Source organism: Bos taurus, chromosome 4, assembly GCF_002263795.3.
Source record: "Bos taurus isolate L1 Dominette 01449 registration number 42190680 breed Hereford chromosome 4, ARS-UCD2.0, whole genome shotgun sequence".
Classification (NCBI taxonomy): Eukaryota; Metazoa; Chordata; class Mammalia; order Artiodactyla; family Bovidae; genus Bos; species Bos taurus.
The window spans coordinates 43,457,412-43,582,028 of record NC_037331.1 but is presented as its reverse complement, the minus strand read 5'-3'; the positions used below and the strand labels follow the sequence as shown (position 1 = coordinate 43,582,028).

The 124,617-nt window shown below is 37.5% G+C and overlaps 1 protein-coding gene, 1 long non-coding RNA gene and 1 other non-coding gene across 6 annotated transcripts; 1 reads left to right on the top strand and 2 right to left on the bottom strand.

Annotated features, from left to right (window-relative positions):
• Positions 1 to 10,129: 10,129 nt before the first annotated feature.
• On the bottom strand, positions 10,130 to 33,486 carry LOC100848405 (uncharacterized). Of its 3 annotated transcripts, XR_003034330.2 has the most exons (4): positions 33,446 to 33,486; positions 33,133 to 33,273; positions 10,725 to 14,285; positions 10,130 to 10,548 (listed from the first exon to the last, which is right to left on the bottom strand). It is a non-coding gene; the product is annotated as an uncharacterized lncRNA (long non-coding RNA). The 3 variants fall into 3 exon arrangements; XR_003034329.2 differs by having other exon boundaries at positions 33,133 to 33,486; XR_234272.5 differs by having other exon boundaries at positions 10,725 to 11,626; positions 33,133 to 33,486.
• Positions 33,487 to 33,763: 277 nt separating this feature from the next.
• On the top strand, positions 33,764 to 120,962 carry RSBN1L (round spermatid basic protein 1 like). 2 transcript variants are annotated; one of them, XM_002686750.6, is made up of 8 exons: positions 33,764 to 34,352; positions 74,818 to 74,934; positions 82,466 to 83,106; positions 101,099 to 101,236; positions 105,186 to 105,328; positions 111,511 to 111,678; positions 116,917 to 117,025; positions 117,105 to 120,962. In XM_002686750.6, the coding sequence occupies exons 1-8, from the start codon at positions 33,788 to 33,790 to the stop codon at positions 117,744 to 117,746; spliced, it is 2,523 nt and encodes an 840-aa protein (XP_002686796.1). In that variant the 5' UTR covers positions 33,764 to 33,787; the 3' UTR covers positions 117,747 to 120,962. The 2 variants fall into 2 exon arrangements, with proteins under 2 accessions (XP_002686796.1, XP_059742034.1); XM_059886051.1 differs by lacking the exon at positions 101,099 to 101,236.
• On the bottom strand, positions 77,904 to 77,975 carry TRNAW-CCA (transfer RNA tryptophan (anticodon CCA)). The gene has a single exon. It is a non-coding gene; the product is annotated as a tRNA-Trp (tRNA).
• Positions 120,963 to 124,617: the final 3,655 nt, after the last annotated feature.

Here is a 124,617-nt window from a genome sequence, read left to right as displayed (position 1 = left end):
TCACTATGGGAAACAGTACTTAGATTCCTTAAAAAATTGAGAATAAAACTACCATATGATCCAGAAATTCTGTTGCAATCAGGGGGACCCTTTCCAGGGCCCGAGTGGGCACTTGTCTAACACTCAGAAATGAACTGTCTGAGGAGACACACATGCTGACAAAGCATGATGCTTTATTGGGAAGGGGCGCCTGGGCAGAGGGCAGGAGGGTAAGGGAACCCAGGGAGACTGCTCTGTCAGGTGGCTTGCAATCTCGGGTTCTGTGGTGAAGGGGTGGGCATGCACTGCTCAGCCAAGATGGGTGCCAACAAGAAGGATTTGTGGAGGTGGTAGGACTCAGGACACATGGCCACATGGCATTTCCTTTTGACCTTTCTCAAATTTCTTCCAGTCGGTGGTGGCTTGTTAGTGCCGTGTTCCTTACCAGGCCCTCCTGTTGTAAAATAACTCACACAAATTGTTACTATGGTGCCTGGACAGGGTGGGCAGTTTTAATCATTGTGTTTCCTCTAACAATTCTGCTGCTGCTGCTGCTGCTGCTGCTAAGTCGCTTCAGTCATGTCCGACTCTGTGCGACCCCAGAGACGGCAGCCCACCAGGTGCCCCTGTCCCTGGGATTCTCCAGGCAAGAACACTGGAGTGGGTTGCCATTTATTTATTCATTAATTGAAAAAGATGAACGCACCCCAATCAAGACAGCCTTTTGTTACAGCAACCGAGATGTGGAAACAACCCAAGTGTCCACTGATGGATGAATGGATTAAGAACTGTGATATATACATATACACACATACACAATGGAATATTATTCAGCCATAAAAGAATGAAATCTTACCATTTACAAGCTCAAGGGTATCATGCTAAGTGAAAAAGTCAGAGAAAGACAAATACTGTATGATCTCTCTTAAATGTGGAATTGTATACGAAGCCAAGTGTATAGACACAGAGAACAGACTGGCGGTTGCCAGAGGTAGGGGGTGGGAAGTGAAAAAAATGGTGAATTATGTTGTTTTGTTTTTGGCCATGCCTTGCAGCTTGCAGGCTCTTAGTTCCCCAAACAGGGATTGAATCCCAGCTATCACAGTGAAAACACTGAGTCTTAACCTGCCAGGAAGAACAATAAAAGTATCCACCTTTTAAGTACTACATAAATTTAAATACTATACAATATAAATGCTGTTTTTGTTATTATCTATCAGTTTGTCAGTTCAATATTTCAGGTATAACGAATAATATTAGCTGCCCACCCAATGTCCATTTTGTTCCTTCTCCTTCCTAACTGCTCCTTTGTTCAAATACCTACCTCTTGTCCTTACAGCCCATGAGATTTATAGATGCTAGCCAAACTCCCAGCTCCAGGAAACTCATGTTAGCCAATAAAATTTCTTATGGTTTAGACCAATTGGCGTTTAACCAGATCACTTGTAGCTGAAAGCATCATAACTGGCACAGATCAATCTTAACTTCCAAAGAGAATTATAACACTAGACTGATTGCTGGTACTAAAGTTGGATAAACAGGTCCATGGAAAGGGGAAAAAGAAAAAAGGAAGGATGAAAAAATGTGAAGAAAGTGAGTCTTAGATTATGTCTTCAACAAATAACAAATGTATATCATCACCCAAAGATTAAAAAAAAATTTTTTTTTGAAGAATGGCAAGAGTTAAAGGATGAATGAAGCGGTGTCCTAATATGTTAAAAATAATAGTACTAGCATGAGGAATATCACACATCTCTACTTCACTGTGAAAAGTGATGATCAGCTAAATGAAGGCACATTCAGTTCTCTCATCTCTGTAGACAGAAGTGAGGGATGTAATTACTAGCATAAGGGCTACAGAGATCATATGAAGTTAAGGGGAAAGTAACTTGACCATTATACAACTTCTTAGGGGTTAAGTAAAACCCTGCAATCATGCTATTTAACTTGCCACTGGCTAACTCACTATTACAAAAAAATATCTGTTTTCTCATTCTACTCTGTTGTAATAATAAAGAATTTCTCTGGTCTTTGTTCTGAGTTCCTGTCACTTGGCCTCTAGGGGAATTTTCTGAATGATAAGAGTATCTGTGTTATTCATAAGCGTCTTGGATCACACTGATTTTATCTAATGACATGGCTCAGGATGGAGCTTAGTTACCAGAAAGACCAACCAAGTGTTAAGAGGGTTGAGCTTTGAGTCACCTAGACCTTCAGAAAAGGAAGGAAGGCTGGAGATAGAGTTCAATCATATGACCAATGTTAGTTCCTAAATAATGAAAATGTAGTAAAAACTCTGGAAACTAAGGCTCAGTGGAGTTTCCTGTGGTGAACATACTGATATTCTGGAAGGATGACGTGCCTTGATTCTGCGGGTAGAGGGTGTGAAAGCTGTGTCCAGGACCTTCCAAGACTTCAATTTTAGCACATTATACTTTTCATAAATCAAGTTAAACACTTGGTTTTATACTTCACTATTTGTGTATCTTTCTCTCCTCTCTAGTCTGTAATGTCCTAAAGGGCACTGGTTGAGTCTTGTTGCTTTTAGGATCCTCACAGTGTCTAAGATCAGGGCCCAATAAAACAGGGAGTAGGACATAATCTTTAAACTATATATCCATTAAGGATAAGACATAAGGTAGTTAGAACCAATTAGGCCCAAGATGGTAGAAAAGCTGACTTCAGTAGACCTTGAGACTCACTATAATACATTTAGCAGGCTAAAGACACACTCACCGGCCATAGGACTGTTCTGAGGCTGACTGTCAAAAAAGTGGGTGGTGAGCCAGTTCCTGGAAATCCCCATCTCTTCCCCCAAATAGGTGGAATATACTCTTACGTCTTAGCCTATGAGATTAACCAACCACCCCATATTTTGGGGTAACTCTGTCTTCTGAGATGGACTGCACTTTGTCTATGGCATATGTACTCTCTAAATAAAACTGCTTTCACTTTACTGTGGCTGTCTTTTGAATTCTTCCTTGAGTAAAGCCAAGGATCCTCACTTGGTGGCCCATCCCAGCAATTCACCTGAGACCTGGGGTGTGACTACCCTCTCGCACCCCATTTTTCCTGCAACTACAGGGTTTAGAATGTTGAAGGACTAGGGAAGAACCAAACAGCAATCTCAAGGGGATGCTAATGCTCTTCTTCAGAGCGTGGCTGAGAGTCTTGCTTTTTGGAGCACTCATGATGTTTGCTAGTTTCTAAGCATGATTCTCCAGCCTACTCAAAATACTGGTATCTTTCCCCTTTGCTTAAGTTGGCTGAAACTGGTTTATAATGCTTACAGATGAACTCTGACAGGAGAAAGCAAAAGCAGCTTGTTCTTTCTGCAGTTTTCAGTAACCTTTCCTGGTACCTAGCCATCTGAATCCTTTCCAGTTTGTGTAACAGAAAGATTCAGAATTATACAAGCCTTAGTGTAGTGAATGATAAGTAATTCACATTTATACCAAATGTTCATGGAACAATCTTGGAAATAAAAATACAAGGAATCCTTCTGTGGATTTAACATTTAACTTTTAATGCTAACTTTTACTAAGTTGCAACAAACATAGAAATACCAGCTAAGACAGCTACAGATGAAACAAAGTCAAGTGAGATCTGATGATTAAGATGGGTGTCAAGTGAATGAGACTCTGTACTGAAATGAGAGAGAAATACTTAATAGGACTATATTAAGACATATATGAGAAAAAAAGATAAAAGCAATTATTTTTGTTTGATTTGGCACTGGCCAGGCTTCAGCTGGATCAAGCTATATTCAATTTTACATGCCAGGCTGTAGGAACAAAACAAAACAAAACAACTTGGAGAGTGTTCAGAGAACAGAACTGATTAAAGTTTGGCTAAATTAGACCTATGAGAAATTGTCAAAAGAACTGGGCATGTTCAGTCAAATGCAAAACATTTAGGCAGGATGAACAATTAAGTACAAGTATATGAAAAGATGGTTCCCAAGTCTGAGGTTTAGGTTAAACAGACAGTTGAAAATCATGGGATTAAGAACATAAAACAGAGCAATGTTAAATGTGGAGTAAATATTGTGAAAACAAACGAAAAAGCTTTAAAGAAAGTGATGAATGGATGTATTTGTCAGAATTCTTCACATACCACTATTAAAACAAATTCAATTTTAGGCTTAAATAGAAATAATCTAGAAAATGGAGAGAAAACATATTTTGATGGGTTGCATTTAAAAAGGGAAAATTTTCAGATCAAATATGAAGAACGTTTTTTAAGAAAAAAATGGTCTACCTGGGAGCCTTCTTTGGGATCCAGGTTTATCAGAAGAGAGAGAAGCCCTGATACTAAGTGTCTCAGCTCCTGAATGAGGATAATTCCCTCATGTGTGTGGTTTTGGGAACAGGTGCAGTGTAGTGAGCAGCTTGTCTGGCGTCTAGAGGAACCCTCATTAAAGATTCCCCATGGACTTCCCTGAGGGTACAGTGGCCGAGATTCTGCTCTCCCACTCCACACACCCAATGCAGGAGGCCTGGGTTTGGTCCCTGGCCAGGGAACCACATCCTGCATGCTGTAACTAAGACCCGACGCAGGTAAATAAGTACTTAAAAAAAAAGAACAAGATAAAAAAAGAGACTCCCAGAAACGCCCACCAAGATACATGATTCTCTCCAGATGGTCCCTGTTAATTATCCTTTCTCTTTGTCAAATAGAAACAGTTCCTTCTCTGAAGTAACTTCTGCTATTTGGAGGTCTTGTTGGGCAAAGCAAGTAGAAAACTATTTGTTCTCCAGTTTATACCCTCTACTTCTTAAAAAAAATTAGAATATAATTGCTTTACAATATTGTGTTCGTTTCTACAGTACAATGAAGTGGATCAGTGATATGTCTACATATGTTGCCTCCCTCTTGGACTTCCCTCCAAAAAGACAACCTTCAGAATGGGAGAAAATATTTGCAAATGAAGCAATGGACAAAGGATTCTCCAGAATATACAAACAACTGAGCTGACCTGCCTCTTGAGAAACCTGTATGCAGGACAGGAAGCAATAGTTAGAACTGGACATGGAACAACACACCGGTTCCCAAAGGAACCAGAGTACGTAGTCCAGGAAAAGGAGTAAATCAAGGCTGTATATTGTCACCTTGCTTATTTAACTTATACGCAGAGTACATCATGAGAAACACTGGGCTGGAGGAAGTACAAGCTGGAATCAAGATTGCCAGGAGAAATATCAATAACCTCAGATGACACCACCCTTACGGCAGAAAGTGAAGAACTAAAGAGCCTCTTGATGAAAGTGAAAGAGGAGAGTGAAAAAGTTGGCTTAAAGCTCAACATTCAGAAAACTAAGATCATGGCATGCAGTCCCATCACTTCATGGCAAATAGATGGGGAAACAGTGGAAACAGTGGCTGACTTTATTTTTCTGGGCTCCAAAATCACTGCAGACCGTGACTGCAGCCATGAAATTAGATGACACTTACTCCTTGGAAGGAAAGTTATGACCAACCTAGACAGCATATTGAAAAGCAGAGACATTATTTTGTCCACAAGGTCCATCTAGTCAAGGCTATGGTTTTTCCAGTGGTCATGTATGGATGTGAGTGTTGGACTATAAAGAAAGCTGAGCACAGAAGAATTGATGCTTTTGAACTGTGGTGTTGGAGAAGACTCTTGAGAGTCCCTTGGACTGCAAGGAGATCCAACTAGTCCATCCTAAAGATCAGTACTGGGTGTTCACTGGTAGGACTGATGTTGAAGCTGAAACTCCAATACTTTGGCCACCTGATGCTTAGAGCTGACTCATTTGAAAAGACCCTGATGGTGGGAAAGATTGAAGGCAGGAGGAGAAGGGGATGACAGAGGATGAGATGGTTGGATGGCATCACTGACTCAATGGACATGGGTTTGGGTAGACTCTGGGAGTTGGAGATGGACAGTGAGGCCTGGTGTGCTGCAGTTCATGGGGTCGCAGAGTGTTGGACACAACTGAGTGACTGAAATGAACTGATGGAGCTCAAAATCAAAGAAAACAAACCAATCAAAAAATGGATGGAAGACCTAAATAGACATCTGTCCAAAGAAGACACATAAATGGCCAAGAGCCACATGAAAAGATGCTCAACATCACTAATCATTAGAGAAATGTAAATCAAAACTACAATGAGGTATCACTTTACACTGGTCAGAATGGCCATCATCAAAAAAAATCTATAAATAAAAAATACTGGAGAGGGTATGGAGAAAAAGGAACAGTGTTGTACTGTTGGGAATGTAAATTGATACAGCTACCAGAGTTGGTGATGGACAGGGAAGCTTGGTGTGCTGCAGTTCATGGGGCCGCAAAGAGTCGGACACGACCGAGTGACTGAACTGAACTGACTGTGGAGAACAGCATGGAGGTTCCTTAAAAAACTAAAAACAGAATTATTGTATGACATAGCAATCCCACTACTGGGCATATTCTCTGAGAAAATCATAATTCAAAAGGACACATATAAACCCCATTGTACTCTTTACTTCTTAAATACAGAAGGAGATGAAACCAGGAAATTTGAACCACTTTCTTTTACTTTAAAGTTGTTTTACCAGCCTCATAATTTAGTTTTTAACTTAGATGCAGACATTCTAACAGTAATCTCATTGAAGTGTTCTTGTTTCCTCTTTAGGTTTGGCACCTGAATCCTGCACCTATTTGTTTGTTTACTACAACTTTGATACCAATTACAGTGTGTAGGTTTTCTTCCCCCCCTCCCCCCCATCAATCAATTCTCAGTTACCAACTGGGTGTCCTACTACTTAATTCAGTTCTGACACTATCTACCAGGAGATAGCATCCGATCCCACTGGTTAAGGTTCAGTCCCATCAGGACACCCTCTACCGCAGACAGAAATCAGAGATCCCAGTGGTTATCTGTGCTTTTAACTAACTGGCTATAAAAAAAAGGTTCCCACAACCCCTTCCCAGGGTTTGATTAATTTGTTCCTAGTACCCACGGAAACATTTTACTATGAGGTCTCTGGTCTATCATGAAAGGATTTAACTCTTTCAAAGAGTGCCAATTCTTTCCTTGCCTTATGCCAGTTCCACAGCACCCCCTTACAACACACCTGACAAAAGTTAATGATTAATTAGTGCACGTTCCCACGATTCTCTTAGACATAAATGAGCCTAGATTCAAGTTGTAAAATTAGGTAGTACCCTCAGGTCTGCAGTATCTTTGAAAAAACAAGACCAGCAACTCTGTGATAGAATATGCTATCCAGTATCACAGGGCAAAGTCCTGACAGGACAGTCTGATGAAGCTGTTAACAAGATCAAAAAGGTTCCAGATAGCACTGGAGTGTGGAAGACCAGCACTGGAGCGTGTGATCAGTGGTGAAAAGAAAACCTGGTATCTGTAACATATTTAACTCATGACATCGAAGTTAAGAGTGTTCATACAAATTTCATTGTATTCATCTTTTAGTTTTTTATTTTATTTGACCATGGAGAAGGCACTGGCACCCCACTCCAGTACTCTTGCCTGGAAAATCCCATGGACGGAGGAGTCTAGTAGGCTGAAGTCCATGGGGTCGCTAAGAGTCGTGTCACTTTCCCTTTTCCCTTTCATGCATTGGAGAAGGAAATGGCAACCCACTCCAGTGTTCTTGCCTGGATAATCCCAGGGACGGAGGAGCCTGGTGAGCTGCCGTCTGTGGGGTCGCACAGAGTCAGACACGACTGAAGCGACTTAGCAGCAGCAGCAGCAGCAGCATGGCTTGCAGGATCTTACCCGACCGTGAATTGAACCTGGGCAGCCGTCAGTCAAAGTGTGGAGTCCTAACCACTGGACAGCCAGGGAATTCCCTTTGTTCAAAAGAAAAAGTTGGGGTATTGAATCTTAATTTCCTATTGGGCCCCCTTTCCTCCCTAATCTGGCTTCATTATACTGTTTTGATATCTTCCTGACAGTAATTTTCTTGTTGCTATTATGTTATTACTATGTATGCTTATTGGATAAATAAATCTTTAGGAACCAGAGAAATGTTTTAATGACTGAAAATCAAAATAAATACATCTTTTTAACAATTCAGGCAAGCAAATAGTTAACTCATTTTTTAAATTAAGACTTTAAATATGAACATGCAGTACATTCACATGGCTTAACATTCCACAGATACAAGAGGACATACAATAGAAGTTTCCCTTTCATGCTGGTCCTGGCTATTCAGTTCCTCCTCCCAGAGACAGTTAATGCTATCATTTTCTTTGGATCATCTTCCCGGGGACAAAAGTACTTGTTTAAATTTAATAAAAAGATATAGGAAGAGCCAAAAGATAATTTAGGACTGTTTTCAGTGTTATGCTGTAAACATGTCAAATTTCAGCAGATCCAGAGAGATACACCTTCATTGTATTTTTCACTACCAAAATGTGGTCAGGACATTCCTGTTTACAAAAGAAGCTGTGCAATGCTGGACATCTGGTTTTTAAGTGAACACCCCTGAACAACCGCCTACAATCAGTTCACTGGCTCCACTGCTGGAGTATGCTGCTGCTGCTGCTAAGTCACTTCAGTCGTGTCTGACTCTGTGTGACCCCATAGACGGCAGCCCACTAGGCTCCCCCCATCCCTGGGATTCTCCAGGCAAGAACACTGGAGTGGATTACCATTTCCTTCTCCAGTGCATGAAAGTGAAAAGTGAAAGTGAAGTCGCTCAGTCATGTCCGACTCTTTGCAACCCCATGGACTGCAGCCTACTAGGCTCCTCCGTCCATGGGATTTTCCAGGCAAGGGTACTGGAGTGGGGTGCCATCACCTTCTCCACTGCTGGAGTATAGCCTGTAGCTAATGTGTTCCACAGCTACAGAGTAAAGAGGGGTCAGATAGGCACTTGTCCTTACAGTTCAGGCCAATATCACATGGTATTTTAAAAATGTACAGAAGAAAAATCATCTCATTCATATGGCATGGCAAAGAACTGAGTCTCAACCATGTGCTGGTTCAGATTCAAAGCTTTTGAGAGCAAAAATACAGGCCAAATAATAACCCTGTCTAGTGACACTTCTCTAGTCTAATTCTATAGCATAAATTCTGGGGTGGAATTTATGAAGACAAAAATTTAAAAAAGACTGATGTAACAGTTTTATTTTCAATAGCAATGTTTACAACAAATTACAAATTATATCCTTAATAAATATTTAAACTTATGAAATAGAAATTTTGAATTTCAACTTAAAAGTTATGTAAGGAGGTGAATAAGTGAAGTCGCTCAGTCGTGTCCGACTCTTTGAGACCCCATGGACTGTAGCCCGCCAGGCTCCTCTGTCCATGGGATTCTCCAGGCAAGAATACTGGAGTGGGTTGCCATTTCCTTCTCCAGGGGATCTTCCCAACCCAGGGATCGAAGCCGGGTCTCCTGCATTGCAGGCAGACGCTTTATCCTCTGAGCCACCAGGGAAGCCCTAAGGAGGTGAATAGTTTTTCAAATTCTTTTAGAGACACACACATGCCTGAGAATCACTTTCTAATCAATAAATACTGGACTCTCAATCATCTCCACCTCTGTGGGCGACTTTGAGCACTCCATTCTGGGCTTAAAGCGGGAGGTGGGGGTGGGAGAGACTGGTGGGACGGTGAGACGAAGGAAGGTAGGCAGAACTAGGCCAGCAACGAGTATCTGCTGAAGGCCCTGCTCAGTGTGGCCTTGTGACTACCCATCCTAGTGGCTGGAACTGCTGCCATCCTGTCCTTTGTTACAAAACTCACCACGAGGCCAGCAAAGGATGAGGGAGCTGTGAGGATCAGGGGCCTTCAACTCACAACCGAATTATCCCAGGCAACCAGCGCAGTTCAGTTCTGTGTTATGACTGAGAAAGTCAGAGCCTTCTCCTTGTTGTTTCTCCCCCGTTCCCTTTCCATTGCCTTTAACCTACTAGAGTGAATTTGGCACTGCTGTGTTCTGCTGACTTCACTCACACTTGAAAATGAGTGTTGACCACCAAGTACAGAAATGGTAAAAAAAAACTGGTCTGCCAGAGCTGGAGAACCTGGCAGAAAGGGTATTTTCCACTCTTGGAGAGCTGCATGTACATTTTCTCCTCAGGTAGATACGGGGGAACCAAAGATGCTAAGCTTCTCTATCATCACTCTCTCACTTTAAGAAATAATCTCAGACAACACCAAAGTGACACGATTCATTTCTGTGCAGAGCGCCAAATTTTATTGTTTTTTGTTTTTGTTTTTGAGGGGCTTCTCACACTTTGCTGATTTTAATAACCAGCATTTGTGTCCCATGTTTCACATCAGTGTCTGAGCCAGTGTCTACGCGGTTGGCCATTTCTCCGCAGCCAGGACTCTCGATATAGCAGATTGTTCTCAGGTCTCTGAAGCTTGCTCTGCAGGCGCTATTTGCTTAGGTCTTATCTCAGAGTGGTGTCGTTCTACAGGGGCTGTTAGGCCTGGCCTGGCTGCTTTTGGCTCAGTCTATGGAACTGGCTGAAGCTTGGCCCTTCTTGTTCTCCTTTGTCTTCTTGTAGTTATAACTTTTGGGGAGTATTTTTTTCTTGAACACACATGGAGTGGTCTTTTTACCTTCTTATATATCTTCACCACCTGTTAAGGCAACGGTGAGCCCAGAGGTCACTGGTTGGGAGAAGGGTGGGGGGAAAGGGTGAGGGACTAAGGAGGAAGTTTGTGCCAGGCTGGGGCAGGATTATCTCGAGGTGAGGGAAGGGGGCAGAGGGTGTAAATGGGAAAGAAGAGGAGGAGCTTGGGTAGGGTCATCTCACCTTGCCTCTTGATCCAGGCTGAGAGAGGGTCTTCCTTTTCTTCCACCGCTTGGTGCTTGTGGTTTTTGGCTCCCAAGATTGATCAGTCACTTTTGCCATGTTGAAGCCACTCAGTTGTCTGCCTGTCTGCCAGGCCTGCCCTCTGTATATATACCTCTCCCCAGGACAATGAGGAGTCACACCTGTTCTGCTTTATTTGGTCATCAGGACACTCCCGACAGCCAATGGCGGCTCTGGGGAGCTGATACATCATAAAGGACCACTCCTGAGGGGTAGAGGTGCTGGGAGGCCCACATGCCCTGGCTAGAAAAAGTACCCAGTAAAGAGCCATTCCTCACTGACCTGCTACCCCTCTTTCTCTCTCCATGTTCTGGTTGTACACAAGGCAGAGAGGGATGTTTTCTCTAAGTCATTCCCTATGGTTCATTCTACTGACTCCCACCCTTTATCATCACCTAGTATTTGGATATCTTACCTAAAACCAGCAAGATACAGGTAGGGCAGCCTGATCTGAAAAACCTAGGAATTAGGGAATTGGAGGAAAGTGTTTGAGCCATGGTGTCCATCATTGTCAGTCCAAACAGGAAGGCTTTGAAACACAACTCAGGATAAGATGGGTGTGTGTGCATGTGTGTGCACACTAGGGTCACTCATTCCCCCAAAATAAGATTAAAGTTATGAAATACGATTAGGTATCTACCTACATACCTACCTACCTATGTTTATGGGTAATGTATGTGAATACCTTTGGAGAAATTAATCTTCAAAGAATCAGGGATTTTTAACTTCAAATTTTCTGATGGCTGATAAGCAGAGATCAGAAGTAGAAGCTCCCCTCAGACCAGAGCTCACCTTTCTCCCTGTTGGTATCGTCCCCTCTACAAACAGCAATAATGACAAATCTATGGACAGAAAGTAGATTAGTGATTGATTAGGGCTGGCAGGAGAGTAGAGGAAATAGGAGGTGACTGCTAATGGTATGTGACTTCTCTGGTGTGATGAAAATGTTCTGCAATTAGATTGTTGGGATGGTTACACAACTTTGTGAATATGCTAAAAATCACTGAATTGTTAATATGCCAAAAATCTCTATAGAGTATGATTTATATTAAAATACGTCAACCACAATTCTGATTCAAATTAGCTGATAATGCATATTTATCTCTTTCCCCTCAAGAGGCCATAGCACAATGATAATAAAAATTCGTAAAACCACAGTATGAAGAGAATGCTAGAGGTCATACATGTCTGAGAAAGTACATTTCTAGGAGAAGGAAAACTTGTGGAGACGTTAGCTACTGAAACAACAGGGCAGGGAACAGTACAGTAGAGAAAAGCAGAGTGTGGTCGAGGGGACAGCCACACTTTCTGCAGAACCTGGAAGTATCTCAGTATGTGGTAGTTTAGTCACTAAGTCATGTCCTGCTCCTGTGACCCCATGGACTGTAGCCTGCCAAGCTCCTCTGTCCACGGGATTTCTCAGGCAAGAATGCTGGAGTGGGTTGCCATTTCCTTCTCCGGGGGATCTTCCCAACCCAGGGATTGAACCTCTGTCTCCTGCATTGCAGGCAGATTCTTTATCAACTGAACCAGCAGGGAAGCCCAGTGAAAGGATGAGTACCCTAAAACTCAGAAGGATGATCTCGATACTCCTCTACTAGCTATGTAGATGGCTTAGGAATGGGGGAGCGGGAAGGGACTAGGGCAGTAATCTGGTTTTTAATTATTTTGGTTATTATTATTATTCCAGAAGAGGCCTGCCCACCTGGAGCTAGTGTTCCTTTAAGATCCAGGAGAATAAATTGACAGTTTATAGGAACAGACTGAGTTGCCTCATTAAAAAAGCTTTAGTGACTGGCACATCCCAAGACAAAATTTGCCTCCACATGGAAAATTTGGTCTGCTGCATCAAATAAATTTAACTCTTGCTACAGCTTCATTTTCTCTTACAGATTAAGAGGTCCAGGCAGCCATGCCAAATTAAATTAAAATCAACAAAAGAAATCAGCTTTATTTGCCAAGATTCTAGAGGGTAAAACTACATACAAGGGTGGGAATAACATGGGGAAAATGTTTGGTTCGGTTAAGAGAAATAACTTCCTAACAATTAGGGGGAATTCAAAAGTAGAACAGACTCCTCTGGGAGGTAACAAATCTCCATTCATTGAGAACCTATGTGCTGATCAATGTTATATAAAACAACCATTAAGACTAATAGCTACACTCAAGGTTCTTTTCAGTATACGCTGGGGAAGAGAGAGTTTTGTCTTAATGTCCTTCTGAGTTCTCTACCAAGCAATCACTCTTTAGCTTCCCAAAGACTTCCCTGTGAGTACCTACTCAACTCACCCCCTAGAACTGGAGGTAGAGTCCTCACAATAGAAGCTATCCCCTCACAATCACGCCAGAGGAGGTATGAGAGAGGCAAGCCTTCTTAAAAAAAAAGTTTTTTTTTTTAGTTTAAGTTGAATGGTTTTATTGAGCATATTTAAAAAAAATTTTTCCCCTCATTTGTGCTTCTGTACATGTGGTAAAATGTCTTCAAAAGGGATATTCACTGGGAGTCAGTTGCTATACTGTAGTACATAACCAGCATGTTTCTCTGCCTTTTTTCTCCATGGTATTGACTTTTTTTATATGACCAAGTCTACTATCTTGTAGAATAATCTGTATTTTTCATTTTCTTTGTGACTTCATTTAAGATAGTCACTTCCTCAATAATACAAAGACCTAGGAGAAACTCTGAAATTACTTTCCTCAAGGGCTTGATTAAATTCTCAAAAGGTTAATTTCTTTCCAGGCTTGGTCTGGGGGTTGAGGGGCTATGGTAGTTCTAGGGATAAAAAGAGAAATCAGATACATTTCCTTTGCTAAGATGCTGAAGAAACAAGATTGGCCCACTGGCCTGGCCCTAACATACAGTTAGTGATTTCTGTGGTCTACTTTCTCCACCTCTGCTGCACTCATGAATCTGGGTTTCCCTTCTTCCATTTTTAATCCCCAGCAAACAATTCCTCACATGGCTGTGAGTGAGGCTTTATGAAATCAGATCCCCCATTTTTTTTTTTAAACAGGGTTTGTGAGGTCTAGTCCTTTACCTACTTTTTGAACTTCAGCTGTCCTCATTACATCCTATATACAGATATTTATTTATAGGTATACAGATATTTATTCATTCACACACAAGTATTTCTGCAGTGCCTATTATTTAATTTTAAACACATTATTCTATATTATTTTTTTAAAAATTTATTGTCTTTGTTGCTGCACTTGGGCTTTCTCTAGTGGTGAGTGGAGGCTCCTCTGTTGCAGTGTGCAGCCTTCTCACTGCAGGGGCTCTTCTTGTGGCAGAGCACAGGCTGTAGGCATGTGGGCTCCGCAGCTGTGCTGTGTGGGCTCTAGGGTGTGTGGGCTTCCGTAGCTGAGGCACACAGGCTCAGTAGCTGTGGTGCTCGGGGTTAGCTGCTTCGTGCTATGTGGAATCTTCTCAGACCCGGGACTGAATTCATGTCCCCTGCACTGGCAGGCAGATTCTTAACCCACTGCGACACCAGAGAAGTCCTAAAACACAGTTTTAGACAAAAGAGAAAGATCTTTTCCTCATAGAACTTAATGTCTTTTGTTGCTTGAACAAGCCCAGCTCCCTCCTGAGCCCATCTCAAGGGCCTTTGCCCAAGCTCTTCCCTGCCTAGAATGCTTTTCTTTTCACTTCCTGTTCCTTTTCTGACTGTTCTATTTAAAGTAGTTTCTCTACTTGTGCAGTGGAACTCCATTTGTTTCTTTCATAGCTTATACCAGGGAGTGTGTGTGTGTGTGTGTGTGTGCATACAGAGGTTTCTTTGTGTGTAATACATCTGTTTTGTAAAGCTGGATCATGTTCACTTAGTTCACCAGGCAGAAGAGCCTGGCGGGTACAGTCCGTGGGATAGCAAAAGAGTCGGACATGACTTAGCGACTAAATAACAAATACACTTAAAACTTTTCATAATGACTGTTAGCATATCATAGGGGTTCAATAAGCACTAGCTAAAAGAATAAATTGTGATTTATGTGTTATCAGATTGACCACCTGACATCTTGATCTTAAAAACATTAGTCGTCTAATGCTATGAATGTAAAAACTGTAATTCTGAGTCTCCAATGCTATCCCCTTTCTATACGGTGCTAATTTTTATAACAAGGTAAGCATATAAAAAGTATACATAGTTTCAAATATTTACCAGCTTACAGCAATATGATTATAAGTCATGGGTGAGGGAAAAAATAACCAGATACTCAACTGGACAAACAGGTTTTTGAGTCCAAAGGTAGCAAAGGTGTAGTCAAATGAATAGAGAGCAAAACCAAAAACTGTTAAAAGAACTGGGGTAAACGCAGAGAAAGGGAAGTCTCTTAATGAGAACAGAGGACATTATATCCTTGACCAAGTAGATACAGGTTGCAGACTGCTGTGCTGGTCACAAACCAGGGGACCACATTAGAGACAATAGATATATTCTTATATTCCAATTACCCTGTGGGAAAGCAACTTCAGGTATAGGCCCTATGATCATAGATAGGTCAGTAGCGTATTTTTTTATTCCTATCACGTAAATTCCTTTTCATTCTTCTAACATTACACAGTGAATATAAAACATACATTCACAAAATACAGAACTTCCAGGCTAGATATAAGAATCAAAGATTTAAAACATCAAAAGTCACGCTACCCTGGTGGTCCAGCGGTTAAGCATTCACTTTGCAATGCAAGGAACATTGGTTCAATCCCTGGCCCAGGAAGATCCCACATGCCAGGAAGCAATTAAGTCCCTGCGTTACAACTACTGAGCCAGCAGCGTTCTAGAGCCTGAGCCGCAACTACTGAAGCCTGTGGCTTAGAGCCCGTGCTTCCCTACAGAAGTCACCACAGTAAGTTCGCACACCACAAAAAGAGTAGACCCTGCTCCTAGTGACTAGAGAAAACTCGATAAAACTATGCAGCAACAAAGATCCACCACACCCCTCCAATCTTAAAACAAAACCAAAAAAAGGTCTATAAAGTATTCTTTGATGGAGTGAACTGCATAATTATTGTATAATGGGCTTCCACATAATAATTCATTTGAAGAAAGAATTCTTTTAGAAAGTCTGAAAACTACTTGTCTAAAGGACAGAAAAACTATTACAATGATACAGATTTTTTTTAAAAAGTAGCATTTCAAAGTGCTACTATTGATTTGCATAAATAAGGCCAAAAATTATCAAATATTCCATGTCCCATAAAGATCTAAAATGCCCAAAATAAAATATACATATCTACTTTGTACTGACATATTCATTAATCAATGTATTGCTGACTTTTGGATCTTGCTGACATATAAACAGGCTTCAAATGCGTAATTTGAATTTAGGGTATCATTCCTGACCTTAAAAACTGTTTTGGAACCTCAGGCAAGTGACTAACATATGTCATATATAAAAAGGACTGGTTGTCCTTAATACTTGAAGATTATGTAGCTATAATAAGGCATGTTTTACCTGCATTACTCCTTGCAATTATGATATAGTGTTAAACTCTTCACAGCTATGACTTCTTTTGGTAGGATCCTGTTTCTGATTTTAGTTCTACTTCTGCCTAATGGGATTAAATACTTTCCTTAAATATATTTTTTTCCCCTAAAACTGCTGCAAAATTATCACCGTATCTATTTTGAGCTACAGGTTAAGTATTTCCTAATTCCTTCTGCCTTTAACATAAACTATACCAATCCCAGGGACAGGGGAGCCTGGTGGGCTGCCGTCTCTGGGGTTGCCCAGAGTCGGACACGACTGAAGCGACTTAGCAGCAGCAGCAGCAGCATACCAAACACAAATGAAAAAAAGTTATTTGTAAAGTTTAATGTTTTAAAGAAGTAAAGTACTGGAAGTCAATAAATCAATTCAACATAAGTAAATTATTGAATCCTGAGACTGAATAATTATAGGACATAAATAATTTGAAATCTTAAAATATAAACCAACTCTTCTATTGCTTTTCATAATCTAATCAAGGCCTCTAAACCTTTTTTAAATAAATTTTTATTGGAGTATAGTTTCACAAAGTGTTAGTTTCTGCTGTACAGGAAAGTGAATCAGCTACATGTATATCTGCCCTTATTGGGATTTCCTTCCCATTTAGGGTACCACGGAGAATACTGAGAAAGCTCTATATAATAAGTTATCATTAGTTACCTGTTTTATACGCAGTAGTGTATAGAGCCTCTAAACTTTCTGATCACATAGCGTGTACTCATTTTCTAGGGTTGCTGTAACGAAGTGAATTAGGGGCCCACTCTACTGTAATATGGAGGCTTCCCTTGGTAGCTCATGTGGTAAAGAATCTGCCGGCAAAGCAGGAGACTCGGGTTCAGTCCCTGGGTAGGGAAGATTCCCTGGAGAAGGCAACAGCTATCCACATTAGTATTCTTGCCTGGAGAATTCCATGGACAGAGAGGTGTGACTGGCTACAGTCCATGGGGTCGCAAAGTCGCACGACTGAGTGACTGACACTAATATGACCTCATCTTGACCAGTTACATCAGTAATGACTCTATTTTCAATTGAGGTCACATTCTGAAATACTAGAGGTTAGGATTTCAACATAAATTCTGTATGTGTGTGGGGAGGGGGACACAATTCAGCCTCTAACACACCGTAATACATATATATTTATTTATTTAGAAATTATTTACATTCAGTACTGCAGTAAGAATTATATACACTGTAGTCCTTATACAATTAGAAAATTTGAGAAGACAAGACAGGTAAAATATAGATATAAATAGTATTTCCTTTATGAACCCTAATATGTGGTGTTGCACATTCTGTGGATTATACACAGTTCACCAATTTCAAGGACAGCATCATCTCTTTGGCTTGGTACCTCCTACCTTCTAACATCTTCCCTCTGCTTACTTAGCCTGCCTCTTCTGTCACCTACCACATACCTGGCATTCCAACCAATCTGAAGTATTTGCATGAGCTAGACCCTTTCTCTAGAGGTTCAACAACTCTGCACAGGCTTTCCTATTGTTAAATGTGCTCATTCTCTTCACTTCACATGAACACACAGTGAACTCCCAGTCATTTTCTGAAATTCAGCTCAAATGTCATCTCTGGAAAGCTTTCACAGACTGTTCTGGACAGCACAAAGCACTTTTTCAGGGCACATTGTTCATATCTCTATTATTGTAAATTTCTATTTAATATACATGTAACACACACATATATTTAGATTGAACTGATATTTGAACATTTTGACCTAAAAAAGATGCAATTTCATGTGGTTCAACTTAATACTTGACAACAAATCCACTGAGAGTATGGACTGTATTTTTCATTTTTATATTTCCAGTGACTATAATGGAGTTTGACAAAAGCATATATATCCTTAGTACATGCTTCTCGAAATTAAGGAAAGGCTTACACACCCCTTCCATTTTCAGATTTTTCTATTCAAGAATGGGTAGATATTGACTTGATCCTATATGAGTTTCATTGGCTTTATTTAGTTAATAGTATTTTCAGTTACTTTCCCTTGCTTTTGTATCTCTGTATATGCAGAAATCTCTTCAAGAGAAACACTTTTTTTTTAAAAAAAGAAGCAGCTATATAAGTTTTGTTTGAAGCCAATATAAAAACATTTCACAACTTTACTGTTTTACTTTCAAAATACTTTTATGCTTTTGAAAAAAACATAATCATAAAAAAGGAATATAAACAGGAGAGCTAAATAAAGATATTAGTTATATAAAGTGTGGTATTTTAAATTCCAACAATATTTTAGTAAGAGCTAATATAAATCTAATTTCAGAATATCAAAATTTTCATATTATTTGGTTTGTAGAAAAGCTGTGATAACTGAAATAGCATTTAAGTATTACATGGAGAGTTAAAAGGCAAGGTATGGAGAAGTGTTCAGCTAGAGTTAGGAAGCAAGACGTGGTGAAGCCTGGGAGAAATTAGCAGGAAGTGAGACAGAGATAAACATTTTCCATGCTTCCTCATTAAGCACTTAAGTTAACAAAATGCATGCAGTGAGTCTTCAGCATGCCAAGGCAGTCAAGGGCAACACAGTTCAGAGAGTCTGGCTCTCATCCACTGTAGAGACTCTTCTCCTTTTATGGCACTTCATGTTTCTTATACTCAAATTACAAAACACTTGTTGCAAAGAAAACCACATTAAACATGTCATTATTTCATGTCTTCTTCTAAGTGCTCTTTGCTCAGCCTCAAGTCTTTTTCCATCTTTTTGCCTTCTAATTTTTAAAAATTCAGCTCAAATATCATCATCTCTGGGATTTTCTCCCTCACTCCTCCAGCTAGAGTTGATGATCTGTCTTCTGCATTTTCACTGTATCCAGTGCATGCCATCATTGCATTATTTTAACCACAGTGTGATAATTTAAATGTTGACATTTATCTTCTCAATTATATTATCACACAGTTCTGGGTACACTAGATACTTACTGCCATTTGTTACACAAATAAATTAGTAAGAAATGAAGTGAGAGTCTGGAATAACAAGGCACTGATGAAAAGCTTATTTGGAAACAGAAATTGTGACTACAGAGTGAAGTCCACCTTGTCTATTGCTATATTCCTAGCATTTAAGTCTACTGCTTGGTACCATGTGGGTGCTTTGGAGGTTCTAGCAGGGGAGTGTAACTACTCATATACCCCTGACCAAAGAATGGTCTTCCTGACTAGGGAAGGTGGTCCTCTTTGACTGAGTGTGCAGCTTTGGGAGGGACACACACGGAGAGGTGAAGTAGGAAGTGGACACTTGCCGAGCTAGTCAGATCAGCTGAAACAACCTCGGCAATTAAAGGAGTGACAGATGTTGCAGCCAGATTGCCTTCAGAGCCTGTAAGTATTCACTAACTAAATACTTAAAACACATGGAAAATAAGAAAGAGCAGACTATCTAATAATGGAAGATAAACTGAAGAAGGGCATCTATAAACAAGTAGTAAGAGAAGTATCTCTAGTTTAAGAGGTAGTTATATCAAGGAATAAAGAAGCTGTAAAAAAAAAAAAAGCTGTAAAAAATAATAAGATAGATCATTGATTAGCAAAATTTTCACAAAAAAGTTACTAAATATACACAGGAACTGGGGGAAGAGTCAATATAAGTTCATGTAAATATGATTTATGTTTTCAATTAGAGTGGTCAAAGACATTAGCATGCCCACATAAATAACAGTTCTTTACATCTGCAAAAAATTCTGTATCTTTTGCCACTAATGTATTTATGTTTTCCTGCTTAATGCCTCTATTTTGGGCATCAAAATGGCACTTAATCTCCAAATGGAGTTAGTTGTTCATTTACAAGCATACCATACCACTCGTGTCCAACCCTTTGCGATCCCAGGGACTGCAGCCTGCCAGGCTCCTCTGTCCATGGAATTCTCTAGGCATGAATACTGAAATGGGTAGCCATTCCCTTCTCCAGGGGATCTTCCCAACCCAGGGATCGAATCCAGGTTTCCCACATTGCAGGCTGATTCTTTACTATCTGAACCACCAGGGAAGCCCATGACAGCATACCTGTACTTTATACTGCTGCTGCATTATTTTAGGCTTGCTTTCCTATGATATACTGAAGCACTTAACTTAGTATCATCATCAAACAATATTTAAGAGGATCTGTGTACCTCTAATATTGATCCCCATGTACTGACAGTCCACTGTGAAGAAACAGAAATCACTGAATGTCTGTATCACTCACACTTTTCATATATCAAGGTAATGGGCAAGCTACGCTGGTAGTTTGTAAACTCAGATGGCAAGATAAAGACTACAGGACGAACTCAACCCAAGGTTACAAGAATTATACAAGGAGAGCTTACCCTCTTTGCTTGGCACTTGGACTTGTCCATCTATGCTGGCAAGGTTTCATGCCTTGGTATTCAAGGTTTCCAGGTACCTGATTTGTACCTTCTTTTTCTGTCCTCCTTCACTAACACCCAGTGACATTATTTTACAACTTAGTGTTTTCTACTCATTGGAATCAAATATAGGGATTAAACACGAGAAAGACTAGGATCAAAAATAGCAATTATAATAGACTTAATTAGAGCTTGTGTTGGATTTAAAAGTTAACTTTAAAGTGGGCATTTTATGGTTTTTTTAATTTTTAGTTTAGCTGTTTCAGTTATGCATCTATTTTTCAATCTAATGGTATACAGAAGCAAGAGTTCATCTGACGGGAATCAAGAAAAGCCAGCAGTGGTGGCATCTGAGGCAAGATACATGTTGCTTCATGGCTCTGTTCATTAAATATTCAGAAAAGCTTTTCAAATTAGAATCTGTGAAACTAAAAAGTAAGATCACTTTATGGCAGTCAAAGTTTTGCAATTTTCTAGCTCTACTGACATACGCACAAAACTGCTCTTCCGTGGGTCATCTCTTCTGGGAATCTGTTAGACCTGCTTCAGGATGTTCAGGTTACCCGGACTTTGCTACTGAATCATAAAGTGTCTTGAGAGTTCAAGCCACTGTTTTTATAGATCTGTTTGTCCACACCCTCTCCCACTCTCACTCCTTCTCCTAAAAATATTCTTGGCCTCGTATGAGATAAAAGCACTTGTGTCTACCAGCAACCAAAGAAACACTGCATCTTTTCTGAATGTGTTATTTCCTAAACATAAGTAACCGAAATTTCTAAAATGGTATGATCAATGTTTAGGTTTAAAAGACTTTTTTAAAAGATGTTTTAAGACTTCTGTTTCCTCTTACAAGATAGCACACATTAGAAAATTAGTTCAGTGTCAGAATAAATATAGAATCCAGTTCAGTTTTGAAAAACACCTTGTAAGGATTTTCAAAACACAGGCTGACATGAAACGTGTACAAACATGAGGCTTACACAAGACACTAAGTAAACATCATCCCCCTACCTACAGTGATGGTCTCAAAGTGTGGCTGAAACTTATGAAGCAGAGCATACTTACTTTGGAGGTAAAGTTTCCCTGTTCAAGAACAAAGCAAAGGATAAGTGGCAAAGGACTCATGAATTGGATACAGGGTTGGATTTCCAATCTAGAAATTCTATGAGTTTATCACCTTTACACCTCTTTGCCACACTTAGGTTTCAAGGTTATAATATATACCTTATGCTTTACCCACCAATTCTTAGCTAAAAAGTTCCCTCTTTTCAGAAAACTGACTAGTACTACAAAACTTATGCTTTTCTTTTCAGAGATTTACAACACTGAGTAAGGCTCCTGTCATACATTTTACAGGCTTCCCATCCTTTTCCTAAAAATAAGCATCAAAATGATCTGATGTCTTTCCAACAAGAATTCTGGCAGCAAAATTAATCTCCCAAGAGACGTTATGGATGGTTTTCAGTTACTCTATTTGGCCCCTTTTATTCTACATTTTATTCTACATTCTCCCTGCTTGGTGGTTGCTGCTGGCTCTCCCAACGAAGCCTTTAAACAGAGGGCACTCTCTCATCTACAATTATCAGCTTCCCCCAAACTTAAGAACATACTCAAACTGGAAAGACCATGATTGGGCAAGCAGTTAAGCCACATTTGTTGTAAAGTGATATTAATGGTTAAGAGTTCAACTCGCCTACAATGTAGAGTAAGTAAAATATGGGCTGAAAGTTTTACATTTTGATAGTTGAGGGTCTTTCTTTTTCCTCATATCCAAGTTTCAGGCAGGAGAGAAAGGGGGAAGGGCAAAGAGGCTAAATGCCCTCTCCTCCTCTTAAATAGCTATCCTGAAAGCCTTGCCCAGACTTCCCAGGATACTCACTGTATCCCTAGGAATAAGGAAGGTTGGGCAGTCTAAGCTTTTTTTGTTTTCAAACTAGGCACATTGCACCTGAATGAAATAAAGTTAGGGTAGTAAGGAAAAAAGGGGAACAAATATTAGCCATCTCTACTACAGACATACTGAATTTGAGGTGCTTTTGACATACCTGTGGAAGATGCTAAAGTGGTTAGGTCACAAACACAAGAGGACCAGGAGGTTTACAGATATACACTGGGGAGCTGTTACTATAAAAATAATTTATTGACATTATGGCCATTTTTGTCCCTTGGACTGCAAGGAGATCAGACCAGTCAATCCTAAAGGAAATCAACCCTGAATAGTCATTGGAAGGACTGATACTGAAGCTGAAGCTCCAATACTTTGGCCACCTGATGCAAAGAGCTCACTTATTAGAAAAGACCAGGATGCTGGGAAACACTGAAGGCAGGAGGAGAAGGGGATGACAGAGGACGAGATGGTTTGATAGCATCACTGACTCAATGGACCTGAGTTTGAGCAAGCTCCAGGAGATGGCGAAGGACAGGGAAGCCTGGCATGCTCCAGTTCATGGGGTCTCAAAGAGTCAGACACAACTGAGTGACTAAACAACAATAAGGAAGAGGAATAATGTGAGGGAAAAAAAGACCCTTAAATTGAAACTTGAGAGTCTCTAGAGGAGGCACCTATAAACTATCATGAGAAGGAGCTGATATAATGAGCCTGAACTGTTCTTGAGATACACAAGTGAATAGAGGCAGTTCAATTCGAATGAAACTAAGATCATGGCATCCGGTCCCATCACTTCATGGGAAACAGATGGGGAAACAGTGGAAACAGTGACAGACTTTATTTTTGGGGGCTCCAAAATCACTGCAGATGGTGACTGCAGCCATGAAATTAAAAGACGCTTACTCCTTGGAAGAAAAGATATGACCAACCTAGATACCATATTAAAAAGCAGAGACATTACTTTGCTAACAAAGGTCCGTCTAGTCAAAGCTACGGTTTTTCCAGTGGTCATGTATAGATGTAAGAGTTGGACTATTAAGAAAGTTGAGTGCAGAAGAATTGATATTTTTGAACTGTGGTGTTGGAGAAGACTCTTGAGAGTGCAAGGAAATCCAACCAGTCCATCCTAAAGGAAATCAATCCTGAATGTTCACTGAAGGACTGATGTTGAAGCTGAAACTCCAATACTTTGGCCACCTGATGCGAAGAACTGATTCATTTAAAAAGACCCTGATGCTGGGAAAGACTGAAGGCGGGATGACAAGGGGAAAACAGAGGATGAGATGGTTGGATGGCATCACCGACTCAATGGACATGAGTCTGAGTAAACTCTGGGAGTTGGTCATAGGGAGGCCTGGTGTGCTGCAGTCCTTGGGGTCGCAAAGAGTTGGACATGATTGAGTTACTGAACTGAATTTGAATGATAATTCTCTCCTGATGTGCCTATATCCATCTTCTATTTATTAAAAAATTTTATTTTGGATACTATGAAAGTAAAAGTAGTGAAAGTGTTAGTCACTCAATCATATCTGAGACCCCACAAGACTACAGCCCTCCAGGCTCCTCTGTCCATGGAATTCTCTAGGCAAGAATACTGGAGTAGGTAGCCATTCCCTTTTCAAGGGGATCTTCCCAACCGAGTGATTGAACCCAGGTCTCCTGCAGTGCAGGAAAATTCTTTACCATCTAAGCCACAAGGGTGTTATAAACTATACAGCTAAACAAATGCTGTTAGGGTATTTTAACTTTTTCATGTAATCCAATCTCATAATAATTGTCTTTTATTTTTTAAAGTTATTTTAATTATTTATATATGCAACAACTCTACTTATAATATATGGTATATCTCAACCCTGGGACCTCGAATAGGTTCTTTTCTACTTCTTAAATTTAAGAAAGATTATAATCAGGGTAAGGGAAAGGATTTACATAATCATCACAAAGCCTAGTGCTGATGCATGCCTGAGAAATTAATAGTGAATCTGTGGTTCAATGTGTTCTCTTGTCATATATTTATATGGATGCAAACTTGATAACAATCTTATTTGTCAACAGAAAAGGCAATAATGTAATGTTATACAACTTAACAAGTTTCCTGTTCTGTAATTAATTCCAATAGTCCTTTTAACAGGTTAGGTGTGGATGGATGCAATGCTTGTCAATAGTTTTTTTTTTTTTACTTCAGTAGTATAACAGAAGGCTTTCAGATGAATACAAAGAAACTGGTCTTAGATATAATGTTTTGTTCCAGTTCAAAAAACTTTTTGAATTTGACAATCTTTATCTTTTAACTAGATAATTTCATCTATTATATTATTTGTTGATGCTTATAAATTGGGATTTACTTCTAAAAAAAAACAAAACAAAAAAAACAAAAAACTTTTTGAAATTTATTCAGAGTTGCTTAACTGCCAAGATTCTGAAGATAGTTACGGAAGGATCAAAATTGACCCTCTTAGTCCTATTTACTACTCTACTATCCAAATAGACCTTTTCTCCTAAAAGACAAAACTATGTCAGTATTTTTCTTAGAGTCCTGACCTTCCTTATATGAGGTAAACATCCATAAAATCTCACGGTATAAACTTGGCATTGTTTGACCTATTCAGATCTGCAGCTAGAGCTATTCTGCACTTTTGGAAATGAGTTATAGAAAGGTATTCTGAGTTGTATAAACTTGCAATGCATCAGTGTGCTAACACATTGAGAAAGAGTGAAACATTTACTAAGAAAGTTACTATGACTGAAATGTACATGTAGGTATAATCAGATTCATCAGAAAGCTAAATTTTTTACTTCTTTGTGTACATACCATTGCATCATCACAGAACTATTCTATCAGTTCCTGGTGAACAACTAAGTTGGTTAATCAAAATTCAGGCTGAGTCATTAATTGATTTATCCATTCAATAAACATTTGGTGAGTGTCTAATGCATACAAGGCATTTTGCTAGAGCCACAACACAGAGTACTAATCACTATATGATCATGATATTGCTAAATGGCAGAGATACACTGGTGAATAAAAGTAAGTAAGAAAGACATGGTCCTTGCCCCCAGAGAGCTTACTGTTTACTGAAGGAGACGGATGATAAAAAGGTAACAACTGTAAAATGTTATAATCTGTGATAGAAAGAAAGAGAATGCAATGTCAGAAAATAATGAACAGAGGAAGGCCTGTCATGACATCTGAAAGAAGAGAGTAGGGGTGGGAGGGAGGAAGCATTCCAGGCAAGGAAACAGCCTGGGCCAAGGGACTGAAGCAGGACTGGGAATGATTAGGGATCAGAGAGAAAGTCGTGTGACTGATGTAGCAGGAGCAAAGGTGAGTGTGGAAGAGACGTTTACCCTTTCACATGGTATAAAGGTACAAATCAACATCCTAAAGCCAAGAGTCAGCAAACTATATATTGCAGGTCAAATCTATCCTGCCTGTTTTTATAGTTTTACTGGAACACTGCCCTGCCCATTCATTTATATATTGCCTATGGTGCTTTTGTGCAACAAGCAGTAGTTGCTACAGAGACATGCAGTATGCAAAGCCTGAAATATTTACTCTCTGGCACTTTATGGAACAAGTCTACTGCCTCCTGTACTAAGTGTGGAGTAAATTACAACTGACAATATGAAAGTTGAAAAAGTCAGGCTTTCCTAAAGCATAGAACCACTCTTTATATGCTGATTCACATAAGAAAAACACATAAAGATGAGCAGGTTAATGTTATAGAGGTAGGGCTTTAAGATTTCCATTCCAGAAGGGTAGAAGAGATGTCTTTAAGATTAATACAGGGTTTCATAAAGCACAAGGACCTTTTATCCAAGCGGGTCAAGAACCTGGACAAGGCCTGAGGATAGTATACCTGCAAAGTAAAAATGCAGTTAGGCTCAGGAGTACTGGAGGACATTATATAAAGAAAAAATCAGATTCTAGGAAAACACTAAGCACTGCTAACATATATTTATTACAGCTAGAAGTTTGCATGTATTTCTTTGCATGCATATGTGCTCAGTCACTTCAGTTGTATCCTCTTTGTGATTCCCTGAACTACAGCCCGCCAGGCTCCTCTGTCCATGGGATTCTCCAGGCAAGTATACTGGAGTAGGTTGCCTGCCATGCTCTTCTCCATGGGATTGTCCCGACCCGGGCTCGAACCCACAGCTCCAGCATCTCCTTCATTACAGGCAGATTCTTTACCCACCGAGCCACCTGAGAAGCCCATTTATTTGCTTAGCATCTATCATTTTTAGCAACTGACAAAGGTAGGGCTGTGAGTTAAAAAATGAATAAAACTCTTCAGTTCAGTCGATCAGTCATGTCCGACTCTTTGTGACCCCATGAACAGCAGCACGCCAGGCCTCCCTGTTCATCACCAACTCCCGGAGTTCACTCAAACTCACGTCCATCAAGTCAGTGATGCCATCCAGCCATCTGATCCTCTGTTGTCCCCTTTTCCTCCTGCCCCCAATCCCTCCCAGCATCAGAGTCTTTTCCAATGAGTCAACTCTTCGCATGAGGTGGCCAAAGTACTGGAGTTTCAGCTTTAGCTTCATTCCATCCAAAGAAATCCAAGGGCTGATATGCTTTAGAATGGACTGGTTGATCTCCTTGCAGTCCAAGGCACTCTCAAGAGTCTTCTCCAACACCACAGTTCAAAAGCATCAATTCTTCGGCGCTCAGCTTTCTTCACAGTCCAACTCTCACATCCATACATGACCACTGGAAAAACCACAGCCTTGACTAAACGGACCTTTGTTGACAAAGTAATGTCTCGGCTTTTTAATATGCTATCTAGGTTGGTCATAACTTTCCTTCCAAGGAATAAGTGTCTTTTAATTTCATGGCTGCAATCACCATCTGCAGTGATTTTGGAGCCCAAAAAGATAAAGTCTGACACTGTTTCCACTGTTTCCCCATCTATTTCCCATGAAGTTTTGGGACCAGAGGCCATGATCTTCGTTTTCTGAATGTTGAGCTTTAAGCCAACTTTTTCACTCTCCTCTTTCACTTTCATCAAGAGGCTTTTTAGTTCCTCTTCACTTTCTGGCATAAGGGTGGTGTCATCTGCATATCTGAGGTTATTGATATTTCTCCCGGCAATCTTGATTCCAGCTTGTGCTTCTTCCAGCCCAGTGTTTCTCATGATGTACTCTGCATAGAAGTTAAATAAGCAGTGTGACAATATACAGCCTTGACATACTCCTTTTCCTATTTGGAACCAAGCTACCTTAACCAAAGCAACTCACTTTTTTTTAGGTCAGAAGTCAGACGAAGTTATCTGACCCACAGATATGTTTACCTTGTCTTGGGTAGTTTCTTAGGATACCTCATAATAAAAAAAAAAAAATTAAGGGACTTTCCTGGTGGTCCAGTGGTAGATTCTGTGCTCCCAACACAGGGAGTGCAGGTTTGATCCCTGGTTGAGGAACTAATATCCTACATGCTGCATGGTGTGGCCAAAAATATATATAAATGAATAAAAATAAATGCACACTCCCATTCATTAAAACATTTTGAAAAAAATCTAGATATTTAGCAAGTAGGCTTGCTTCATTTCTATATTGCTACAATCAGCAATGTACCTTGTAGATATAGATAAGGCATATAATTCTCAGTTTCCAGTCTTCACTACTTCCTATTATATTACATTCAGCCTGCCTTATTATTTTTTTAACCTATCAAGAACATTTGTCTGTAATCTCTGGTCCTCATCTTTTCATAAAGATCATAAATCTGTTCTTTATATAATTCTTTTCAACATTTATTTTCTAACCATGTCCCAGATACTATGCATACAAATACAAATAACACATCATCCCTGCCCTTGAGGAGCTCTCAGGCTAGAAGCTGAGACCAATGCGTTAAATGATCCTAGGCAGAATGATGACAGCACAAAGGAACAATCAACTCTACTCCGGCAGGTCAGGAAGCACAGTACTAGGGAGATGCTTGGACCCAACCTTGGAGGGGTATTCCAGGCAGATAGACAGAGCAACAAGGAATGCTACTCTTTTGGCAATTACGCATAGTTCAGAATAGATCAGTCAGTGGAAAGATGCAGGAGGGTGAGAGCGATAGGAGTGCTAAGGTTATATCAAGGATGGCTTGTATTTACACTAGGAAGAGTGACTTTTATCCCATATGCCAAAAGGAATTAGTGAAGAGACTGTGGCATAATCAGGTTTATGTTTCAGAAATATAATTTTGGAAGCAGCATGGAGGACAGTTTCTAATGGAAGACTTCCAGTTAGGAAGGTATCAATGACAAAATCCAAACTGGTTTGAGGCCTGAAGGCAAGAGGCAGCAATAGGAATGGAAAAGAGAAACTGGCTAGAGACAGTGGCTGACTAATGAGGAAGATGAAGGGGGGAAAATGTCAATAAAGACTACTCGCAAGCTTGTACTTGAATGATGAGGTGTATAAAAAAAAATGCAGGAGAATTAATGCATGGGAGGATGAAAATGGGTGGTATAAAATCTGAGGTGTAAGTGGCTACAAATGTGGCGATACCCATTTGGCATCTGGATAAGAGTCAGGAATCATGTGGAAGGCCAAGGCAGGAGACAAAGACTAGGAAACTGTCAGCATTTATGATAAATCAGAAGACACCAAGATGCATACTATCATAGAGGGGTGTGTAGAGTTAGATAAAGAGCAACTACATATTCCTAAGAATCCCCAACACTTACATGGAAGAGAGGGAGCAATGCTTAGCAGAGAAGCAGGTAGATGTGGGGCAGGGGTAGCAGTATAAAGATGAAGAGAATCAGAGTACCAGGAATTGAGGTGATGGCAAAGGTGTGGTGCAGATTATATACCTAGATTTTAGGCTGGATAGAGAAGAAAATATAGAAAGGATGAATTTGTGTAGGGTTGCCAGATTTACTGGAAACTAAAAAAGAGACATTCAGCTAGATTTGAATTTCAGATAAACAAAGAATACTTTTTCAAGTATACATATCCCAAATATTGTATAATACATACTTATACTAAAAATTTATTCACTGTTTAATTGAATTCAAAATTAACTGGGGGCAGGGGATTAACTGCTTGCTGGATATCTGAAAATTTAACTGAGTGTCCTGTATTTTATCTGGCAATCATAATTAATTGAAAAGGAAACATGTAGAGATGGGAGTTCTCTGAGGTTACAAGGCAAGGGCATATTGTAGAGGACTGAGAAAGCAGAATATTAAAACACTGCAGTTCAGAATTTCAGAGATGGAAGAGTGATGAAAAGGATCAAGAAGGGGTCCATTGGAATTTGTGGCTGAAACAGAATGGAACTGTAAGTCCAAGGAGAAACAGTACATGGTTCATTAGTATGGACACTGACTTCAGTTAAAATGATGGCTGGAGGATAAAGGGGATGAATATGTAGCAAAGTCTTTAATAATTAAAAAATAAAGTAGAATATGGGAGAGATTAAAAATATATATATATAGTCTGTATTCTTGTCTGACACATGACAGCCAAGTGTCAGACAAGAAGATGGAGAAATTGGATAAAGGGAGTATGTTTTCATAGAACTGCTGTTGTAGAGGAGTAAAAGAGATGGGAGAGATATGAGTTAAAAACAACAGGCAGAAAGAAATGGGGATGAGAAGCAAAGGAACAAACAAGTTACTAATCTAGTCCTGACAGGGAGGGAAGGCTTTTCCAAGTAAATGAAGCATAGCTTGAGCTGAGATCCAAAGGATGTGATGTCTTACAGGTATCTCATCTTCATCAGCTGCAAGATCAAAGAGCATCCCACACTTGTCATATTTTCAGTGTTTCCTAGCTCAATGAATGGTTCCACTGTCTGTCAAGTCATGCAGGTTAGAAATATAGGAGGTATTGGTGATATCTGCCTCCATTACATCCATTATCCAAATCATCACATAAGCATCAGGCAAAGAGAAAAGCATTCTATGTAGAGGAAACAACATATGCAATATTCCTAAATTGAAAGATAGTATGGTGCATTCTGGAAATTAAAGACCATTTACTTTGAAATAGAAGAGGAAGGGGCTAGATTATGATGGGTTTTGTAGGTCAATTAAGGATTTTGTTGTTTAAGATCAATGGAAGCCATACACAGGTCTGAAGCAGGAAAGTGACATGTTCAGATTTATGTTTTGAAAAGTGTATTCTGGGTAGAATGGCCAGCAGATTTGAGAAACTTAGAAAAGAAGACGACCAGATAAAAGGCTAGTGCAATTATCCAGGTGAGAGGGGTGGTACTTGAAACAGGGTACCAACACTGGACATGGAGAGAAGTGGATGGTTTCAGTGCTAGTTGCTAGCAACTAGTGCTAGTTGCTGAGACCTGGTGGCTCAGACAATAAAGAATTCAGCTGCAATGCAGGAGACCTGGGTTCAATCCCTGGGTCGGGAAGATACCCTGGAGAAGGGAATGGCTACCTACTCCAGTATTCTTGCCTAGAGGATTCCATGGACAGGGGAGTCTGGCAGGCTATGGTCCATGGGGTCACAAAGAGTTGGACACAACTGAGCAACTAACACTTAATACTTAGTGCTAGTAGAGATTAAGGAGAAGGTGATGGCACCCCACTCCAGTACTCTTGCCTGGAAAATCCCATGGATGGAGGAGCCTGGTGGGCTGCAGTACATGGTGTTGCTAAGAGTCAGACAGGACTGAGTGACTTCACTTTCACTTTTCACTTTCATGCATTGGAGAAGGAAATGGCAACCCACTCCAGTGTTCTTGCCTGGAGAATCCCAGGGACCGGGGAGCCTGGTGGGCTGCTGTCTCTGGGGTTGCACAGAGTCAGACATGACTGAAGTGACTTAGCAGCAGCAGCAGCAGTAGAGATTAAGCCAGTAGGATTTGGTGTTAATTAAGTAGGAATTCTCTCCTAGTTCAATGTTGTTAGGAATTATCTAGTTGTGAGGGAATGACTGATTCCAGGGGAGAGAAGAGATAACTGAGCATGTTTTGTAACAGTACTGCCCTTAGACTTGGGTAAGGACCCTCCTCCTGCTACAAAGGGCAGGGAGTCCATGAGGTCAAGGGGCCATGTCTGCACACCTCTTTCAGAGTGGCTAGATTTGAGGGCAGATGGAATAGCTGATTACCCATCACTATTTGCAGGGGGTTTAGGGAGGGGCAGGCTTCCCTGGTGGCTCAGAGGTTAAAGCATCTGCCTGCAATGATGGAGACCTAGGTTCGATCCCTGGGTCGGGAAGATCCCCTGGAGAAGGAAATGGCAACCCACTCCAGTATTCTTGCCTGGAGAATCCCATGGACGGAGGAGCCTGGTGGGCTACAGTCCACAGGGTCGCAAAGAGTTGGACACGACTGAGTGACTTCACTTAGGGATGTGGACATGGCTTGAACATGTTGAGTGAGGTGGGTGAAGAAGCTTGGAATGGGAAAAGAATAGTGTCAGTCTGAGGACTCTAGAAGTCTGAGAATTCTAAATGTAAACTTGGCCTTCCAGATTATTATTTATGGAGATTTGTGAAGGTAGTAGAATAGAATATATTTTTAACAATAGTTTGATGATTCATAACTTAAATATTTAGACACACGGTCTTTGGGCCTCTGTAACCATACTCAGGCTCTACAAATTTAGGGTAGAACTGATAAGAGAGTTTAACAGTATAAAAGAGTATAGTGCAAGCAGTAACATATTCAGATGACAGTTCACTTTAGCTGGACCCTTTAAGAGATAAGACTTTCCAGACTTTTGCATGGGTATAAATTTCTAGGTGCTATATTAATGTATATAAGAGACCCTTTCCTATTTCTGGAGGGCCAACAGTTATTTTAATTGTAGTGATTTCAATGTGATTTTGAAAAGCTTCTTAAATATCGCAGAAGTTTAGAGTGCAGAAGGGATCTTGGTGGTCCAATAAAATTTTCTCACTTAATAAATAAACCAGAAGTTCTGACAGAAAACGAGCACCCTGACAGAAATCACAAAGCTAGTCAATACCACATCATTTCCAGTCCCATACTCTTTGTCCACTCTTGCACCAATGTCAGTTTTCAGGTAGATATCTACTGCCAGTCAACTCCAAAAGTTTACACTTGCTTTTATTGTTTTGCATTTTTAAAAAGTACAGTAAATACTTTTCATTACTTTAAAAATTCGAGGTACCTCAAAAAAGTCTATAAAGCAATATTAAGTTTTGACTCCAAAATATTCTTAAAACCAACCCCCTTTATCCCTCAAAAGTGAACACAAAATTAAGAATTCCAACTTCATGAACTCACAAGAAGTGGGAATTCTGGAAAGTTACTTTTGTTTTCTACAAAGTTACAGGCAACTTAGGGCACCTTTTGGGATTCAATATATTCTCTGGTCATCTACTCATTTGACTACTTTTATATATATATATATATATATATATTTCTTTGACTTTTGGGTCTCATAATCGTGCTATTCACTTTGGTTGCAATTACTGTAACTCATCTCCTCAAATTCTTTATCTTCTAAGCTACAAATCAAAGCACACACTTACAAAACATCAAACACTCAGAATGCTAACTAAACGCTAAAATACACACAAAATCCTCTTTCTTTTCAAACATCGCTATTGAAGTTTTAAGGGTATCTGAATTATAATAGTTAAAAAAGAAATTTCTCTAGGAGAGTCTTACCTTCAAGCTGGATAGTAATCCGAAACTTCTAGGCTTGCAAGTTATTTCCCTCAAAGCATTAAAGATGATCATAGCAAAACAGTAACGCATCTTGTCAGGACACCAAGCGATCTTTAGCCCCTCCCATCAACCGACTACTGCCTAATAGAAGGAAGGGTTTTAATTTCCGGCAAAATTTTCTCCTCACAGCTGAGAATCTGCGAAATTCGGCTTTTAGAGGGGGAAAAAAGAGGGGAGGGACCAAAAGGACCCCAGGGGAAAAGGAGGGGAAAGCGGTACAAGACAGAGTCGTCGAGGCAGAGACGAGCGAGACCTGGGTTCGGACTGACTCGGTGTCTGGAGTGAAGGTTCCTCTCAGACATTCACTGGGCCCCCGAGTTCACGCGGGCGACAACTCGAAGACCCTCCCCTCACAGCTTGCTCCGCCACTAACTACGCCCGAAGGACCTGTGACCTCCAAAACGGGTATGCTAGGCGATTCCCCACACAACTTCGGCTAGAAATTCGAGCTTTTGATTGGTTCGTGGAGATATCCCTCAGCGTGGCTCGCCCAATGGAGGGCCAGACCGCTCCGCCCCTTCCCCGCCCCCCAAGGAGAGCCCGCCCCTGCCCCGCGCCCGGGAGCGGAGGAGAGTAAATACAACAGGAGCGCAAAATGGCGGAACCGCCGAGCCTAATGCAAGGCACCCCCGCCGCCGTCTCGGAGAAAGAATCGTTTGGCAAACTGCAAGCCCCATCCCGGGACCCGCCGGGTCCTCTGTCCGCCAAGAAGATCCGGACTGAGGAGAAGAAGGCGCCGCGTAGACTGAACGGAGAAGGAGCGAGCAGCGGTAACAGCAGGCAGCTGCAGTCTCCCGCCGCACCTTCGCCTCAGAGCTATGGCAGCCCTGGGTCTTGGAGCTTTGCCGCTCTGTCCGCTGCCCCCTCCCCGTCGTCTGCTCGGAGCAATTTCTCCTTCTCCGCTGGCACGGCCGTCCCCTCCTCTGTCTCTGCTTCCTCCTCTCAGCCGGTGCCGCGCAAACTGCTGGTGCCTCCTACGCTGCTACACGCTCAGCCTCACCATCTCCTGGTGCCCGCCGCCGCCGCCTCGGCCAGCGCCAAGCCGCGCAGACCCAAGGAGAAGCGAGAGAAGGAAAGAAGGAGGCACGGTCTCGGCGGGGCGGGCGAAGCTGGCGGGGCCTCCCGCGAGGAGAACGGGGAGATGAAGGCGCTGCCGCGAGGTGGGTGCCGAAGCCGGCAGGGGGGAGGGGAGGGCGCCCGGGGTCCCAGGCACGAGCTCGCGCCCGCGGGGCGCGGGCTGGGGGCGTGCGGGGGTCGCGTGCGCCAGCCGGGAGCGGGCGGGGGGCTTCCCGTTCACTGCAGGCTGTTTTGCGGTCCCCGTGGGGACAGGAAATGGAGCCTGTAATTTCGGTCGCAGAGTGGGGAATGGCCGAAACTCATTTTCTGTATCGTTTTTGCCTCCTAGTTAATGCGCGGCAGGGTTTGTAGAACTCGATTTAGAGGACCCGCCTGGGTGTGTTTGGCTATGGAGGGAGATTTGAGGGAACGGGATCGGGAAAGGTTTAGTTTTGTAAAAGATGTGCTTGATTATTAGACCGTTTAGACATGGTCACGAATTTATATTTGTGACACTGGCTCCCAACGCCAGAAAATCCTATCAAGAAAAGGGGTGTGGAGAGCATTGGCGTCAGCTGGAAGCTACCAGAGGCCTGAGCTTTTCATCCCTATTAGGGAAATGAGGTAGTGTGCAGGGCCTGGAGTGTGCTGTTTCATAAGATACCCTCCCTCCACACTCCTCTCCCTTGAGTATTTTGAGTGGTCCTGTTTGAAATACCACCCTTCAAAAAGAATTTTCAGCCATATTCTTTTTTTTTCCCCTTTCTTGCAGCAAGTGATAAAATCAGGAACATTGACTTTTTTTTGGCCAGACCATATTCTTGGCTGCAGAATGTTTTAGCATCAGAGAATGGCAGATTCTTTACTCTTTATTTTTTTTTTTAATTTATTTTTAAATGGAGGATAATTGCTTTACGCTCTTGTGAGAAAGGCACATTCTTAAGCAGTCTTTGCAGACAGGACTACACTGTCTTCTTTTAAAATGTAGGCTAAACATATATAATTTTCAGAAAGTATTTTTGTAAAATAGATAGTCCCGTTTAGCCATTTCATGCACAATGTTTTGAGAGTGGTACACGTGGAGACTGGTTGAAAATTAGGTTTTTATGTGATCAAAAGCTGAAAGCATGTAATGATCTTTATTATAAATGTACATTGATACACGGTATTGTCAAAGTATGTTTTAGGAAAAAAATGAAATGTCAAGCACTTTTAACATTACTAATCTAATGGTACCTTAGATCATGAAAAGTTCTCTGTATTTTTTCACAGTTTTACAAAATGCTGCACATGAGTATGTAACAACAGTTACGTCGATGGTCTGCCTGTAGTAAATTTTTGATATCTCAGCATAGCCATCAGGTACTCTGGCACAAGATAAAGGATCTCACAGCTTTGGAGAGTTTTGTTTCTAGAAAAGTGGTTTTGAGGATGGGATTTATACTACTTTTAGTCTGAGATTTTAGGTGATTTTTGTTTTAAAGCAATTTTGTTTGAATAATTATGTTTAAAAGTTGAAAGTGCCTGGAAGTCCGCGTTTACAGCTCAATATTAGTCTTACTTGTAATGTGTCAGCAGTGTAATTGCACTTCTAAGTTTTTTGAGGAAGTGAATATGGATATAACATGGAATGGCTGAAAATAAATAAGCATTCTTTAATAATTCTGATTCAAAAAATGGAGCACATAAATCACTTTTAAAGAGAAATGGCTGTTAAAGAAAATGTTTTCTAATCTTAAATTGCATTTAGAATCCTCTGTTGAAGGCTATAGCTTACATTGTTAAGCCTGAATATAAGCAATGATAGCTTTTACATTAAGATGTTTTTTCATGATTTATAGGTTTTTTGAGTAGTGACTAGATAGTAACACTATGGTAAAATTTTCTTCTCTTTCTTGGATGGAAATGCTGTTTTTATAGAGAAAAAACTAAGTCAGTGAGGAGGATTGCTTTTAGTGTCTTGATGGTAAATTTCATGATGAAAATCTGATCGAGCCCCCAAACTCCATTAAACAATTAAGCTCCTGTATTTATTAGTAGAATTTTTTTTTTTATAAGTTTTCAGTCAGAACTGCTGCATTTTCACATTGGCTACCATTCCAGCAGAAGTTATTTGGATTAAATGAAAGGGTGTGTATGTGTGTGTGTGAAAAGTAGGGCATTTTAATGTTACTTGAGTCAGAAGCATGATTTTTTTTTAAACCCTTTATAAAAGATGGGTCAGTCCAGATTGAGGACATATCCGTTGACAGCATATCTGAAAGTTAAAAGTGATGGACAGGGGGATTATAAAAATTTACCAGTCTAGGTCCATTAAGTATAAGGACTGATGCCTCACACACCTAAAAACTCTGAGGCCATCTTGTCATAGTGCTGGAGCTGACTTGCATGATAGCCTGAGTCATCAAGTAAAAGTTAAATTTCTTTCTTATAAAAAGAAAAAGTGGAAAACATCTTAGATTTTTAAAACTATGAATAACCAAGTTTTGCTGTATAAAGATGTAATCTACTAAAGAGGTCACAGCCCATTTTCCTGTAAGACTGAATAAATTATTAACTGATAAGCGTAGAAGATAAAAGTGAATATTTGCTGGTGTCCGCCATTTAACTTATAGCAAAAAATAGAACAGGCATATTACTAGATAGTAAGCTGCTTTAACTGAATCTGGTAACCAATAAAACTTGTATTAATTTTCTGATTTTTGTTAGCATTTTTGCTTTGCCTTTATTAACTTACTTCCTTAAGAATGACCTTGCAAAGGATCCCAAGACAAAATCAGGGCATTTCACTAATTTTTTGCCTTGAAAGTGTAGTTACAGAATTTAATGAAAATAGAGGCTTTCCTTAGAATTGAATAATTTGATATATGTAAATATCAGTGATTTTAAAGGGATAGATGTTCAAAGATTTTTCAAACTAGGCTTTTTCTTTATCTTTCTAATACTCTTATTCTGCAATTTTAGATTAAATTCAGGTTAAGAGTATTCTTATATACTCTTAACCTGAATTATTCTGACCAAATATTTGTCACGGGTGAGATAGTAGTTTACTGTGATTTTTATTTTATCGTGTAACCTTTTGTTTTCCATACTTTGTTTTTTCATTTGCTAAGTTTTGTCTCTCTCTGCCCTCTAGCAGCTCTATAAAATGCTTCTCAGTACAATTTTCCACATGGTCAAATCTGTCAGATAAACTTAGCAGTTCCATTTATTCCTGTAGTCATCCCTTCTATAGCTGTCTTTCTTCCCGCTTTATTCTGGTTTGTTCTGTGTTTAAGCCTGCCTCAAAGCTGTCATCTTGGGACATTCTGGGAGTTTGTTTCACTTTTGTTGAGTCCTTTTTTCCTGGATCCCATGCCTTCCTTTTGGTTTGTTCCTTCATTTTGGCTTGGGAAGGTTTATTTCTACCCTCACACTTGACTGTTGGACTGTTGAGAGATTTCTGTATTGGAAATTATTTTCCCTTAAAAGTTTGGAAGTGTTACCTTATTGCCTGGCTTCCAGTATTGACGTTGAGAACTTTGATCTCCAAACAGCTGTCATCTGTTCTATTTGGGAGATTTCAATCCTTTAACCAAGTTTTAAAATTTCAGATGTCTTTTTTTAAAAAAATGTTTTATGAACTCTTCTCTGTCCGTATTATAGCATTTTATTTCTTTTTCACAGGTACAGCATCTTCTGTTACCTCTTGAAGGATATTAATTACAGTTTCTTTGGCATGTTCTTCCATGCCTTGCATTGTGTCTGCTTCCTCTAACTTTTTTTTCTGTTTGTTTTGGTCTCTTTCTTTTTGCTCAGAGCTTTCTTCAGATCTGTATGATCCTTAGCAGTTCCTTTATAATCAGGAGAATGATTGAAAGCTCACTGGGCACGCATGAGCATGTGTGAGTGCCCAGTCACTAAGTCCTGTCTGACTCTTTGCAACCCATAGACTGTGTAGCCCCCCAGGCTTCTCTGTCCATGGGATTTTCCAGGCAAGAATACTGGAGTGAGTTGCCATTTGCTCCTACAGGGGTTCTTCCCGATCCAGGGATTGAATCTGTGTCTCTAGCATTCGCAGGCAGAATTTTTTTTACTGTTGAGCCACCTGGGAAGCCCTCTCATAGCTTAGTGACTAATGAACTCCCTTGTTTTTTATCTTTTCTTTGTCTGTTTTCCTCTAGGTGGTGGGTAAGAAGGCTTTTTCAGTTTCTTCCTTCATTTTTCTGTTCATCTATATAAATGGGATAATGGAGAGAGGAGAGGATTGGCAGAAGTAATGAGTTTTGATGTTAGGGTTCTAATGCTGGATATGAGAAGAAAGCTACAAATCTCACTGATTTATAAATTTTCAGTTTATCTGCTTGTTTTCATACCAGCATGTCATTTTTCCCTTTTTCTGTGTGTGGCATCCCTGAGACTGGAGCCACACTCTTGATTCAGTTTTGCGGAATGCCTCTCATTCCCTTAGGAGTGTGTGTGTGAGGGGGAGGGGGGCGTGTGGAGAGGTGGGAGGGTGAGGCAGTATGGTTCTGTCATCTTGCCTCTCCCAGCACCTCAAATTTCTAAGCCTTTCTGAGGTACTGGGGTGTAGACAGAGTTGTTTCTTATTATTTCTTTCTATAGGGATTTGTATTAACCTTCTTTCATTATGCCAGGTCATTTATTCCACCATCGGCTTTCTATCTTTGTAAGTTGTATTTCAGGTTACAATTATAATTTCACATAGTTATATTAAAAATGGAATTTATATTTTCGAATTTTTTTTTCTTCCCTTTATCGTTAGGGTCTGTTTTTCAAGAAAAGATCTTAAATTTTAGCCTTAATTTTGATTTGTGCCTATTTGTGGGACACTAGTGAAATGACTTAATCTTTTTGAGCTCATACTCTTCTGTTACTATAGATATTCCTTTTCAGTGTGAAATTACATGAACCTGGCATATTGTAGGCATTTATAGGGATGTTAGTCCCTAACTATTCTTTCCTATAGAAGACATTGGAGACATTTAGTTTCACTTAATTCATGGGTAGGTATAACCTATATAGTTTTCCCATTGGTATCCAGGTTTCTGAGAATTTTTGGTATTAGTATGAGCCGTACTAACTTGTTCAAAGAAGTTTATATTTCAGAAGTTTATATTACAGTTAACAGTAACTCATTCATTTTTCACCATCCTCAAATGAATTAAAAATTTCAAATTATGGAGAAGGCAATGGCACTCCACTCCAGTACTCTTACCTGGAAAATCCCATGGATGGAGCGGCCTGGTGGGCTACAGTCCATGGGGTCGCTAAGAGTCAGACACGACTGAGCGACTTCACTTTCACTTTTCACTTTCATGCATTAGAGAAGGAAATGGTAACCCACTCCAGTGTTTTTGCCTGGAGAATCCCAGGGATGGGGGAGCCTGGTGGGCTGCGATCTATGGGGCTGCACAGAGTCGGACATGACTGAAGCGACTTAGCAGCAACAGCAGCAAGATAGCTAGATTAAATACAGGTTCACCAGTGTAATTTAAATTTCAAATAAACACATTTCTATCAAAAAAAAAATTCAAATTACAGATAAACTATATAAATAGGATATTGAAAAAATAGTACTTGGTTTTAGAGTAAATCAAGATTGCCAGGAGAAATATCAATAATCTCAGATATGCAGATGACACCACCCTTATGGCAGAAAGCAAAGAAGAACTAAAGAGCCTCTTGATAAAAGTGAAAGAGGGGAGTGAAAAAGTTGGTTTAAAACTCAACATTCAGAGAACTAAGATCATGGCATCTGGTCCCATCACTTCATGGCAAATAGATGGGGAAACAATGGAAACAATGAGAGACTATTTTTGGGGGCTCCAAAATCATTGCAGATGGTGACTGCAGCCATGAAATTAAAGACGTTTACTCCTTGGAAGAAAAGCTATGACCAACTTGGTATATTAAAAAGCAGAGACATTACTTTGCCAACAAAGGTCTGTCTAGTCAAAGCTATGGTTTTTCCAGTAGTCATGTATGGATGTGAGAGTTGGACTATAAAGAAAGCTGAGCACCGAAGAATTGATCCTTTTGAACTGTGGTGTTGGAGAAGACTCTTGAGAGTCCCTTGGACTGCAAGGAGATCCAACCAGTCCATCCTAAAGGAGATCAGTCCTGAATATTCATTGGAAGGACTGATGCTGAAGCTGAAACTCCAATACTTTGGCCCCTTGATGTGAAGAACGGATTTGTTGGAAAAGACCCTGATGCTGGGAAAGATTGAAGGCAGGAAGAGAAGGGGATGACAGAGGATGAGATGGTTGGATGGTGTCACCGACTCAATGGACATGAGTTTGAGTAAGCTCTGGGAGTTGGTGATAGACAGGGAGGCCTGGCTTGCTGCAGTCCATGGAGTTGCAAAGAGTCAGACATGAATGAGCGACTGAGCTACAGTAAAAAGAATTCTGATGAAATAATTGTGGCTTCTGTAAAATTTTTGTGTGTGTGTCATTAAGGAGAATTAATAATAAAAGTACATTCTTACCAACAAAAGTAATTTTTTATTTCTTTAAACATTATTTTAAATACTTTAAACTTTATACATATTATTTTTTTGAATTGTAGGTTGAAAATATTTAACTTTTTATCATGAAAAAATTTAATACTAAGGAAACCAGAGCCATATGTCTTCTGGGTCTATCCATCATCCTGTTTTCAACAATTACCAACAATTTACAATTCATGCTTTGTTACTTCTCCTCTACTTCTGTTTGTTTTTTGCTCAAGTATTTTAAAGCATATGCTGAATATATATCATTGACCCCCAGATAATTAGCATTGAATTTTCTTTTCATTATAGAATAATGCTTGTAAAATTTCAACAATTCAGTATATATATTGGTACTTTAAAGAGGGGCTTCCTAGGTGGTGCTAGTGGTAAAGAATCTGCCTGCCAATGCAGGAGTCCTAAGAGATGTGGATTGGATCTCTGGGTCAGGAAGATACTCTGGAGTAGGAAATGGCAAGCCACTCCAGTATTCTTGCCTGGAAAATTCCATAGGCACAGGAGCCTGGCGGATTACAGTCCCTGGGGCTGCAAAGAGTTGGACATGACTGAGTGACTTAACAAATACTTTAAAGACTGCAGTTTTCTTCCACTCCTAAACTATCAGAAACAGTATTTCAGTATCTCCTGAAATAAATAAGCTTATGTATTTTTTAGATTCTTTTTCAAAAATTATTTTTAAAAATTCTAGTAAAATACACAGAACATGAAATTAACATTCTTTTTTCTAAATTAATAATTTAATTTTTGGAGGCTAATTACTTTACAATATTGTATTGGTTTTGCCATACGTTGACATGAATCTGCCACGGGTGTACACGTGTTCCCCATCCTGAATCCCCCTCCCACGTCCCTCCCCATACCATCCCTCTGAGTCATCCCAGTGCATCAGCCCCGAGCATCCTGTATCCTGCATCGAACCTGGACTGGCGATTTGTTTCACATATGATATTCTACATGTTTCAGTGCCGTTCTCCCAAACCATCCCGCCCTCGCCCTCTCCCACGGAGTCCAGAAGACTGTTCTATACATCTGTGTCTCATTTGCTGTCTTGCATACAAGAGTTTTAGTCATACTTAAGTGTATAGTTTACTGCATTAAGTACACTCAAATTGTTATACAACTACCACCACTGCACCAGCCATTTTCAGAACTTTTTTCTTCTTGCCAAATTGAAACTCCATACCCTTTAAAGAATTACTCCTCTTTCTCTTCCCCACTGCTCACCCCAGCCCCAGCCCACCACCATTCTACTTTGTGTCTGTCTGAATGTGATAACTCTTAAGTACCTCGTATGAGTGGAATCGAAGTATTTGTCCTTTTGTGACAGACTTACTTCATTTAGCATAATGTCTTCAGAGTTCATCCATGTTGCAGCATGTGTCAGAATTTCCTTTCTGAAGGCTGAGTAATATTCCATTATATGTATATACCACATTTGGTTTATGCATTCATTCTTTGATAGATGCCTGAGTTCTTCTGTTTTTTTGGCTATAATGAATAATGCTGCTATGAGCAGGGTGTACAGATACCCAATTGAATCTCTGCTTTCAATTCTTTTGGGTGTATACCTCAGAAGTAGAATTGTTGAATGCTATAATAATTTTATTATTATTATTGTTACATTTATATTTGCCCATAAGTATTTTTTATATCAGTCGCACCATTTTACATTTTCATCAGCAGTCCCCAGATGTTAGGTTAGGTTTGTTGTTTTATTGTTGTTATTTTTAAGGTTAACTCTGTAGTATCTGAAAACTAAATAAGTAAGAAAACAAACTCCAATAACAGCTAATTGATGTAGATACCTGCAAAGTCAGTGTGCATTCAACCACATCAGTATAGGGGGAAAAAAAATGAGGGGTTTGGTGGGAGAAAGAAAAGGCTTTTACTGAGTGCATATCGGGTACCATGGTGTTAGCTTAATATTTTTCCATTAATACTTGGAGATTTGTTTATCTTTTTCAGAATTGCATAGCTAATGTGTGAAGAATTTGAATCAACCCTGTCTCTGCTAAGATCTGAGCCTACTTTTTTACACAGTTAACTTGATTTTTTTTCCTTTTAGACTGTGATAACAGGAAGAGAGTAAAGATGAACTTTATTTTTACAAATTATTTTTCCCCTAACTTTTTATTATGAAAAAATTTAGAATTCAGAGAAGTTGAAAGAACAACATGATGATATTGTATAGATTTTCCTTACTGCGTTCCTTCTGTTAATATTTTATCATATATTTTCACTGAATCATTTGAAACTGAATTGTAGACATCATGACACTACATTCTTAAATATTCCAGCCCTCATGTCCTACAATTAACTACATAACCATAATAATAGAACAGTTAAGAAACTTAATATAGCCAGTCCATTTATAAATTCTTCCAATTTCCCTCAAACCCCTCATTGTACTGAAACATTTTCTGTTTTCTTTTTTTAATCTAAAATTATTCTGGTTACTTTTTTATATGATAAGTTGACTTTTTGAAAATACTAGTTTAAGATATTTGTTATAGATTTTTCTATTTTTATGATTTTTAAAGAGTTGCTTTATTGTGGTAGTATTGAATTTGTTCCTTTGTATTTCTTATAAACTGAAAGTGAGGTTTAAAGGCATGATTGATTTCAGATTAAATAGATTTGGTAAGCATATTTCACAGATGTGCTTCGTATTGTAGCCCATCAGGAGGCCTGCAATATTCAGATTTTGCTGTAAGTAATCATGTTACATTTAATCACTTGGTTGAGATGACCAGTGTCACCATTTTAATCGTTTATTTTTCACCTTGTATTTAGTTTATAATCTGTGGGGTGAAACTTTGCAAATACTTACTTTGCCAATTGTCTTTTACCTAATGACTTTAGTATTACTTCATGATCCCTGCTTGAATTAGCCATTTCAGTTCAGTTCAGTCTCTCAGTCGTGTCCAATTCTTTGTGATCCCATGAACTGCAACACGCCAGGCCTCCCTGTCCATCACCATCTCCCGGAGTTTACCCAAACTGATGTCCATTGAGTCGGTGATGCCATCCAACCATCTCATCCTCTGTTGTCCCCTTCTCCTCCTGCCCTCAGTCTTTCCCAGCATCAGGGTCTTTTCAAAGGAGTCAGCTCTTCACATCAGGTGGCTAAAATATTGGAGTTTTCAGCTTCAACCTCAGCTTCCAATGAACACCCAGGACTGATCTCCTTTAGATGGACTGGTCGGATCTCCTTGCAGTCCAGGGGACTCTCAAGAGTCTTCTCCAATACCACAGTTGAAAAGCATCAATTCTTTGGCACTCAGCTTTCTTTATAGTCCAACTCTCACATCCATACACGACTATTGGAAAAACCATAGCCTTGACTAGATGGACCTTTGTTGACAAAGTAATGTCTCTGCTTTTCAATATGCTATCTAGGTTGGTCATAACTTTCCTTCCAAGGAGCAAGCGTCTTTTAATTTCATGGCTCAAGTCACCATCTGCAGTGATTTTGGAGCCCTAAAAAATAAAGTCAGCCACTGTTTCCACTGTTTCCCCATCTATTTGCCATGAAGTGATGGGACTGGATGCCATTTTCCTAGTTTTCTGAATGTTGAGCTTTAAGCCAACTTTTTCACTCTCCTCTTTCACTTTCATCAAGAGGCTCTTTAGTTCCTCTTTACTTTCTGCCATAAGGGTGGTGTCATCTGCATATCTGAGGTTATTGATATTTCTCCTGGCAATTTGATTCCAGCTTGTGCTTCATCCAGCCCAGTGTTTCTCATGATGTACTCTGCATATAAGTTAAATAAGCAGTGTGACAATATACAGCCTTGACATACCCCTTTTCCTATTTGGAACCAGTCTGTTGTTCCATGTCCAGTTCTAACTGTTGCTTCCTGACCTGCATACAGGTTTCTCAAGAGGCAGGCCAGGTGGTCTGGTATTCCCATCTCTTTCAGAATTTTCCACAGTTTGTGGTGATCCACACAGTCAAAGGCTTTGGCATAGTCAATAAAGCAGAAATAGATGTTTTTCTGGAACTCTTTTGCTTTTTCAGTGATCCAGTGGATGTTGGCAATTTGATCTCTGGTTCCTCTGCCTTTTCTAAAACCATCTTGAACATCTGGAAGTTCACGGTTCACGTATTGCTGAAGCCTGGCTTGGAGAATTTTGGGCATTACTTTACTAGCATGTGAGATGAGTGGAATTGTGCGGTAGTTTGAGCATTCTTTGGCATTGCCTTTCTTTGGGATTGGAATGAAAACTGACTTTTTCCAGTCCTGTGGCCACTGTTGAGTTTTCCAAATTTGCTGGCATATTGAGTACAGCACTTTGACAGCATCATCTTTTAGGATTTGAAATAGCTCAACTGGAATTCCATCACCTCCACTAGCTTTGTTCGTAGTGATGCTTTCTAAGGCCCACTTGATTTCACATTCCAGGATGTCTGGCTCTAGGTGAGTGATCACACCATTGTGAATATCTGGGTTGTGAGATCTTTTTTGTACAGTTCTTCTGTGTATTCTTGTCACCTCTTCTTAATATCTTCTGCTTCTGTGCGGTCCATACCATTTCTGTCCTTTATTGAGCCCATCTTTGCATGAAAAGTTCCCTTGGTATGTCTTATTTTCTTGAAGAGATCTGTAGTCTTTCCCATTCTATTGTTTTCCTCTATTTTTTAGCCATTTCATTGGGGGTTAAAATGATGCCAAACTATTTCTAAATAAAAAATAAATTAGTTTTGGGGGTGGTAAATTCAGAGTAAATTGCTACTCTTATATTTAGGTTAAAATTTGGCTGTCTATTTTTATATACTTTGGGTGCTTTGTGTGCCAAGGTAAATACTGTAAATCCGTCGATATGAATAGAATCTTATGGTAAATACCTTTCTTGAATTCTTAATTCATAATAGTTTAAATTTTGGAAAACTGCTTTCAGAATGCTTTTATTTAAATATTGATTGTTATCATCTGGTTACTGTAATTGATAATCTGTTACAGTATTGGTAAATGAACCAAAAATAAACAGCCCCTATTGACTTTATAAAAATTATTTTTTAAATTATGAAAGTTTGATAACACATTTACAGGAAACTTGGAACATACAGAACAAAGTTACATATAGTTCCAGTATATATTACAATATTTTTAAGTAGACAAATAAAGATTTTTAGTCGGAGTTTCAATATCAGACTCTCCAAAGGTAATAGATATGAATAGAAAAGTAGAAGGATATAGTAAAAGCACTAGGACCCAATTCAACATAATTAAGATGTATAGAATTTTCACACAACAGCAGGATACAAATTCTATTCAAGTTCCTATTGACTGTAAACCAGGAGACACTGAAACATATCCAGGGACATAAAGCAAGGTGCAAATATTTCATGGTCTAAAGGTATTGATATCATACAGAGCCTGCTTCTCATATCACTGTGGAATTATGTTAGAAATCAGTATCAAAAGATATTTGAAATAAACCCACATTTTTCCAGCAATGTGACATTTACCCAGAGAGATCTTTGACTTAGCTATTGAAAAAAACCTCAGTAAAGTTAAAAGACCAAAAACCACAGAGGGTGATTATAAAAATGAAAGCATTTAAATGTGAAATTAACACCAAAGATGCTTAAAAAACCCATGTGTTTGGAAATTAAATGTCCACCTTTAAATGATGTCTGTATCTAAGAAGCCATAACAAAGAAAATCAGAAAATGTTTGTTAACAGGATAAAAATGAAACGAGTTTTATCAGCATTTGTTGCATGCAGCTGAAGCTGCTCAATGCAACTAAATAAAATGTGGAAACTTGGTCAAGTTATGAGAACAAAATAATGGACAGTAGCATAAAAAGTTGTGAAATTTGAACAAAATCTGGAGTTTAGTCAGTAATACTATATACATCTTAGTTTCCTATTTTCCAGATGCACATTCGAGTTATCTTGGAATTTTCTGAAAAATAACAAATGCCCCGGTGGTGGTGGTGTTTTTTTCTCTGAAGCTCCAGATGTGATTTCTAATGAACAACCCTACTTAAAGGCAATTAGACTATGATGAGTGTAGTTTGTTTGCCTTTTTCCTTTTTATATTTAGTGCTTGCATTTCATTTAGTTTATGTTTTCCAATTTCTCTGTCTTTTTTGTTCTTTTCAAGCCTTTATCAAGTATAGTAGAAAAGCCCTGTTTTTTTAAACATAATAACTGTAACATTAATAGGGTTAAATACATATATTTCAAAATTATAATCTCTATTCCATTATGTCCTCTTTGGGTTAATATGAATTGAGTATATGCCTATATGAGTTCCTGTTTATTAATTGGATTATGTTAGTTCCTTCACAACAGCTATTGTTTTAGCCATTTTATGATCTTTGCCTTGTATCTGATTAAAGAAAGTAAATAGTACTTTTTCATTAAGAAATTGATTTTATCTGTCCTCTTCGCAGTGTAAATTTCAGTAGCTGCTCTTGTCAGCTTTTTTAAAGAACAGATATATATATTTTCTTTACATATTATTTAATTCAGAGCCACTTTGTCTGCTTTGACATGTGAAGTAATATTCTGGAAAGTGCATGTCCTTGATTTATTTTCTGGCATAATTTGCTGATGAACTTTATATCTTAAGGGAATAAATAGCATTTTTCAGTGTTCTCTTTTGAGGATAATGAAAATATCAGAATTAATAAATTCTGTCTGCCTTTTTTGAGACAGGCTGCAAGCTGCTGCAATGAGTACTTAGGTGCAATTTGAGCTAGAATATAAACTTCTTGAGTACAGAAACAACAGTAATAAGGACAAGAGTTACCATTTATAGAACTATGCTTAGCAACTTAGAACTATACTGTACTCTCCAGGCAAGAGCACTGGAGTGGGATGCCATTGCCTTCTCCATACTATACTTTACATAGATTTAAATTTTACATTTTTAGAGTTTAGTTAGATAGTAACCTTTTGAAAGTGCTTTATGGAAGCTCAGAGTAAGTAACTTGCTGAGGAATATAAAATAGGTCTTTAGATAGTTGGACTTCAAAGATGTAGCTCTAAACTACTGTGTAAACTGTGTTTATGTTTTCAATATCTCCTTGATCCAGAATTGTACTTTGCATTGTTGAGATAGTTTGCCAAGTAAATGAACTGGGTTTTGATGAAAAATTGTTTAAGTAGGAGGATAATATATTCAAATTGGTATTTTAGGGACATTAATTTGGTAGCATTGTATAGGATGGGTCAGCTGGGAAAATTAGAGTCAGGAATATTTGAGACAATTGTAGTAGAGAATTGAAGTGACTTTAGTGGTAAAATGATTGGTACTCCTGGACATGAAAAGGCAAAAAAAAGTTTAAGAGGGAATGTGTGATAGGACATCATGGTTTTCAAATATATAGCAAGAAAGGAGGATTTACATGTTGTTATATGGTTTCAGATGAAGAGAATGAGCATTTATTGAAAAATGTTGGGTACCCCTGTAACAGAACTGGTCCACAAAGATGGATGTGAGTTTAAGATGCAGGCAAGTACCCTGTTAGAGTTCTGTTATCAGATGCATCTCAAATTAGTAGTGAGTCCATGAATAAGGTTTAAAAATGTTGTTATGCAGATTGGAGAGTTTGTCCAGTTAGCATGTGTGTGCTTTTGTATATGTACGTGGAGGGCTTTTTCTGTGAGGAGTAAATAATCTAAGATCATTAGATCTCAGGTAACCAGCTGTCCAGTTTTGAAAAGGCTTCTGAAGACCCCAAGATTAGACATGGTCCCTTTACCTTTACTCTGGTCCTCAGTTTAACCATTTACGTTCCATTTGTCCTTCCCGTTTTAGCCTCCCCTGCCATTTTCCTTATCTCTGCTGTAGCCGTTTTAACATTTGCTTTAGTTTTTACAGTTATCTTTTTTACTTAATGTAAAACCGTTTTACAGTAATCTCTCTGGCTTTGTTCATGACCCTGTTAGTTTTCTAGTGTCTCTTGTTGGCACTCCTCAAATTTTAGCTTAGTCCAGAGTTTTAGATATGTGTATTCAGTTGTCTCCTTCACATCACCACGATTAGATGTTCCATAGAACTAACTGTAAGAGTAATATGTTCACACCTCAGTTTTTTTCCTTACCCACATTTGTCTTTCTGTGTATGCACCTTATCTTAATGCTCAAGTTTGAAAACTTGATTCTGCACTTCTCCTTTATCAGACTTAAAGATAAGTCTTTTCACTTCTAGCCACTCTTTCACATCTATCTACTTTTACTCCTTCCTTTCTATTAGAATTAGTTGAAGGCTAATTAATCTCAAACCTAATTAGCTCTAACCTAAATTATTGTATAACTCCTTCCTCATTGGGTTCTGTACCTCACATCTATGATATTTGAATTCATTCTTCATTCTACAGCCTAAGTTATAACTAGGGATCTAAATGCGTGTTTGATCATGTCACTTTCTTGTTTATAAGATAATGTTAAAATTCTTTAAAATGTCTTCTAAGGTTCTGGATAATTTATATTCTCATTTAATCTTTAGCTTCTGCTCTGTGCTCCTTGCTGCCTAGAACTTTCTCCATCCATTATCCTTCCATCCCTAGTTCCACACTTCTACTCCACATACTCATCTTTTCAGACTCAACTTGAAAGAGATGCCTTTGCTACTCTAAACCACATTAGGTTTCCTTGTTGTCGCTTCTCATGTCTCTTTGCATCCTGTCCTGAGTTTCTTCACTTTATTTTTTTTTTTTTAATTTTTATTGGAGTATAGTTGGTTTACAGTTTGGTGTTAATTTCAGGTATATGTGAATCTGTTTTACGTATATCCACTTTTTTAGATTTTTTTTCCCATATAGACCATTAAGAGAGGTATTGAATAGAGTGCCCTGTGCTCTACAGTCGGTCCTCATTAGTTTTCTGTTTTACATATAGCAGTGTGTGCCTGTCAGTCCATTTTCCAATGTATTCCTCCCCCTACCCCACTTACCTCCTAATAACCATAAGTTTGTTTTCTGTAATTGTATTTCTGTTTCTGTTTTGTAGGTAAGTTCATTTGTAGCCTTTAGATTCTACATTAAGCAATATCATGTATTTGTTTTTCTCTGTCTGACTTCACTTACTGTGATAATCTCTAGATCTATCCATGATGCTGCAAATGGCATTCTTTCATTTTTTTTAAGGGATGAATAATACTCCATTGTATATATGTACCATGTCTTCTTTATCCATTCCTCTTTTGATGCACATTTAAATGTTGCTTCCATGTCCTGGCTACTGTGAACACTGTGGTGCTTGCATCTTTTCAGATTTGCAAATTACGGTTTTCTCCCAATATATGCCCAGGAGTGGGATTGCTGGATCCTGTGGTAGCCCTATTTTTCGCTTTTTGAGGAACCTCCATACTATCCTCCGTACTGCTTGTATCGCTCTACATTCCCACCAACAGTGTAGGAGGGTTCCCTTTTCTCCAGACCCTCTCCAGTGTTTATTGTTTTTAGATTTTTTAGTGATGGATATTCTGACCAATGTGAGGTAATATTAATACTTCATTGCAGTTTTGATTTGCATTTCTGTAATAGTGACGTTGAGCATCTTTTCATATGCTTTTTAATCATCTGTATGTCTTCTCTGGAGAAATGTCTGTTTGGACCTTTCGTCCATTTTTTTTTTGATTGGATTGTTTCTTTTCGTGATACTGAGCTGCCTGGGATGTTTGTGTGATTTGGAGATTAATCCCCTTGTCAGTTACTTCATTTGCAAATATTTTTTTTTCCCAATCTGAGGGTTGTGTTTTCAGTTTCTTGTTTAATTGTCTTCTTCACTGGACTGTAAGCTCTCTGGAATCTGGGGCTGTGATTATCTTGTTTCAGGTCAGACCTTCAACCTCTGGGTACTCTGTAATTTGGGAAATGAATGAGTTGCACTACATTTCAGCGGTTTTTGCCTGCTCAGAAGAGATGTCTGATTGTAGTTTAGGAAAGTTTTGGCAGGTTATTTCAAATGTGAAAACAGCAGAAAAGTGATAATGAGATGAGAAGTTGACGAGCAGCTCGCCAACAATGGGTAGGTTGTCAGATGAGCACAAGAGACAGGTATTGGTGGCGTGAGAAACAGAAAAGATGAACTGTGTGGGTGATACTGATTTAATGTTGGACTAACCTTGAATGATCACAATTACCATATTATAACAAAATTGTAATTAGAAAAGATAAATGCACCCTTATGTTCATAGAAGCACTATTTACAATAGCTAAGGATTGGAAACAACCTAAATGTCCATCAGCAGATGATTAGATAAAGAAGATATGGTATGTAACTACAATGGAATATTACTCAGCCATTAGAAAGAACGAAATAATGCCATTTGCAGCAACATGGGTGGATGTAAGGATTATACTAAGTGAAGTTAATCTGAAAGACAAATAGCATATGATGTCATTTATATGTGGAATCTAACATATGACACAAATGAATATCTCTCAAAGAGAAACAGACTTAATAGACGGAGAACAGACTTGTGGTTGCCAGGGGGAAGGGATGAGTTTGGGATTAGCAGAAACAGACTGTTCTGTGCGAGATGGATAAACAAGGTCCTGCTGTATAGCACAGGAAACTAACTATATTCAGTATTCTGTGATTAGACCATAATGGGAAAGAATATGAAAATATATATACATATATATAAAATTGAGTCTCTTTGCTGTACACAAAGTACAGCAACAACAGTTGTGAAATTAACACAACACTGTAGAGCAACTCCACTTCAGTTAAGAAAAAAAGTTCCTTGTTGCCACTCAGTACTCTCCCACTTCTTCCAGTCTGGGACTGATCTGTTTTATGTTCCAATGATTTTGCCTTTTCCAGAATGTCATTTAAATTGAACTATCTAATTTTTTCATATTTGGCTTTTTTCACTTAGTATATTCCTTTTGAGGTGTTCCATTAATCTATTCAATCTTTTTCTGTTTCTAGCAGTCCATTGAATGGATACACTGCACTTTGTTTTTCCATTTGCCAGTTGATGGACATTTGGATTATTCCTGGTTTTTGATAATTATGAATAAGCCTACTGTAAACATTCACATACAAATCTTGGAATGGGCATATGTTTCCTTTCTCTTCAGTAAATACCTAGAAGTAGACTTTCTGGTTGTGTGGCTAAGTGCAGGTGTCCCAGGTGGTACAGTGCTGAAGAATCCACCTGTCAGTGCAGGAAACACAAGAGACACAAGTTGGATCCTCAGGTCAAGAAAATCCCCTGGAAAAGGAAAGGGAAACCCACTCCAGTATTCTTACCTGGGAAATCCCATGGACAGAAGAGCCTGGTGGGTGACAGTCCATGGGATCTCAAAGAGTCAGACACGACTGAGCATACACACACATGGCTCGGTGTATGTTTGACTTCATAAGGAACTGTCAGACTTTTGTAAAGTGGTTGTACCATTCATTTTTCATTCCCACAGCCCGTTGCTATTGTCAGTTTACTAAATTTTAGTCATCCTGGTGGACATGTGGTAGTGTTTCATTGTGGTTTTAATTTGCAATTCCTGATGACTCGTGATGTTGAACATCTTTTCATGTGCTTATTTTCCATCCCTATCTCTTTTTGGTGCACTGTCTGTTCAAATTGTCTGTTATTGGGTGTTCTCTTCTTACTGAATTGTGAAAGTTCTCTATGTATTCTGTGAACAAGTTCTTTATGAGATATGTATTTTTGCAAATGTGTTCTCCAGTTCTGTGGCTTTTCATTCTCTTAACACTGTCCTTTACACTTTTTCACAGCAAAACATGATAGTTTTGATGAGGTTCACTTTATAATTTATTTCTTTTATATTTTGTGCTTTTTGTGTCTTAACTAAGGGAGCTTTGCCTAACCCAAGGTCATCCAGGTTTTCTCCTGTGTTTTCTTTTAGATACTTTATAATTTTAGGTTTTACATTTGGGTCTGTGATGCAATTGAAAAATTTTTGTATGTGAGGTTTGGATCGGATCACGGTTCGTTTACTCTTATCTTTCCTTTTTGAATAACTAGAGAATTATTTTGTTAAGAATCCTTCTCCCTCCCACCCTAATCTCATAGAGATTTTAATCAAATAAGGGCAAATTGTAATTATTACAGAACTACCTTTATACTTAAAAGCTACATGTGGGAACTTCCCTGGTGTCCAGTGGCTGAGTCTGCACTGCCAATGCAGAGGTCTCAGGTTCAATCCCTGCTTAGGGAACTAGGTAGATCCCACATGCTGTTGCAACTAAGACCCAGAGCAGCCAAGTAATTTTTTTTTAAAGATATATGTGTATTTTTACCTATTATATTCTTTTCTGTCTCTGTAAAATTTTTTGATAGTTAATACAGTCTATGAGTTTTCTTGTATTTTGCTTTATTTGGGGGAGTTTTTTCCAGATTATTACTGGTATATATAGAAAACTTGATTTTCCTACATGTACTTGATAACTGGGTATATAGTTTTGTAGCAGTGAAAGGTTATCAACTATTTATAATTAGGAACAGATTGAATTACAATAGGACTGCTTTGTAATGTTCAGAATGATTTCATTGTGGTACATCAAGCATTGTGTTTGTCTTTAAATCTGAGATCTCTAGTAATAGATTATAACTCTTCAGCTTAAACATTTTTAGTATTTATATGCTATGGCAGGTGTTAAGAAAAATGACTAAATCAGTAACACATAATCTCTGCCTTCAAGTAGCTTAAACTCTCTATCAGGGTACTAGAAAAAGTAATTATAGAATTTAGTACAATAAGTTAAATACCACAAGACATATGAAAAGTAATGGTGGTACCTAGTGGGAGTGGGGGCAGGCAGATATTAAGAAAGGGAGAGAAGATGCAGGAGGGAGGGAGGGATGTTTGAGAGAAACTTCGAAAGACAAAGTGGTAGGATTTCAATAAAGAGAAAAAGAAGCTCTAGGTAGAGCATTATATGAAGTATAATGTTTATGGAGCTCTGTAGGCAAACTGAACTATGCAGTGTCACAGATACTGAAGCAGGAGATAATTTCTAGATGTTTGGTTCTCTTCATAGCTTTGACATTGTATACTGCTAAGCGTCTTTATATCCTAGCCCTTCATCTTGGATTTTAAAATATCAGTGTGTTTGTATGATATTCTGCCTCAGCATTTCTGTGAAGCCAGTGCATGTCTTGTATATTCGTAATTTACTGAACTCTCTTGACCATAAGATTTTGTGAAGGCTGCAGTAGCTATTGCTGTGTAACAAACCTAAAACTTGCAGACTTAAAAGAACAGTTGTTTTAGTGAGTCTAATGATGTTGTGGGTTAGGAATTCAGCAGGATTGCCTACTTTTATTACCTTCAGGGCTGACTGGGGTTGTTTAGTTGTGTTTATTTGGTAGTTATTCATCTGGTGAATCCAAGATGATTTAGTAATGTACCTGTTGCTTTGTGAGGGATAATGAGATGCTGAGCTGGGCCCCCTCTCTTGTCCTCTCAGAGCCATTTTACATGATCTTCTCTGCATCAGGATAGTAGGATTTTTACATGGCAGAAAGAGACCAAGACACCTGGGTAGAAACAGCAAGCTTTTCTAACATAGCTTTGAAAGTCTGAAACAGTTCCACCCTGTGTACTTATAAGGACCTTAATAGATAAATTTGTTTTGTAAAATTTTATTTAGAGGATATCCTACATTGAACTGAAATACATAAAATACCTATAGGACAGTATTTAGTGGTATTAGCTAACTGTATAACTTAAAAAATTTAGAACCTTAATTGGTTGATTGTATGAAAAAATATAATTAGAGCAGTTGTTCCCACATGTTATTACATTAACCAGAAAGAACTATAGAATTTACTATTTGCATTATGGAGTATAATTTTTATTAAATGATTGTATAATGTTGACTTAAGAGGTCTAGAATGTCCCAGGTTCTGTGTGTCACATTTTATATGACAGCTGTAGTATAAGATTCAGTGACTAGAGTGATTTAATTCTGTCACCTAGGTACCAATTATAATATCTCACTACTTCATATCTTTGTTTTACAATATATTGGAAAAAAGAAGTGACTATACTGCTTTAGAAGCAAATTTTTCCTGCTAGGTCATTGAAGAAACCTTGACCTGAATTTTTTTTCTTTTAATGGAAGAAAAGGAGGCCCAAATTTCTTTTCCATGGTATGCCTGGCTTGGCTTTCATGTAGGTATATAAGTATTTATTTTTCTTTCCTGTTATTTTTCTTTTGGTGTTCTTGGGACTCCTGTTGCTATACTAATTTGTCATTCTGTGTATGCTACACAGAATGTAGCATACATTCTGTGGTAAAGAACCCGTCTGCCAGTGCAGAGACAGAAGAGGGACGGGTTTGATCCCTGGGTTGGGAAGATCCCCTAGAGGAAGGCATGGCAACCACTCTGGTATTCTAAAGAATACCAGAATTCTCCGGTGCCTGGGGAATCCCATGGACAGAGGAGCTTGGCGGGCTATAATCCTAGGGTCGCAAAGAGTCAGACACAACTGAAGTGACTTAACACACACACACACGCATGTTACTAGATGCTTCCCTAATAAAATTCCACTATTTGCCTTTAATAATAATGGCTAAATTTATCAAGTGCCTTTAATATACTGGGCATAGTGTTGAAAATAAGCACATGTTGCCTTTAATTCTTCCAAAAGCAGTCTAAAAGATAAGTGCTGTTACCTTTGACAGATGAGAATGCTGTGACAACACAATTCAGTAGTTTGTTTTATATGCCTTGGTCAGTTGGTGGTAGAGCTGGCATTTGAACTTAATATGTCTAACGGCAAAGCCTGAGCCGTTTTGACTGTATAGCAGACCACTCTGTTTGAGGTTTCAGTTTCTGCAGTTTCAGTTACTTGTGGTCAACCACCGTCTGAAAATGTTAAATGGAAAATTCCAGAAATAAACAATTGATAAGTTTTAATTGTGTGCTGTTCTGAGTAGTGTGATGAAATCTTGCAGCATCCTGCTGCATCCCTCCTAGATGGTGAATCATGCTTTTGTCCAGCATATCCACACACCACACTCACTACCCACCTGTTAGTCACTTAGCAGCCATCTCATTTATCAGATCTACTCTCGTGGTATCACGGTACTTGTGTTCAAGTAGCCCTTATTTTACTTAACAATGGCCCCAAAGTATAAGAGTAGTGAGCTGGCAATTCACATGCTCTCTCGCTAATTTATAAATTAAACTTCATTGTAGATATGTATGTACATATAGGAAAAACATCGTATATATAGAGTTCAGTACTATCTGTGATTTCAGGTATCCAACTGGTTTTGTACCACAGCCCCCAGGATATGGGGAGACTACCGTATGATAATCTCTTTGAAGTTTCTTAATCCCCTCCTGAAGGAGACGTAAGAATTGTAGTTTGAACTTCCTCTTAGTATCTTCATGTAGAAACATTTTTTGCATTATTGTACAAAACATAGGATGTTGTTACTGTATAAGTCATTGTACTAAATATTTTCCCTTTATGGAAAAAAAAAAGAAACATAGAATTAAGGAATACCAGAAAAGGAGGAGTCTTCAGAGATCAGTTTTTATTGCCCCTGATTATGTAAGAAGCAGCAGAAGCTCCACAGCTCTCCCTCAGTTCAGCAGTTCACAAGTCCCTGTGTTCTTAGTTGACTGGATCTTCGTGTTTCTTTCAAATCTCAGGATTTTTAACATATCAGTGTTTACAGTTACACCCATAAGGACAGTTCACCCTGATTTCAGGAATTTCCCTCAGTGTGGATGGGTCAACAACTCTAGAGGAGTCAGGTGTTTAAATACCATCTGCCTCATGTCTGTCAGATCTCAGTCATCCCTTAATCAGGAAGGAAAAGTTTTCTTCTTTTCCTTCCAAGTTTCTGAAGCCTATTTATACATTTCTTGCCTTATCTTACAACTCTATCTACTGGGGAAGACGATGCAGAAGAGCTAGAACCAGTGCTTTTATATGTGCAGGTTTAAGTACCAAAAAAACATTTGTGGTAAATAATTCTGTTTATATTTATTGCTTTTTATAAAATAGTGTATGTACATTCTTATATTACATCATTGTTTCTCTAATTTATCCTCTACTGCTTTCTTACGTGGATTCAACAAGCATTTACTGCTTGCTGTACCCTTGGTCCAGTGGCGGGGGATGCAAAGAGGAAAACTGTATATATTACTTGTTTTTATTAGAATATTTATAATTTAATTGGAGAGATGATTAGCTGTAATGTAAATGACACTCTGCATTTGTTATTCATCTTGTTTATTTCTTTTTCTGCATATTGACCTTTTTTTTTTGGTCTTCTGTGACTGCTGATCGTTTAGATGCTTATCACTAGTAACTTGTTTCTATTGAACCGTTTTCTTCTTTTGCCCACTGGAAACTTCATTCATATTGAACATTGTTTGTATGCAAAACATTTCTAGGTTCTGTAGAAGATAACAAAGATGAGTAACATGTGATAACTACAAAAAAGTTTATAATCCAGCAGGGCAGATGGAGTAGCTACATAGTCAGAATTTGAATCATAAGACAGAGAGGCAGTGATAATTTTTATTAATAGTTGTGGGGATCTAGGAGGGCTTAATCAAAGAAGCTGAATTTCACCTAGATCTTACAGGACATATAGGATTTTTAGGCAGAGATGGAATGGGCGAAGACATTCCAGCTAAATGGTATTAGCAAAAATATTAGAGTAAGACATTTGAATAATAATGAATCAGACATTCTGGAATCTTGCATGTGGTTGAGTAGTAGAATAAGTTATTAAAAGATAAAATGAGCTTTGACTAAGGTTCTGGAATGCCATAGATTGGAAATTTTCTTTTTTTGGTAGGATTTGTTTGTTTAAAGCAGAAGAGAGTGACAAGTGAAATTAGTGAAAAACTAATTTCAAAGAATATTTGGCCACTCTGTGCTAAGTGGATTGGTGGAGTGAAAAGAAACTCTAGGTAGGAAGATCACTGTTTTCAGAAGGTAATGAATCAGGGTTTGTGGTAGCTATGGAAAGGGAAGAAAGATAGACATATTTTAATAGAAAAATAGACTGAACTGAGCAGGTGACATAATGTTAAGGGGAAATGGAAGAAGGACACGTTACAAAGGTTTCTGAGAATTTTTTGAATTTGAGTGTTGGAGGATGTTGTGCCATTAGTATAAAGAGAGAATTAAAAGAGGTTAAGCTTTACTTATATGAGAAAGATGATAATTTTGTTGTTAAGTACTTTTTATAGAGATGAAGGCGCCAGGGGCTTGGTAGAAGAGTTGGATTGACATTAATTTGGAGTTTCTTTACCTAAAGTTATAGTTTAAATTATAGGATTACATTTTAGAGGAAACACAGAGAACCAAGAGAGGAAGCATGCCTAGGATAGACCCTAGGGGAATGTGCAGATTTGATTTGGGATGGTGAATTGTGAATTCGTGAGTTAGTGAATTAGGATAGTTCAGTTTCACTGAAACTTCAGTAGAATTTTTGAGGAAGAGGTTAATAATGTCTGTTGCAGTAAGGGCTAAGGAAAAAGGGCTGAGAAGACACTGGATTCTGTGGTCTTGATTGACTTTGTTGGGGAGAGGGTGTGATAAATGTCTTCTTTCCCATCCCACTGTATGTACAGTATTTTCTCTTTATTGTATCCTTTTTCTTTCCATTTATGTTCTTATAATTTTTGTAATTTACTTTCCCTTCTGCTTCCCCCCTTCAATTCTGTATCATTTCTCTTCTGCTTCCTGCTTCTCAGATCTTATTTCCAGCTATACTTATCCCTGGGTGGGGAATGGTCATAGGGGAGGAGATGACAGTTACTGCTCAGACCAGTCAATCTCGTGGACTGCATTATTGCGCTGTGAATTATGGCACATATTAAAAGCAAATAAAACATTACATGAAGCTTGTTTGAGGTTTGTGCTACAAGAATGTATTGTGGCTGATAGCTTTAGTATGAATTTCTCCCAGCATTTCATAAGAACTACTCTGGTGTATTTTTATGACTTTTCTATTAAAAGAAAAAAACAAAACTAATGAGCCTGTATGAAGATCCTTCTTTATACCACAAACCGTGTCTTTTAATGAGTCATAATGAATGGCATTTCTTTTTGGTTAAAACCTTAAATTTAACAAATTGTGTATATATGTTTACATATTCAGAATATATATATATAAATATAATTGTATTGTGTTTTCACCTTTTATTCTCTTTTTGAAGTATAACGTTATCTTGAGGTAATGTGTGTAAAGTAAGACAGAAATGCATTTGAATAGTTATAATGAAGGGAGGACTTTGAAAAAAGTAAGATTATTTGTATGTATGTTTATTACTTCATCACATATTAATTCATTGTTTTACTTTGAAGTGTTCTTTTCTCTTTCCTTCTAATATGCTGGAATGATTCTAAGTTTTTCTTAAGAAATAATTTGTTTGAAAATAATTATCAGTTGTTCTTTCAGGGAGACATGGTTTAGGCTTAACAACTTACACATGTAATGCATAAATATGAATCTGTTCCTGTTGCAGGAATGTTAAATAATTTCAAAATGCATGAAATAAAAACCAGGAGCTCCCTTTGTTCCTTGGGTGTTTGTGTCTGTCCTTCCAGACCTTTTTCTATGCATTTACATATATGCATTTTTACATACATACACACTCACAGAAAAGAATATGTAGTTTATTTTTAAAAGCCTAAACATTCTATCTACATTTTTCTGTAACTTGTACTTTTTAACTTAATAGTGTGTCTTGGAGCTCTGTCCATTACATAGTGTTCAGTTTATGTACACATGTACACAACTTGTGTGTGACTGTGTGTTTTTCTTTTAATTAACTAGGTTTTGTTGTTATATACTTATATGAAGTCTAAATTTCAATAAGCTTTTAATTTTAGAGCAGTTTTAAATGCACAGGCATGTTGGGGACGAGTTCCCATATACACTGTATCACTTTCTTGTATTATTAAAATCTTAAACTTGTATAGTATATTTGTCATAATTAATGAACCATTATCGATACATTAACTAAAGTCCATATTTTATTCGGATTTCCTTAGGTTTTTTTTTTAAATATTTGTTTACTTGGCTGCATCTGGTGTTAGTTGTGGCACAAAGAATCTTCGCTGCAATGTGTGGAATCTAGTTCCTTGACCAGGAATCACACCTGGGCCGCCTGCATTTGAAGTGCAGAATCTTAACCACTTGACTACCAGGGAAGTCCCAGATGCTTATTTTTTACCTGATTTCCTTTTTCTGTTCAAGGATCCTATTTAGGATATTACATTTTAAAAATTAATATTTGCTATCTAGAGATGTTTATTTTTAAAATTTTACTCTGTTTTTTTTTCTAGTTATACATATATCTTTTTTTCCCAAATTCTTTTCCCATATAATTTATTGAGCAGGTTCTCTGTGCTATACAGCAGGTCCTTTTTGATTATTTATTTTAAATATAGCAGTGTGTTTATGTCAATCCTAAACTCCCAATCTAATCCTCGCTCCCTCTCTGCCCCCCACCATAACCATAAATTCCTTCTCTAAGCCTGTGTCTGTTTCAGTTTGTAAATAAGTTTTTTTTTTTTGTATCATTTTGTCTTTTAGATTCCTCATATAAGCAGTATCATGATGTTTGTCTTTGTCTGACTTACTTCATTTAATAATCTCCAGATTCATCCATGTTGCTGCAGATGGCATTACTTCATTCTTTTTTTGCCAGTATTCTCTATTTTTACGTATATCTCCTCTTTTTTAGATTTCCTTCCCAGGTAGGTCATCGTAGAGCGTTGAGTAGAGTTCCTGTGCTGTATAGTAGGTTCTCCTTAGTTATTTATTTCATACATAATATCAATAGTGTATTTATGTGAACCCCACTGTCCTAATTCATCCAACCCCCCTCTTCCGCTTTGGTATTCATACAGCTGTGTCTATTTCTGGTTTTCTCTAGATTCCACATATATAAGTTAATATATGGTATTTGTTTTTCTCTTTCTGATTTCACTCTGTGTGAAATTCTCTAGGTCCATCCAAATTTCTGCAAATGGCACAGTTTTACCTCTTTTTATGGCTAATATTCCATTGTAAATCTGTACCACATCTTTATCCATTCTTCTGTTGATATTTAGGTTGCTTCCATGTCTTGGCTATGGTAAACAGCACTGCAGTGAACGTTGGAGTGCTTGAAGATACCACATTATATTTAGTTGTCATGTCTATTTGGGTTGCTCTTGGCTATGATAGTTTCTTAGGCTTTTATTGCTTTTGATGACCTTGACAGTTCGAGGAATATTGGTTAGGTATTTTGTAAAATGTCCCTCATGTGGGATTTGTCTGATGTCTTCCTCATAGTTAGACTAAGGTAATTACCTGACTCATTGGAAAAGACCCTGATGCTGGAAAGATTGAGGGCAGGAGGAGAAGGGGACGACAGAGGATGAGCTTGAATAGCATCACTGACTCAATGGACATGAGTGTGCGCAAACTCTTAAGAGATAGTGAAGGACAGGGAAGCCTGGCGCTCTGCAGTCCACGGGGTCACAAAGAGTTGGACGCAACTTAGCGAATGAACAACAACAATGGGTATGGGAGGAAGATCATGACTTTGTAAGTTTTAAAAATGAAGTTTAATTAAAAAAATCAAATAATGTTGATATATGGAAGAAACCAGCACAGTATTTTATAAAAGAACCATCCTCCAGTTTAAAAAAACACAGTACTGAAAAGTTTATAATAAAAAATGGCCAAGGCTCTCTCCATTGTCCCTGTCCAGCTGTAACTCTTTAAAAAAATTTTTTTATTGCCATATAGCTCATTTACAATGTTGTGTTAATTTCTGCTATACAGATGTATGATTCAGATATAGATATATATATTTTTTCATATTCTGTCTATTAATGCTTATTATAAGATGTTGAATATAGTTCCCTGTGTTATATGGTGGGACTTTGTTGTTTATCCATTCTATCCATAATAATCTGCATGTACTAATCCAAACTCCTGATTCATCTCTCCCACAGGTGTAATTCTTAATTCTCATCTCCTTTTAATTTCAAACTTCTGAATAAAATGTTCATTACCTTTTATTTTTTAATTGATCAGTTTTAGACATACATTGCATTCAGTTCAGTTCAGTTGCTCAGTCGTGTCCAACTCTTTGTGACCCCATGAACTTCAGTATGCCAGGCCTCCCTGTCCATTACCATCTCCCGGAGTTCACCCAAACCCATGTCCATTGTGTCGGTGATGCCATCCAACCTTCTCATCCTCTGTCGTCCCCTTCTCCTCCTGCCCTCAATCTTTCCCAGCATCAGGGTCTTTTCAAATGAGTCAGCTCTTTGCATGAAGTGGCCAAAGTATTGGAGTTTCAGCTTCAGCATCAGTCCCTCCAATGAACACCCGGGACTGATCTCCTTTAGGAGGGACTGGTTGGATCTCCTTGCAGTCCAAGGGGCTCTCAGGAGTCCTCTCCAACACCACAGTTCAAAAGCATGAATTCTTCGGTGCTCAGCTTTCTTTATAGTCCAACTCTCACATCCATACATGACTACTGGAAAAACCATAGCCTTGAGTAGACGGACCTTTGTTGACAAAGTAATGTCTCTTCTTTTCAATATGCTATCTAGGTTGGTCATAACTTTGCTTCCAAGGAGTAAGCGTCTTTTAATTTCATGGCTGCAGTCACCATCCACAGTGATTTTGGAGCCCAGGAAAACAAAGTCAGCCACTGTTTCCACTCTTTCCCCATCTATTTGCCATGCATTGATGGGACCGGATGTCATGATCTTCCTTTTCTGAATGTTGACCTTTAAGCCAACTTTTTCACTCTCCTCTTTCACTTTCATCAAGTGTGGTGTCATCTGCATATCTGAGGTTATTCTTGTTAGGATAAATACGAATTGATCACTTCTATAATTTAGCTTCCTTCTTATCTCTAATAATTTCATAAACCTATCTAAGGTTATTAAGATTATTAAGCAATAATCAGGCCTTATTGACTTTGCAAATACTGTTCAGTGCAGATCAGAAGTTCTTTCTTGGTTTTCAGAAAGCTAAAAATTGCCTCTTTTTCATTTACACACATACTTATTACTTCATTTTCTGTCTTCTCTGTTCTGTGATGAGGTAATCTGGTGATTCTCCTTTATTCCTGGGAATAGTTTTTCTACAGTTCTCCATTCTTATTTCTGACCCATCCTGTTACCCTTGGAGCTTACTGCACAGCTTTCATACTGATACTTTCTCGTGTTGCTCTTCTGTGCTCTGGGTCCTGTTTCCTATGTCTCAAGTCTTCTTCCTTCTTTGTGTACTCGTTTACTTCAGTATACCCTCAAGTAACTTCCTAAGAAAGGATGCACACATGATAAAAATTTTGAACTTTTGCTTGTCTGAAAATGTCTTCCTACATACTTGATTCATAGTTTTGCAGATTCAAAAGTTCTAGGTTAGAAAACATTTTCATTCTGAATTGTGAAGGCACTGCTGCAGTACTGCTTTCTAGCGTCTAGTGTTACGTTGGAGTCCAGTTACACATTGTTACCTGATATATATATATATATATATATTTTTTTTTTTTTTTTTCTTTTCTCCTACTCTGGAGGCTTTTAGAATCTTTCTTTATCCCCAGTGTACTGAAATTTCATGAGGGTGTGCTGCTGCAAGGGGGGTAGGGTGTGAGGGTAAGGGGGCTACAGTGCTGAATGCCATTCTTTGTACTCATCCGTTAAAGAATCTGCATTTTGGAGACTGATTTTTTGGGGGGGAGGATTTATTGATTGATTGATATTTTTCTTCCTTATACAGTTGTTTCTTTTTTGTGCAATTTCAGTTCTTTTGATATTGGAGCTCCTGAATAGATCCTTTGGGTTGCTTTATTTTTTGCTATTTTTTACTTCTTTTGCTGTTGCTCTGCTTTCTGGAAGAATATCTAAACTTGATCTCTTTTAGCCTTTTAATTAAGCCTATCAGTTTTGCTGTTGTATTTTTAATTTTCAAAAGTTCTCTTTTTAAAAAATTTCTGATGCAGTTCAGAAAGTATTTTAGGTAAGTACAATCAGCTTATATTTACCTTGCCTAGGGTACCTGGGAGAAGGCAATGGCACCCCACTCCAGTACTCTTGCCTAGAAAATCTCATGGGCAGAGGAGCCTGGTAGGCTGCAGTCCATGGGGTCACAAAAAGTCGGACACGACTGAGCGACTTAGCAGCAGCAGCAGCAGCAGCAGCAGCAGGATCTCCGAGTCTTAGGCCTGTTCACTTTCTTCAGAAAATGAATGTTCTGTGTTTGCCTTAAGGGGTGAGATTGAAATGATCAGTTGAATGTTTGGGGTGAGGGTAAGAGAACTGGGAAATCAAACTCTTTCTTATATAAACTTATAAACAATTTCTCTTGTTTTAAGATCCTTTATGTTTGTATTTGTGTGAATACATACATACATATACAGATATATACACATAAATGTGTGTGTTTACATATATATATACACACAGTATATTATATGTCAAACTTGGGATTCTTTTATAGGTTTACACATATATATCAACTTGCAGTTTTCCTCTAACGTATCTTGAAAATTTTGCCTGTGAAGTTAACTATTATTTAAATATGATTTTGGGGGGGCTTCCCAGGTGGCGCTGGTCGTAAAGAACCCACTTGCCAATGCAGCAGATATAAGAGACATGAGTTCAGTCCTTGGCTTGGCAAGACTCTCTGGAGGAGGGCATGGCAACCCACTCCATTGTTTTTACCTGGAGAATCCCATGGACAGAGGAGCCTGGTGGGCTACAGTCCGTGGAGTTGCAGAGTCGCACATGACTAAAGTGACTTAGCATGTATGCACACAAACATAATTTTTAATGACTTCATAATCTTCCATTTCTTAATATACCCAAATTTAACTAATTTTCATTATTAAACATGTTATTTATAGGTTTTTACTATTAAAAATAATATAGGAAAAGAATAATATGGGGTGAAGGCCCTTGCATGAGCATTTTTGTGCAAACTTGGCTTTCTTTTTATTAAATCCTAGTTGTGGAATTGTGGGATAAAAGGAATGATGGGTTTTAATATTTGTTCAGTGTGTTGTTAAATTGCCCTCCAGTTGACTCATTGAAAAGACTCTGATGCTGGGAGGGATTGCGGGCAGGAGGAGAAGGGGACGACAGAGGATGAGATGGCTGGATGGCATCACCGACTCGATGGACGTGAGTCTCAGTGAACTCCGGGAGTTGGTGATGGACAGGGAGGCCTGGCGTGCTGCGATTCATGGGGTCGCAAAGAGTCGGACACGACTGAGTGACTGAACTGAACTGAAGGCTGTCAGTTTATGCTCATTATCATTGTGCAGAAGTACCTATTTACTTCACCTTTGCCAAGCAGCACTAGTTAAGAAAAAATTTTGTGTTTATATAAGATGATGGACAGTTTGTGATACATGTAAATCAAATCATTATGCTGTATACACCTTAAACTTACTATTCAGTGATATATGAATATCCCAATAAAACCGGTCAGTTTGATAGGTGAAAAAAATGATTTTACATTATTTTAATTGAGTTTTTCTTCATGTTTATGGGACATTAACATTGTTTGAAATGTGCTTGTTTTATGTGCTTTGTACCTTTTTCTGTTTACTATTTTCTTTTTAAGATTTTTATTTTTCTGTTTATAATATTTTCTTTTCTTGGTGTTAAAGTGTAAGAGTTCTTTGTGTAAAAGCAGCTTTTTGTAAAAAAGAAATAACCCCATTGTCTTTTGGGAAAAATTATTTGTCTTTATTGAGGCTAATCCAGAAAAGTTTTGGATTCCTGCTGTTGTTGAAGAATAGCTTCATTAAATCTTAAAACTGTTTGTCAAAAATGACCAGGTCACTTAGAAAAGGGATATATATACATTTGAAGAACTAATCCTGAAAGGTTTTCAGGACTAAGAATTCCCTTTCTTGCCGTAGAAGAGAAGGAAGAGTTAACAAAGATCAACCTAGAGTACCTTACTGGAGAGAAAGTCGTGGTAAACCATAGAAAATAACAGTAATATCTCACTTTATTACAGGACTTCTTTCAGCATCAAACAAGCATTTATTGAGGGAGAACCATCTCTGCCTCAAGGAATGTACACTGGTGGGAGCAGGAATGATGCTGAGAAGAAAGATATGCTTGTAGCTAACTAGAATACAGCATGAGATCGAGAACCTGCTTGCGGTATTATTCAGTATAGTGTTAGTGGACCTGGTCTAGTTTCTTAGCACAGAACAAATGAGAATGAGCCCATCAGTGACTGCCCGAAGTTAGAGCTGCCACCTCTTTTCCCTGGGTGATAAATGACAGGTGAAACAATAAAAATGATTCTCGATTGCTGTTTTTTCTTCTGTTTTTGAAGTCAGTATGAATATGACAGTGAAAGTTAAAATGAATTGTATTTTTGAAAGCAGTGATGTATGTAGAAATGTAATTAGAACTGTTAAAACATAGGTGGCAATTGTGTGTTATCTGGAAATCTGTGAATTAATTTGAAGATTCCAGGTGAATAGCTTATTGATATATTTGATCAGTTTCTTAAAGGTATTCACAGTGCTTTTTCTAAGTTTTGCTTTCTTACTGGAGCAGTTCATGTAATATTTGTGTGTGTGTGTGTGTGTGTGTTTTCATCCTTACATTATTATAATAACATCAATACTTGTGGAGACTACTGAATTTGATTATAACCAGGTGAAAACAGTCATTTTATTATTTAAGAGCTGGTTTCCAGGGGACTTCCCTAGAGGTCCAGTGGTTGAGACTTCACCTTCCAATGCAGGGGGTGTGGGTTCGATTCCTGTTTGGGGAGCTGGCTTCCCATATGTCTTGTGGCCAAAAAATGTAGAACAGAAACAGTATTGTGGCAAATTCAGTAAAAGCTTTAAAAAAAAAAGACGCATTTCCAAACTGGTGCTTAACGTAAGAATCAACTGATACCTTATCAGTTTTAAGGTTCTTTAGTCAAGCACTAGAATTCGTTTTTGCCTCTTAAACATAAGTGCTCAATAGAAATGTATTGGGTGAATGAAATGTATGTTGTTATACATTGCGCATATATGGTTTATGTGAATAAACCATAAGTTGACCATATGTTTGACGAATCCCATTTATATTTTGTTTGAAACTATTTTCATTAGCTTTCCTTTTTATGTCTTAACTTTTCCATATGAGAAATGTCTTTAGCCCATGTGTGTTTTCCCACATACATAATTTATAGTATGTTGTGAGTTGATAATGACTTACTTATTCCTTCTTTTTTCCTTCATTCTTCTATTCCTTTGGCCTCTTTAGGTTTAAATTGTTTTTGTGGGTCTCTTAGCATCTGTGTTCCATCTGTCCTGTATTCCCCCTTTTTATTTTAAAATAAAACTTGTCCTTATGTTAAATTGGACTTTGCTAAACAAATACTTTTGTTGTTCTTATGATGGAATAATTCTTACTTTTATTCTAAGAATTGTGATGGGAAGGTGAGCTAGAAATTCTTTCCAAGCCTTAGATTAAACCCTGAAGGTTAAAACTGTACAAATTCTTGGTCATGGAAAGAAATAAAAACTTAAGAATGATGATCGTTAAAGAACAACCTATTCAGTAAACTAGATGCCAGGGAGTCTTTTTTGTGTGTGTGTGAAAAGACCTAGAAGTGGCCTTTATAAATAAAAATGCATTACTGTGTAGTAGCAGCAGACTTGAGGTTGTATAGACAGTGGAGTTCTCAATTGTTATGGTCCGAAATGTTTATTATACCTCAGTAGTATGGGTAGATAGATAATAGTAGTCTATATTTATAAGGCATATTTATTTTATAAAATGTTTTTGTATATACTTCTATTTAATCTTACCTAAACTCCATTTTACAGCTGAAACTGGAGATCTGAAAGTATGTTAGTTATCAGGGTTACAGAGCTTACGGAGAAGGCAATGGCAACCCACTCCAGTACTCTTGCCTGGAAAATCCCATGGATGGAGGAGCCTGGTGCTCTGCAGTCCATGGGGTCGCTGAGAGTCAGACATGACTGAGCGACTTCACTTTCACTTTTCACTTTCATGCATTGGAGAAGGAAATGGCAACCCACTCCAGTATTCTTGCCTGGAGAATCCCAGGGACGGGGGAGCCTGGTGGGCTGCCGTCTATGGGGTCGCACAGAGTCGGACACGACTGAAGCGACTTAGCAGCAGCAGCAGCAGCAGCAGCAGCATAGAGCTTAAATTTGAACCTGGGTCTTCTTAGCTTGTGGGTTTCCCACTTTCTCATAGCTGTTACATGTTTGCCTGTAACAAGTAAATACCTAACATAGCATCTTTATACTGTCTGTAATATGACTACAGAAAATTTAATGAATGTACTTTAAGTTGGATTTTGAAAAAAGGATGTGCTCTGACAGGAAGCAAAAAATTCCTGGAAGAGTGAGTGAGGTCGAGACTGAGATAGATGTGTATGTTGGGACAACAGTTATGCCACAAAAATGCTTTTCTACTGTGTATATATAGGCTTATTTGTTTTTTTGTTTCCTTTGTTTTGAGGGTATAGGATAGGTGGTAAATGCAGTTAGGTTGTCAGTCACTCTTGCTCTCTTGGCTATGTCATTGTTTTGTTTCCATAGGTGTCTTTCATATAATGACTTCACACTTACCTTACTTTTACTTGAACTATTTAATACTGTACTTGAGGGCATATTTCAAGACCCCTTTTTGTGTATTCAGTTCAGTTCAGTCGCTCAGTCATGTACAACTTTTTGCAACCCCATGGACTGCAGCATGCCAGGCTTCCCTGTACATCACCAACTCCTGGAGCTTGCTCAAACTCGTGTCCATCAAGTCGGTGGTACCATCCAGCCATCTCATCCTCTTGCCCCCTTCTCCTGCCTTCAGTCTTTCCCAGAATCAGGGTCTTTTCTGATGAGTCAGTTCTTTGCATCAGGTAGCCAAAGTATTAGAACTTCAGCTTCAGCATCAGTCCTTCCACTGAATATTCAGGACTGATTTCCTTGAGCATTGACTGGTTGGACCTCCTTGCAGTCCAAGGGACTCTCAAGAATCTTCTCCAACCCCACAGTTCATCAGTTCTTTGGCGCTCAGCTTTCTTTATAGTCCAACTCTCGCATCCATACATGACTACTGGAAAAATCATAGCTTTGACTGGATGGACCGTGGTTAGCAAAGTAATGTCTGCTTTTAAACATGCTGTCTAGGGTGGTCATAGCTTTTCTTCCAGGAAGCAAACATCTTCTAATTTCATGGCTGCAGTCCCCATCTGCAGTGATATTGGAGCCCCCAAAAATAGTCTCTCACTGTTTCCATTGTTTCCCCATCTATTTGCCATGAAGTGATGGGACCAGATGCCATGATCTTAGTTTTTTCAATGTTGAGTTTTAAGCAAGTTTTTTCACTCTCTTTCACTTTCATCAAGAAACTCTTTAGTTCCTCTTCACTTTCTGCCATAAGGGTGGTGTCATCTGCGTATCTGAAGTTACTGATATTTCTCCAGCAGTCTTGATTCCAGCTTGTGCATGTAAGTTAAATAAGCAGGGTGACAATATGCAGCCTTGACGTTCTCCTTCCTTAATTTGAGAACAGGCTGTTGTTCCATGTCTGGTTCTAACTGTTGCTTCTTAACCTGTATACAGATTTCTCAAGAGGCAGGTCAGGTGGTCTGGTATTCCCATCTCTTTCAGAATTTTCCACATTTTATTGTGATCTGCACAATCAAAGGCTTTTTCTGGAACTCTCTTGCTTTTTCAATGATCCAGCAGATGTTAACAATTTGGTCTCTGGTTCCTCTGTCTTTTCTAAATCCAGCTTGAACATCTGGAAGTTCATGTTTCATGTACTGTTGAAGCCTGGCTTAGAGAATTTTGAGCATTACTTTGCTAGCATGTGAGATGAGTGCAATTGTCCGGTAGTTTGAACATTCTTTGGCATTGCTCTTCTTTAGGTTTGGAATGAAAACTGACCTCTTCCAGACCTGTGGCCACTGCTGAGTTTTCCAAATTTGCTGGCATATTGAGTGCAGCACAGCAGCATCTTTTAGGATTTGAAATAGCTCAACTGGAATTCTGTCACCTCCCCTAGCTTTGTTCGTAGTGATGCTTCCTAAGGCCCACTTGACTTTGCACTCCAGGATGTCTGGCTCCAGGTTAGTGATCACATCATCATGGTTATCTGGGTCATGCAGATATTTTTTGTATAGTTCTTCTGTGTATTCATGCCACCTCTTCTTAATATCTTCTACTTCTGTTAGATCCATACCATTTCTGTCCTTTATTGTGCCCATCTTTGCATGAAATATTCCCTTGGTATCTCTAATTTTCTTGAAGAGATCTCTAGTCCTTCCCATTCTATTGTTTTCCTCTATTCTTTGCATTGATCACTGAGGAAGGCTTTCTTATCTTTCCTTGCTATTCTTTGGAACTCTGCATTCAAATGGGTATGTCTTTCCTTTTCTCCTTTGCCTTTTGCTTCTCTTCTTTTCTCAGCTATTTGTAAGGCCTCTTCAGACAACCATATTATCTTTTTGCATTTCTTTTTCTTGGGGATGGTCTTGATCATTGTCTCCTGTACAGTGTCATGAACTTCCATCCATAGTTCTTCAGGCACTGTGTCTGTCAGATCTAATACCTTGAATCTATTTGTCACTTCCACTATATAATCATAAGGATTTTGATTTAGGTCATACCTGAATGGTCTAGTGGTTTTGCCTACTTTCTTCAATTTAAGTCTGAATTTGACAATAAGGAGTTCATGATTTGAGCCACAGTCAGCTCCTGGTCTTGTTTTTGCTGACTGTATAGAGCTTCTCCATCTTTAGCTGCAAAGAATATAATCAGTCTGATTTCGGTGTTGACCATCTGGTGATGTCCACATGTGAGTCTTCTCTTGTGTTGTTGGAAGAGGGTGTTTGCTATGACCAGTGAGTTCTCTTGGCAAACACTGTTTGCCTTTGCCCTGCTTCATTTTGTACTCCAAGGCCAAATTTGCCTGTTACTCCAGGTATCACTTGACTTCCTACTTCTGCATTCCAGTCCCCTATAATGAAAAGGACATCTTTTTTGGGTGTTAGTCCTAGAAGGTCTTGTAGGTCTTCATAGAACCTTTCAACTTCAGCTTCTTCAGCATTACTAGTTGGCGCATAGACTTGGATTACTGTGATATTGAATGGTTTGCCTTGGAAACGAACAGAGATCATTCTGTCATTTTTGAAATTGCACCCAAGTACTGCATTTTGGACTCTTTTGTTGACAGTGAGGGCTACTCCATTTCTGATAAGGTATTCTTGCCCACAGTAGTAGAGATAATGGTCATTTGAATTAAATTTGCCCATTCCAGTCCATTTTAGTTCACTGATTCCTAAAATGTCAATGTTCACTCTTGCCATTTCCTGTATTACACAACTGATATACTCCTACTGCAGAAGCTTAGAAACTTTTTGCCACTTTAAAGTAATGGCTTTTAATGATTTGCATTATTATCTTTCAGTCTGTTTTTTGAATGTATGTATATTAATTATAAATTCTTAAAAATTGTGATGTTTAGAGGCAGGAGGTACATAGAGAAATCTCTTTGCCTTCTGTTCCATTTTTCTTTGAACAGAAAACTACTTAAAAAATCAGTAAGAAAATATATTTATAAAGTCTATAAAAATTGGATCATGCTATATTACAGTTTTATTTCCTGCAAACTAGTTTAATTTTACTTTGCAAAAATATATTCTGTTGTAGGTTTATAGCTCATATTCTTTTTTTTTTTTTTTTTTTCATATTCTTTTTTTGCCATTAAAATTCTATAGTTGTTTTAATCTTTGGTGTTAGAAGTCAGGATCATGGTTACCCTTTGCAGTACTGCATAAAGACTGAAGGGAACACAGGGGTACTGGGTGCTGTTTATTTTTGTGAAAATTGAGCAGTTTATGGTACTTACATGCTTTTTTTCCTGTATGTATATTATACTTTAATAAGCTTTTAAAAGTTTAATAGTTATTGAAAAATACTTTTAGGTTAATAAATATTTAGGGGTAATTGGGAAAAGAAATGTGGAGACATTACAGATAAGTGTTTTCTTCAGTTGTGATTTTAAGTGATATGTAACTAGTTCATTTAAAAAAAGTGTGATTACTTACGCAATATTAACTTATATATGTTTCTAGGCTCCAGCTATTTGTGCTGACATTTTATGGCTGAATGACAGCCTGTGATATGATTTCAAGGATTTTAAAACATCAAAAAGTAAGAGTAGTGAGCTAATCTGAAGTATGAGAACAGTTTAATCAATTCTAGAACTTTAGAATAAGTTGTATATGAGCATATATCAGAACTAGAAAAGGTTAGTTTTCATTCCAAACCTAAGGAAGGGCAGTGACATAGAATATTCGAACTACCGCATAATTGTCCTCATTTCACATGCTAGCAAGGCAATACTCAAGATCCTTCAAGCTGGATTTAGACAAGGCACGGGAATCAGAGATCAAATTCCAATAGCCATTGATCAAATGGAAAAAGCAAGGGAATTCCAGAAAAAACATGCGTTTCATTGGGTATGCTAGAGCCTTTGACTGTAGATCACAACAAACTGGAAAATTCTTCAAGAGATAGGAATACGAGACCAACTTACCTGTCTCCTGAGAAAACTGTTAGGACCGGACGTGCAACAATGGACTGGTTGAAAATTGGGAAAGGAGTATGTTAAGGCTGTACATTGTCAACCTGTTTATTTAACTTATGTGCAGAATGTATCATGTGATATACCGGGCTGGGTAAATCACAAGCTGGAATGAAGATTTTAGGGAGAAATGTCAACAACCTCAGATACACAAATGAAACCACCCTAATGGCAGAAAGCAAAGAGAAACTAAGGAGCCTCTTGATGAAGGTGAAAGAGGAGACTGAAAAAGTTGGCTTAAAATTCAGCATTCAAAAAATGAAGATCACGGCATCTGGTCCTGTCACTTCATGGCAAGTAAATGGGGAAATAATGGAAACAGTGACAGACTTTATTTTCTTGGGCTGCAAAATAAAGCCGATGGTGACTGCAGCCATGAAATTAAAAGACGCTTGCTCCTTAGGAAAAAAAAAAAACTATGACAGACTTAGTGTATTAAAAAGTAAAGACATCACTTTGCCCACACATGTCTGTATAGTCAAAGCTGTGGTCTTCCCAGTAGTCGTTTAATGGATGTGAGAGTTGGTCCATAAAGAAGGCTAAGTGCTAAAGAATTGATGCTTGCAAACTGTGATGCTGGAGAAGACTCATCAAAGTCCCTTGGACTGCAAGGAGATCAGACCAATCAATCCTAAAGGAAATCAACCCAGAATATTCACTGGAAGGACTCATGCTGAAGGTGAAGCTCCAATACTTCGGCCACCTGATTCAAAGAGCCGACTCCTTGGAAAAGACATTGATTCTTTTTAAAAAGTAGTTTTATTTATTTATTTTTGGCCGTGTTGGGTCTTTGTTGCTGTGCACGGGCTTTCTGTAGTTGCAGCACACAGGCTTCTAATTGCCATGGCTTCTCTTGCTGCAGAGCACGGGCTCCAGGGTGCACAGGGTTCAGTAGTTGCACTCCCAGACTCTAGAGCAGAGGCTCGATAGTTGTGGCACTTGAGCTTAGTTGCTCCGTGGCGTGTGGGATCTTCCCAGATGAGGGATCAAACTTGTATTTCCTGGATTTACAAGTGGATTCTTTACCAATGAGCTACCAGGGAAGTCCTCAAATTGGTATTTTTAAAATTAATACGTTTCAAAATATTTGTTAAGTACATAGATTTGATGTTTTTTAGGAATTATCTGTTTTAGTAGTCCAGAGAGTGGTTCGGTATGGTAGCTCCTAGTCTCACATAGCTATTGAACAGTTAAAGTTGAGCTACTTTGTATTGAGATGTGCCATAAGTTTAAACTGTAGACTGAATTTTTAATCTTATTATGAATAAAAGAATGTGAAATATCTCAATAACAGTTTTTTAGTATTGGTTCCCTGTTGAAAAATATATTATTAAAATTAATTTCACTAGTTTCCTTTTGTTTCTAGTGTGACTGCTAAAAATGTAAATTTACTTATGTGGTAACCCTTATATTTCTATTTGACAAAACTGATCTAGACAGTAATCTAAATAGACATTAGATGATTAATACCTGAATTTAGAGTAGTACTTATAGAAAGAGAAGTATGAAGGGATTTGAAGGAATTATGCTATTGGCATATGTGGTGTATAATCTTGGCTGTTACAGGATATTTTGCAGTTTTGTGTGAAGTTTTGTGTCATAACTTTGTAATTGTAGTGAGCTTTTTGAGGACAAGGACTTCATCACTATTTTAAAATTCTCCTCTACATTGTTGTTGCTGAGTGCATAGGAGCTTGGTTGAACAAACAAGAATTAAAAGGACATCAAATAATTTTGCAGATACAAAGTTTGAATTTTAGAATGTGAACCAATGATTCTTTGCGTTCCTATATGCTTTATTTTAATATCATAGTATCACTAGTTAGCCAAGTCAGTCATGTCTTTTTTAAAAGATACAAGGGTAAGGCAACTTAATATCTAGTCTTTTATATATATATATATACACACATATATATATGTGTACATGTATATGTACACACATATATATGTATATAGATACATATATATGTATATATTATATAGATATATCAAACTCTGGGTAGTCTTTTTATATCTTCCTTCATTTAGCCCTGGTGTAACCTATGAAAATTTATCATCAATTTCATTATTTTATACATTAGGCCATTGAGAATGAGTATTTTTTCCAGTGTTGTAACAAATATGCCCAACTTCAAAACTAGCCCTTTTTCCACTGTAGTTTACTCTCCTGATTAAAGTTAGCCAGTTATTTTAAGTGATTTGAAGTTAGGCTGATGTTGTGTTGGAAATGAAGTAGGTGAAGAATAATCTGTAGAATAAAATTTGTAATGCTACATTTTGACAGCTTATGATGTATATATTCCAGTGTTTAATGTATGAAAGGAAATTTAAAAATACTTCCTAAAAACTTAGAGAAAGAACAATTACATCTTTTTTTCTTTCTGATTTCCTTGGTGTATTGTAATTTGAGAAATTGGACTGTAGTTCATGAAAGAAAATTGTATAATGTTTTGAAGTATTTATTTTGTCTTTTAGATAAAATCAAAGACAAAATTAAAGAGAGAGATAAAGAAAAGGAGAGAGAAAAAAAGAAGCATAAAGTAATGAATGAGATCAAGAAAGAAAATGGAGAAGTAAAGATTTTACTGAAAAGTAAGTATATATTCAGTGATTTCAGTTGTACGATATTGTTCAGTGTACTTATTGGCTTAGTGATTAAAATAAGAAATGTTACTTGGTGCTGAATTTTACTGAGAATAAACATTTGTGGTCAAGATATGAAAAGTTAATAGTGGACTTTTCTAATCTGTTTAGTAATATGTCTTTAGTATATTTATTTAGTGAGTTATTGGAAGTAGTAAAGGTAATTATTAGGTTCCTTGAATCATTTAAAAATAGGTTATGTAATTCTGTGTTTACATTACTAGTTTATGGGTATTTGGATAATCTAAAAGAAGAGACTAAAGCAATTTTAACCATGATAGAGAGGTATGGCAGAGGCAGTGATCTTACCAGTGTTTGATGATAATCGCTATGCATAGTTTACAGGGAGTATTTTACTCTGAGCTAAATAACAAGATGTTCTGTTTTACTGTATGTTTTTGCAAGCTGAAGAATATCCTCTTTTTGTTTCCTATTTTTTTCTCATAAAAAAATGAGAAAAATAACTAAATAACTAAAATAACTGTTTTAGTTAGTTATTATGTGGGGGTGGATGGTTAGGTAATAATATAGATCCTATCAATAAATATGAACTCTTCGAGGGAGAATTTGTGATAGATAGTTTTAAATTCACTCAGATAGGAGGTAAGAAGAATTAATGGCATTTGCTTGCTTGATAGCTAGCAAATTCATTAACTGCCTCATCAAGTCAACAATTTGTTGATCATAACACGTTGACTTTTATTAATTTCATATTGAGTTTACATGTGCATAAGCCTTTCTGTCTACATATGGGAGAGAAGTCCGTAGCACTGTAGGTGCAATGAAATTAATTACATAATTTAAGGTACATAGACTTTTAGATTCTGTGATTTCATTTAACTCTTTGTCCTGTTTCCACATGTTCTTTGGTGCACTTTGGCTAAGCTCTTATTTTCTACTTGTCAGAACTTTATTTTCTAAAAAATTCTTTAGACCCTGAAGAAACACGACAGAGCTAAGATTGGTGACTACTTGGTTAACGCTCACGGGCCTTCGTCTTGTTTCTTTGCCAGTGTGTTTGATGTGTGTTGTCCAAATAGATTGTAAGCCTCTGAGGCAGGAATTGAATATAATCACACTAGTGCTGTACAGCAGCTTATGATTAACACTTGAAAAGTTTTCTTTTCTTTACCATGTTGGTTTACTCATTTTTTAAATTGCTTTAGTCACATAGTCATTTTATTATTCGTTTGAGTGTACAGTGTTGTAAATTCCTATGACTGGGTTGAATGTTAAATTGCTTGCATACCATTAATGTGAAATATGTGAACCTGGAAATTACATATGCAAGCAGAATTTTAAATAACCTAAGAAGTGGAGATTTTTCTAGTAATATACAATGGTAACCTTGATTTTGAAATAAATGAAAAGCTTAAGAGATAATTAAGCTAAACTGAAACCTAGTGATGATAGAGGGGAATAAAAGACATTTGGAAATAAATTGATCTCTGGGATGACGTAGGAAAATATACTTCCTGTGAAATGGAGGTAAATAATAATTACTGCCTTTCAGGGTTGTGGAGATTAAATGACGTTAAGTATAGGGGAAGTACCAAGTACAGTGTCTAGTCCACAGATATTCAGTAAACAGATAGGAATCTTTCTTGTTAACTTGTACGAAAGATGAACTCTTGTGCTTAAAAACAATGAGAAAACTTATCTCTCCTCGGAGGGTAAAAAAAAGTGAAAGTGAAAGTCGCTCAGTTGTGTCTGACTCTGGGACCCCACGGTCTATACAATCCATGGAATTCTCCAGGCCAGAATGCTGGAGTGGGTAGCCGTTCCCTTCTCCAGGGGATCTTCCCAACCCAGGGATCGAACCCAGGTTTCCTGCACTGCAGGCGGATTCTTTACCAGCTGGAATAAAAACATGATTAACTTGTGAGATTGTGCCTGTCCCATGGTAAGCAGTGAGTGAGTATTAGCTGTTGTTATTATCAGCACAGTTTGTCCTGCATGTGTGGCCAGCCATTTGCCAAGTGAGCGTTATGACCAGGGAAAGGCATCCTTTGTCATTGGTGACCTGAAGCAACAGGAAAATCAGTTAGGTTGGGGAGTAAGTATGCTGTTCTTTACTGCCTTGTGCCCCGTTTTATGGTTTTTAACTTTTCTTCTCTTTATAAGTTTCTCCTTCTGATGATGCTAACATTGCAACTTATGGCAGACGCAGGCATGGAGTGGGTAATGACCCTTGAATATCTGAAATAGATGCTAACTGTTTCTCCACACCAATCTTATTTCCTCCAGATTTTCATTAAAACTGCATCGAGTATGACTAGAGTTACATACATGATTATATACATAGCAGAAAGGTATTATTAATGGAGAAATCTTATAAGTGTTTTTCACTGATAAAAAGGAGTTTGCTTTATTAGAAACAGTTTAAAGGAACAAATAAATGTGAAACATAAGCTTATTTAGCTCATTTTTTAAAATTTCTAATGTCTACCAATTACTTTTTCTGAATATACTTATATGTTCTAGTCATTTTTATGTTCTTTATTGATAAAGGTATAAGAACATGGATGTTACCAGTATAGTATTTTTGAGAGTAAATTTTGTCATTATAGCATATCAAGGAGCTTGATGGTGAGCAGGTGAAAAGGGCATTAAAAGAAGCCAATGTTCAAGGTTATTGTTAGTGTACTAAAGGTCACGGGTAGGTAATTCTTGAAAGGAAGAGTGAAAATATTGCTGTGCATAAAAGGAAAGTCATTCCCAGAGACCACAGGCTGAAAATAGCTAAGCTAATTACTACTTTGTTTCTGTGTATGATAATGAAATTATGTGTATTACTTCCCATAGTCGCGTCTGACTCTTTGCAACCCTGTGGACTGTAGCCTACCAGGCTTCTCCATCCATGGGATTTTCCAGGCAAGAATACTGGAGTGGGTTACCATTTCCTTCTCCAGGGGATCTTCCCAACCCAGGGATTGAACCCGGGTCTCCTGCATTGGAGGCAGACGCTTTAACCTCTGAGCCACCAGGGAAGCCCCTATTACTTCACATATTAAATATGAAATCAGATCCAATGTTTCTGGCAACCTTTATTAACACTAAAAATATACTAAGGTTAGGAATGGGAATTCTAGTGATTTTGTAATTTTTAAAGATTTTTAAAAAATAACTTGCCATTAGTAACACATACTGGTTTTTCTTTTTTATCTGTGTTTGTGATTTTTTTCCTGTCTCTATCAGAGTGTCTCTTCTGGCTGTGTGTGTATCTCCATTTCTCTTTATGTCCGATTCTCCCTTTGGCTATCTGTGCATGTGGGGAGGGGGCGGGGAATGTGTGTTTGAGATCTACTGTTAGATCTTCAAGGGGAGGGTCTCCCATCAACTACATTTCTATACTTTTTGAGGGTCCAAATTACTTAGCAATTCTTTCTGTTGCGGGTATTTACCAGGATCCTCTAGTAAAACACTACAGTTCTGATGTATTAGGCTCTGTTCGAAGAATTATGAATTTAGAGTAAATATGTACTTTAAATACCTTTTAGTATAAGAGAAGAACATTGATATTCAAAATAGTCTTACCACCTTAAGTATTTAAAAATTTCCTACATATGTATCTATTGCATTTCATGCATCATTCCAAGACAGGAAATGCATGATTATATAAAACTTAAAAATCTATCTAGTGAAGGCTAGTGTTTGATTTGTTTTAAATGTAAAGAATGCATTTTATCTGTATCCATTGGAGGGGAGGGGTCCCAAAGACTGCCCCCAGATTTGATGATTTGCTAGGAGGACTCATAGAACTCGGCATAAATTTGTACTCATGGCTATGACTTATTATGGTAGAGGATACAAAGTACAATCAGTAAGGACAAAAGGCACATGTGGCAATTTCTGGAGGAAGCTAGGCACAAGCTTCTAAGAGTCCTCTCGTAGTGGAGTCACACAGGATGCACTTAGTTCTTCCAGCAGTGAATTGTGACAACATATATGAAATGTTGTCTACCAGGGAAGCTCATTAGAAACTCAATAATTAAGGTTTCTGTTGGGAACTGGTCACGTAGGCACCCCCTGTCTGCTAAGTCACTTCAGTCGTGTCCGACTCTGTGTGACCCCATAGACGGCAGCCCACCAGGCTCCACCATCCCTGGGATTCTCCAGGCAAGAACACTGGAGTGGGTTGCCAGTTCTTTCTCCAATGCATGAAAGTGAAAAGTGAAAGTGAAGTCGCTCAGTCGTAATCGACTCTTGGCGATCCCATGGGCTGCAGCCTACTAGGCTCCTCCGTCCATAGGATTTTCCAGGCAAAAGTACTGGAGTGGGGTGCCATTGCCTTCTCCCACCCCCTGTCTAGTTGTAGCAAAATCCAAGGCTCCCAGAAGGAAAACAGGTGCTCAACGTAAACCATATTATTTGCAGAAACAGTTTAGGCACAATGAGCCACTTTTATCAGAGAATAGTAATAACCTTCCCAAAATACAAGTTCTCAGGTGCCAACCAAGGGCCAACCTTGCAAGCAGGCCTTTCTAAGGATAGCACTCTTGGGCATTTTATGTTAATTCTCTTCTGCTCATGGTGCTCACTTTAGTATTTAATTATAATTTTTCATATAAGTTTAATTATTTGATTTTCAATATAATAATCTTTTGACTAATTTGTTATTAGCTAGCCTTTCTCAGTTTCTGACTATTATACTACAACTATTTTCATCCATCTTTATGACTAAGAAATGAACTATTGTACCTGTTTTATTTTAATGTAACATGTATTTGAATATTTTCTATTTTAACTTTTAAAAAATGTATTAGCTGTAAATGTAATAGGGTATTAAGGTTATATTTTCATTCAAATGAAATTTTGCTTGTATTGGCAAGCTATTTAATTTGTGCAATTTTACATTTGTTTCTAGTTTAGTTATTAATTATACCTAGAACAATTAAACTGTTTTAAGTTCTAGGTTTTTTTTTTCATTATTGATTTTATTTTTTTTAAGTTCTCTTCTAATTCACTACTGTCTTTTTTCCTTGACTCATTTGGATTTCACTTACATATATAAACTTATTTTTATCTTTCATTTTGATTAACTCCCTGTTTTAACTTTTTTATTACTAATTTTGTTGCTATTAACTGAATCTGATGTTTTGATCATTTATACTTGGGTAGCAAGTATGAATTTGTTAATATATTTTTAACTTACATATAGACTCTTGAGAAAATTAACACTTTGCATTTTATGAATTTGCAAACTTGTGCAATCAATAATGTTAGCAGATTTTTAGTTTTGCTTTTCACAGTGACACCAGTTTGGCCTTCATTTCATACTTATGAATTTTCAGAAGAGATGGTTAATTATTAACATTAAACTTTCCATTTTTAAGAATTGCTGTGAACTTGAGAGAATTTTTATGCTTTTTGTTTCAAGGTTAGGATGTGGTGAAAAACTGACTGAACTGCAAACAGGGGATAAGCCTGTAAACGTCAGGTAGTCTGTTGGTGAGAGAAATCTTTGTATTTGTTAAATGTTCATATATAGCAATGTACTAGATGCCAGAAATGCCAGGAGGGATTCAATAATTGGTGGAAAAAAGGGTTTCACTATGAATTCATTAAAGTTATTTGTTTCACTCATACATTATCCTGAAGGATATATGTTATACAGACATCCTGTGAATGAAAAAAATAATAACTTTGTATGACTATATCATATGTATTCATATATATAGAATATATAATAACAGTTTATTAATTTAGAGTGAAGATATTTCAGTTCCAAAGAAAAATGAAAATAACCTAAGAGTTGTCTTTATAGGATGGGTAAGAAAGTCCAGTAGTGAGTACTGGGGCAAGGCAAAGATGTTTTGGGGAAAGGAAATAACTTTACTAGTAGTAGAAAAATAAAGTAGGATTAGGTATGTTTCATAAGAAATTGTAAGTAGTGTAGTTGACCAGAGCATGGGGGTACTTGAGGACACTGAGTTTGGATTCCAGACTGAAGAGACTGTATTTTACTTGGTAGTCATTGAGAACCCTTGAAAACAGTTGAATCAAGGGATGAACAGAAGCTTAGATCAGAAGCTAAGGCAGTAGTAGTATCATGGAAGTTAAAAATAATCAAGGATGATGTGGGTGATTACATAGAACCTTGGAGAGATCAGGAAAAATGATTTGAGAGAATATCATTGGATTTGATATTTGAACAATCTGGGATAGAGTAGACTGGAAACAGACCCAGAATTTAAAGGATAGAAATAGTCATGTAATAAAGATAAGACACTGGTGGGTATAGTGGTTCTTTATGAGAAGTTTGATGGTCAAAAGAAGAGGAGAGAACTTTAAGCAAGGGTTTTGGAGTTGGTGGGAGTGACTTGTTTTTGGAAAGTAGGCAGGGCATCTCATTCACCAGAGACAGAAAAGAATACTAGAGATATGTGAAGATGGAAAAATTTAGATAAAGAAGCAGGTTGCGAAGATTTAATTCATGACTGGTTATCTGTAAAGGTGAAATAACAGACGGAAACAGTGAATGCTTGTTTTTCTCAATTGTCATTTTAATAACTTTTTTTATTTTGTCTTAGGAACCACAGTATTTTCTTGTGAGGATGTTTGTTCTTTTCTGTGTTTTTTATTGTCTAGAAATAAATATACTGTGATAATATTGTATTTAATATGTACACTTAAATTCTATAGCTGTATAGCCACTGTAGATTAATCTTTAATTCTTTGAATTTCTAAATTTCTGAGCCTAGTGTCTACTTACCTTTGGTTACAGAGGTTCATTAATATATAAACTTATTATTGACCCATTTCTTTTTCTTTTCTTTAATTTCTCTCTTTACCAGTACATGGATATCATTTGTACTTAGGACATGAGAAATTATTCTGATTTTGTCATCTCTTATGATACGTTGCTGAGTTTTCACTGGGAATTTTGTAGACTCTAGTAGATCTAGAATAGCCCATTTTAGATTAAAGAGTAGTTTATGGAAAAGGAAGTATGTAAAGAGCTAAGGAGAATTTCTGTGTTTGTTGCTTATATACTATGCAAGTGTTTTTCTCCTTTGCTGATTTGTAAATCTTGACACCTGTATATAATGTGTAAGAACTTAAAGTAAAAAAGATACATATCAATGGGAAATATCTGCAGGGCATTCATTGTTCACATTGACTTTTGTTCAGCTTTCCATTTCTGATTTTCTGTATTTAAAATTTGAAGACTATGATTTCTAAAACACTAATTTCATTACTTCATTAAATACTGATTGAGCATCTACTTCATGTTAGAATGGTACTACTCACTGTAAGCATAACTGTCTTAAGTCTTCCTCTGTGTGTATGTGTGCCTATGTGTGTGGAGAGAGGGAAAGAGCCTGACTAAATTACGATTATCAATACTGTGTAAAACAAGTCCCAAATATAAACTTCATTTTGTGTAAACTTTGCTTATTTGTTATAAAACAGTTCCTGAAGCATGATATTAAAAGAAACTAAAATGCGTAGTTTCAAAAAAAATTTTTCCCAACAGGTGGGAAGGAGAAACCAAAAACAAGTGTAGAAGACTTACAAATTAAGAAGGTAAAGAAGAAAAAGAAAAAGAAACACAAAGAGAATGAAAAACGGAAGCGTCCAAAAATGTATAGCAAATCTATTCAAACTATCTGCTCAGGATTGCTGTCTGATGTTGAAGATCAAGAAGCCAGAGGTATCCTAAATGATACCATAAAGGATTACAGTGGAAAGAGTTTGGATACCAAGAATTATGATTCCAAAATTCCAGAAAACAGTGAGTTTCCATTTGTCTCATTAAAGGAGCCACGGGTTCAGAACAACCTCAGAAGGCTGGACACTTTGCGGTTCAAACAGCTCATTCATATTGAGCACCAGCCTAACGGAGGTGCATCAGTTATCCATGCCTACAGCAATGAACTCTCCCATCTGTCTCCTGTGGAGATGGAGAGGTTTGCAGAAGAGTTTGTGGATCTGGTGTTCAGTGAAAATGAGAACTCTGCAGCTTTCTATGTAATGGGTATTGTTCATGGGGCAGCTACTTATTTACCTGATTTTTTAGACTACTTTTCATTTAATTTTCCCAATTCACCAGTGAAAATGGAGATATTGGGAAAGAAGGATATAGAGACAACGACTATGTCCAATTTTCATGCTCAGGTAAGAGGTTTTAGTTGTTAAAGTTTAATTTAACTTTTAATTATATGTTTTAGACAAGTTTATTATGTTCTTTGATCCTCATTTTCTTACAGGTTTGCAATAAAAAAAGGTAAGGATATAATGAAACCTCTTGGAGATATTAAGAATAAATTACTCTCTGGATGTGAACACTAGAGTTTAAATTTCAGCTTCTATTTGTCTGTATTTTCTTAAAGATAGTGAAATAATTAAGATTCTGTTGTCCTTTTTTCCTTGGATTTATTTTGCGAGTGAAATGAATTTGCCTATTTATTATTCCAGTCCATATACTAGTTCTCCTGCCTGAACATCACTTAAAATTGTCTTCTTGCTTTATGAAATAGTGCTTTAAAAGTGCATAGCATTGGATTCATCATATGGAAGGTGCTGAATAAATGTTGGGTATTCAATATATTGTGGTCCAAAGGAATCATTAGTTAAATATGTGATTATGTGAGAATATTAGCATATCAGTGCATATATTGAGCTAATTTCTATTTCCTACCCTTCTCATTGTAGAATATACATTATTTTAAATTAATTAATTAATTAATTTTGGCTGCATCATGCAACTTGTGGGGTCTTAGTTCCCTGACTAGGATTGAACAGTGAAAGACTGGAATGCTAACCATTGGACCGCCAGAGAATTCCTGAATATACATTATTTTAGAAAGCAGAGGCAGAATCCAGTCCACTGGCTTTTAGAAGTGAATGTAGGCCCATCTAAAGGCTGGTGCATCATTATTCATTCTCAGATCAGAGACTGCTTAGGCCGAAGATCAGCAATTTTCATGTTTATCTGTGCTAAAGTTTCCAGTATTCTAAGTAATAATTGATATTCTGGTTTGAAAAAAGGAAAAAAAGTGAAGAAAGTTTCAGAGAGATCTTAGTGATCATCTGTCCTAATCTTTCTCAACTTAAACAAACACAGATAGGAGCCATTTAAGATTTTAAGGTTGGCAGCAGTGCCAGAAGTAGAACAGTCTCCTTTATCTTCACCCAAGACCCTTTTCCTTATTTTGAGTGTGTATCTTTTTTGTGTGTTTGTTTAATATCTGTTCAAGTTATAGTTTCCACTTTAAATGATAGTCTGGACATTCAGTCACACCCTCACATACCAACCTCCCCACCCCACAGTATGTTTGATGTGTATTCTATAATATACTGAAGTCTGGATAATGTGCTTGTATTTAACATTTTAATATGTGTGTGTTGGGGGGGGGGGGCTACTTACTGTTGGAGAATTAGAATTTAAATATTTTTTAGAGCTGAAAGGGAGCTGTAGAGCATTTGTCACTTGCTCTGTCATTTTATAAATTTCATAATGGTTAGTAGACTGGCATCTAGTAATAGTGTCTACTATTTATTGAGTACTGCCTATTGACTACCAGGAACTGTTTTAAGTACTTTATATGTAATAACCCATTTAATCTCCATTACCATTTAATTTTAGCAATGAGGACAGAGAAGAAATAACTACCCAGAAACCTTTGGTATTAGATCATTGATTTGTTTTTCATTTATTTTATGTCTGCTAAGTGCTAGGTTTTATGATAGACCTCTTAGCTTCCAATGTAATTTATTTCCACTGTATCATAAACTTTCTTTTGCCATACAATGCAAGTTATTTCAATCATCTTTTAAATGTCACAATACATATATTTGCTTTTCAGATAGCTTTTAAGGTTAGGAAGTATTAATTTTTTATTCCTTGTTATTTATTAAATGATAAGCATTTTCATCCTAACTTGTGTAATACATACAACACGAAACCATACTTCTGTTGCTAATGCAATATTTTGCTGGGACTTGTTAATCAGGCCGGTGTGTGACTATGTAGTGAGTCTCAAGTCCTTGTAGAGCCACCTACCCTGATTGCCATTACCTGTTAGAGCTCTTGGATACCACATACAGTTGCAGCCTTTGTTACCAGTTGTGCCTCTGGCCCTGTATCTGTGTGATTCGCCAGCTACAGGGACTGCTTTTACCTCTTTAACTTTAGATGGGTGGCAGGAAATTGCCTGTGCAAGGTCCATGTGCCTTTACCCCATGGTCCTCCAGATCCAGCCATTCCCGTGGTGTGAGAAAGAATATTTAGCAAAAAGCTTCCCTGAGCTGCTCATTTGATGTTTCGCCAAACCAGATTCTTTGTTTTTTTAAGAGCTTAGAAGACTGAGGAAGTTGTTTTCTGCAGACTAGTTTTCTGAATATTTAATTAAAATCAGAGCAGCCAAAATCATTTGCCCTATATCTGTAGACACTAAACGATGACAATGTAAGTAAGATGTAGCTATTTCTATGATCTTTATAGTGATAAGGTTTATCTTTGTAATATTACTCTGTAGTTTTCACAAAACTTCATTTTTATATCTGTTTAGCCTTTATTCTTGAATCATGTTAATTTAAAGATTTTTTGGTGTATGTATCGGTGTATATCTGTGTACACACACAGACACACACAGACACATGGCACTGCCAAAACGGATCAAGGCACAAGACATCCTGTTCTTTGCTCATTGGTTTTGGAATTCTTTTTACTTGTATAATTCTGTTTCTCATCTTCATCTATATCCCTGCAGATTGCCTGAAAAATTTGAAAATATGGTGGAATTACGTATTGTCTTATAGGTTATGTCATTTTTCTGATGTGACTCTGAGGTTAGTGATATAATATCAGTCAAACTGTATGATAGAATTCTGTTTGAGAATAAAAATGGATTTTTATGGAAAGCTTGTAACCTATCTATATCAGATATTTTGCCACAGATCAGATCAAAAAGCCTCAGAACTAAGTGGCTTAAAGGTATTTCTCACAATTCATTGGCCTCTCTGGAAAGTCTTTGTCAGCTCTATTGGTGACTGGATAGCTTCATTCATGTCTTGCGGTTTTCAGATCAGTTGTTCTTAGGAGACCTTGCTTATATGTCTGGTGTTGTGAGGCAGTGTCAGTTGGGGTGATGATCACGTTTTTGCAAGTTAACTTGGGCTTGTATCCATGGTGGTAGTTGTAGGATTTATAGAGCAGAAAGAGTGAGCCTCTGCTTGTTTTGTGTTTGCTAATGTCCCATTGGCCAAAGGAAGTCATGAAGCCACACCCAGATTCACTTCTTGATAGTGGGAGTGGCAGAGTCATGTTGCTCAGAAGTGAGTTACATGCTTGGGAAGGGATTTTGGCCATGTGCAATCACCCACATCTCTCTCGGGCTTCCCTTGTGTCTCAGACAGTAAAGAATCTGCCTGCAAGGCAGGAGGACCCGGGTTTGATGCCTGGGTCAAAAAGATCCCCTAAAGAAGGGAATGGCTACCTACTCCAGGGTTCTTGACTGGAGGATTGAACGGTGAGGACCCTGGAGGGCTACAGTCTGTGGGGTCACAAAGAGTAAGACACGACTGAGTGGCTAACACTTTCACTTTTTCACATCTGTCTTAGTCTACCATCTCTATTTTGTTCAAATAGTCATTTGGACATTTATCATTCTCCTGTTTTTCATGGTAGGGGAACAGAAAGGCAAGTAAGACAGGATTTTTATCTGTCAAGGAATAATTGAGATTTCTGTCTTGACACACAGTATTTAATCAGTGTGCACTCCAAACCCTGTAGTAAGAACTTACTACTGTAAGAATATGAAAACTGGGGCAGTTATCTTCCAGTCACCTTTTTCCCTCCCTCAAACCTGGTTCTGAGTTACTGAAGGCAAATAACTTACATCAGCTGTTAACTCATGATTAAATCTACCAATATTTTAATAGCGAGTTCAGTTCAGTTGGTCAGTTGTGTCCAACTCTTTGCAACCCCATGGACTGTAGCACGCCAGGCCTCCCTGTCCATCACCAGCTCCCAGAGTTTACTCAGACTCATGTCCATTGAGTCAGTGATGCCATCCAACCATCTCATGTCATCCCCTTCTCCCGCCTTCAGTCTTTCCCAGCATCAGGGTCTTTTCAAATGAGTCAGCTCTTCTCATCAGGTGGCCAACATATTGGAGTTTCAGCTTCAGCATCAGTCCTTCCAGTGAACACTCATGACCGATTTCCTTTAGGATGGGCTGGTTGGATCTCTTTGCAGTCCAAGGGACTCTCAAGAGTCCTCTCCAACACCACAGTCAAAAGCATCAATTCTTTGGCGCTCAGCTTTCTTTATAGTCCAACTCTCACATCCATACATGACTATTGGAAAAACCATAGCCTTGAGTAGATGGACCTTTGTTGGCAAAGTAATGTCTCTGCTTTTTAATATGCTGTCTAGGTTGGTCATAACTTGCCTTCCAAGGAGCAAGCATCTTTTAATTTCATGTCTGCAGTCACCATCTGCAGTGATTTTTGAGTCCCCAAAATAAAGTCAGTCAGTCACTGTTTCCAGTGTTTCCCCATCTATTTGCCATGAAGTGATGGGACCGGATAACATGATCTTAGTTTTCAGAATGTTGAGTGTTAAGCCAACTTTTTCACTCTCCTCTTTCACTTTCATCAAGTGGCTCTTTAGTTCTTCTTCACTTTCTGCCATAAGGGTGGTGTCATCTGCATATCTGAGGTTATTGATATTTCTCCCGGCAATCTTGATTCCAGCTTGTGCTTCTTCCAGCCCAGCGTTTCTCATGATGTACTCTGCATGTAAGTTAAATAAGCAGGGTGACAATATCCAGCCTTGATGTACTCCTTTTCCTATTTGGAACCATGTCCAGTTCTGACTGACTGTTGGTTCCTCACCTGCATACAGGTTTCTCAAGAGGCAGGTCAGGTGGTCTGGTATTCCCATCTCTTTCAGAATTTTCCACAGTTTATTGTGATCCACACAGTCAAAGGCTTTGGCATAGTCAATAAAGCAGAAATAGATGTTTTTCTGGAACTCTCTTGCTTTTTCGATGATCCAGCAGATACTGGCAATTTGATCTCTGGTTCCTCTTCCTTTTCTAAAACCAGCTTCAACATCTGAAAGTCAAGTTATTAAATCTAATTTGAATCTTAGCCTTGGCTCTTCAAAATGAGGGGAGAAAACTAACAATTATTGAATTCATCTGGGGTCATTCATTTATCGTGCTAGGCCGATGAAAATGATTCATCATGGCATCTTTGACCATTGCCTTCCTTTGTACTGAATTTTCATTTTGACCAATTGTGCTTGACATATACAACTTAAATGTTTGACCTGATCTGTTATGGCAGGTGGCAGGTATCAGATGCTCTAATTGAGAACGGAGACTTTTTCCTTTATTGTACTAATTTAAATAATAAATAATAACACTTTTATTCTTATTTTAGTTATAAGGATATTTTTGAAATAAAATATTGATTAAATGTTATTACCTGTTACATGTTTTACTTTGGAAGGATATATACTAGATGTGATGGGGAATAGCTCCCTCTTGTGGCACATTTATTTTTGTTAGATGCTTAGATTGCCATGGTGAGCTCGACTTTTTGTTTTTTTTTTTAATAAAAATTCACCAGAATTGAACCAGTAGCTTCTTCTGCTCTCACTCCCACATTTTTTTTTTTTACTATAGTAACTATCCTCGTTTGTTTGTTTGTTTGTTTTGGATTGATGATGATACTTGCTAGAAGCATCTATTATATCTTCTCTATTTAGCATGAGTTAACTATAATATATACTGTACCCTGGAGAAGGAAATGACAGTGCACTCCAGTGTTCTTGCCTGGAGAATTCCATGGACAGGTAACCTCGCGGGCTCCAGTCCAAAAGGTTGCAAAGAGTCATACACAATTGAGCGACTAAGCACATACTGTAAAGTATTCTGTGGAATTTTTAATATCTTGGGATGTTGATAGGCACACTAAAAGAAAACAGGTAAATAAGAGAAACAGATTTTGAAATTAAAACAGTTTGTCTAATGCTGGGCGAAATAAGTTTGTTTATTTTGAGTCTTCTCACAGCCTTTATAGCATTTAATAGTGTGTGGTGAACCTCCCAACCAGAAGAGCTTTCCAAACTTACTGGACTATAGAGCCTTCTCTTCAGGAACTGGCATATCAGGGAGCACATTTTGGGAAACAGCATTATTTCAAGTGAGTCATTCCTAGTGGTTTTTTTAATTACATACGTCCAATTTGCTTCCCTTGTTGCAGCAATTTTTATAACTAAAATAAGAGAAAGCAGTATATTTTTGGCAATGTATTTCCTGTCATAAAGGCTACTTTTTTCTTTTGTAGCAAGCGAAATGTGTTTTTTGTTTTTGTTTTTAAAGATTATGTGAGGAATAATGAATAGGCTTTTAAACATAATCTAATTGAACAGTCCCTTTCCCATTAACCAAAACTGAGATTATGTTATTGACAGTTACTGACAGTGGGTAAGAAAAGTCTACTATTTCCTCCTCTCCCATTCCCTTTACTTCCCTTCATAACATTTATAGAGAATAAATGGAGTAAATAAAGGGAAGTATGAAAGTGTAGTCATGATGGTGGTAGGTTTTTTGTGGAGTGGAGGACTCTAGGGGAGGTTTAGGTTAAAAATGTTACATCTGTTGATAGCTTTTACAAATATAAAAATAAGTATCCTTTCTGCCTTTTATTATGTTGTCTTCTGAGAGGTATACCTTTTAAGGAATATATATATACCTTTTAAGGTATACCTTTTAAGGAAGCATATAGGATATGTTTTAATGCAGTGGTGTATGTTCATATTTTCAATTTTTTAACTGCATCAGAAAACTAATAATTTGATTAATGTTTACTGAAGCAAATACAGTGATCTTATGCAAAGTGTCATCAGGATGTGAGTATTTCCAGATAAGTGGATTTTTTGAATAATGGAAGCATACAGTTTTAAGGACCAAGATTTTATTGAAGATACCCTTTTGACTGAGGATTGTTGTTCAGTTACTAAGTTGAGTCTGACTCTTTGAGACCCTAAGGACTGCAGCATGCTAGGCTTCTCTGTGCTTCACTGTCTGCCGGAGCTTGCTCAGACTCTCTGAGTCAGTGATGTCATCCAACCATCTCATCCTCTGTCGCCCTCTTCTCCTCCTGCCTTCAGTCTTTTCCAGCATCAGGGTCTTTTCCAATGAGTCAGCTCTACACATTAGGTGGCCAAAGTATTGGAGCTTCAGCTTCAGCATCAGCATCAGTCCTTCCAGTGAATATTCAGGGTTGATTTCCTTTAGGATTGACTGGTTTGATCTCCTTGCAGTCCAAGGGACTCTTCTCCAGCACCACAGTCCAAAAGCGTCCATTCTTTGGCATTCAGCCTTCTTTATGGTCCAACTCCCACATCCATACATGACTACTGGAAAAACCATACCTTTGACTGTGGGGACCTTTGTCAGCAAAGTGATGTCGCTGCTTTTTAATACGCTGTCTAGGCTTGTCATTTTCTTCCAAGGAGCAAGTGTCTTTTAATTTCATGACTGAGCATATTCAACATAATTTATGTTTTTGTTTCCATTTAGATTTGTCCTTATGGTATTGTAATTTCGATGAGCTAGGGCAGCTGCAGTTGTGTATACCTCTTGCCACTCCTTTCCCTTGTAATTGTGGTTTCTTATCCTTTATGATTTTTGATATTAACTGGAATTATGCCAAGTGTAGAAACATATATGTAAGAAGAGTATCCTCATATGAATCATGGCCTTTGTGACATTTATTTTAACTATTTAGATATTCTTTCAGCTCTTACCTTTTTCCTTTTCCCATCCCACTGCTCTTGAATTGTAACTGTTGGATAAATTATTTTTGGATAATTGAGACTTTTTTCCTAATGATTATTGTAGATTTCTTTTTGTTCCATGCTACAGAGGAAACTTAATTATTTGCTGTATAATATTTCATTATTACAGATGTCATGTAAATCAAAGCATACTATTTTTTTTGTGAGAAGTGTGTGATTATATTCTTATATCTCAAGTTTCATCAAGAAGTATATATGTTTGAGTTTGAATATGTGTAGATTTCCATGTTTGAAAATTAATTGTTCAAATAAATTTAGTGTATGTTTGAATTATTGGGTTATTAATCTAGAAAGTGTAAGTGTTAGTTGCTCAGTCATGTCCCACTCCTTGACCCTATGGACTGTAGCCCGCCAGGCCCCTCTGTCTATGGAATTCTCCAGGCAAGAATACTGGAGTGAGTTGCCATGCCCTTCTCCAGGGGATCTTCCCCACCCAGGAATCAAACCCCGGGTCTCCTGCAGTGCAAGTTTTTTACGATTAATAATTGGTAATTATTTACCAATTGCAAATTATAAATTCTTTACCAGTAATCATATCAGATCAGATCAGTTGCTCAGTCGTGTCCGACTCTTTGCGACCCCATGAATCGCAGCACGCCAGGCCTCCCTGTCCATCACCAACTCCTGGAGTTCACTCAGACTGACGTCCATCGAGTCAGTGATGCCAACCAGCCATCTCATCCTCTGTCGTCCCCTTCTCCTTCTGCCCCCAATCCCTCCCAGCATCAGAGTCTTTTCCAATGAGTCAACTCTTCGCATGAGGTGGCCGAAGTACTGGAGTTTCAGCTTTAGCATCATTCCTTCCAAAGAAATCCCAGGGCTGATCTCCTTTAGAATGGACTGGTTGGATCTCCTTGCAGTCCAAGGGACTCTCAAGAGTCCTCTCCAGCACCACAGTCCAAAAGCGTCCATTCTTTGGCATTCAGCCTTCTTTATGGTCCAACTCTCACATCCGTACATGACCACAGGAAAAACCATAGCCTTGACTAAATGGACCTTTGTTGGCAAAGTAATGTCTCTGCTTTTCAGTACGCTATCTAGGTTGGTCATAACTTTCCTTCCAAGGAGTAAGCATCTTTTAATTTCATGGCTGCAGTCACCATCTGCAGTGATTTTGGAGCCCCAAAAAATAAAGTCTGACACCGTTTCCACTGTTTCCCCATCTATTTCCCATGAAGTGATGGGACCGGATGCCATGATCTTCGTTTTCTGAATGTTGAGCTTTAAGCCAACTTTTTCACTCTCCACTTTCACTTTCATCAAGAGGCGTTTTAGTTCCTCTTCACTTTCTGCCATAAGGGTGGTATCATCTGCATATCTGAGTTTATTGATATTTCTCCCGGCAATCTTGATTCCAGCTTGTGTTTCTTCCAGTCCAGCGTTTCTCATGATGTACTCTGCATATAAGTTAAATAAAGAGGGTGACAATATACAGCCTTGACGTAGTCCTTTTCCTATTTGGAACCAGTCTGTTGTTCCACGTCCAGTTCTATCTGTTGCTTCCTGACCTCCATACAAATTTTTCAAGAGGCAGGTCAGGTGGTCTGGTATTCCCATCTCTTTCAGAATTTTCCACAGTTTATTGTGATCCACACAGTCAAAGGCTTTGGCATAGTCAGTCAAGCAGAAATAGATGTTTTTCTGGAACTCTCTTGCTTTTTCGATGATCCAGCAGATGTTGGCAATTTGATCTCTGGTTCCTCTGCCTTTTCTAAAACCAGCTTGAGCATCAGGAAGTTCACGGTTCACATATTGCTCTTGGAGAATTTTGAGCATTACTTTACTAGCGTGTGAGATGAGTGCAATTGTGCGGTAGTTTGAGCATTCTTTGGCATTGCCTTTCTTTGGGATTGGAATGAAAACTGACCTTTTCCAGTCCTGTGGCCACTGCTGCGTTTTCCACATTTGCTGGCATATGGAGTGCAACACTTTCACAGCATCATCTTTCAGGATTTGGAATAGCTCAACTGGAATTCCATCACCTCCACTAGCTTTGTTTGTAATGATGCTTTCTAAGGCCCACTTGACTTCACATTCCAGGATGTCTGGCTCTAGGTCAGTGATCACACCAAAGTGATTATCTGGGTCATGAAGCTCTTTTTTGTACAGTTCTTCTGTGTATTCTTGCCACCTCTTCTTAATATCTTCTGCTTCTGTTAGGTCCATACCATTTCTGTCCTTTATCGAGCCCATCTTTGAATGAAATGTGCCTTTGGTATCTCTAATTTTCTTGAAGAGATCTCTAGTCTTTCCCATTCTGTTGTTTTCCTCTATTTCTTTGCATTGATCACTGAAGAAGGCTTTCTTATCTCTCCTTGCTATTCTTTGGAACTCTGCATTCAGATGTTTTATCTTTCCTTTTCTCCTTTGCTTTTCGCTTCTCTTCTTTTCACAGCTATTTGTAAGGCCTCCCCAGACTGTCATTTTTCTTTTTTGCATTTCTTTTCCATGGGGATGGTCTTGATCCCTGTCTCCTGTACAGTGTCACGAACCTCAGTCCATAGTTCATCAGGCACTCTATCTATCAGATCTAGGCCCTTAAATCTATTTCTTACTTCCACTGTATAATCATAAGGGATTTGGTTTAGGTCATACCTGAATGGTCTAGTGGTTTTCCCTACTTTCTTCAATTTAAGTCTGAATTTGGCAATAAGGAGTTCATGGTCTGAGCCACAGTCAGCTCCTGGTCTTGTTTTTGCTGATTGTATAGAGCTTCTCCATCTTTGGCTGCAAAGAATATAATCAGTCTGATTTCGGTGTTGACCATCTGGTGATGTCCATGTATAGCGTCTTCTCTTGTGTTTTTGGAAGAGGGTGTTTGTTATGACCAGTGCATTTTCTTGGCAAAACTCTATTAGAGTTTGCCCTGCTTCATTTCGTATTCCAAGGTCAAATTTGCCTGTTACTCCAGGTGTTTCTTGACTTCCTACTTTTGCATTCCAGTCCCTTATAATGAAAAGGACATCTTTTTTGGGTGTTAGTTCTAAAAGGTCTTGTAGGTCTTCATAGAACCGTTCAGCTTCTTCAGCGTTACTGGTTGGGACACAGACTTGGATTACTGTCATATTGAATGGTTTGCCTTGGAAATGAACAGAGATCATTCTGTCGTTTTTGAGATTGCATCCAAGTACTGCATTTCGGACTCTTTTGTTGACCATGATGGCTACTCCATTCTGAGGGATTCCTGCCCGCAGTAATAGATATAATGGTTCTTTATTATTCTGAGCCACCAGGGAAGCCACAAGAATATTAGAGTGAGTTGCTATTTCCCCTTCCAGGGGATCTTCCCAACCCAGGGATTGAACCTGTATTTCCTGCTCTGTAGGTAGATTCTTTACCCAATTAGTATTAAAAGTTGTATTAATATGAAGTTGCTCAGTCTTGTGCAACTCTTTGTGTTCTGAACCCATGGACTGAGCGTATCAGGCTCCTCTGTCCATAGCATTTTCTAGGCAAGAGTATTGGAGTGGGTTGCCATTTCCTTCTCCAGGAAGGAATTAAATGGTGTGTATTAAATGGTATGTAATTAAAAGTTACATCACACTGTGTTTTATTTTAATTGGCGGTGTGCATGCATGAATGCTAAGTCACTTCAGTCGTGTCTGACTGTTTTTGACCCTGTGGACTGTAGCCTGTCAGGCTTCTCTGACATGGGATTCTCCAGGCAAGAATACTGGAGTAAGTTGCCATGCCCTCCTCCAAGGGATCTTCTTGACCCAGGGATTGAACTCGCATCTTTTAATGTCTCCTGCATTGGCAGGTGGTTTCTTTACCACTAGTGCCACCTAGGAAGCCCCTAATTGGGGTATAGTTGATTTATATTATTATTAGTTTCAAGTGACAAAATAGTGCTTCAGTTTCTTTAGATTATACTCCATTTTAAAGCTCTTATAAAGTATTGTCTGTATTGCACATGGTGTACATTATTTCCTTGTAGCTTATTTATTTTATACATAGTAGTTTGTACTTAACTCCCTGCCTCAGTCTTGCTCGTCCCCCTCCCCCCCCACCCCTCTTTCCATAGGTAACCACTAGTTTTCTGTATCTATGAGTCTTTCTTTTTTGTTATATTCATTAATTTTTTAGATTCCTTATATAACTAATAACATACATAGTATTTATCTTTCTCTGACTTATTTTACTTAGTAATATCACTCAAGTCTATCCATGTTGTTGCAAATAGAAAAAAATGTATTCTTTTTATAGCTGAATAGCATTCAGTGTGTGTGTCTTTGAATGTGTATATATATACACACACACACCATGTCTTTGTTACCCATTCATCTGTTGTTGGACACTTGGGTTGCATTCATATCTTGGCTGTTGTAAATAAAGCTGCTTTCAACCTTGGGATGCATTTATTTTTTTGAATTAGCGTTTTCATTTTTTTTTAATATATACCCATGAATGAAATTGCTAGTTTTTTGAGGAACCTCTGCTGTTTTCCACAGTGGCTACACCAATTTACATTCACATTAATAGTGTACAAAGGTTCCTTTTTCTTCACATCCTCTCCAACATTTGTTATTTTTGATCTTTTTGATGATAGCCCTTTTGACAGGTGTGAAGTGATGTTTCACTGGAGTTTTGATTTGCTTTTTCCTGATGATTAGTGATGTTGAACATCTTTTCTTGTGCCTGTTGGCCATCTATATATCTTTTTTGTAAGTTCAGGTCTGGGCATTTTTTAATTGAGTTACACTGTATTTTAAAATGCAGATTACTTTCTCAAGCTAAGATTGTGATGAATTTAATTTTTAAAATTTAGTTTTAAATTTAAATATATTTATATCCATTCTATTGAGGCATCAGATTATTGTCTTTAATATTTGGAGAATCAATGTTTAGAAGAAAATTCTTTTTTGTTTTAAACCCGATAGCTAAGTATGTGCAATTTATATAGAGACCATACTTTCTAGTGGAATGTATGTGTGGATTGCTTTTTGTTTGTTTGGTTTTGCTGTGAACTGTTTCACGTGAGGGGTCTTGGTTCCCCTATCAGGGACTGAACCTGGACCCTTGGCAATGAGAGATCATGGAGTCTAACCACTGGACCACCAGAGAATTACTTATCTGTGGTTTTAGTAGTGGACAAACAAAAGTACTTTACAGTTTTAGCACATTTTGGTGAAAAGGGAAGGGACTTGTGCTTTTATTATAGCAAATTATATGTGTAAATGAATTTTACATATATATGTATTTTTCCATGAGATGACAAGAAATATGAAGATTCAAGTACCATATTTAACATTATAATCCAACATGTAGAGTCTGTATTTATTTTATTCTTTAAAATTTAGTTTTTTCCATATATCCTTTGAAATATTTATGAATTTTAATAGGACAGACTTCAAAAAATCATCAACAAATATAGTGTTGTTTTAGGGGTGTCAAACATAGGAGAGGAGGAAAAATCAAATTTGTTTTAATCTATTGTGTTAAAGTTTTTAACATTTAGATCTGTACTAATTTAGACATGTGTTTCCTTTTATTTTACTTTCAAACAAAGAACAACGTATGTAAACTTGGAAATTAATGTAAAAGTGGAAATTTGAATGAAATGAGATGGCTAGGTCAGTAATGTTCTCTTCAGTCAGTGAAATAATCATTCCAATCTAAAATAGCAACATCTGGATAAATCAAAGTAAAGTACTTAAGTTATAAAATATATCTTTAATATTACCACCAAAGAAGCTTTACCCATTCTTGCTGTTACTAAATGTTGCATGTTTTTACTTAACATTTAAACACAGAAATTTTATTCAAAGAGGGCTGAATGTTAAACTTGTTAATAGTAGCTCTGTTTTTCTAATTATTAACAGTATTTATCCTCCTCTACAGTTAAGTAATGTTATAGTAGGTTCTTTTTTTAATGTTTTAGAATGGAAGTAATTTGAATTGCATGGAAACCACTTGGTAGACTCCAAAGTCTATTTCAGTTAGAGAAATAAATTATTTCATGTATAGTTTGGCCTGTTTTTACCTATTAAATAAACTGTAATATTTCAGATTAATATTTCCTCAGAGAAGATTGTCTCTGACTCCTAAATCTCTCCAAGCACTAAAGAGCATCCTTTCCTTATTAGTCTGTCTTTTGAATGTGTGTCAGTTCAGTTCAGTCGCTGAGTCGTGTCCGACTCTCTATGACCATCCCAGGCCTCCCTGTCCATCACCAGCTTCAGGAGTTTACTCAAACTCATGTCCATTGAGTTGGTGATGCCATCCAACTATCTCTTCCTCTGTCGTCCCCTTCTCCTCCTGCCTTCAGTCTTTCCCAGCATCAGGGTCTTTTCAAATGAGTCAGTTCTTCTCATCAGGTGGCCAAAGTATTGGAGTTGCAGCTTCAACATCAGTCCTTCTAATGAACAGTCAGGACTGATCTCTTTAGGATGGACTGGTTGGATCTCCTTGCAGTCCAAGGGACTCTCAAGAATCTTCTCCAACACCACAGTTCAAAAACATCAATTCTTTGGCACTCAGCTTTCTTTATAGTCCAACTCTCACATCCATACATGACTACTGGAAAAACCATCGCCTTGAGTAGACGGACCTTTGTTGGCAAAGTAATATCTCTGCTTTTTAATGTGCTGTCTAGGTTAAACCGGTTGTAACTTTTCTTCCACCATCTGCAGTGATTTTGGAGCCCAAAAATAAAGTCTGTCACTGTTCCACTGTTTCCCCATCATTTACTATGAAGTGATGGGACCGGATGCCATGATCTTCGTTTTCTGAATGTTGAGTTTTAAGCCAACTTTTTCACTCTTTCATCAAGAGGCTCTTTAGTTCTTCACTTTCTGCCATAAGGGTGGTGTTATCTGCATATCTGAGCTTATTGATATTTCTCCTGGCAATCTTGATTCCAGCTTGTGCTTCTTCCAGCCCAGCGTTTCTCATGATGTATTCTGCATATAAGTTAAATAAGCAGGGTGACAATATCCAGCCTTGACGTACTCCTTTTCCTATTTGGAACCAGTCTGTTGTTCCATGTCCACTTCTAACTGTTGCTTCCTGACCTCCATACAGATTTCTCAAGAGGAAGGTCAGGTGGTCTGGTATTCCCATCTCTTTCAGAATTTTCCACAGTTTATTGTGATTGTCACAGTGAAGGCTTTGGCATAGTCAATAAAGCAGAAATAGAAGTTTTCCTAGAACTCTCTTGCTTTTTTGATGATTCACCGAATGTTGGCAGTTTGATCTCTGGTTCCTCTGCCTTTTCTAAAACCATCTTGAACATCTAGAAGTTCTTGGCTCATGTATTGTTGAGGCCTGGCTTGGAGAATTTTGAGCATTACTTTACCAGCATGTGAGATGAGTGCAATTGTGCAGTAGTTTGAGCATTCTTTGGCATTGCCTTTCTTAGGGATTGGAATGAAAACGGACCTTTTCCAGTCCTGTGGCCACTGCTGAGTTTTCCAAATTTGCTGGCATATGGAGTGCAGCACTTTGACAGCATTGTCTTTTAGGATTTGAAATAGCTCAACTGGAATTCTATCTCCTCCACTATCTTTGTTCGTAGTGATGCTTCCTAAGGTCCACTTGACTTCACATTCCAGGATGTCTGGCTCTAGGTCAGTGATCACACCATGGTGATTATCTGGGTCGTGAAGATCTTTTTTGTACAGTTCTTCTGTGTATTCTTGCCACCTCTTCTTAATATCTTCTGCTTCTGTTAGGTCCATACCATTTCTGTCCTTTATCGAGCCCATCTTTGCATGAAATGTTCCCTTGGTATCTCTAATTTTCTTGAAGAGATCTTTAATCTTTCCCATTCTATTGTTTTCCTCTGTTTCTATGCACTGATCACTGAGGAAGGCTTTCTTATCTCTCCTTGCTATTCTTTGGAACTCTGCGTTCAAATGGGTATATCTTTAGTTTTCTCCTTTGCCTTTTGCTTCTCTTCTCTTCACAGCTATTTGCAAGGCCTTCTCAGACAGCCATTTTGCTCTTTTGCATTTCTTTTCCATGGGAATGGTCTTGATCCCTGTCTCCTGTACAATGTCATGAACATCTGTCCATAATTCATCAGGCACTCTGTCTGTCAGATCTAGTCCCTTAAATCTATTTCTCACTTTCACCGTAGAAACAGAAGGGATTTTATTTAGGTCATACCTGAATGGTCTAGTGTGTGTATTCCAGGTCTGAATGTGTGTATTCTTACATATACTCTCTTGGAAAGAAAAGAGTCCAGCAGGCCATCCATTCATTTGACTTTTGTTTTAAGAGTATGTTAAAAGTACCCGTTTCCTTGTAAGAGGTCTTATATTCAGTTGTGTTGCAGAAGGATTCTCTCACTGGAAATTCCTCCTTCTTCAAGTTAATTCGTTGATAATTGAGTCACTGCGCAAATCATTAAGTTGATCATTGTTGATACTGTGATACAGTAGAATGACCCAGATGGATGGCAAAGACTGGATTCTGGGTTTTCTAGAACTGGTTAACAGTTTAGACAGTAATCGAAATTTACACAAGACGAAGATGTTTGAATCACAGAAAATTAACTTAATTGTGTGAAGTGTAAATCCTGCCTCTCAAATATGTCTTGTAAATCAAATGATACATTTCAAAGCACTTGAAAACTTGTGTTTAACAACAGAAGGTGTTTGATTTCAGTGAGGTATTTATGAATTTTAATACAAGTCTTTTAATTTTAATCAGTCTCTCAGAAAATCATGCTCATTTGCAGATCCAGTACTGAAGCCACGATCTCAGAATCAGCTAACAAAATTGATACCAATCCTGATAATTTTGCTAAATTTTAAGTTGATATTTTTAGCTTTGTTAGACTGCATTACAGAAATGCATAACAGTGATTAATTTTACTTTTGTGGTATGTTAGTATATCTAAACATCTAGAACCTAAATATTGTTGTAACGTCAGATACTCACTTTCAGTTCTGTCAGTATTGGAGATGCTAGGAACTTTTGGGAGGCAGGAGAAAGATCAGACCATGAGTACAAAATGGGCACACAGACCCCAGCTTTTTTTTTTTTTTTTTTTTGTAACTTGAAGAATTTGGCTAACGTTTTATATTTCTGAGAAGTGAATTTATGGCACTTCATGAAAACTTAACTTTGAAATTCTGGTAAATGAACTTATTAAGGAAATAATGTATCATTGATAACACCGGTTTGCTTATTATTCTAAAAAATAAAATTATCTAGTGTTTTAGTCAAATATTTTGTTAAGATAGAACTTTAATTGTCCCGTTTTTGATGTAGGTGGGGGCTTAGATATTTTGATACATAATGTGTTTACCAACTGCGGGTGTAGAGATTCATCTTGTGATCTGAACATATTTTAGAGTCTGTGTCCCTGATGTGATGAAAATTTACTCATCTAGATTTACCTGGTGTATGGGACTTCACATTTTAAAACTGGAATAGACCCAGGTAAACTGAGACAGTGTTATTTCCCTAAAGTTAGTGGCCATAAAGGCTAATCCAGAGAAAAAGATGTTTATTTATGAAAGGAATTTGTTTTGCTTTAAAGATACTTGTGTTTACTAGCGTTAGCATGTGAGGGTTCTCTGTAAGGTCTGGATGTACTTTTGAAATTTAGGACCAATGATTCTTGAGGTATAGCCTCTTTTATTTTGGTTTAAATTTGAATGATAACCATTTGCTTACACTGTACAGGTGGCTTTACATAATTACTGTTTTCTTTGGAAATCTGAGATCAGTCTTTCCAGTTAAAGAAACTAAAACTGAAGGAATTTAACTGATTTCTACCAGCATAACTGGTAGATAGCAAATGTAGATTTGGAGCCTAGGACTTTTGGTTCTCCAGCTCTAGTAGGTTTTCATCAGAGAAGTATAAACTGAATCTTAGATTAATATGCTGAGATCTAGAAAGGAACATAATTCCTTTTTGACATTCAAAGTACTGATGATGCACTGTTTTCAGAGGGTCTGTTTTTGAAAATTCTAACAAAAAGGTATGAACCATTTAGGAAAATATAGGTATAGGAACTTTTGAATATAATTTCAGTAGCATTATAGATCAAATAATAAACTGTTGAAAGGAGGAACTATATTGTCGGGAAGTATGCTGTTTATCTCAACTCTGTTTTCATAAGCAGTGTGTAGTAATAACTAGAGAAGGTAAAATGCCTCAATTTTGTGCAGATTTTTTTTTGTTGTTTGTTTTACTGTTTGTAACAGGCTTTTTTGTTTTATTTTGCTTGCCTCACATTTTGTTTTAAAAATCTGAGATAGCATACATAATTTAGGATTATGCAGTGGTAACAGGAATTGTCTTATGTTTAATGTAATTAAATCCATATCCTTCAGGTAAAAAGAACATATTCTCACGGTACTTATAGAGCTGGCCCAATGAGACAAATCAGCTTGGTGGGAGCAGTTGATGAAGAAGTGGGAGATTACTTCCCTGAGTTCCTTGACATGTTGGAAGATTCACCATTTTTAAAAGTAAGAGAAAACAGTGTGAAGCAGTCTAAGTCATGGGTGTTAACTTTCATGCTACAAGTGATTCAAATCATGGCTTCTTCAGAATTATAAAATTTTTGATTTCAGTTGATTTGGCAGGAAGGGAAGAAGAGGTGAGAAACTAAAAGTAATTCTTGTGTGTGTGTGTGTGTAACTCTCAGGTACTAATTCTAATAGCAAAGCTGAGTGGTAGATCAGAAAATAATACTTGCCTGTAGCTGCCACTTTAGGAAAATAAGTTCCATTGGTTTATCACCTTTTTATAAACTTGAGTGCCAGAGGATTTAAAAGTACAGGATAGATGCTTCCCACAGTGTTTGCAACTGGGGAGTGACAGTTTGGGTGTGTGGAAAACTGGCCTGGCAAGTTGTATAACTGTATTTCAGCTTTGGAGATCCTAGCTGGGTTGGGCAAACCAGTTAAACTTTCTGGGCTTCAGTGTCCTCATCAATAAAATAAGGTATTTAAACAATGCAGCTTTAAGACCGCTTTAAATTCTTTAAATGATTTTGAGCTGGATTCTGTTTTCTTTCTTCCTTTCCTCCCTTCCTTTTTTCCCTTCCTCCTTTATTTTTTCCTCCCTTTCTTCCTTTTTCTTTCTTTTCCCAGCAGTTCCTACATTCCAGAAAATATTTCTTCTTATGGGCTGCTAGCACTGTCCTATTGAGAGAAAAATCTCTGAACTATGTAGTTAGGTCAGTTATTTAATCAGTAATTCAGAGGTCAAAGTGTGACAAGATTAGTTTATCTCTAATACTTGCTACATATTCTGTAGAACATTTCTCTCTCTCTCTCTGTCTTTTTAACTTCTCACTCAATTTTCTAGCCTATGTGTGTATATATATCTTTTCCTTTTTCATCCTACTCCATTTTCCTTTTATTTCCTTTTTTGTTCCTTTTAAACCATTGGTTCCTTGTCTGTTTCTCCCAGCTAGGGACATGGAATTTGGTTGCATTTGAGTGGTATTTTAAAAATACCATCATTTCTTTTACAACATAGCATTTCCTTTATATTCTCAGAATTGAATTAGAAGTTTCAAGCCTCGTTCAAATTTATTTTTAAAAATTTCTTAAGATAATAAGCTTTCTAGACTTGTAGCTGCAATGCAAGATGCTAGAATAAATGGAACTATATCAGAGTTTTGAGTGACTATAAATTAGACCTAGCATTCTATTCATACTTAGTCAAACAAGTGGAACCAAAATGCCATGAAACTTTTAGTTAAGCAAAAATTCATAAGTTTTCTAAAATATATATATACATAGTTTAGAAACATAAACTGAAATGGGAGCACCAAATGTGAAATAGAAAAAGTGAAACAAGCTAAATAAAAATTAAAGATCATCATACTATTGTTTTTAAATATGGCTGCTTCATTAGAATCACATTTGGAACTTTGGAGAAGGGGGAAAAAAATGCCTGGGCATTTATATTTGACAAAAAAATTACAAGATAATTCAGTTGTGCATCTGGAAAACAGGAAATTAACATGCGATACAGTTTTTTTTAACTAAAGTACAGATTTTGTTCTAATTTCAGAACATTTTAAGCTAGTGTCCATTATTTGTTTTCATGCGTTATTTTTAAGAGTCCACATCATATTTAATTGCATTGAGCAGCTACCGCTGCATGCAGCAAATTCTGATAAATTCTTTTTTTCATTTTTATTTTGTTACAGATGTTTTCTAATTTTCCTTGTTATGGCTTCTTAGATACACCTGTCATTTAAAAGTGGATGCTTAATTTCCAAATAGATGGGTTTTTAAAAGTATGTTTGATGTTAATTTCTCACTTAAATGCTTTTTTTCCTATAATCACCATCTTTTAACTTTATTGAGGCTTTTCCAATGGTAAGTCAAAGATTTCTCTTGGTAAATATCACATTGTACTTGAAAATATGTGAGTTATTTTCAGATATCTTTTGATATTGATTTCTAACATAATTCCACAGTGATAAGAGAACAGATTATGTATGATTTCAATACTTTCAGATGATGAAATTTTTGCACTGTTTTATGTCTTGGGATATGTTCCAGTTTCTCCTGGTTTATATAGTCTATGGGAACTTGAATAGGATTTGTATCTCGTTGTGTGAAAATTCAATAAATCTTAATTATTTTGAATTGGTTCATGGTGCTTTTCAGGTCTCCTGTATTCTTCTACTTTTCTATTAATTTTATTAATTTTTGAGAGTTTGATATTGAAACTACAACTAAAAATCTTTGTTTACTTAAAAAACTATAATATATACTAGAACTATATGTAACTTTGTTCTGTATTTTCCAAGTCTCCTGTAAATGTTATCATACTTTCATAATTTAAGAAATAAAGAAGAAAAAAATCATTTAAATATTTATATTTCAGATTTTAATTTTAAAAGTAAATGAGCTAAATAAATGCATTCTTTCTGGAGAGATGTAATTTGACAACCTCCCCTTTTTGAAAAGGGGGGTAAAGTTTATAAATACCCATTTTTTCACCATTCAATGGACAGTGACTCTTGGTCATTTCTCGGTTGCTCCTGTTTTCAAAGATTTTAATCCCTGGTTTTAGACCAGCAACCTCTTCAAGAAACTACTACATAGAAATAAATTTTAATTTTGGTTTAGTTTTCCTCTTTGTTCTGTTAGGTTTTAACTACTCAAAGAGGTAGCCCTCTTTTATCTGAGGTATCCATTTTTTAAAACTCAGTTGGTCATTTTTATAGATTGTCATGGAAGATAACTTGCTTATTTTGCCAATTTGTTAACATTATATTGTCAGGTTGGTTTATTTTTCTTCCTTGGTTCTTGCCTCGTTGCAACAAAAATTTGTAACGACTGAGTAAAGGGTTTAAGACAACTGACAAGTTACAGCTCAGTTCAGCTCAAGCAGGCAGATCTTTTATTAGACAGACACCCCCAAAACATGAGAGCAGGCCCACCCCAAAGGAGTCTTCCTTTTCCATCTGGGTTCCCCCTTTTTATACTTCCAGTTTCTTCCTTTGGGTTATGCCCTCTGCAAAATAGGGCTTGTACTCACCACCAATCAATGAAAGGGAATGCAAATGGGCATACAACACAACGCAAGGCCGATTGACAATTGCAAGTCATATAACAGTGGGCTGTGTTGTTGATATCTTTCCAAAATTCAGTCCCTTAAAATCAGATATAGTATTTTTATGAACCCTTAATGAGCTCCTAACTGCCTAAGATTACTTGGGGAAGACCCTGTGGTTATTTTGTATCCACTGTGGGCCTAGTGCCCATGTGCAGGAGTTGGAAAAGTCTCTTGTTAATTTTGTAGCATATCTGTACACTCGCCTATGTGTGTCTATGCTATGCTATGCTATGCTAAGTCACTTCAGTTGTGTCCGACTCTGTGCGACCCCATAGACGGCAGCCACCAGGCTCCCCCGTCCCTGGGATTCTCCAGGCAAGAACACTGGAGTGGGTTGCCATTTCCTTCTCCAGTACGTGAAAGTGAAAAGTGAAAGCGAAGTCGCTCAGTCATGTCCGACTCTTAGCGACCCCATGGACTGCTGCCTACCAGGCTCCTCCATCCGTGGGATTTTCCAGGCAAGAGTATGGGTTTTAGAGATCAGCTTGTATCCCTTTCAGCCAGGCCACCCCTTGTGCTCATGCTTAACTTCCTGCTTAACAATATGACCCATATATTTGGTAAAAAGAGTAACAAATGATGAATACAGTGAATCATACCTCTTGCAGAATTGGAGAAGTGGGGGAAACCATCCAAGAATAATTACTCTCTTGATGTATCTGAAATAGAATATTTTGAAGGCAAACTTATGAATATATAGAAATATATTTAAAACAGGTACCTAATTCAAATGTATATATGAAATTTTGTGAAGGACACAGTAGTCTTTAATGTATATTTGAAGATTTGTTTTAAAAAATAATCGATTTCTATGTCATTATTTGCCTCTAGTGTACACTGCCCTGGGGGACACTATCTAGTTTAAAATTAGAGAGTCGGAAAGATAGTGATGATGGTCCCATCATGTGGGTGCGCCCGGGAGAACAGATGATCCCTGTGGCTGACATGCCAAAGTCACCTTTCAAAAGGAAAAGGTATGTTGGATACAAATGTTTATTGCTGGGAATGAGTGGTTATACATTGTTATGTATGCATTTGTTTAAAGTTGGAGGAAGAAGATAGGGAAAGTTTAGAGCATAATTGAAATGTAAATTCAAAAATGGTTATCCATGCTGATATAATTTCTTATAAATATCAAATATAAATAAAACATGAAAAATACAGGTAAATGACAAATTGTAACCAGAGATGGGAAAAAATGTCATTCACAACAGGGACATTATAACCTGTATTGGAATAAATTGAATAAATATTCAGAAACAAATTTAAATAATATTTTAAGAAAATAAAACATCTATGGAGAATATAAAAAAAGATCTAAGCAGATGTTTAGATCTGTACTCTGAATTGAATACAAATGGTAGTCCTTTAGAATTTTAGGATTCATTTGGACTCACACTTCCAGCACTGGATAAAATAATTTTAAAATTCATATGGAATAACAAAGTCAGCAAATAGTCTAGAAAGCTGTGAAAGAGAAGATACATGTGAGGGGGGACCTTATCTTACTCAACATTAAAAATTACCATAAAGGTCAAAAAGATCACTGGAATAGGATAGAGTACACAAATAGATCAAAGTATAATGGGAACTTAAAAAAAGATAAATGGGAAAAAAAAGTTTATTTAATGAATAATGCTGGCATAATTGGAAGTCCATTTGAAGGGAAACCAAGCCATAACCCCAGTGTTATATAGCAAGTAAGGGACTTGAACATAATAAGTAAAAAAAGAATAAAAATATCAGAATAAAAAGCTTAAGAGAGACCTTCCTAAACAAAGATGCAAGAATGTAATGGTGATACTATTGTGAGAAAAAAGACATCAACACAACAAAGCTCAAAACTGGATATTTGTAACGTGACAGACTAAAGATAATATACAAAGAGCATTTCTAAATGAGAAGAAAAATGTGGGGGAAAAAAAAAAACCCAATAGATAAATAGGCCCTAGGTAGTCAGTCGTATATTCACTTCAGTTCAGTCGCTCAGTCGTGTCAGACTCTTTGCGACCCCATGAATCGCAGCATGCCAGGCCTCCCTGTCCATCACCAGCTCCCGGAGTTCACTCAGACTCACGTCCATCGAGTCAGTGATGCCATCCAGCCATCTCATCCTCTGTCGTCCCCTTCTCCTCCTGCCCCCAATCCCTCAGAGCATCAGGGTCTTTTCCAATGAGTCAGCTTTTTGCATGAGGTGGCCAAAATATTGGAGTTTCAGCTTTAGCATCAGTCTTTCCATTGAACACCCAGGACTAGTCTCCTTTAGGATGGACTGTTTGGATCTCCTTGCAGTCCAGGGGACTTTTAAGAGTCTTCTCCAACACCACAGTTCAAAACCATCAATTCTTCAGCGCTCAGCTTTCTTCGCAGTCCAACTCTCACATCCATACATGACCACAGGAAAAACCATAGCCTTGACTAGATGGACCTTTGTTGGCAAAGTAATGTCTCTGCTTTTGAATATGCTATCTAGGTTGGTCATAAGTTTCCTTCCAAGCAGTAAGCGTCTTTTAATTTCATGGCTGCAGTCACCGTCTGCAGTGATTTTGGAGCCCCCAAAGATAAAGTCTGACACTGTTTCCACTGTTTCCCCATCTATTTCCCATGAAGTCATGGGACCAGATGCTATGATCTTAGTTTTCTGAATGTTGAGCTTTATCACTCTCCTCTTTCACTTTCATCAAGAGGCTTTTTAGTTCCTCTTGACTCTCTGCCATAAGGGTGGTGTCATCTGCATATCTGAGCTTATTGATATTTCTCCCAGCAATCTTGATTCCAGCTTGTGCTTCTTCCAGTCCAGTGTTTCTCATGATGTACTCCACATATAAGTTAAATAAGCAGGGTGACAATATACAGCCTTGATATACTCCTTTTCCTATTTGGAACCAGTGTGTTGTTCCATGTCAAGTTCTAACTGTTGCTTCCTGACCTACATATAGGTTTCTCAAGAGGCAGATCAGGTGGTCTGGTATTCCCATCTCTTTCAGAATTTTCCACAGTTTATTGTGATCCATCCACACAGTCAAAGGCTTTGGCATAGTCAATAAAGCAGAAATAGATGTTTTTCTGGAACTGTCTTGCTTTTTCGATGATCCAGCAGATGTTGGCAATTTGATCTCTGGTTCCTCTGCCTTTTCTAAAACCAGCTTGAACATCTGGAAGTTCATGGTTCACGTATTGCTGAAGCCTGGCTTGGAGAATTTTGAGCATTACTTTACTAGAGTGTGAGATGAATGCAATTGTGCAGTAGTTTAAGCATTCTTTAGCATTGCCTTTCTTTGGGATTGGAATGAAAACTGACCTTTTCCAGTCCTGTGGCCACTGCTGAGTTTTCCAGATTTGCTGGCATATTGCTTTGCTTTTCGCTTCCCTTATTTTCACAGCATCATCTTTCAGGATTTGAAATAGCTCAACTGGAATTCCATCACCTCCACTAGCTTTGTTCGTAGTGATGCTTTCTAAGGCCCACTTGACTTCACATTCCAGGATGTCTGGCTCTAGGTGAGTGATCATACCATTGTGATTATCTGGGTCATGAAGCTCTTTTTTGTACAGTTCTTTTGTGTATTCTTGCTACCTCTTCTTAATATCTTCTGCTTCTGTTAGGCCATACCATTTCTGTCCTTATCAAGCCCATCTTTGCATGAAATGTTCCCTTGGTATCTCTAATTTTCTTGAAGAGACCTTTAGTCTTTCCCATTCTGTTGTTTTCCTCTATTTCTTTGCATTGATCGCTGAGGAAGGCTTTCTTATCTCTCCTTGCTATTCTTTGGAACTCTGCATTCAAATGGGTATGTCTTTCCTTTTCTCCTTTGCTTTTCGCTTCCCTTATTTTCACAGCTATTTGTAAGGCCTTCCCAGACAGCCATTTTTCTTTTTTGCATTTCTTTTCCATGGGGATGGTCTTGATCCCTGTCTCCTGTACAATGTCACAAACCTCTGTCTATGGTTCATCTGGCACTCTATCTATCAGATCCAGTCCCTTAAATCTATTTCTCACTTCCACTGTATGATCATAAGGGATTTGATTTAGGTCATACCTGAATGGTCTAGTGGTTTTCCCCACTTTTTTAAGTCTGAATTTGGCAATAAGGAGTTCATGATCTGAGCCACAGTCAACTCCCGGTCTTGTGTTTGCTGACGGTATAGAGCTTTTCCATCTTTGGCTGCAAAGAATATAATCAAGCTGATTTTGGTGTTGACCATCTGGTGATGTCCATGTGTAGAGTCTTCTCTTGTGTTGTTGAAAGAGTGTGTTTGCTATGACCAGTGCATTCTCTTGGCAAAACTCTATTAGCCTTTGCCCTGCTTCATTCCGTACTCCAAGGCCAAAATTGCCTTTTATTCCAGGTGTTTCTTGACTTCCTACTTTTGCATTCCAGTCCCCTATAATGAAAAGGACAGTTTTTTGGGCGTTCGTTCTAAAAGGTCTTGTAGGTAGGTTTTCAACTTCAGCTTCTTCAGTGTACTAGTTGGGGCATAGGCTTGGATTACTGTGATATTGAATGGTTTGCCTTGGAAATGAACAGATGATTCAGTCATTTTTGAGATTGCATTAAAGTACTGCATTTCAGACTCTTTTGTTGACCATGATGGCTACTCCATTTCTTCTAAGGGATTCCTGCCCACAGTAGTAGATATAATGGTCATCTGAGTTAAAATGACCGATTCCAGTCCATTTTAGTGTGCTGATCCTAGAATGTCAACGTTCACTCTTGGCATCTCCTGTTTGACCACTTCCAATTTGCCTTGATTCATGGACCTGACATTCCAGGTTCCTATGCAATATTGCTCTTTAGAGCATTGGACCTTGCTTCTATCACCAGTCACATCCACAGCTGGCTATTGTTTTTGCTTTGGCTCCATCCCTTCATTCTTTCTGGAGTTATTTCTCATCGCTTCTCGGCCTTTTGGCTAAGATCAAGTGTGGAGTTACTTCTTCAATTGTATATTAAGTGTATGTTAAGAGAATTATGGGATATTGTTTTTACCCATTACATTGGCAGAAACTATTAATAGAGATTATATTACAGGGTGGTAGGTATGTGAGGAAACAGGGTCATATATATTATTGGTCAATGGGTGAGCTTCTGTAATAATTTTTTTAAATCATTTTTTAAAAGTAAAATAGCTCATAAAGCTTAACACACACACACACACACTCTCTCTCTCTTTCTCTTTGAACTACGATCCGTACTTTTGGGACTCTGTCCCCAAAAATAAATGCACTAAAGGTAAATATATAAGAATGTTAGTTGCACCATTTATTATAGTGAGATTGAGTATAAAATGATCTCATTGTCCATTATTAGAATGGTTGAATTCATTTTGGTATATTCCTATGAAAGAATGGGGCTTCCCTGGTGGTTCAGCTGGTAAAGAATCTGCCTGCAATGCGGGAGACCTGGGTTTGATTCCTGGGTTGGGAAGATTCCCGTGGAGAAGGGAACAGCTACCCACTCTGGTATTCTGGCCTGGAGAATTCCATGGACTGTATATAGTCATGGGGTTGCAAAGAGTCGGACACAACTGAGTAACTTTCACTTTCACTTATAGAAGAACGCAATGAAATAGTTAATTTCATAGTATGAATTTTGTCTTTTGCGCTGAAAGAATATCTGATGAAAAGAGCTAAATGTAGAGTATATGTTAAGTATGAGTCTATTGTTATGAAAAGAAATAAAAAACGTGTATAAGAGTATATATATGTAAGCACAGAGAAAAGTGTAGAAAAATGTACATTAGGTTAACATTGTTGGGAATGGAGTAGGTGATCCTGGGGGAAGTAATATCTTTTTTTTTTTTTACATATGTAAAGATGATCTCTCTTTATTATTTAAAAAAAAATAGGGAAAAATGGTGATAGAGTGAAATGTAGGTTACGTGAGAGCATGGACAATGTTGTGCTTGTTACTAATGTCTCTAGCACCAAAACAAAATGCCTGGTGGTTAATAAATAAATTTTTGTTGAATCAAATTTTTACAAGTTCATTTTTAAGTTGGGAGTAAATGGTAAACTTGGTATGTATTTCAATGGTTAATTTAAATTTATCAATCATTTAGAGAATCCAAAGGCCTCTCCCCAGAACAATGCAGATGTACATAGACTGTTACATGTAATTTAAGGGAGTTCACCAGCCCCTTGAGGAACTCAAGGATTAAAATCCATGGTATATATGGTCATTTCCCATCACATTATAGTCTTACCAACTAATGAGAACATTGCCTTAGGCACTGTGCCAAATGCTTTTGTTTTTTGCAAATGCTTTTAATAAGTCTCAATTCATTAGAATGTGGTATAATGAGAGCAGACTTGCTTGTTTGAAAACCTGTTAGCTTTTCACAGAAAGCAACATCATCGTCTAGCTTTCTGATATCTGTAAAACATTAATCACAAACAGGAAAAAAGGATATTAAAGCATTGCGTATGTGTCTGTGTGTCTCTGTGAATGTTTGTATAAAACTTTTAAGACAAGAGTGCGCAAAGAGCAGTGAAGTAGTAGAGATTGAGGGTGGGAAATAAAGAGAAACAAAAGGAAGAGTGACTCTAGGGGATAGACTAGGATGAGATAAGAAAATAATGGGGGCAATCCTGATTTGTCTGTGTAAGCAAAAGAAAAATCATACAGGCTGATAAATAAGATGATGACTCCCAAAGTAAATTCTTCTCACCCTGTTCCCCTTCTGCAGCAAAATTTGAGAGGGTTTCTGCAGTGCGTGAGGCTAGGTGGTAAACAGTTTCTGTATACGTATGGATTCTAGAAGGTGCGTGGTGGAGGAGAGGGCCAGTGGAAGATGTCTGTTCTCCACAGTGGAGCTAAAGTGTTTTCTGTTCCCTCCTACTTCTGGTAAACTATGTGTGTTTTATGGAAGCACTTATTGCCAAGTGTTTTCTTGCTGTTTATATTTTGGTATTTCTCCCATAAGAATATAAACTCCCTCAAGAGTAAGGAATTTGTCTTATTCACTGCTGTTTTGTTGACTAGGTCTAGTGCCCAGGTAGTACCTGACTTACAGTAGGTAAATATTAATGCATTTTAAAAAGTTAAACCTGTGAATGCCTTAATACAAACGTTTGAAGGCAGTTAAGCCTTAATATTTAAGCCTACCTCTGTCTCTTTATCTACATATATATATGTAATTTTTTTTTAAACAGAACTACCAATGAAATAAAAAACCTGCAGTACCTACCTCGAACTAGTGAGCCCCGTGAAATGCTCTTTGAAGACAGAACAAGAGCTCATGCAGATCATATAGGACAAGGTTTTGAACGACAGACTACAGCTGCTGTTGGAGTGTTGAAGGCTGTGCACTGCGGAGAGTGGTATATGTTAACTACTGCTATTTAATGGCTTCGAAACTTTTTCTTGAGAAGTTTTTCAGTAATTCTTCCTAATGTGGGGAAAAAGATTTAATTTTCCTGTATTTGGATATTGTTTTTGTGTAATTGCACTAAAGATTTTCAGCTGATAGAATCTAGATTCTGTCTTTTGGATTTGACTGAAATAGTTTGATTTTCTACGTGACTGGAGTTGAAAACAGTTGTCTTACAGTAATGGAAAACCCAAGGTTCACTTGGTGCTTACTATATGTCCATTTACAAATGTTCAGTTAATTTTCTCTGCTTTTTGGCTCATAGTTTTTACACAAAGAGACTAAGGACTCAGGACTATCAAGTAGTATCATAGTCATATAGCTCATAAGTGGTAGAGCTCAGTCTGATTTCAGAACTGACTCCAGCTTCTTGTGTTTTTTCTTTATACTGTTTTAACTTGCTGTCTTTTTCAGGTTTGGTATCTATTAAGTGTTTGTTTACCTTAGTATATTAATATTTTTCCAGCTTTGCTTGCAAATGTCACTAAATCTTTTGATAGATTAGAAAAAATGGATAATTTTCTTAAGGAAAATGGGTAATATACTTAAGGTGGTTGTCTCATACATTAAGAGAATTTCCATTTACTAAATTGATCAAACCTGTAGAGCAAAGCTATATTTATACTGTAAGGTAACTTTGGTCAATTAGGTTTTATTTTCAAATTGGGTATTGTTTGGGTATGAAACTTAAGTTGAAATATGCTATTTTGCTTATTAAAGCAGTTGAATTAAATAATTAGAATGTAAGAAAGTTTTCTAAGTAAAAAGAAACTAATTCTGAAAATATAAAGTGTCAATATTGTTGCATAGATTTCTAAGATGTTTTGAATAATATGGCCTGTATTTTCTACATGAGGAAATTGTATTTTCAGGAGTTGTGAATACAAAATTGACCCTATGTTCAAAAGAGAAAATTTAAAGTAATGTGTTATAAATTAATACTGAATGGGGAAGCCAGTGTAAACTGACTTTTTTCCTTAACATAAATGAAGGAAGCTTTATCAATTTCAGATATGCAAAGTAGCTAGTACCAAGCTAACACTATGAGTTCTTTAGGAAAATGATGTTAATAATTTATTAGTTTATGATTCAATAATAATAATAATTTATAATTGTGTTTAAGTTAAATGGTAATATCTATGGTGATTCCCATACAGTTTCAAAGCTCTTACTATAATCTGGTTTAAAATGCTAATTTTGTCAAAGAGTAAAGGCAAATTTGTTTGTGGAAATCATTACAACAAACCCATTTCAAATTAACGGGATTTTTCTTGAATGTTTGGTAAAAAGATTTAAGAGTGGCATCAAAATTTATTAGAGTGAAATCTGATTTATAGATAGTACTCAATAAAGTTAGCCACATATTTATATTTTTCCTCAGAGATAAATGTTCTTGCTTCTTGGCCTTAACTTTATTTAAATCTCTTTCAAGTTTAATTATTGTTCGTGTTTGCTTTTTCTCCACTTTATATGTGATTTGATGTTGGAGATTGTTTCCTGTCCTTCATAGGTCCATCATAGTTCACTATAGTGACTGAACTAAAAAGTACTTGAATCTAGCAATTTCACAGTGAAAAAGCCTATTGTCAAATTATAAATATATTAGGGACCAGATTTAAGAATATTCTTGAGATAGATTTTGGAATGAGATGTTGCTAGTTATGAATTTTCTCACTTTTGTAAAATACAGTTTACTTTATCTACCAGTGCTGCTTTGATCTCTTAGTATTATACTAAAGATGGTAAGAAAATAATTTGGTTGATACTTTTAAGATGGTTTCATGGCTCTGATGCAAACACGGTTTATGATCGCTTTATTATTGATTCTTGCTGTTAACTTAAGCTATACTAAGGAAATTGGAGCACTGTCTTAGTGTTCTTAACTTAGCATTCTGAGTTCTTTTTTTCTCAAGGAGACATTAGGTATTAGATTCTTGATTTTATCTTAGAGCCTGGCTTAACACGAATTTGAGATAAAAGACTTCAATTGATTTAGACTATAAAGAGATCTTTGGAGAAGGAAATGGTAACCCACTCCAGTATTCTTGCTTGGAAAATCCCATGGATGGAGAAGCCTGGTAGGCTACAGTCCATGGGGTCGCAAAGAGTCTGACACGACTTAGCGACTTCACTTTCACTTGCATAAAGAGATCTTAAACTAGATAGACTTGTGAAGTGTTGGTCAATTTTATATCACTTTTTAGTATTAGGAAGACAGAATTCACATAGATTTATAAATTTAAGGTTGCCTCTTTGAATTCAGTTTTTTGAAAAATTAACTACTGGAATATAATTTATATTCAATAATACAAAACTTGTTATAAATATACAGTTAGATGTGTTTTCACTAATATATACAGCCATGTTAACCACTTTCAGAACTGAAATATAGACCATTTTGTTTTTCTTGTATCCCTTGACAGTTAATCTCTCCCCATTCTTACTCGAACTTGAGACATTTATTAACCTATTTTTTGTCTTTGTAGGTTAGCATTGCCTAGTCTAGAATCTCATGTAAATAGAATCATATATTGTCTGACTTCTTTCACTCATCATGATGGTTTTTAGATTTATCTAAAATCTAAAATTTAGTGTTAGGTGTCTTAGTAGTTCATTCCTTCTTATTGCTGAGTGGTATATCATTGTATGGATATATCACAATTGATTTATCCAGTCACCTGATGATACACATTTGAATTGTTTCCAGTTTGGGGTTTTTATGAATAAAGTTCTTATGAACATTTCCTTACAAGACTTTGTGTGCACATATAACTTCATTTCAGTAAATACATAGACATGGAATTACAGGGTCTTAGAATAAGGTAAAATAATTGTGTGTAGAGATAATACTAAGTCTACAAAAGAAGTACTAGAATTTATCTAAGTCATAAAATAAGACAATATTGAAAAGTTAGTTGTATATAACTATATTTTAGCAGTAAATACTTGGAAACATTTTGAAAATGAAAAGAAAAAATGCCAGCTTATAGTAAAATAAAAATTATAAAATACTTAGATTAATTTTTTTAAATAAGTGACTTACACTAAAAACTACAAAGAACCAATGAGAAAAATAAGATTTATAGAAATGTTAAAGATATACCTTGTTTATGGATTGAAAGACTCCATATTATATGTCAGTTCATTCTTTTTCCCCACTTTTCTTTCTTACCTTTTTTAGTGTTTTCATTATACCTCCACTGACTTTGCAGGTGGTACAGTGGTAAAGAATCCACCTGCCAAGGCAGGAGACACAAGAGCCGTGGGTTCCATCTCTGGGTTGAGAAGATCCCATGGAGTAGGAAATGGCAACCTGCTCCAGTATTCTTGCCTGGAAAATTCCATGGACAGAGGAACCTTGTGGGCTTCAGTCCATGGAGCTGCAAACAGTTGGACACAACTGAGCATGCACTGTTATACTTCCACTATTTGTTTAGTAGTGGTTGCCCTAAAGTTATCATAGTGTATCTTTAAATAATATTATACCTTTCTATGTAATGTGTAAGAATTTTCAACAGTGTACTGCCATCTTTCCATGCCCCCAATTATGGTCTCTGTGCTAATTATTATTATACATTTTGCTTTCTATATTCTATAACATCACCACCCCCCCCATATGTTGCTTACTTTGGCATTAAGGATATATTTCTGAAAATATTTTTAAAAAAGAATAAAATAACTTTATATTTACTGTCACTTGCATTCTACATTCCTTTGAATAGATCTACATTTTCATTGAAATATCATTTTCCTTCAGCCTGAAGAAGTTCTTTAACATTCTTTGTTGTGCAGTCTTCTGGTGACAGATTCTTTGTCCTTATCTGAAAATGATTTTATCTCAGACTTTCTTAAGGATATTTTTTGGGGTATAGAATTCTAGATTTACCTTTTATTTCAAATACTTTAAAGATAGTCAGCTTTCTTCTGGTTTGCATTGTCTCTGACGTAGCCTGCAATCATTCTTACGCTCTTTCCCTGTATATTAATATGACACATAAGTTTTAGATATTCTCTTTATCACTAGTTTATTAAAATAAATTGGTTATGATTTGCCTCAGTATGATTGGGGGGGTGGTATTTATTTTGCTTGGAATTTTATTCCAGAATCCATTTTGAGCATCTTTTATAAACATGTATGTGTATATTCTTAATTAATTGAAGAGTTTGGGGGTTTTTAGAAGTATAATTAAAGATACTATTAACCTCCGCAAGTAGAATGGTAACAGTTTATTTTATAAGCACTAAAAAGAGTTTAGGGATTTACTGTATCATTGCAGTTATACGTCTAGATTGAAAGAATGTATTCCCTTCCTCTCCATATTTACCTCTGACTTCTGTGTTGTGTTTTTAATTTCATACTTAATTTGTTGAAGTACTGACCTTAACTATAAACACTTAGGTTTTTGATTTGCATAATTTAACCAAGTCAAGTCAATTTAATTTTTCAAAACATCGTTACATATAGCCATAATAAAATGAGATGAGGCTGCTCCTGGAAATCCCCACCTCTTTCCAAGAGTCCTGATGACATGTCTTCCTTCTACCCCTTAAAATTTCCTTTGTTCTTCTCCTTTCCTTGATCAATGAATAAAGTTTCTGCTCTGTTATGCCTGTATATTATAGAAATAATAAAATGAGTTGTTTTTATCCATATTTAGGTTAAATCTCATAGTGTTATCCTTTGTTTAAATATGTAAAGTGGTCTTCTAATTACAATTTATTTCTAAGATAATACTTTGATTTTTGACCTAAACTAGTTTTGCTTTGAATTAATATATAAATGTGTGTGTCTCTATATATATGGACACACACACACACACACATATATATACACATGTATGTGTATATATATATATGGCTGCATTGAGTTGCAGCAAGCAGGATCTTTTGGATCATGCAGGATCCTTCATCTCCGCACATAGACTCTCTAGTTGTGGTGCACGGGCTCAGGAGTTGTGGCACATAGGCTCCGGAGTGTGTGGGCTCAGTAGTTGTGGTATGCGGGCTTAGTTGCTCCATGGCATGTGGGATCCTGACTATGAATGGAACTCACGTCTCCTGCATTGCCAGGTGGATTCTTCTTAAGCAGTGGACCACCACGGAAGTCCCTTTTGCTTTGAATTTAATAAGGACTTAGCCGAGTGAAACATTAATGGCAGACTCTTCATTATCTCTTGTTCTTTTTTAGGCCTGATCAACCCCGAATAACCAAAGATGTAATCTGTTTTCATGCTGAAGATTTCTTAGAAGTAGTTCAACGAATGCAGTTAGATTTACATGAACCTCCACTGTCCCAGGTATATTTAAAACTATTATTATCCTCAATTTAATTTTTATTGTGGAAAAGACTTATTGGTATTTTGTGTTTTGTTTTAGTGTGTCCAATGGGTTGATGATGCAAAACTTAATCAACTGAGGAGGGAAGGCATTCGCTATGCCAGGATTCAGCTGTATGATAATGACATTTATTTTATTCCAAGAAATGTTGTTCATCAGTTCAAGACAGTTTCAGCCGTATGCAGTTTAGCATGGCATGTTCGGCTCAAGTTGTATCATTCAGAGGAGGACCCTGCTCAGAATACAGTTACTCATGAAACAGGCACATCACCAGATTCTACATCATCAGTTCTTGGACCTCACACTGACAGCACGATTTGTGCTGTAAGCAAAACCTCCTTGGATTCTATTTTTTCAGACAAACTTCATTCTAAATATGAATTACAGCAGGTTAAACATGAACCTGTTGCATCTGTAAGAATCAAGGAAGAACCTGTGAATGTTTATATTCCTGAAAAGACTGGAGCACCGAATAATATGGATAGCAAGAACGTTAAAGCAAAATTGGATCATGTTCAATTTACAGAATTTAAGGTTGAAGTGGACTCTAAATTTGAAAATAGCAACAAAGATTTAAAGGAAGAATTGTGTCCTGGAAGTCTCATAAGTCTGGTTGATACAAGGCAACATAGTTCAACACGTTCAAATCAAGAGAGAAAAGACGATGACATTTTGTGTTAAATTTGTACATACCATTTAAAATTTTTTTCTTAAACTGAATGGTGTAATAAAGATTCATGAATTCTGAAAGCAAGCCAAGGACTTGCTCCCAAGTCTGTTACAAAATATAGTTTAAGTAGCTTTGTAACATTCCTCAGTGCCTGTCCATAACTGTGAAGTAGCAAAGCACTTAGGGCCAGATGCACTGAAAACACTGCAGGTTTAAACAAAAGCAGTCTTTGAAAAATCATTTGAGTGGAGTTGTAGGTTTTAGAATAGAGCTGACATTACCATATATATATATATATTTTGTAATATGAGCCAGAATTCTTTTTTGACAATTAAGCCTTTTCCATAGAGTTTATTTATACCAGTTTTTTTTTTTTTTTCACTTTAAATGTGTCAGCACTGTAGTGTAAATAGCTTTTAAAAAATCTTTTTAGTGTGATTTATACTGAAATGTGAGCCACTTAATAAAGGTTCATAACAATAAATATGTTTTCTGTTGAGTCTGCCAAAAAAAAAAACCCATTCATTTAAATCATTTATTTCACCTGTTACGTTTTTGCTGGTATATCAAGTGCTAATGGAATGCAAGTGTATGTATTCAAATCTAGTTAATATTTAAGTTTCCCACACTGTGCAAGCATTTTTAAAACCAAGATTCAGTTATGAAAGTATATTTATGTGTGTGTGTGTATGTATGGGAATATATATATATGTTACCATATTTTGCATAACTTCTTAAATTGCTGAATGAGTATGTGAAACTTCCTATACTCTCTGGAATATATTTTAAAATATTTCAATGTTAAGAAAGCAGTTTAGGTAATAGAAAAATGTTATAAGTTGGGAGAAAAAAGGTATTTTAGTGGTATCTAACCCTTCTAACTAATGAAGTTATGTGGCCAGATTATATAGCCCTATTAACGTGAATTTTCTTTGTAGTGTGTGGAATAAGAAGTTGAGAAAATTTTCTTATTAATCAGCACCTATACTGTATCTAATAGTAGCTGGGAAAAAATGTTGAGTTACAGAAAGTTTAATTGTGTGCAGTTAAAATATTTTATTACATATTTCTTGAGGAACAGGAGAAAAAGATGGCAAATAGAGCATATTAAAACAAGAGCAGTGACTTAACTACCATATACAGAAGTATAATTAACAAAATAAAATTTGTTACCTGATCTTTCTAAGCATCCCTCTCCCTACCTTACTAAAGTAAACAACTTAGATTTTTTTTCTTTGAAAAGAAGCTCTGGAAAGTAAAACTGGCATAGGAAACAAGATTGCCAGTGCCTCGCCAAAGATGATTAAAACAAATCTCTTCAATGATGGACTTTAGCACTGTTTCAAATTGCTTTCATTATTGTAATAAAAGTCAAGCAAATGTCTCTATTGTTTGCTTTGATGTTAAGAACTCTGCATTTGCAATTTATTTTCTTCTATTTGAATTTGGTATTTTTCTGGGCACATGCTTTGGTTGATTACTTTCAGCTGGAGTTCTTTGTGCTGCTGCCTTTTGAGCTTGTGTAGCTATTCCCATTCAGTGGCTTCTACTCTGGCCCATAAAGCTGCTTATCTCTCTGATTAGGGAGAAGCCACTTAAAGGCATTTCGCTAGAAATCATAAACTGTAGCAATGGTGTCATTTCTGACCTCCAATTTAAAAGGGCAGGCAAATATTATACAGAAGTATCAGTGGTTTGTAAGAAATCAATCTATTTGCAGCATATGAATTTTCATGGAGGAAGGAATCATCATCAAATGTAATCATCAAATGTAAATCATCAAAATGTAAATAGGGTTTTTGTTTTATAACTTTCTTATCTTGCTTCTCGCTACCTTTATCTTCAGTTTTAAGCTAAATTTATGTATTTACACCTACTTTGGGGAGAGAGAGAAATTTATAATAAACCAGTATTGAAAATTGAGAGAGAATGTGATTAAAATGTTTAGGTTTTTCTTTAAGTGAAGGGTGGCATATTTAACAAGGTTTGTTTTAGCTCCACTTTTCCAGTGTCACATGCATAGATGCATGAGACCATACTGTAAGAAAATGTCTTTAGGATATCCCTCCAAAATATATGAGCCTTAAACTTTTAAAGACATATGTAAAACAACCAGAGTGGTTACTTTTTAAGTGTAGTTTCCTATTTAACCTATTGTCAAACTTCTCCATATTTTGAAAATTTAATTGTTTTGTAAAATGCATACATCCCCGTAGAGGTGAAATACAAGTCAGTGAACCCAGATTTTCAAGATTCAGCCTTGTTACGTTGAGTCATGCTTATCTTCCTGTCTTACAGATTATAATTTTAAAATTCTCTCCAGACGCAACCTGAGAGTTTACTGGCTCCATTTGCTACACACAAATAATTCTTATTTCAATATTGTATTAAAGTGTTCCTAGCTAGTCCACTCCAGTTCTTTATCGGAACAAAACTTTTCTGCTATTATTTCCAGTTTCTTGGACCAGAACAATAAAGCACATAAGATAGTTTCTATATGAACTACACTATATGGAATAAATGTTATTATGTAAATTATTAAATTGCTATACAGACCTTTACAAAAAAAAAAAGCAAAACTAAGGTACCTCAATGGTGTCTGCTACAGAGATTTTTTTTTTTCTTTTTAATTATTTTTGGTCATATCCTTTTTGGTAAGTAATATATATTCCATACTCAGGTTAGCTATCAAAAGAATTAAGCATTTGTGATCTTTGGTTGAAAACTTTTACTAAAGCCATATTTATTATCTTCTTTGTCGCTACAGCTATTGACCTTAAAGATTAGGTTGATCTAGCACAGCACTGTGTGTGTGTGGTTGTGTGTGTGCGTGCATGTGTTATAAAGTTATTGGAAATACTGTTATGCTTCCACATATATTCATTTTTTTATCCATTCTGTAACTGTGGGGAGGGTTGGTCATGGAAGGTAGGAAATATTTTATTTCTTGGGTTAAGTATTCAAGGTTATTTCATTAGTGTTCCTGAATGTAAACAGGTTTTTCTTGAATACTTAGAGCAGGTAAGATCGTCTTTGTAAATAATAGATTAGCACTCTTCTGGTATACTTGGGTTATTTTTTGGGGTAATTTCATTGTCATGTAAAGCAAATATCAGTTTATTTTGCATTTAGCAAAGGTGCAGGATTTATTTTTGAAGTTGGAGAGGAATTTTCCTTGTCTTCCATCTTTTAATAAATACTAAAATTGATAATTGTAATATTTTAAATTTGTTTTGTAATTATTCTTATATTTGACATTTCATTTTCATCTTACCATATTTGAAAGTTCTTGTTTATCTTCAACAGAAACCGTAAGATCTTGAAAGTGATTCAAATCTGAAAACTGTTTTTTCTCTTAAAAACTATGAAAAGTTGACTTCTGTCAACAGAGAAAAGAATAGTAAAGCTCACTTTAAAAAAGGTTGCTAAACTAGGAAGGTATGGGTGCTGGGGTGTAATGGTAAATTGCCTCTCTTTCCTGTAGACATGATTGTTTTTATCTTCAGGCAGAAAGGACAAAAGTGCCATTGTTTTCAAAATACTTTTAGCCTGGTAAAGTGTTACTTGATGGGTTTTATATGTAGCTCATTCTTAATCTTCTTTCCTCTTGTTTAACTTCTGTTGGTATGTAAACAAAATTTTACTGGTTTTAGAATGTCCTATGAAAGAGTTATATTAGAATGTGCATAAGAAAGAGTTACGTTTGGTAAGATTTGGCTCTGACAGTATACCTCAAATAAGAAAGGAGGACAACTCTGCTGCTGCTAAGTCCCTTCAGTCATGTCCGACTCTGTGCGACCCCATAGATGGCAGCCCACCAGGCTCCCCCGTCCCTGGGATTCTCCAGGCAAGAACACTGGAGTGGGTTGCCATTTCCTTCTCCAATGCATGAAAGTGAAAAGTGAAAGTGAAGTCACTCAGTCGTGTCCGACTCTTAGGGAACCCATGGACTGCAGCCTACCAGGCTCCTCTGTCCATGGGATTTTCCAGGCGAGAGTACTGGAGTGGAGTGCCATTGCCCTCTCCGAGGAGGACAACTCAGGAGAGCTATAAAATCCTATCTCTGTCCTGGCTTTTCTGTTCAGCTCTTCCTGTAACCCACTGCATACTGCAGATGGGAATGAGTTTTTTAGAATGTTAAGCACAAGGAACCTAAAAGCAGTGATGTCTCCTTTAAGTTTACAGATGTGTATCATCTCTACTGGGAGAACAGGGAAAGAAAGGGGAATACATCTTGCTAAAAATTTTACATATATCTTCCCTTCAGGACTTCAGACCCAAACAGGGAATGTGAATGACCTGAGAACAAAATGTAGGAAACTGAATTATGTTAACTAGAAATTAAAAGTAGAAATTGTACACCTTGTATGCTCTATTACTATTTTCTACCTTCTAAGAACTGTACTGTTAAAATATGAAACTGGATCTTCAACACATTTTGAGATTTAGATTTTACGCATTTGTGTTTTTAAATGTTAATTAAAAAATATTTTTATGTTTATTTGGCTCCCCCAGCTTTTAGTTGCCATCAGTCTTCATTGCAGGGCATGCAGGATCTTTAAGCTGTGGCATGTACGATTTTTTTTTTTGTTTGTTTTCTTTTTAGTTGCAGACTGTGAACCTTAGTTGTAGCATGTTGGATCTAGTTCCCTGACCAGGGATCAAAGCTGGGGCCCCTGCATTGGGAATGTGGGGTCTTAGTCACTGGACCACCATGGGAGTCCCTAAAATGTTAAATCTTTACACTTCCCTATAAAGTTCATTGCTACTGTACTGCTGAATACTACTAAGTGTGCAGACTCAGAGGCAAGTCAATATACTTGCTAATATTTTATGTTAACAGTGTTTTAAAATTTTTAGACAGTTCGATCCCCACTCCACTCTGCCCAGTTTCTTCTTTGGTTGAATTTTAAAAAAAAAAACATTTATTTATTTGACTACATTGGTCTTTGTTGTGGTGCTTGGGTTCAGTAGTTGTGGTGCACAGGCTTAGTTGCCTCAAGGCATGTGGGATCTTAGTTACCTGATCAGGGACCGAACCTGCGTCCTCTGCATTGCAAGGCAGATTCTCAACCACTGGAATGACAGGGAAATCCCGAAATTTTGGTTTTTAACTGTATTAGATTCTTATGTGAAAAATCTCAAGTCTGTCTTAAACAAAAAAAACTTTGAGTCTGACTTTATGCTCTTGTTCCCTCTGTCTTCCTAACAACGTTTTTGGAAATCTTCTGCTTCACTTCCTCATCTCACTACAATTTCATTTTAATTCTCTTAATTGTTCAACCGAAGTGATTCTCCCAACTGTTGACTATCAAATCCAGTGGCTCCATGTCTTAATACTTCCATTTAACCCCTGTAACACTTGTTATTGATCATTTACTCAGTAAAACTCTTCATGACCCGTTGTGGGGTTTTTCATTGGTTTTTTTGGATGGCGTCTTTTACCTATCCACTACTATTTAAAGCCCCTAGAGAAGGAAATGGCAACCCTCCCCAGTATTCTTGCCTGGAGAACCCCATGGACAGAGGAGCCTGGTGGGCTACAGTCCATGGGTTTGCAAGAGTCAGACATGACTGAGCAACTAAACCACCACCACCATTTAAGGGGGTCTCTGTGATTCTTCCCTTTAGGTCTTTAGGTTATGTCCTTGAACTATCTTCATGACACCGTGACTTCAGTCAGCCTTGGTTTCTTGAAGTGAAGTCGCTCAGTCGTGTTTGACTCTTTGCAACCCCGTAGGCTGTAGCCTACCAGGCTCCAACCATGAGATTTTTCCAGGCAATAATACTGGAGTGATTTGCCATTTCCTTCTCCAGAGGATCTTCCCGACTCGGGGATTGAACCTGGGTCTCCCGAATTGCAGGCAGACGCTTTACCATCTGAGCTACCTAATGATCCATGCTATCAAATCTAAATTCTCTTTACCCTTGTCCCCAAGAATTAGCTGTTTCATTCCCTCCTAGTTTTGCTGTTGTATCACTCTACACAGTCATCTCATGGTAATCTGATTTCTATATTTTTTTCTCTGTGTACAGTTGATTCTTGGACAATACAGGTTTGAACTGTGAGGGTCCACTAATACACATTTTTCAACCTGTACCATATTCCTACACAACCTGTTATTGTATCCAAGAATGTGGAATCTTGGATGTGGAGGGCCAGAGAGCCAACTGTAAATTATAGGTGGATTTGCCAGCATGGAGGTCAGTGCTCCAAACCCCACATTGTTCAAGGATCAGCTCTACAATGTATCCTTAAATATTTTCTTGTGTTGACCCCAGAACTGTTTATAATTTGTCTGCTCTTTGTTATAGTAGATGTTCACAGTCACAGATCTTCATCTCATCTAGATTCTTAAAATAGCATAAACTGTTCTAGGCTGCCTGCAGTCCTCTGCCTCTACCCCTATTCCAACCTGTTAGGTTGCTGCTAAGTCACTTCAGTCGTGTCCGACTCTGTGCGACCCCATAGATGGCAGCCCACCAGGCTCCTCCATCCCTGGGATTCTCCAGGCAAGAACACTGGAGTGGGTTGCCATTTTCTTCTCCAATGCATTAAAGTGAAAAGTGAAAGCGAAGTCGCTCAGTCGTGTCCGACTCTTCACAACCCCATGGACTGTAGCCCACCAGGCTCCTCCATCCATGGGATTCTCCAGGCAACAGTACTGGAGTGGTGTGCCATTGCCTTCTCCAAACCTGTTATGTCACCACCTGGTAATTAATGGCTTCACTATTTCAAGCTTCTTTCTCAAAGCAAAGTGTGTTCTTTTTATAAATACCATCAGTAAACATCTCTACTATAAAGTATCCTGTAGCTAAAATCTAGAAGATAGCTTTCTGCAATACTTACTGTATTACTACATTAGTTTTGCTTTTCCTTTA

Coding starts and splice junctions, on each gene's coding strand:
- RSBN1L (XM_002686750.6), top strand. CDS start 33,788: ATGGCGGAACCGCCGAGCCTAATGCAAGGCACCCCCGCCGCCGTCTCG. Junction 83,107..101,098: donor TGTCCAATTTTCATGCTCAG/GTAAGAGGTTTT, acceptor CATATCCTTCAG/GTAAAAAGAACATATTCTCA. Junction 117,026..117,104: donor ATGAACCTCCACTGTCCCAG/GTATATTTAAAA, acceptor GTTTTGTTTTAG/TGTGTCCAATGGGTTGATGA.